Below are 106,849 nucleotides of genomic sequence, written 5' to 3' on the forward strand. Positions count from 1 at the left end.
GGGGCCGGGGCCGCGCGCTGTTCGCGAGCCTGCACTCGCTCTGGGCCCGGCAGCTTCCGAGGTGGGCCCTTCCCGTCGAGGCAGGGCCATCTGCGGGGCGGCGCTGGATCGAGGCATTCGGGACACGACGGCACCCAGCACGGGCCGCCCCCGATTGGGCGCAGTGGGCAAGGAGCCCTGGCCACTGTCTGCTCCAGTTACGCTGCAGTTGTCTTGGGAGGGGGGTGGCCTTGTTGAGGGGCCTGCCAGGAGCTTGTGCCTGACCCAACGCCCCCCTCCAGGGGGTACTAGAGCCCCTTCCTGCCCGAAGCCTGGGCTTCCCCCAGGGGCATTAAAGAGAAGCGTCCTTCCTCTAGCCAGCTCGTGTTGGGCGGCATCCTGCCCGCAGCCCCCGGGGGACCCCAGTCAGGTCACTCATTCGCGCAGCTCTCGGGGAACCAAAAACCAGCACGAAAATAAAAGCCGAAGGACGGGAGTTCTGTGCTCTGTGGTGAATTGGGCCGCGGCGGGAACCGCTGCATTCCCGGGGCCTCGAAGCCCTTGGCGGTGAGCAGCGCCCCTCAGCCACTGGGCGAGGCCTACAGGCCCAGCCGTGGAGGGGCCGGCCGGGGGCTCCGAGGGAGCCGGGTGCGCCTGGCTCGGGGCAGGGTGCTGCTTCCTCGCCGGAGCCCGCCCGGGAGCAGCGCAGCCCGAGCCAGAGGAGCGTGCGGCTCCGGCCCTTTCCCCGGCCGGGGCACGTACGTGCGGCTGTCCGCCGGGGGGCCGCCCAGGCAGGCTGAAGTAGCACGGTCGGGGGAAGGAGCCTGGAGACGGACGCACCGGTACCAGGGGTTACAAACAGTAAGAAACACTTTATTATAACTTTACAACATATAAATAGCTCGGGTCAAATCTGTGCTTTCTGGCAGCCGGGCATCGCGTCCCTCCCCCGCAGGCGCCTGCCTGCCTTCACATTGCACTGTCCGGCGGGCGGCTCCGGCCCTGGGGCCCGTCGGCAGAGGTGGGAGAAAAGGGCCGGGCAGCCCAGTCCCGCTCCCCGTCTCCTCAGGTGGGGCCTGCGCCTGTCATCTGCTCGGGTTGCGGCTGGTGTGGAAGGACCGCTCCTCTGGGGTCAGGCCGGCAAAGAAGGGGTGCAGCAGGGCCTCCGCCAGTGTGATACGCTGGGCAGGGTCAAATTCTAGCATCCTCCTCATCAGGTCAAACAGCTGCACGTGCTCCAGGGAGTCCTGGAGCATGTAGCTCTGCGCAGGGACACAGGGCGCCTCAGTGTGACGGGGGCCCCGGGAAGCCTGGCAAGCCTGGGGGGGGAGGGCGGCAGTGCTGCCTCCCGGGACAGTGCGCGGCGGTCTGCCCGGAATTGGCAGGCTGCAGGTGTCTTGCTGGCTTGGAGCCTCTGCCCCCCGTGTCAGGTTCTGACAGGCGGACAGGCTCCCCGCCACATCTGGGTCTTCCCACCCCCTCACCGCGGTCCTGCCCTGCTCTCAAAACGGAGGGGCCGGGAGTCTGACATCTGGCTCTTCTGGGATTCCCTCAATTACATCACAGCCGCCCTGTGGGGAAGGGACAGGGCTAAGGGCCCCTCTGGGACAGTGGGCAGGAAGCTCCACTGCCAGCACCCGGCAGCCCCGGGGCACAGCCTCCCACAGAGCCGGAGCGAGGCGGCGGCCTCTCCGCCGTAGGTCTGCCCAGGGCCTGGGTCTCCCGGGCAAGAGTGGAGCCGAGGGAAGCCAGAAACTGACCTTCAGAGGTTTGCAGTTCTCCTTCACGTAGCGGCCGTCAGAGCTGTTCTCATCCCAGACCAGGCCCCCTTTGTAGAAGTATTTCTGCTTCCTGAAAAGACAGGGACGGGGTCAAGGGGGACCCGCCATGGGGGCTGGGGGGGGGGTGCCCTGGGCCAGGCCTGAGGGCTCGCGGGCACCTCACTCACCTAGTCCGGTGGATCATGTGTGACGGGATGGGCCCGAGGATCTTCTCCATCATCACCAAGTGCTCTCGGTTTTCGTGGGTCTGTGGACGGCCCGGGACAGAGCAAGCAAGTCATTGCCGGCCTCGGGCCCCGCGGCGGGGAGGGACAGAGAGAGGCAACTGCCCTCCGGCCCCAGGAGATGCCAACCCACCGACGCGGCGGCCAGCAGCCGGGGCAAGGCCAGCCTCTCCTCTCGGGGTCACCCACCCAGGCACACCGCGCGGTGGTTCCAGCCCCCCGCCCCCCACGCCCTGTCCTGCCCCTCTCCCCAGGGCTCCGGCTGCCCTGCCTTCTTCGTCCCCCGGGCGGCCACGACCCTCCAGAGTTAGTCTCGCGACGTGTCGAGGGGTGGAGGCGGACGGGCTCCCCATACCAGACCCTGGCAGCCCGTCGGGGTAGCGGAGCGCGTGGGGGAGCCTCACCTGAAAGAGTGTGAAGCCCCGGTAATACTCGAAGAGGATGCAGCCGATGCTCCAGACATCGCAAGGTTGTGCCCAGCCCAGCTCTGGAAGCCAAGATGGGGAGAGGCTGTGAACCCGGGCCCTGTGCTCAGCCTGGAGGTCACGCGGCTGCTGCCACGCTGGCGGGCAGGCCGCTCGCCCAGACCTCAAAGGAGCCCCTTTCCCGGATAAAGCCGAGCCCACCTACCGCAGGGCCTCACGACTCGGGCCTCGCCTCGGCGGCAGCCTCCGCTCACACCCTCCCCACAAATGCTCCCTTCGCCCAGGCTGGGGCGACGCGGCGGCTCACCTAGGATGACTTCAGGGGGGCGATAGTGACGGGTGGCCACGATGGTGGTGTGATGCTCGTGGTCAAAGGTGGCGCTGCCGAAGTCAGCCACGCGGATGCTGGTGTTCTTCACCGACTTCTCTTCACAGCTCTGCGGGGCGAGGCGGGCAGCCGGGTGAGGAGGCCGGCCCAGGGCCGCCCACCGGGCAGCAGGGCCGCCCCCGCTCCCCAGCAATACCTTGTGCTCATTGTAGAGGGTTTCAAACTCGGAATTCACAAACAGGATGTTCTCCGGCTTCAAGTCTGTGTGGGTCAGCTGGTTCTCGTGCAGAACTGGGGACGCGGCGCAGAAGGGGGAGGAGGCACTGAGAACCCGGGCGTCTCTGCGCCCCTTCCAGAACCCTCTCAGATGCCCCCTCCCAAGCCACCCTGCCGCAGCCCTTCAGAGGAAGCAGGCCCCATTCCGCCTCTGCTCTGGCTTCCTTCTCGGGGTCTGTGCTTGGGACCGCGGGGGAGGGACGCTGCAGATACTTGGCTGCTTCGGGAGAGGAAGTACGGGGCTTCTGCCATTCAAACATCCTCCCGCTACCTCTCCTGCAGGGGCCAGGCCTCCTCAGCCTGTCTCTCATCCAAGCTACAGCATCTGCTCTGGGGTGCTTCCCTCTCCCCACCACCAGCGACATCATTTGCAGGACACAGAGCAAAATGAAGGTGGACGTCCCTGTGTTCGAAACTGCGAAGACCATCGAGGCTACCGCGCCAGAGCGTGAGTCGAGCACAGGGCCCGAGGCCAGAAGCTGACCCTGCCTCTCCACATCCCGAGGCCCACGCGCACAGCTTGCCTCTTCCCTCCAGCCTGTCTGGACGTGCTCCCTGCTGCTCCCTATTTCAGGCTCCAGATGCCCATCTGGCACTCAGGACACCCCCCACCCCCACTGGTGGGTCCACCTCTCCCTGATGGGGGCCTATTCTTCACAGCGTTTCAGGCGTGCCAGGCTCCGGGCCTTCACCACGCCGCTCTCCTTGCTCGCCGGCCCTTTTCTGTCCCCTCCATCTCTGCGGACACTGCTGTCCACCCCTCCAAGGAGCCGCCTGTCCTACTCCAGCCACTGCAAATCCCAAGCACGGGCTCCCCCGGCCCCACCATGCTCTGACCAGGCTGGCAGACAGGTGGAGATGGCGCTAGACAGTCTCTGTGGGCGAGACCTGCGCGGTCAGGCTCCCGCCTCTTCATCCAGGAAGAAAGGCGGGCGCGGGCCGGTAACTCTAGAGCAGCTCTTTGCTGTCCTCCTTCCTGAGCGCCCAGGGCAGGGCTGGTTCAGGAGGCCCCTGGAGGGGGCAGCAGCCTCTCAACGCTCCAGTCCTACCTGAAGGCCTCCCGGCCGCAGAGCCCCGGGCCCGCCTGGGCCCGGCAGAACGGCTAGCGGCGGGCTGCAGCGGAGGGGGCGGGCGCGCCACACGCAGCCTGCGGGGGACACTTACATCTAAGGGCGTGGCAGAGCTGGTAGGCCATGTGCCGGACGTGTGGCAGGGGGTAAGGCTGGAAGTTATTCTCCTTCAGGAACTCAAATGTGTTCTTGCCCAGGAGCTCAAAGGCGATGCACATGTGACCGTGGAAGTTGAACCAGTCGGACATCAGGACGCACAGGCTGGGGAGAGCGGTGGGTGGGGTTCAGGCGCGGCTCGGGGCTGTCCCACTCCCTCCCTCAGACGAGGCCAGTGCTCAGGCCCGCCCCAGGCCACATGGTCGCACACCGGGATGTAGCTACGCCTGAAGCGCCACCGCCCAGGTCAGCTCCGAACAAGGACTAGAATGTCCTGGGCCAGGGCCTCCTGCGTGACCCCTGTGTCTCAGGGAGATGGGATCCAGGTCTAGTGCTGCCGCCGCTGCCTCCCGGTCACCCTCTACCCCCAAGCGAGCTTCCTGACGGTGTCCCGGGCTCTCACGTCTGTCCCGCGCCCGGGACGGTGCTTGGTGGAGAGGGCGTGCTCAGCGTCTGAGCCAAACCCCAGGCTGCTATCCTGCCTCGTGCCCACCGCTCCGAGAGGCCCCATCCACCAGCGCAGAGCGGAGAGGCTGCCTCGGAACAGCAGGCTGGGGTGCAGCCTGGACTAAGGTCCAAAGGCTCCTTCCAGCAAGACTCACTGGCCAAGCTCCCCTGGCGCCGAGTTCCTGGGAGAAGGGCGCTGCCCCCGTCCCCAGCCTCCCGCCCGGGCCTCGCCAACACTCACAACTTGTTCTCTTTGTCTTTCTCCTTAATTTTCTTGAGAACGTTGATCTCCAGCCGCGCGGCCTCCCGATACTTGCCCACGTTGCGGATGATCTTCAGGGCCACCTGGGACTTCCCTCTGGGCCGGGGGAGAAAGACGGGGTCATGAGGCGCCCGGTCCTCACCCCCCTCCACCCCAGCCCAGCCCCAGCAGACGCCGCGCGGCACCCCGGAACAGGGCTTGCCACCCGAGCGCCACGCACAGACCTCCGCCGCCTCCCGGCCAGCTCCCTCGGCGGGAGTGCACGCTCCTGGCACCCACGCCGGCCTTTTAGGATCTCGGCCACAGCCAGCTCCCAGGGGCGCGTGGACAGAGGAGAGGCCCCTCCAAGGGACGCGCACCGGCCCCCAGACTCTGACTGACCTGCAGCCCGTCCACCCCGATCCTGGCCAAGGCCCCCACCCACCATCGTGCGCAGCGCCTCGTGACCTTCCTGCGCACGGCTGCAGCCCGGGCCAACGGCTCCCCCTGGAGTGCAGCTTCCAGGACGGAGTACAGGCCTGGCGAGAGGGGAAGGGTGCCAGCGGCGGGGTCCTCTCGCCGGGACTTCCTTCCAGCCCCACCTGCCTGCCTTCAGCCACTATGTCGTCATCAACCGCGGAAGCCGGGCACCCTTGTGCAGGTCCCGGTGAGGCCTTTAACCATCCCTGCTCTGCGCTTCCCACCCCGCACCGGCCAGCACTGTCCCGGTGGCCATTTGCAGGCTGCGGCAGAGAAGGAAGGGCTAGCCAGGGCGCAGAGGCCTGCGGGGGACTGTTTGAGACAGCCCTGGCCTAGCGCTGGGCCCTCTGGAAGGCCAGCCGGGTGCATAAGGTTCGCAGGCCCTGGAGTGGAGGTTTTTCTAGAGGAGATCCAGCTTTGCTCGCGGTACTCCCCCTCTGCCCGGATCTTCAGGGTGGGGAAGGACTTGAAAGGCCCCGGACCCCAGCCTCCTCCCGGAGTAAGATGGCATTCCCACCCCTGACGGGGGAGCTCGGCGCCGCTGTGAAAAGCCACCACCAGGGCCGGGAGGCGGGGGAGACCTTTCCTCACTGTGCTGAACACGCCCCCGTGACAACTCCCTGGCCAGCTCCCCTCAGGCCTCCCCGAAATTCCCCAAGTCCGTGCCTGCCCCTGAAGGACTTCAGAGGCTCGTCGGAGCGGCGTAGCTCGGAGAGCTGAACTGTCTCCATGTGGGGCAGCTCTCAGATCTGCCACCCCCAGCTGGCCGCCGTACAGCTGGCATGTCCCCACGCGTGCTGGTCCCAGCCTAACCCCCTGGCCACAAGGGGTGCACAGGGTAGTTAAGTGTGAACTGGGAGCAACAGAGCCTTCCTCTCAGGGGCTGTCACTGTCCCATCGGGCCATGGGCTTGGCTAGACTTGGTCTAACCGGCCTTTCCCTCTGAATGTGGGGACTGGCACCAGCTGCATGCGGGCAAGCCCTGAACGTGTTTCTTCATATCTCTGAGGAAGCAAAAAAGTCACATGTGAGCAGCATATGGCTCAAATGAGACCACGAGAGCACAAGCACAAGCACTGGAGCGAAAGTGCCAAACCAACACAAGGGCCATTGAGGCAAGGAAGCAGTGGGTGTCCAGGAGGTGGCCTTCCAACTACTGGGGTGTGGGGGAGAGGCAAGGGTTCTGGCCTTGAGGCGTGGCAAGGCACAAAAGCCTTTCACTGTTTGGCTGGGAGGGGAGCGCAGTACCTCAAGCAGCGCCCCGACACGCACAGGTGTACCCTGGCTTGCCCTGAGCACACCCCCGGGGGCGGCGGTTGACCCTAGGCACACGGCAGAAGACAGGGGCCTGCTGGGTTAAAAAAAGCCCAGTGTGTTGTTTCTCTCAATTGTGCTTCGCAAAGCCTCCAAGGCCAGCCTCCAACAGGGTGGAGCTCAGGCCTGGGTGGTGCTCACGGGTCCTCTCAACCCCCAGCCGGGCCCAGCCTCTAGATCCAGACACGGTGGGGCCCAAATGTGGGCCCTGTGCTGATAGTGCACCGCCGCCCTGGAGAAGGGGAGAAGTGGGGAACAGCACCATTCGCTGACCAGTGAGACTGGAGCAGGGATGCCCTGTGCCTCCATCCCCTATTTCAGGGGGTCCACGAGATCCCAGGATGGGAGGGGGCCGCCCTTCAAACGGAAAATGGTTACGTTCTCATGGCCGCCACCCTTGCAAGCTCAGGCCCGCTCGCCCCAGTACGCAGGCTCACCTGGCGTGGTCCAGGCACTCCACCACCTTGCCAAAGGTGCCTTCACCCAGGTTCCCCACGATCTCATCTAGGAGAGAAAAGAAGCCGGGCATGAGCGTCTGGAGAACAGAGAGCCGGCAGCTCCTGCAAGATCACAGCATTCAAATTCTCAGAAACAAAAAAGGTTTCTCTCTCACTGCTACACTCTTAAAAATAGTAGAAGCTGCTAGTGTCTGTGTCATTCAGGCAATTACTGGTGGCCCCGCTAAGGCGCCACGCGCACTAGAGGCCGCTCCGGGCAGGAGAGGGCTCGTCTAACAAGGGGGGTAGAAAGTAGAGAGGTAAAGTTTTACGAAAGGTGGCTGTACATCGCTCTTGGAGCCAATCGCCGATCCGGCACACCAGGTGGCCCTCCTTGTCATCTTCCACACTCCGGCTGCTGCGCTTACTGCTCTGTTGGCTTCTCTGCATGCACCGCCCCCCGAAACGCCATCCGACCAATCGCATGGTAGGCGGTTCCGATTGACAGAGTGAGGTGTCAGTCAAAGGCAGAGGTGGAGACGGTGAGGAGCCGGTGGGTTGGTTGGTTGGATTTTCCAGATCCCAGCATTTCATAAGGCACACAGCATATATAACGATAGGGATATTGCAAGGGACACGTCAAGACACAAACTGACTTCAAAAACAGAAAAGTAAAAACAGCTACAGGTATGTAAAGAGAACTCGGACATTATCTAAGAGAAGGGCGCCGCAAGCTCTTTGCTCAGAAAGACGACCGGCCTCGGCTGCGGAGGGGCCGGGGGGTGCCAGCGCGGCGGCCCGGACTCCCTCCACGTGGTCTCCCCTCCCTGGCCCTCCCCGAAGGTTTCGACCAGCGCTGAAGACGCAGTGAGAACGGCGCAAGAAGGCGGCGGGCCGGGTCCGATCATCCAGAATGGCCGGGGCACCCCGGCTTCAGCAGCAGCTGCAGTGTGCCCGGTCTGTGTCGCCTGCCTCTGTTCGCCCACACAGCCCTGCACGTGCCCAACAGCTGCTGCTCAGAGCCAAGCTGCGAGCTGCCCCCCGATGGCAACCGGGGCCAGACTGAACATCGCCACCAGCAACGGCCTTCCACCATGGCCCTCGTGCCGCCCGTCGCGGGCAGGGGAGGCTCCTGGGAACTCTGGGCCCGCCAACCTGCAGGCCTCCTACCATGACGGCCCACACAGGCCCCCTGACAGCTCCTGCCCTGGCCTTGGCACCCTTGCAACTCACGGGCCAGGTCCATCCCGCGTCACAACAACAGAGGGCACCAAAAAAGAGAAGACTCAGCGCCCCGCACCTGCACGGCCATCCTGCGGCGGCGCGCGGCAGGCAGTGCGCAGAGGCCGCCAGGCCAGGCGGGGCTCCTGCGGTTAATCGGCCCATAGCCACTCAAAGAAGTCACAGGGAGAACTGGGCAGAGAAGACGCCTGGTCCCCTCCACTGGTGCCACCACTATTCCACAGCAGGAGGGAGCCGGGGAGGCAGAAAGAGGGGGTGGGGAGGAGGAGAGACGGCACGGAACCTCAGAGAGACACAACTGCTTCCTGCCCTGGGGTCTGAGCGCAGCGTGGTCTCCGCAGAGAGCTACACAACGCTCCACGCTGGGCACACTGCCAGGTCCTGTGCTTGGCATGTGGCCTGCAACTGAACAAGGCCTGGGGCTGCACACCTTTTGGCCATTTCTTCATCACGCAGGTGAACTCGTGCCCCTTGCCGTGACTGCCCCCATGTACGGCGGCGAGGCTGAAGAGGGCTGGGTGGAGGTCAGAAGGGAAGCTCCTGCTCTGAGCTGACAGACAGACAGCTCCTCCCGGAGCCGGGGGCGCTCCGCCCTGGGCCTGTGGGGAGGGGTGTGAGATGAGGTGCAGAGGCGGGTGCAGTCCATACCCGCCAGTGCTCGGCTACGCGCAGAGGCACGCTCCGGCGGCAAGGACCCGACAGCTCCGATCACCTACCAGCAACCCTGTCAGACTCCCTACGAAGTGTCCCTGGACACTTGCACCGCGCAGCCTGCGCGGGAGCAGCGTGTGAACAGAAACAGGATGGGGGCCAGCCAGCGCCGGTACCAGAGCCCCTAGAGCTGCCACTGCCAAGGGGTCAGAAGACAGAGGAATCAGGCCCCTGCTCCTGCTCAGTCCTGCACCTGGACCAGACGACACACACGCACACGCACACACACACAAATGCACGCGCACTGACGTGCGTGCGTGGGGCTGGCAGTACTCACCCAGACCAGCCAGCCTGAGAGAAGGCTAGAGAGAGAGGAGGCCTCGAGGCCCCAGCCAGCACACTCTGGCACCACTCACCGAGGAGGCGCTGCTACAAGACCTGGTGCGGCGTTTGTGGCAGTGGTGGGCGTGCTTGCGGGTCCGGTACGGCTCCCTCTCCCGTGACCGCCGCCGATGGTGGGAGCGCGAAGACCCGTAGCAGTCCTCCCCGAAGGACGGGCTCCGCTCTTCACACCGGTACGTGTCGCTGTCACGGCGCTCCCGGTACCTCCGCTGGTAGGGCAGGCGGTCGTGGCTGCCGGGAGGGGGTGGGGACACGCGTGAGATGGCCCCGCCCCCACCGGCTGGGTCCTGCCACGGGCAAGACGAAGGTGACAGGGCCCTGCCCATGGCTCGTAAGGACAGCCTGCTGGAGCAAAGGCATCCAGACCAGGGGAAGGGCCGAGGGGGTGAGAGGGTGTCCACTGTGTGTGTGGGGGCTGACCTCCGGAACCCGCCAGGCTACTACCGCACCCCTCCACCCTGCAGAGCCGGGTGGGCGGCGCATGGCGGAGGCCCACGGGCACTCACTTTGGTCTGCGGGTGTGGACGGGACCCGGGAGCACCATGGGGGAAGGGCAGAGGTTCTGTCTCTAAACCCCAGCGGGGAAGGCTCAAAGGCGAGCAGGGGAGACGCTGGCCTAGAAAACGGGGCCCGGCGGGAGAGGGAGACTGGCTGGCGCGGGTGGCCGAGCCGGCGCTTGCAGGCAAGGCGAGGCGAGCGGCCTAGGAAGTGGACCCTTGGGGGGGCAGTGACCCTGGGGCAGCAGGGCCGAGAAGCAGTCACTGCAGGAGCCCGGGGCAGCCCCCACCTCCAGCTGCCCCCCAAGACCGGGTGAGGGCAGGAGCCCGTCCCTCCACCAGGTTCCCTCTCACCTTCTGGACCGAGATCTCCGGGGCGGAGGCTCCCTCCGGGACGGGTACCGCAGCCTCCCCTCGTGCTCGCGGCTGTAGGACCTCCTCCGCTTCCAGCGGTAGCTCAGGTACGGGTCTGGCTCAGGGGAGCGGTAGCGCTTACAGTGATGCATCTAGGCCACGAGAAACAGAGCCCCGCTAGACGCCGGCCAGCCACCCCCGGCACGGGGCCACCGCGGAAGAAGGGGCCCGCTGTTCTGTTTAGGGGCAGCCCCTCCCAGGGGTTTATGAAGTGAAGAAGAACTCTGAGGTCACACTGGTCACGCAGCGGACAATGGGCAACACCCTCCTCCGCTGGCGAACAACAGCCGCATGCCCAGCCCCGCGCCATCAGCCGGTGCCCGCGCGAGCCAGGGCGGTGCTGAGGCAGAAGGCAGGGACAGGCTGGCGAGCACCATGGCGGGAAGCGGACCAGGGAAAAGAGGACGCGCCAGTGCTCAACCCCACCCCCCTCGCCCCCCCCCCCCCCACCGCAGTGGGGCCTCACAACGCAGGCTCTGGCTGAGGCCAGAGGGAAAGGGGCTTGGCAGGGCGCCCACAGGCAGGAGCCGGCAGGGGAAGCCCTCTAGTTGGGAAGCCCAAGTTGCAGGCTGCACGGGCCCACGCAGGGAGCCTCCAGGACAAGTCAGGGCGTGACGACCACAGAAAGCGCTGTGCACGGCCTCACGGACGTTCCCAAGCCCACCCCAGGTCCGGCCAAGCAGACGGGGGGTATCTGGTTTTGGCACCACCACCAACGCCAGGGTCCTTAAGAGCATCAAGTTTCTTGCCCAAGGCCCCACTGATCACCCTCTGACCACCTGCAATGCTGTGCCAGGCAGTGCCTCATCTCTGCCTACCAGTACCATTACTGTCCCCTCGGCCAGCTCCCCTGCCCAGTACCCTCTCTGATGTCCACGTCAGGAGCAACCAGAAGGTTGGCTGTCTGGCAGGCTCATCTGCCCGGGAGACAGGCCAAAACTATCCTGTTCGTTGGGGACTTATATCTGCCACAGGAAAATGCCAGGCTGGCCCAGCTACCAGCTGGTGGCTCTGTGAGGCCAACACCTTGTGCCACCCACACCCAAAACCCTGACACTGCATCCATGGGAAGGCTGGGCCAGATGCCATGGCCAGCCTCCGTCCCAGCCCTCTGCTTGGTCAAAGCCTGCCTCCAGTGGAGGTCAGCTGAGGGCTTGCCAGACAGAGCAGTTTGACAAACCCAAGTTACCCGGTCTCAAGAGGAGGGTCTGTCAGGAGAACAAGGAATGGCTCCCTGTGAATAAACAAAGTAGTGAGGCATGCTAGACCAACCCCCTGGGAGTCTCTCCATAACCTGGGAAAGTCACTGTCCTCAATTTCCCCACCAGCAGGTCTTCTTCTGTCAACCTGGAAGTCCTGACCCCAGTGATCCTTGGCAATAAATCCGATGTAAAACTGCCAGCAGCTCCAAGAGTTTAGATGGCTGCTCTGTCCTGGTGATCAGCTGACTAATGTTTCATTGCTTTCCTGCAATTACCAGGGTCAGGTGCCCAAGCTAGGGAATGACCACAGTATCTCACAGCTCATTAAGTGGCGTGGCAGACGCTCCAGGGGCCGGGGCACAGGACTCCCACTAGGCCAGTGCTCATCCTCACTGGGCAGCAGACACTGCAGCTGCAGGACCAGGTCTAGTCCACGCCAGGTCAGAAACTCCCTCCCAGGATCTAGAAGATGCCTCAGTCCATACACATTCGTGTCAGTGGCAAGAGCACAGCTTTAGAGCCAGACATCTACCCTGGCACTGCTACTTCTGGGTGCCTCTGGGCAAGTTATTCATCGACTGTGACCTTCAGTTTCCTCTTGCAAGAAGGGGACAGTAGCAACCTCTTACTGGGCTCCGTGAGGATTACATTTATGTCACTCTTTAAGTGACTAAGGTCACTTTAGGTCAAATGCCTAGCACGGCTCTGGGCACACAGGAGGCACCAAAGACGGCTTTTCATGAACACTGAAAAGGCTCCAGTTAGCACCTCCAGGTCTGTGCTACTCGCCTTAAGGGCAATAAAGACAGAAGCCCCTCCCAAGGGACCAGAAGGGGGCCAGTGCTGTGTAGAAAACCGTGGACTAAATCCCTGAGCTACCACTTCACTGGCCCTGTGACCTGCCACCAAGCGCGCCGGCCTCAGTCAGCACACCTGGGAAACGGCGCTAACACCTCCCAGTCAACCTGGCAAAGGAGATGACAAGCAGGAGAGCTAAAAAGCACCACACACGAGGCAATCCCAGAGGAAATAACTTCTTTCACACACGCCAGGCGGGTGAAATGCTGGTGATGTCATGCCCCGCCATCACCTCCCGGGCAGGGGTCTGGGGCCCCTGGCTCAGCAGCTGAGACCCCTGCAAACGGGCCGTTGAAAGAAGCCAAGGGCCACAACCACGTTCCAGAAGGCTCGGCACCGCAGAGGAAAAAAAAAAAAAAAAAAAGGTAACGTGAAGGAAACCAGGTCGAGTCGGCCCTTCTGCGCGCAGGGCCCGGCCGGCTCCTCACTGGCTGCTCCGCGCGAAGGAACCAGGCTGACAAGAAGAGCAGCCAGTCAGGGCGGCCTCTGCCCTCCGGATCACCGCCGCCCGGCGCCCCATGGTTATTTTTGGCCGGAGCTGCCCCACCGCTGCAACCTCAAACCTGCCACCTTGCAGCCGCCCCGCCACCGGGCGGAACGCGCCTCCTTGTCAAGGGCACGGGCCGGGCGCGGGAGGCCCGCCAGCGGCTCCCACCCCGGCTCCGCGCTCGGCGCCCGCCCGGGAGGAGGGCAGACCCCGGGCCGCGGCGCCGCCGCGCGTGGGCCCGGCAGCTCGGCCCGGCGCCCCCGGCTGCGGGGCCGTCACCGGCGCGGGAGCGGAGGGGCCCGGCGCCCGGCTTCGCGGAGCCCCAGCCCGCAACCGCCGCCGGCGCGGGCGGGGGCCGGGGGAGACGCGGCGGGCCCGGCCGGCCGAGCCCCGGGCCGCGCGGGCGGAGTCGGGGACCGGCCCCGGCAGCCCCCCGGGCCGAGGCGGCCCAGCGCGCCCCGACCCCGACCCCGGCAGGGCCCCGGCGGCCGCTCCCCGCGGGCCGAGAGGTGGGGTCTGCGGCGACCGCCCTCCGGGAGAGGCGGCGGGTCAGGGGTGAGAGGTCGGGGCCGCGGCCGGCGGGCCGGGGAGGAGACAGGGCGCAGGTCGAGGCCGCGCCGGGGCCCCCGGGGCCCGCCCCCCCGCGCCCCCACGGCCACTCGCCCCCGCGCCGCGGCCGCCGGGGCCGGCCCCCACTCACCGTCGCCCAGGCTCCGGCCGCGGCTAGGCCCCGCTGCCCGCTGCGAGCGCCTCTTCCGCTTCCGGCTCCGGCCTCCGCCCGCCGCGGCCCCGCCCCTCGCGTGACGCCGCCGACGTCCGCCCGGCGGGCCCGGCCCGCGCGGCCCGGCCGCTCTAGCCCCCGACTCGCCGGCTCTGGGGGACGCGCGGGCGCGGGCGGGCGCCGCGCGGGTGGGGGCGGCCGCGGGAGACGTTGGCCGCGGGCGGGGCGCGGAGCCGGCCCGGGCGGCGGCGCCCGCTGCCCTCCGTGTCGCCGGGCGCAGGCCCCGCGGAGGCGCCCGGGCGGTCGTTCCCGGCCGGCGGGCGCCGGAGCCGAGAGGTGGAGCCCCGACCCGGCGGGGGGCTCGGCCCGCTCCGCCGCCGCGACCCCGCCCGAGCCCGCCAACCCCCCCCGCGCGGCCGCGGGCTTTGTGCGCTGGCGCGGGCCGGGGGGGCCGGGGGGCCGGGGGGCGCGGGGGACACGCTCTGGCGACGAGAGGGGCGGCCCGAGCTGCTCAGGGCGGCGGGCTGGACACGGGGCCCTGCGGGGGGCCCCGGGGACGGGGTCCGGGGAGCCCCCCCCGGCTCGGGCCGAGCGGGGCCGCCCTCCCCGGTTTCCCGCGTAGGAGCACCGAGGGGGGCCTCCGAGACACCCCGCGCCGCGCCCGGCGGGAGACGACGGACCGGGCGGGCGGGAGCGGCTTTGAATTGCGCCCCGGGCTCCCCGCCCCGCCCGCCCGCGGGTCGCGCCTCGGACGCCGGGCGGCGCGGCCAGAACCGAACCCCCTGGGCTGCGGCGGCCCCCGACCTCCGGCTCGCCCTTAAGCTGGGGCCTGAGTGGCTTGAGGGGTGCTTGGTTCCCCCGAATCGCCGTCGTGTCCACCCCCTCCCGAAGTGAACAGCAGAAGCCGGAGAAGCGCGGGAGGGGCGCTGCGCTGACAGCCCCGGGACGGCCCGACGCCCTCGGCCGCCCGCCCCCCAGCCGGACACTCGGGGGTCGCTCCCCCGGCACTCGGGCGCCCCAGCCCGGCTGTCCCCGCCCCTGTAGGCCCGGTCCCCCAGGGGTCGGGGGCCGAGGTGAGTCACCGTCCTGCCGGAGCCCGGGGCCCCCGGCCGGGGTCGAAGCGCCGCTTCCTCCCCTCGGGCGAGGTGGGGGGCGCTGGCCTCCCCCCCTCCGCCGCTCCGCGCGGCCGGGGTCTCCCCGGCGCCGAGGGTGGAGGAGCCCACAGAGGTCCGGGGCCCGGGCCCGCCTTCCCAGCAGCCCGCGCCCCGCGGGGACCCCCGCCCCGTCCTCCGGCTGCGAGGGGCGACTTCCCGAGGGGCGCCCGGAGCCATCGCCCGCCCCCGCCCTCGCTGCCGGCCTGGAGCCGCGCCAGCCTCGCGGAGACTCTCCTGCCTGGGCTTCGTCCCGCCTCTCCCGGGAGGGACTCGCCCCAGCAGCGAGCAGAGAATCGGTCCCGTGAGAAACCGGCCCTGAGGTGCAGCGGGAGCAGATGTCCCCTCTCGGCCCCACGCTCCCCTCACCCCGCAGAACTGGATGGCGGTGGCCAGGCGGTGTGGGGTCAGGGGCCCAGGGGTGGGGTCACCTCCGAGGAGGCAGCTGGCATCCTAGACCTCAGCCTAAGCTCTTCCCCCAGGCCTCGACCCTGGTGCTCCCCGGTCTTTTCTGTGTGGGTTGAGCTCTACAGCAGGGCGAGGCCCCTATCCTGCACCCCACCGCCAGCCGCCTGAGCCACACCACAGTTCTCGCCCCTCTGCACCTCCTTTTGTCCCCACGGCTCACTGCCCCCTCCAGGCCCGAGCTGCCCCACCACGCCTCATCCTGCTGCCCTCGCTCTCTCTTCCCTGTGCAGCATCCATGTCTTCCCTTTGGGGGCAGCTAATTCACTTTCCAGCCTCAACCCTGGAGTTACTGCTCCAGAAAGCTCTGCTGGGAGCCCACGGGAGACTCGGGTTCCCCTTCCCCGTGTTCCCACAGCACTTGGTTACTGTGACTTCCTCGGCACTGACTCCACAAGTGCAACACTCTGGCCTGCGCGGCTCCCCAGGGGACCAGGAGCCTCACAGAAACCAAGGCAGGCCGCAAAGACAGGGCCTCCGGCCAGAGTGGAGCTGTGAGTGCACATCCGGGCGTGGGCCAGTCCTCATGGTCCATTCTGAAGAGGCCCGGCTGGTGGGAAAATGGGGGGTGGGGGGGCAAACACCCTGGAAGGGGGCTGCAGCAGTCCGCCTGGAGTCAGAGGAGCCAGGTGTCTGGAGGGGAGAAAGCCTTTGGGGCGTGGGTGGTGAACAGGCCTGGGAAATGTGGAGAGTTGGGGCAGCTCAGCCCAATGCACACTCCTCAGTTGGGTGCCTTTTTCCTATGCTCACAGAGAGTTGGGGGCAGGGTGCACCGGGTGCCTAGGGGTGTGGGTGGGGAGGCAGCATTAGGATTCTGAGACCCAAAGGTGAAGAGTATGGGTGTGAGGAGTGGGGTGAGGGCAACACCAAATGAGTAGCCCCTCACTCCTCCGTGGGTTCCCTTCCCAAACTAGTGAGGCATGGGGCTCAGGACACGTCTCACAGCCAGAGGTGGCAAGAGGGACCCCATTTGTGTTCCTTACCCAACATCAGAACTGAACGAGTGTCCCCCCAGTTCCCATCTCCTCCCATTTCTAGACTCCCACACTGGAAAGCAGGGCAGTGGGGCTGGGGAGCACAGGCCAAGTTCTGTGGTGAACTCCCGGCACGACCTGGGTCTTCAGCCCCATCTTCCCAACATCGGGAGCACCAAATGAGCCCATGGCTGGTCAGCAAGGGCCAGGCCCAGCTCATGGAAACTTGGCATTCAGAACTGCTTAACGGGCATTGAGGCTGCTGTTTATTTGCCATGTAAATCACAAGGGAAAACCGAGGCCTGGGAGGTCAGGGTGGAAGGATTTGAGTGCATGCTCAGCCCCGGATCCCAGCTTCCGCATCGGGGAGGCGCCTCAGAGACTGGTTGTTCCGGAGGTAGGGCCACCTCAGTCCCAAGGTCTCCCATCTGTCCCAAGCGCAGGACTCTGAGCCTCATGGACCTGATGCCTGGTGTGCCCAGCACTCCTGCCACCTCTGGGCGCTGCACGGAGTCCACCCATAGAGCCCCACCGAGGGCGCAGGTGAGAGTGGGAAAGGCAGGCACAACGGCCCTGAGCGCCTGGGTCAAAGCCTGGCTTCTCTCTCTTTGGCAGGTGCTCAGACCTAGCTCCTGAGCGAGACTAGCACTGGCCAGAGAAGAGCTATGGGCATGGCTGGTGGCAAGCTAGTGGCAGCGGGCTGGGCTGGTTGGCCATTTTTGGGCCCCACTTGAGGCCCTTTGGAGCTGCTGCAGCGGTGGCAGGAACCGTGCTGGGCCCTGCAAGTCCTAAATGTGAGCTGCTGGTTCTCACGCACACTGAGGCTGCTGCGCTCTCCCACGGTCTTCCTGGTTTGTCCACGGCCCAGGGAGGTCCCCTGTGCTAGCAGATCCCCCCATCAGGCTGAAAACCCAGAATGCTCAGGGCTCGTGCCATATCTGGGGTCATGTTCTCAGGAGCAGGGGTATCCAAAAAACACAGGGGAGAACTGATTCCCCAACAGGGCAGCCATGTTGAGCAGTGTCATCTGTGAATGGTGCCCCCTGTGGGTATGCAGCACGTGACTTGATAGGACCAGGCTGCGCTACACAGGCAAAGGACGGGCCAGGGCCCCTGTGATGCTCCCAGGGCCAGTCAGGAGGAGGGAGGTGCCCGGTTTAAGCTCAGTGGACAGAAGAATTTCCTTGGAAGCGCCATCACCCCTATTGGAGCTGCCGTCCCAGGGAGGCAGAGATCACGGTCAAGCGGATGCCTCTGGGGAGGTACCCAGTGTCCTAGCCTGGGAGAGTGGACAGCAACACCCTGTGACGGTCCACATGTCCCTAAGCTCTTCAGGACCTGGGGGGTGTCAGTCCACAGCTGACCCTTCCAGAGCAATGGCTTCCTCCCAAGACTAGGGTGACCCTGGGGACCCAAGTGACACCCTGCCTCCTCACGCCTACCTGTTCTTCAGCATTCCCTGATAGCATCCCCGGTCCTCTTGCTGGAACTGCAACGTCATCAGCAGCTGGGGTGGAGAGGTGACGGGTTGGGGTCCAGCTGGAGGTGGAGGGTTGCATATCTGGAGCCTGTAGGAGCTGCACAGTCATCTGTATAAAAGCCAGCGCATGGTCCAGACAGGGAGATCAGCTAGCTGGGCCCATGGCTGGGCTTATCACAGCTGGTGGAGAAGGCAGGGCCTCGGAGTGGCTCGGGCCTGCCTTATCAGAGGCTGCAGAAACTCCCCTGCCCTGCATAAGGGGTGGGACTGGGCCGGCCTTCTCCAGGTGACTTTCAGCCCCCCACAAAGAGGGGGGATGCTCCCCGGCCCACTTGGAGCAGGAGTCACCAGCTTCACAGGTCCCAGGGACAGGAGTGGAGGAGGCCAGACCAGGAGTCAGAAGACAGTGAGGGTGCTGGGAGTAGGGGGAGGGGAGGTGGTGGGAGAGGACCCTCAGGCTCCTGCTACTGCAGACAGAAGTAGAAAAGACCCAGCGGTGTTTGGACTAGGATGATCCAACAATCCCTGGGCCCAGAGCCCAGCCTGGAGTCCCCTAGGGTAGTTAGGACAGCAGAGTCCCCCTCCAAGTGGGTGTATGACTGAGCCCTGGACATGGCCCTGCACACCTGTGGCCCTGCCCTGTACTTCAACCTCTGCTCTTTGTTCTTGGAACAGTACCTGGAGCGGGAAGGCAGTGCAAGGGCTTCTATCCAGCCCAGAGACACTTTCCCAAGCTTTGGGAAAATCCAGCCACCATGCATCCAACCCCCTTCCCACTCTTGGTTCAGATGGGAAGGCTGGGACTGGAGTAGGGAAGAGTTGCTCAGCGTCAGGACTTGAGTTGGGGGTGGGCCTGGCCACAACATACTCCCAGAGGCACTGCTGACACAGCAGTCACTGCAGAGAGGTCTGGAGGCTGAAAGGAGCCCCTAAGATCCTGGGCTGAATGTACCTGCAGGAGACGCTGGTGCCAGGCCTGCAGGGCCAGGGCGGAGCTGGAGCAGCCAGACGACCCAAGAGCTCACAGGCCCAAATGGGGGCTCGATGGGGTCAGCGGAATGGCCTACCCAGGCTCAGGCACGGCCCTCCTGTGGGGACAGCTACTGACGCTCACCCAGGTGGGTCAAGACAGCTGGTAGTCAGCCTGGAAGGGAATCCAGGGCACCCCTGAATCAAGCTTGTGCCCTCTTGTACCAGGGGCAGATAAGCAGGGGACCCTGAAGTTGGGTGAGGGGGTGCTAGGGCTATTATGGAAAACAGAATGACCAGGAGGGGCAGACTGGGGTGAGGCCTCCATCGAGTCCAGTTCCAGGGAGCAGCCATCACAGGGCGGGCCACTGGAGCGCCCCCTCCCCCACCCCCCGTTGGTGTGCACAAGCACCTGTCCATAGTTGAGGCCTGGAGTTGGGAGACACCTCTGTGGGCTTGGGCGGTCAGAGGCCTCCTGAGAGGAGATCTGGGGCCCTGAGAGGAGGGGCTGCCTGGGGAGAGACCTGCAGGACTGGTTTGAGCAGACAGTTCCGGCCAGGTGAGCCCCACAGCCCCGGTGGAGTGGGGGTCTTCACAGGGGAACTGGAGACTCTTGAAAGAGCTGCATGGCTGCCAATGACTAGGCCTACCTGGAGCAGCTGCAGCAGCTCTGGGCCAGGCAGACTGTGTCCAAGGGGTGTGCCGCCCGAGGCAGAGAGCTCCCTGCTGCTGAGCACTGGGGGTGGCCCCAGGCCAGGTTGCCCTGGCTCACCCCTTGCAGTATCTGAGCTAACCCATTCTCAGCTGGGGTGAACTGCCATGACTGCCATGAACTGCCATGGTGGGAAGTGCCATGACCTCCGCCACTGGGTTCCAGGCAGGATGCTCCTAACAGAAGCGCACAGGAGTGTCTGCAGGGAGCCGAGGAGGCTTCTCTGCTGCAGGGCCCACCTCTGCCAGGGAGACATAGTGCAGACATTCAAGCAACTTGGAAAAAAATCATTGAAGATGGGTGAAAATGCGCTGGGACTGATCTGGGGCCCATGCTGCATGCACCCAGCGGGCCCCATTTTTTTTTTTTTAGCATTCTCCAGATCTAGGGGCCTCAGGAAAGAGCTGGAAGGGAGAATCACATCCCTGCTTTAGAAGGTGGCTATGTACTTGCTGGCACCAGGGGGCAGTTGCCCTGAAATTTAAAGAGGAAGAACTGCACAGACTCCAGGAGCTGAACGAGGCCGGCCACCACCTGCTCCTGACGGGGGTGCTTTCCCTCCACTCTTCCTTTTCCTCCCCACGACACCTCCCCCATTCCGCCGTCCACCCCACTCTCTTCTCCAGTGCCCTGTTTTTCTTGCCATAAACCAATTAGTCTCTTCCTCCTTTTTAGGATGCCCCCTCGCTTTGTCCCAGGCTTCCTTCTCTTCTGCCTCTTCCTCATTGTGCCCCAGAGTTCACGTGTTCACTCATTGAGTCATTCATCAAGCATTTATTGAGCATCTACTGCATGTCTGGCTCGCTTCTGTACACAGGAGAACCAAAAGTGAATCAGACGGCTCCTTATCCCCCAAAGCTTATGGCTTGGGGAACACAATCATCGAGGCGACAATTATAATTAACTGTGAAGTTGAGGGGAGAGGTGCTGTGGGAGGTGCGGGGAGACAGCAGATAGGGAAGTCCTCTCCCAGAGGGCATTTCTGGGCCCTTGAATCCTCACAGAAGGATGAAGAGGCACTTGCCAGGAAGGAAGGGCATTTTAGTAAGAGGGAAGAGGCTGTGCAAAGCCCCAGAGGGGAGACGGAAATGAGGCTGTGGGAACGGCCCCTGGGAGAGGGGTCCCAGAGAACCGTCCCACAGCAGCTAGAGCAAGGGCTCCATGTCCCGGGCTCTGTCTGTCTGATTTCAACTCGTTCGGTTGACTACCTCCTCCAGCCTAGCTTCCTCCCTCCGCCTCTTGGGCAAATGTATGTGTGCACAGGTGCACAGATGGACACACACAGACATGGGCACAAAGTCACATACACGCAACAAGATACACATCAGATGCTCACCTGGAAATGGACACACCCCCAAATGTGTGCATGCACTCACAGGACTAACCAGACACCGAGGGTCCATGCTCTGCTCAGGGGCCTAACGGAGCTGCCAAGCCATGCTCATCTACTCCTTCGGCCAGACCAATGGCTCATCCACTTGGGACCTGGGTGTGGGCCTCATGGCAGGTGAATTGGCCAAATCAGTGCATTTCAAACCAGAGTTCAGAGTTGTGCTCCGAGAGAGCTGCCAGGTGCCCGCGTGAGCACTTCTGTTAGGATAGTCTGCAGTGGCGTTTAAATAAAAGCTACTCTACTAGGGCCCCCCCTGGTGGTGCAGGGTATAAAGTCTCAGCGTGCTCAAGCTGTCGCCAGCTGCTGCAGCAACAGGGGTTTGATCCCCGGTCAGGGAGCTGACCCACGCGGACGAGCAGAGACCAGTAAGACCCAATGCCCTGGCGATCCCCTTGCCCCTCACAAAAGCGAGGCCCCCACAGAAGTTAGGGCTGCTTTAGGGGCCATTCCCTTCTGCTTGCTGGCTGTGACCGCTCCCACATTCCTGCTCTTAGCTTCGTCTGGGAAATGGAGAAAAAAACGGCCCCAGGGCACCAAGGGTGCATGTGAAATGTGAGTGCAGAGTGCTGAGCACTGGACACTTGGTGGTTAGGTTAGACTCTGGGCTCTGCAGCAGGAACTGAGAAACCTGCCTCTGCATCTCACTAGCCACGGGACCGCAACCTCTCTGTACCTCAGTTGCCTCCTCCGTAAAATGGGGATAAAAATCCCAACTCACAACGTGGCAGGTTAATTCACGCAAAGAACTTCAACAGTACTCGGCCCACACCAGCGTTCCGTAACTGGTAATCCCATTGCCACCCTGTTCCCAGCGCTGCCCCGCCTCCAGGGACACACAGAGTGTGTCCAGAATTGCTGGGCCGCTTTACCACATAATGCTGAAGTATTTCCCAAAGTGCTGGGACAGTTCCCACCGCTCTCCATTCTCTCCTGACCCTGCCCATGGTGCTGGCGGTGGGATGGCTTCCGGTGCATTTTCCTGATCCCTAAGGATCACTTCTTCCCAAAACACCTGTTCATGACTGTCCCCTCTCCCCATCCCTTTCTACTTTTGTCTTAGTAATAAGCATTAAAAACATCACAGGGGGGCCTCCCTGGTGGTGCAAGGGAAGCAATCCGAAGCCTCTGCAATTTGAGTTCGATCCCCAGCCGGCCAGGGAGCTACCCACATGGCACGGCAGACCTCTCCTGACTCACCAGCTACTCCCCTCAGCAGTGTATTTCAGTCAATCTGCCTGTTCTGCTCCCCGCTCTGTCTCTGCTGAATCCTCTCACCCCCCACGTCTCTGGCTGTACCCCAGCTCTTATATGCATAAATAAATCTTTAAAAAAAATAAAAATAAATAAAAACACATCACAGGGCCTCCCTGGTGGTGCAAAGGGTTAAGATGCAACCTATGAAGCTATCGGCAGCCACTGCAGCACAAGTTCGATCCCCGGCCAGAGAGCTACCCACATGGTGCAGCAGACCTCTCCTGCCTCGCCTGCTGCTCCCCTCAGCAGTGTATTTCAGTGGATCTGCCTGTTCTGTTCCCCACTCTGTCTCTGGTGAATCCTCTCACCCCTTCTCCTCCCCACACCTCTGGGCTACACCTCAGCTCTTATATGCATAAATAAATAAATCTTTAAAAACAAAGATTTTAAAAGATCAGTGCTAGAAGCTCAATCCTGGCCCTATGTCATCCTCACTTTCAAAATCACAAGAAGGGGGTCCCCGCTTGACTGCTCACAGGGCTGCACAGACGGGTGAGGCTGTTGTTACAGCTGGAAGAGAGCTGAGTGTGGGGGCCACACTTATCGTTAGTGTTTGACACAGCAGAGCACACGCGGCTCACTGAGGGGAGGCCATCCCCTGGCCCCGCCAGAACACTGACGAGCCCCCAACGGGCCTTGCAAATAATACAGAGCACAGAATGGGCACTTGGAGGAGGGGCGGCGGGAACAGTGACAGGAAGAAGATTCAGGAGAAACCCGGGGATCAGAGGTGCAGTCTGCTCAGTTTCTTTCACTCTGCAGGCTCTTTGCTCTCCTGCTCTCCTGTTCCCGTCCATGGAAAAGTCACTGAAAGCACCGAGAGATGCGCTTGTGTGAAGAGGTAGAGGTTTATTGAAATATAAACATTCAAGAACATGTAAGATAGAAAATAACCACAACATATACAGACACTTGCTGCAAGAGGACGTCTGAGGTATTTATCACTGCCTAGGCTACCCATGTGCTATCACGTCTTTCCTGGTTAGACTACATGTCATTTGGGGGCGGCAGAGCTGCCCTGGCCAGCTGCCTGCCACGTGGCCTTCAGGACTATACCTTCAGAAAGCCCCTCCTGGCAGAGCCCTGTTCCTGGGGCACTGCTGGTGCCCCCACTCCCAGGTTTCCTAGCCGAGACCCTGCTGTTCCATGAGGGCAGCATGGATTCGCTTAGAGGGGCAGGCTGGCGAGTTTCCTGGGGACAGGAGAGGATTCAGTGGCCAGGAGACACAGTGCGGTGCCCCTGCATCCTCTGGGGGTCTATCCTTCTCCTCCAAACCCCTGAGAAAGACATACTGGCGCAAGGTCTGTGACGCTTGCCAGGGGGCCCGGCAGCAGTGAGCTGGGCTTTTTCCTGGCACCAGCTCCCGGAAGAGGGTCAGTCCCAGTGGGTGGGGCTGTGTGTGAGTGTGAGAGTGAGTGTGTGGTGGGCAGGGGGCGAGAGGGGCAAAGATGCAGTCCAGCAGAGCTGCTGCTTACCAGGCTGAGGTATCTGTTTTGTGCTCAAGCTTTTGATTTCCCTTTCCTTTCACCGATGGGGCCCCGCCCCTGTGGCCTGGAGACATTGCCGAGGGTGCTGCTCGACCGAACGCTGCAGGGCTGACTGGACTGAGGTGAGCCTCTGTGAGAACCAACTCTTCTTCACGACACAAGAGCAGCTGGTGCCACCAGGGTCCAAGAGGAGGGACAGAGCTCTCGGCATCTCCTCACCCCCCGAGCCAGCGCAGCCTCGGTGAGGCCCACGGCCTGCCTGTACGGTCCACCCCTGACCTGAGTTGGGAATGCTGAGTGTGGGGAGACGTCCTGCTCCACCCTGGCGAGATGGGGGTAGGGGTGTGGGACCAGTCCCACTCTGGCAGGAAGTGGGTCAAGGACCATCTTCAGAACTGGTGTGTCCAACCAACGGGTGTCCCCATGCCACCCCTCCCCTGCCGCTGTGATCCCTGAGTCATCTCTCCTGCCTGCTTCCCTGCCTCCTCACTGGGGTCTCAGGGAAAGACTGGAGGGGCTGGGGCGCCAAGTCATCTGCTCGGCTTTTGGGGGTGATCTGCTTTCATTTCTTTGGTGCTACAACAATAAAAAATTTAAAATTAAAAAAAAAAAAAAACAAACAAAAGTCAGCAAAACATATATAAAAAAGATTTCAGAGATGCAAATACTTCCTGAAGAATTAAACATCAACAATTATAAATCTGAGGTATTTCAATGAACCTGACATCGGCAGGTTTGGGGATGTTGGGGTTGAGATGGCCCCAAGAGAAGGGCAAGCCAAGGGACAGGTGGGCAGTTCTCGGGAGAGCTGGCCAAGAAGGGTGAGTGGGGAGCATAAGGTTTGGGAGGGTCAGAAAAGGGTCAATGTCAAGTGGGTGCCAGGGCCTGCCTGGGCAGCCCCGAGGCTCTTTTCCCCCCTCAGCAGAAGCCCACTAGGCCCCGGGATTTGAGGACTGCCTTCAGGTGCTCATTTTGGAGACCACTAAAAGGGGGACATGGGCCGGCCCCTGAGGACTGCTTCAAGAGTTGAACTTAAGGGATCCATAATCCAGGACCCAAACATTGTAGTCAAGGTGGGCTGGAAGGTCCCACCCCATGTCCACCATGAAAGGGCCATCAAGGCATGCACTTGACTTCAGCAGCCCCACGTGGGAATTAAAGAGTGGGGGACTGAGCAGGGGAAGGAGCCAGTGACCCTGGAGTCATGGCAGGAGGCAGGGGAAGGGAAATAAATTAAAAGGGAAGGGACCTGGAGGGCCTCCAGCCCTGTGTCGGCTTACAGATTGTCGATACACTGTGTCCAGGGGTGGGGGGAGGTGGTCCGGGAACCTGGAGGAAGCTGGATGCCCACTGACCCCGGCCAGTTCCCCAGGACAATCCCTGATTGGACAACGCTGCCCTGTCCTGCCCCTACAGCTTCTCCCTGCCCCCAGAGTACAGCAGGACCTGAATGGAGCCTGAAGGACAGACGGACACGTCCAAATTCTCAACATCTGGCCAAACGGTGTTTGACGTGGGCTCCGTGAGATGAGGTAAATTCTGTGCATCAACTTCCTCCACTCTTGACAGCAGAGCGGGGAGAGGGAAGCTGGGTCCCGCCCGTCAGAGGGACCAGCTGGTGGAGGGCTCTGCACTGGGGGTGCCCCGGGATGAGGTAGGACTTGGTGAGCAGTGGGAGCTGCTGCTGCTGCTGGCGCTGCTACCAACACTCTGGGGAGCAGATCCTGCGATGAGGTGGACCACAGGCTTCTGGGCAAACAGCACGCCTGGGGAAGAGGGGATGCCCGTGTGAGCAGATGAGAAGACGGGTCAGTTCCCCTCCAGTCCTTACTGCTGCCAAGCTGTGCATGAGGCACCCCTTGACTCTGTGTTTGTGCTGACAGGAGAAGTTCCTGCCTCTGGGGGCTTAAGGGCCGGTGAGGGGGGCAGATGGGAAACAGAATCAATGCTGAAATGTTGTTAGTGCTCTGAAGGAAGCGCGCTAGGGTGCCGTGGAAACACAAAGGTTTTGGGAGGCAGGTAGGGTTGGTGAGGAAAGGCTCCAGGGGAAGAGCATGACTGGCTGTCGGGGAAAGTGGCCAAGTGAAGCAAGAGGGAGAGGACAGGGGGCGAACACAGAGAACAGAGAGGAGGCACACATGTCGGAGGCGGGCATAGGACTGTGGTATGACTTGGGGGGGTCACTGAAGAATGCCCCCTGGGGGGCTGGGGGGAATAGGGGGCAGGAGGCCTGCAAGGAAGCTGCGGTGATGGGGAGACGGGCCTGAAGCAGGAGTAGCAGCAGCATGGCTGGCAGGGTCGGTGCGGAGAAGCATGCAGGAGAGCACTAGCTCTGTGGGCTGGCTCAGCTCTAAGGGCCAGGGGCCCTTGGGAATGAGGCCAGCTTCCTGGCGCAGGGATTGGCACACACAGTGAGAAAGGGCACAGGAGGGCAGGGACAGGGGCAGGAGAGGTCTGAGGAGGCTTCATTCACTTCTCTCTGACTGTTTGCCAACCCGAGAGAAGGCATTATCTCCTTTCTTCTGACCGAGGACTACAGGAGATGGAGATCCAGGCACAGAACTCCTTCCCTGCTCTTGCCCATGAACCCAATCCCAACCCCAGGCCTCCCAGGCCACTCTGGCACCATCAGAAGGCCAGGGCATCTCCATGCTACCTGCTGGCTCGCCTGGTTTCCTCAAAGGGCCTCCTGTGCCATGCAGAGACCTCTGGGTGTGGTCTCTGAAGACTATTTGGTGGCTGCAAAGCAACCGGGCCTGGCCGTGTCCCTGCAGGCTGCTTCCAGAACTCTGGTCCTCTGCTGGCCCCGGCCCCATGCCCTCCCTAAATAGGTGGTGCTGCACCTCCCCCTGCAGTGACCCTTAGGGCGACAAGGTGGCCCCCCAGAGAGCCAAAGTAGGGGGCCAGGAGGGTGGTGCCCAAGGGGCCTAACCCCCACCCTCTAGAGCAAGGGACACAGAAGCCCCTGAGGGGTGCCCCCCAGTTGTAAAAGGGGCGCCTTTAAGCCTGTTCTACCGGGCACTGCCCATGCCATCTGTGGCTGACGCCTGGCCTCTGGCAGGGGGCCAGAGTGTGCCTGGGCTCTTTGGCTCCACCCACCAAGCTGCATTTAACCAATCAGCTGGGTTTGTTTTCAAATGTATTCCTATGCAGGGAACTCCCTGGTGGCACAGGAGTTAAAGACAGTGCTATCAAGCTATCTGCAGGCACTGCAGCACGAGTTTGATTCCCAGCCAGGGAGCTACCCACATGGCGCAGCAGACCTCTCCTGTCTCGCCTGCTGCTCCCCTCAGCAGTGTATTTTGTCAGTCTGCCTGTTCTGCTCCCTGCTCTCTCTGGTGGATCCTCTTACCTCCCCCAGCCCCCGGCATCTCTGGGTTACACCCCAGTTCTTGTATTCATAAATAAATAAATCTTTTAAAAAAAATTCATCCCTATGCAGATGAGGTGGGAGTGGGAACAGGAACGCAGTTTCCATGAAAACTCAGCTAAATGCCTTGGGAAGACTTGGGCAAGGTGCTCGACCAACCAAGGAATAACACTCCAATAAAATGTCGGGAGAGACAACTGCAAAGGACCGGGGAGGGGCTGTACAACAGAGGCAGTCGCTCCTCTATTCAGATCCGTTTGTTTGCGTCTGGCTCCTTAAAAGAGGATTTTAAAAGAACAGGAATGACGGCTATTTTAAGAAAGGATGAGCTGAATCACAATCAAAGAAAAGCGACCTGGGCCTCAGAAGACTGGAGGTAGTGAGCAGTGCTCTAGCTTAGACGACAGATTTTAAGACAAAGAGGTGGTGTTAGTGATGACTTCTCACATTAAGTGACTCCATTAGTGAGCCAACCAGGAGTCCAAAAGGGCAAGTTTTGACAGTGTCTGTCAAAGGTGGAGGGGACCGGCCATCCTGTGAGCATCCTCAGTGTGGGCTGGAAGAGCCACTTCACTGTAGGAACCCGGAGACCACAGAAAAGGAAGCCCCCGCACCTGCAGGTATTCAGAGAGAGGGTGACAGTGACATCCTAGGAGCTGCACAGGGGCTTGTGCGGCAGCTCCTCGGCCTGGTGCCTTACCTGTGTAGGTGGTGCCATCAATGTCCACGGACATGTTGATGCTCCCGATGCTACCTGTGGTCAAGTTGAGGGCTGCAGCCGGCGCCTCTGTTCTGTCTTCTGCTGGGGACCAGGGGGCATGCTCAGTCAAGCCTTTGGGCACTTCTGCCTCCCACCCTCCTGGCCTGGCCATACCAGATCAAGGCTTTAACCTGTTAGAAAGTGTCTAGAACCTTGCTCAGAACAGCAGCACCCAGCCTTGGCACTGTCCTGTGGTTTGCCTTGGCCATAGAGCCACTTCCCTTCCCCAGCTGGCCTCAGGCTCTGCCCTCTCACCATGCAGACAGCCAAGAACTCGTGCGGGCGAGCTGCCCTTCCTATTAGCTCTGTGCAGGCCCCGAGACACTGCCCTTGGTCCGGGCTGTCACCTCCCTGACTCCCTCCACAGCAACACACACTTATCTGTGTTTGTTGTAAGATGGAGTCAAGGTCGAGAATGGCAAAGAAAATGGGTGGGACAAAGAGGAGAAGGAGGAACAGGGGACACAGATGTGCAGTTCAGGGGGCGAGAAGGTGGGACACCTGGAACATGCAGGGGGAGGGAGAGGCTGTCAGTTATGTGGCCGCTCTTGGGGTCCGGGAGGTCACTGGCCACCTGGCAGGTAGCGACTTCGACCCCTCGCCGCGTGGCAGAATGGAGGTGCGGCCTTCCGCCCAGACCTGACCCGCCGCCCTGCATCTGCCTGCGTCCTGAGAGGTCCCGGGATGTGGGCTGAGCCCTTTAATTTAGACAGATCAGAAGACGGAGGGAGAGACACAGACACGGCGGCTGTCCCTGAGGGCTTTGGCTCCTCCTCCAAGAACAACTGGATTTCCTCTTTCCTAGAGAACAGGCACTGCCTGCGGCAATTTCTGGTCCCCTAAGAAGAGCTCAGCCTTAACTGAGTTCTCAGCAGCCAGAGAAGACCCATGTGGCTTTTTGGCTTCTAGATACTTTTGAGAGGCTGGGGACCAGCACCTGGAGGGCCTCCACCCCGTTGCAGGAGGCTCAGGGGCCCAGGAGCCAAGCCGGGGTGTGGCAGGAACCCCCTCCGCCCCCAGCCCCGGGCCAGCGCTCACCCCTGCCGTTGATCCTGATCTTCATGGGCAGCTGCCGCGCCATGCTGAGGAGGTTGCGCTGGAAGGCCTGCTGCACCAGGCGCTGCTCCTCCTCCGAGAGCCGGGAGGCCTTCTTCTCCGGGGGTTCCCCCGACTCCAGCCGCTCCCGCAGCTGCTCCAGCGTGGCCGTCCGGGTGCCGGCCTGCTGGCCTGCCAAGGTCACAGGCACGGCCAGGCGATTTGGCACGGTCACGGTCGTCACTGGGACTCCATCACCTGGCAATGGAAGTGACGCTGCACCAACCCGTGATCGACCCTCCCGCCGTGTCTGGGACGCGGGGAACTTAGCTCCCTCTCTCCTCCCCACAGGGTCCTGCAGACCTTTCCTGAGAGTGGTTGCTGGGGATATCCGTGGGCTGCCGGCATTGGGGCCACTGCTGGAGCCCATCCCAAGGATGGGGAAGCGAATCTTCGGTGGAGAGAGAAGGGCAGGGGCCCCGGTGGCAGCAGTGGCGACAGCGGGGGAGTAGCTAAAGAGGGATGAGCTGTAGCTGGGCCGTCGGCCCTCCCTCCGGTTGCCGTCAATGGCGGCCTGGAGCTCAGCTGGGGAACTCAAGGCCTTCTTCTCACACTCGTAGGCATAGAGATACTTCATGTACCTGGAGGAAAGGAAGGAAGCAAGAGGGAGTTTCAAACATGGCCCCAGAGAGTGCCCACTCGAGATGGATGAGCCTCTGGAACAGGCCAGCAACCTGGTGCACCTGATGGGAGAGGAACACGGGGCCACTGGGTGCACCCGCCCAGACTCCTGACTGTTGCTCAGCCGCTGAACCCTGGTCACGTTGGCCCATCGCACTGCCGCCTGTCTCTGCGTCAGCTGTCCAGGGAGCAAGTCTCTACGCAAGAACCTGGAGAGAAGGATGGCTATCTGGCTAAAGCTCTGTGCCCTCTCCGCTGGAACGGGTCTCATAAACCCCTCTACTTTCAATAAAGTCCTCACATGCCTCCTGATACGTCAGCTGCTCTCCCTGTGAGAGCTACTTTCTGAGTATTCCAAAAGAATAGACTCCCCCCTCTGGCCCTCATTCACCAATGACCCTGTTGGTGTCACTGCTTCCAGCCCCTTGTCATGAACTCAGCTGGTTATAAAAACAGGTCACCAATCCCTGTGGGACCTGCCAGCCTGGCTTCCTCTGGGTCTTCTGCTGCAGGGGAAAGGGCCAGGAGGAGAGCAAAGGTGCTATTTGGGAGACCATGTTCTGGAAAGAGTGCGGCTTTCAAAGTCAGAGAAGCCCAGGTATAGAGCTCAGTCCTACCACGGAGACACCCAGGCTGGGACGGCCTTAACCTAACTAACCTCCGAGACTTAGATTTTGTAACTGGGAAACAGGGGTGACCCCTGCCTCACAGGATGGAGTGCGAGGGTCAATGAAACAGAATAGGCCGCCGGTGCACTCAGGAGACACTCAAAAAAGGCGGCTGTCAGTTTTACTCAGGTCCAGTGAGAGGTTCATCTAGAAAGCTCCTGGTGGTTTTGGGAATTCCATTCATTGCTTACCAGACAATGGAATTTCCTTCCTTCCTCTCCTCTAGGTTAAAACATCCCCTCTCTCCAGCCTCAGCTTCCTCTCCCCAGGGCCCAGGCCACTCACTGTGTCCTCAGGGTGAACGCGGCACTGGTGATGGATGTGGGCAGGTTCAGGCCTTTGGTGATCTCCCTCCAGATCTTCTTGTTGATGATCTCCACCAGGCCCCCCTTCTCTGTCACCAGTTTATACAGCATGTACAGGTCCAGGATCTGTTTGGCCATGATGGGGATTCGGTTGATGGGGGTCCCTGTGATGGGCCAAAGACAGGAATAGAATTGCGTGATTATCAAGCAAAGAAAGAAGATACCTTTGTGTGCCTGCCTTCTGCTGAGTTAAAAATACATTCATGAAGCAGCAGTGTAATTTGAGTCAAACTCCCAAAGCCTGGAAGCTACCAGATTAGCCACCAGTTCTCCTTGGGACGGGCAGAAACCAGGCTCTGTGGCCTTGGGTGAAACATGTGGTCACTCTGGGTCTGTCTTCCCACCTGGAAATAACAGGAATGGGACGGGACGAATTCAAAGGTTTTTGTTTTTTGGTTTTTTAAAATATTTTTTCTTCTTTTCTTAAATTTATTTTTTTCTGGTGTTTATGTACTTCTTATTTTGTTTTTTTTATTTCAGTTGTTTTGTTTTGGGGTTAACAGCATGATTCCCGATTCTCCCCTAATGATTTGGCAACTCCCGCTCCTCAGAACCATTCAGCTGCCTCCTCAGGGAAGCCTCTCCTGACGGGCAGGGGAGGTCCAGCGGGCTGACCCCCCTGCCAGCTCCCCAGGGGCCCCTGTGGTAGCTCTCAGCGCAGGCTGTAACAGCTCTCCTGTGCGCTGCCTGCTTTCTCCTCTCCTGCCGCAGGATGGAGAGATGGTGTTTCCTCTCCCGTGTCTCCATCACGTCAAAGGAGCTGCTGGACACACAAGTCTCCCGGGGGATGAAAGGCCACTCAACAATTCTCTCCCCACTAATCACGCCACCCCCTCCCTGGCCTCCGAAAGAGGGAGGGTCAGAGCAGCTTCCGCCCAGTGGCCCCGAAGGGAAGCGAGAGGAGCCAGGGACTTGATTAGGAAAGCCGGCCCCGAGCAGGACGGCCCACTAATGAGCACCAGGGGACGGAGGGAGGGCGGGCCGGCCCTTTCACAGGCGGCTGGGATGCTCGTCAGGAGGCGTGATGGATGACTGTCATTTGGCAGCCTCGGGATTAATGACCTGGAGGTCAGAGGGGAGAATTCCGCAGGGAAGGGTCACCATCCAGGGCAGGGTATGAGACTTGTTGCCTTTTGATGGCAAACTCCTTCTACTGTACACAAGCTGCTCCTCCTCTGTGTCTCCGGCTTCCCCTGGCCTAGTGCTGTCGAGGCCTCACTAGACCTCACGGCCTGGTGGACTAGACCAGTTTAATTAGAGCCGGCCTGGGGCTGGTTTTGTTTTGTTTTGAATCCTGTGCTCTTTTTCCCTTAAGGGATGGCATTTTCCCCCCGCACTCCTGGGCCTCGCCAAGTCTTTGACAGGATAATTCAAGCTGGAGTGTGGGGTGATGGTGCCACAGTCATGAACAGGGAGCAGTGTGAGCGTGAACATGCGGGACTCCGTGGCAGGACCTGGTCTCTGGCTACATGTGGGGAGGGAGTTGTGGGTCTTAGAAGACATTTGTCTTGACCGGCTGGTCTCTGGAGGGTCAAAAGGGTTACAGAGTTAGAGTCAAAGATTCACAGGTAAATGTTGGACGGTTGCCGGTATACACCTAAGATGTGCAGTCAGGCTTTGGTTTCTTCCCCCTGTGCCATTCTAGACAGTAAGCCAGATCCTTGTCACAAACACAAGCTCCTGACACAACAGGACGGCTGCCAAGCAGGGCAGGGCCAGCCTCCCGCTTCTCTGGGAGCTCTGTGCACACTCACGGGCTTGGTAAGTTCACATCCTCTAGGGAATTGCCTGGAAAATCTGTGAAGACTGCTCCCAAAGGCCCCTGAGCACTCACTTCTTAAAGCTTCCAGGACACTTTCACACGCCACCTGTTTATTTCCCAGCAGAATGCTCACCCTTCACGCCCTCGGCTAGCTCCCCTCCCCAGTGCATGCTTCCGCTTCTCTCAGCAACACCCTCATTCTTTCAGGGCTTGGGCAGGACCCTCTGGCAGTACTGGCTCCTCTTCTCTCCCCGCCACCCAGCGTTAGGCTATTAGGCGGCCCCACTGGTTCCTCCTTTGAGAAGAATCTCCGACTATCTTCCTTCCCCATCCACTGCACACTGCTTCCAGACAATCTTACTAAAATATGACTTTCACTGTACCGTTGGCTTCCTTGTTGAAAAACCTACAAAGACTCTTACTGCCTACCCATTCCACCCCACACATCCAGTTTCATGACCTGTGCTCCCCGACTCCTTAAAAAGATCACACATGACATATCACAAGCAGGTCCCAGCAATTTAATCTCACGGCAATGGGTTGGGCCTTCTCAAGCCCCATAGCTGCCCCCCGCCCCACCCCCCAAAAAACAAGGTCATTTCTATTTTACTTTTTGCTTTGTGTGCTCCCTTCTGAGGCCTAAAATGACTTGCCTCAAATCCAATCCTCCGCCCTGGCCAAAAATGTTCACTGTCTCCCTCCCCCAAGAATTTTCTAACTCCCCAGATCATGTGGATTTTTTCAGTCTCAGAATTTCTATGATTACCCCAACAAACTCAACAACTAATTGCTCTCTAGCTGTTTCATAAAAGTTCATCTGTTATCCTAGGAGGACTGTAAGCTCTATGAAGGCAGGGACTGTTTTCCCTTCACTACGCCTTGATTATTAGAAGGTTTCAATTCAACAACCATGTAGCTGAAAAAAAAAAAAAAAGCTTGTGAGAGTCAGAGTAACTGGCTTGGAGGCACCTCCACGGGGAATCTTAAATGCATTTCCCTCATGCTTACGGTGTGCCTGCCAGGGCCGTCACCAGCTGCGAGTGTCTAATGCCCAGAACAGGAGGCACCTTCTCCTCTCAGGAGCTGCCTTGGGGTCATGACCCTTATTAACCACACTGGGAACCAAGGCCCCATGGAGGGGTTAAGAGCTCTGCTTCCCGGTCCCACAACATGTGGGCCAGCAGGAGGACAATGCCCGGGAACTGGGGACTTTCAGAAGGGAAAGGAACCACGACTTCACACAACGGGGCCCAGAGAAGGAGCAATGGGCATTTAAGAGGGGAGGTGGCTGGGCCGTGAGGCACACACGCCACACGTGGCTGAGTGTTCAACCATCGAGCAGGGATGGCCTAGGCCAGGGGGTGCTGTCCTTCGGAATGGTCGCCTTGGAGAGACAGCTGTCACAGTTCTGGAATTCAACGTGCAAACGGTTTTCAGAGTTTATAATATTTTCATTTGAATCTCTTCAATGGTGGCAAATCTTCAAACGTAAAGGGTAAAGTTCCTTTTCAGGAAATAAATGGTCATCATGCATTGGGAGGCTGGTGAGGGGCACAGGATGGTATGACCAGACTGTTTACACTGTCTCTGGCTGAAAATGAGGTGTGGCCGCAAACCCTGAGAATTTCCATCGTGGTCAAACAGCCTCTCCAGGCAACACCCCACAAAGGAATGCTAAACTCACTCTGCAGAGTCACTGGGCAAAATGTCTAACTCTCTAAGATGACTTCTTTGAAAGACAATAGTGTGATAAAGTTTCACTGAAAGCTGGCCTCTCGAGAGCCACACAGTGAGGTGGCCTTAGACTGCTCAGGGACAGGGCAATGAGGTCCAGACAGGACCGGAGAAGACCAGGCAGGGCACAGTGACATCTGAAGTCAAGCTGTAACCCTAACCAAACAGTGGTCTCTCCCTGGACCTTCAGAGAAAAAACAGATGCCAGAGGTAGTCCTGGAATAGCCCTGTGGTCTGGCTCTGAGGCCTGGCCCCACTCCGGGCTGACGGAGCTCGGCTTTCCTTCACATGGTCCCTGTTGCCAGGGATGAGTGGACAAGGGGAACGGTCACCCTCTTCTGTGTGGCTGGTCCTCATGAAAACTGCGTGAGTAGCTCCTGGTGCCAGCAGGTCCTCAGTGCTGCTCCACGGACACCGGCTCTGGGAGGCAGGATGGTTTTCTCACACTATCGGGACACAAAGCCTGCCCTGGTCTCAAGTGTCCTGACCGCTGAGAGAGAAGCAGGTTCCATGGGGGGCTCTGTTCCTGAAGCTTACTCTGTGTGTAATGGACCTGGGAGTCATCTCCCTTGTCCCAAAGAGACTCAGCTATGAAGGGGGAAGGCCTTTCAGCTGAGTTTACCTGCCGAAGCAAGAAAGAGGACCAATGCCTCCATTTCCCCATCTGTGAAGGAATTTGGACTATGAAGACAAAGAGTGTGTTTTAAGAGCTTTTCTGAATCATGGCATGATGTGGGCGAGTGACCTTGAGATGGTTGTTTGGGGTCTTCTACGAAGGCCTCCCATGCAGCTTACAACAGGGTCTGTAAAGTTCAAGTCCACAAGCAATGGCTCTTCCCCCAGTCTTGTGGGGACCAGGGGCGGCCCTTCATCTGAGAGGGACAGGTCTCTGTCTACAATAATGCAAAAGCAACCTGCAGAGAACCAGGGAGGAGACAAACGGCTTGCTTTTTCCCAGAGCTCTTTGAGGGTCATAGAGTTGGCCCTGCAGGAGGCTGTCTCTGCCCCCGCCATGCCTCCCTGAAGGGGGTGTGAGCACCTGATGGGGAAGCCTGTGGACTGTCAGTCACCGCTATCAAAGCAGGAGCTAAGATTGAGGGTAATTAATCATGTTCCCTCTGACAGGAATCCAAGGCCTTATCTGTACCCCAAGAAATGCCACTGGTCTCCAGTTCCCTCCTCAATAAAGGAGACTGACAGTTCCAACAAAGAGGTCCCTTATCAGATTTCAGCCAGGGAGCCTGAGGCAGCTGAGGGACTAAGAGGAAAAGGCTTTTATGAGGGCCACAGACCCAGAGAAGCTGCGGGGCTCCAGGGCTTTAACCCTTGGTGGTGGGAATGCCTCTGGGCACTGGCACTAGAAGGCGGAAGCTGTAAACAGGAGCTTCCAGAGCAGATGGAGTCAAACAAACTCCATGGCCCTCGCTCTTCTCCGTACCTCAGCTGGTGGAGACAGGACCGGTGAGGGCCGAGAGAGAAGAGATGGCCTTCTCTGCTGATAGAGACCAAGATGGGAGATGGCAGGACTGGGGGCTAACTTCCTCCCTGCTGGAGTGGGGTGAGGGGTTGGGACCCAGGGTGTGGCCCTGCCAGGGACCCTGGCTGCTTTTTCCTGGCTTTGAAAAAGACCATTAATCATTTCCACAGCCTGACAGTAGAGAGCTGGGCAGCTGACTGGGGAGTAGAAGAGTTAAGCCCCACAATAAGCAGGGAACAGACACAGGCCTCCTGGCTGTTCCTCTGCATATCAATTTTTACCCTGGGCTAGGCCTGCTCCCCAGGAAGGTGCAGAGAAATGACTGGCAACTTGATTATGTAGAAAAATACCTCCCACTAGGAAACTGCGCAGGCTGCGTCCAGCAGGGTATAGCGAGTATTCACAAGGCTGGGCAGAACGAGGGGGTGTTGGCATGCTAAGACTGGGCTGGAGATGGTCCTGAGGCCTCTCTGTGACTCCCCCTCAGTGAGTGTCACTGACATAGAGGGCAATGAGAGCCGCAGTACACGGCTCAGTGGAATTGTGCTTCTGGGTACAGCCCTGTAACCATTCCTCAGACCAAAATACAGGGCGTTTTTGTCACCCCAGAACACTCTTGAATGCCGTTCCTAATCACTACCTGTCCCTGGCCCCAGCAGGAGGAAACCATTCTCCTCACACGTGTCAGCACAGGTGATTTTCCCGGACTTCATATAAATGAAATCATACAGTCTGTATTTCTTCGTGTCTGGCTTCTTTGCTCAACATTAGGTCTGTGAGCAGTGTCCCGACTGGTTAGAACAGCTCATTCCTTTTCACTGCAGTGTAATCTTCTACCATGTGACCAGGCCATCATTTACTAATCCATCCAAGCTCTTTCCAGTTTTTGGCTATTAAGGGTGCTGCTACAAATACTCTTTGGATGAGGACAAGCACTCATTTCTGTGGGGTATATACCAGGGGATGGAACAGCTGGGTGAAAAAGTTGCCATGTCATTAGCTTTGGTAAAGGGTATAGAACAGATTTCCAAAGTGATTACGCCCATGCATTCCCCCCAGCAATGCATGGGAGTTCTGGGGACACCCAACCATATTCTAGACTAACTGCTATAGGTGAAGCAATACTGAATGGTGCTGTGGCTAATAACAAAATTACGGTAATGGGGCCTCCCTGGTGGCACAAGGAGTTAAGTCTCAGCACTATCAAGCTATCCGCAGCCATTGCAGCACAAGTTCAATCCCTGGCCAGGGAGCTGACCCACATGGCACAGTAGACCTCTCCTGTTTTGTCCGCTGTTCCCCGCAGCAGTGTATTTCAGTAGATCCGCCTGTTCTGCTCCCCACTCTGTCTCTGGTGAATCCTCTCACCCCCCGCACCTCCGGCCTGTACCCCAGTTCTTGGATAAATAAAATAAATCTTTAAAAAAAAAATTTCAGTAATGACTATGCCATCTTTTTCCTAAAAATCTGTTCAGAGATGTTGTCTAAGGAATTAGTTAGAAGGACGGGACTGTTGGGTCTTTTCTGTCTGGACTGCTGCTGCCCAGCACACCTGGCTGGTGTCTCCAGGAGGTGGAGGGAGAGGAACTGCTCTCTGGGCTGAGCATACATGGCTTCTGGGCTTCTGGGTGATCGTGCCACCAGCCTTTCAAGACCCAGAACAGTCTCCCCACAGTGTAAGTGGGCCAAAACGCACTTCTACCTTTCCCTACATCACCCTTGGAAGACGGAGGGTGATTACTGGCTCACCTTGAAATGATGGAAGCAAAATATAAATCTAAGCTTACCAATTGTCGAATGTACAAATAAAAAATTTTGAAGGGCAAAGAGGGTGAACTTAAAAAAAAAAGTGGGCTATCCAATTTGACTGGTCTTTCAAAAACCTGGATTCCTTCCCATTGCCATAGATAACTGGGTAGTGATAGAGTATTAAATGACTATTAAAAATGGGGAAAAAGGAAAAAGTTATATCAACAGTAGTTGGATCACCTGGGAAGAGAAAAAAGATGTGGCCTCAGACAAAAAGGCTAATTCCGAGGCAAAGCTTTGCATTTCAGACTTTCATTCAGGGGTAAAGTTAGAAAATGAAACCCTAAAGCCTATTTCCTCTGACAAAGACACACACTGCAGTCTACCAGGAAGAGTGTTCGGGGCACAGACCATTTACTGCAAGATACAAAGAATATACGAGAAACTGCTTCCACCAAAAGGCAAGGCAATATATGTCAGGGGCATTTCCTTGCCTGAGATGGATAGATAAGCATACAACAGAAGGAAAAATACTCAAATTGCACTTTGAGACTGACCAAGCCCTTTTCCCACAGTAAATTCTTTGTATATACACATCAAAAACAGATCCAACAATCCATTTGGGAAAACCAAGGTCAGTCTGCAGCCTTGTACAGAACTGGAGGGGGAGGGAGGGCATTTCTCCGGTGAGGTCTGGACAGAGCTTGGCTTCCACATGACTAAGTAGTTCCTCAGCCTGCCGTGCCCAGCTGGGGCAGGGGCTGGAGAAGAGTGGGGCTCATGGTCCTTCCGGATGTGCGAGATGCTGCTGTTAGGGCTTTTGTCTCCTGTGCCCCCGCCCCCACCCCTTCCTGCCTCAACAGATGGCACCTTCTGTGCCACTGTGAACAGTCACATCTGCCCTTCTCTCAGACAGGCCTTGCCCTGAGGTGAAGAGTCTTCTTGCAGAAGGGGCCTAGCCCGTGCTCGTCAGCTGGATGCTGTTGGACCCCACTAGACAGTGGCTGTGGACAAAGGCCCACACTCTGGGCGGCTCAGATGCTGAAGGAGAGACTGGCTTGTCCTCTGGGCTATGTGAAGCGATGGAGTTGCTGGCACCACATTTCTCCAAGCAGTGCAGGAAAGGGGAAGGGCACTGGCCTGGGTGCTGAGAAGCTTGCTAAATTGGCTCTGTGGCCACAGGTAAAGTCACTTAAGGGGGTTGGGGGGTGGGAGGGTTGTGCTGCTTCTCAGCTAACTCAATAACCTTTGCTCTCTCTACCCTGCAGAAGTGGAGCTATGGGGAGCAGCAGATCAGATAACAGGTTGAAAGGGTTGGCTGAAGTGCCTGGGACAACAATAATAAAAATAATAGCAAAACCCTCCTCCTCTCTGATGGGACCACACTTGGTGTCATTGCCAAGGAAACAGGAGAACAAGGCTCCTTCCTCACTTGAGATGAAGGAAGAAAGGAACTGTTTCATGAGCCTTTGCTTATCAGACTTTTAAATTAGTCCCTGCCCCCTAGACTTCCCCTGGAAAATCTACCAGGGAGTGATATCTCTTCTCAGAAGCCACCCACAGTAAGTTAGTCAGGGAATTTTATTTACAACTGTTTAGCTTCATTTGTGCCACAGGAAAGTGGTGTATTTTTATACATATTCACAAACAGCAAAAGGTGAGCAAACATAGGTACATCAGAGTTTTGAGAGAATCAATCTTTCCAGAAAATATTTCAGAGGGGGGCAATCAAAGTCAACCTGTTTCATTTCATTTGGTTACAGTCAACAAAAAAGGGAAACATTCAGAAACGAAAAGGGAGAGAGATGCTTTTGGTCATGGGGGTCCTCGAAAAAGTTTGTTAAAAGGCTTTTGTTTTCTTTCTCTCATTCTTTTCTTGTTTTGGTCATGGAGGGTAGGGCAACAGACACATAGGAGAACTTGGAAAAAACTTCCACATTGACTCAAATTGAATGCTCACATTTTTAAAGATAAGGCAACTGCAGCCCCCAGAAAGAAAAGGATTTGCTCAACCTGGTGAAGGAAGGGCTTTGCCTATCAGTCCAGAACTCTCTCCACCTCCACATGCCTCCCAGTGGGGCCACCGCAGCCGTTTCCTGACACGACAGGACACAGTGAACCCCCGGCACTGCCTCGGTCTCTTCTCAGGCACCTTCCAGGGCAGGTGGCTCTGCCCGTGGGGGAGGGCTCCCCAGGAAACAAGTCACGCACCCTAGAAACCAAGGTGCTGTGAGCTGAAAGGCCCATCTGTTGCAGTCAATTCACCCAAACATGTTAACAAGCGAAAGAGACACACAGCACAAAGCGGCAGTCACGGTCTGTCCCCTCCCATGGGACAGGCGTTTTATCACCTGCAGCTGCGGTCATTCGGGGCATCACGCTGTGTCTGCCTCCCTTGGAGCCCTGTCTGCTTCCTATTTGGGGCAGCCTGCTGTGTCAAAGCTGCCCAGCCCACTCCTAGTGTTTTCAGCGGCTCTTGGAAATGCACTGCTCAGCCTACATATTAGCCCTTGAGGACGAACTACTGACCTGCTGCCAAGGCCCACGAGGCTTTTCCCTGGACCCCGCTAACAAGATCTGGCTCCTGAGTGCCCCAGACACTCTGATTCAGGAGTGACAAATCAGGCTCAAATGTCCCGGGCCCTTGGTCTCACTATTCTGCGAAGAGCAAAGACAGCAAGCTGCACATGATTAGCAGGGTGGCCTGCCCCCAGATCTCTTGGGTGGCCCACCTAATTCAGATTCTCAGACACAAGTTTTCCAGGAAGAACACGTGAATTTAAGGGGAATGCCCTCCACGCGGTCTGCCTGCCTAAGTGTCCCCTATCCCAGCCGCACACGCTTGCCGTGGCAGGTTTCCTGAGTGCCCAGCACTGGCTCTCCAGCCTGGTGCAGCTAGAGTTCTCGAAGCTGGGCCACCCTGGGGACATCCACGCAAAGTGCCCCCGCACTGCTACCTCCACCTATGTTGTCTCTTTTGTCTTCTCACCTGAGTTGGCTGGAGCCACAGCTCCCTGTACTTCAGCCCAGGATAGGGTCCCAGCACCCACACCTTTGGCACCCAGCCACAGGAGGGGCAGTGGCTGCACACCTGATGCAGCCCTACTGGCCTCAGGCCCTGCTACCTGAGAGGAGGCAAGAGGATTCCCAGCAACTTTTTCTGCAGAGGAACCTTATATCGTCGCCTTCTCCCTAGCTTTCTGTCTGTGGGTCTTGACATACATGATATCTTGAGATTTTTTTTGTTATCGAGATTGGGGGAGGGATCGTGCCCCCACAACAAAAGACTATTCAGTCCTCAAAGTCAACACGCTGAAGCTGAGAAACCTTGATTTGAGCTACAGAGAAGTAGCAACTCTGACTCAATTGTTTTCCTTCTACTGGTGATGCCAACAAACTGTGAAATACTGAATGCAAGTGCTGAAGACGGGGAGATTTACGCCGGGCCTGGATAACCATAAACTCACATGATCAAAGGAGTCACTTTGATCACTTACTCCAGTAGAAATGAACTAGATGCAGCCTGGCAGCCCAGCTGCTGCAGATGCTCAGCGCCAGGACCTCCGCTGCTGACCTTCACTTGTGGGGCAGCTGCCTAAGCTCACCTGGGGCAACTACGTCAGGAGGACCAGCAGCACCGCCCCCCACAAGCTTCTCCTGAGCACCCCACTCTGTCTGGCCCTATGCTAGCACTGTGGACATGACAAAGTAGCTGTCCTCAAGGTGTTCCTAGTCTAGTGGGGACAGAGGGCTGTAAACAAACAATTACTGATCTTCTCTCGTGGCTAGGCTGATCCAGCTTCCAGTTTTCTTTAAAAACCCTCTGGGAAGGGAGAAAAACAATAAAGTAGAAAATAAAGCACTGGCGCTGCACTGCTGATTAAAATCTATATTGCTATGGCAGCCCCTCAGAGACGGGAGCAGCTCCTGGGTTTGCACCATCTGGGCTTGTGGAGCTTGTAAATAATTAAAAGGTAATTGGAAGGGGAGACCGAAGTATTAAGTGGATTTCTCTCTCTCAGGGCAACTGGGTGTTTCACTGCTGCCAGTCACATTATCTTTCGGGATTATATTCTTGTTTTTCACTGATACATGCAGCTCCAAATAAGAGCTGAAGGAGTAAACTAATGAGGGTAGCCTAGGCTGCTTTGAGAGGCTTGGCAATTGGGGGACACTGAGACAAAACTTTCGACTGTCTTTGTAAGCAGCCACAGACATGCTATAGAGAAGGCAGTGGGGTTTTGGGAGGTAAAGGGGGAGGAAGGGGAGAGAGGGAGGGGCGGAAGTAGGGGAGAGTGAGGGAGCAGGAGAGGAATTGACTGGGAATATTTAACCACTGGGGCTGCTGTTAAAGCTCAGCCTAAGACGCAGAAGAGGATTTTATTCCCAGGTCTCAAAAAACCACGCAACCGGGCCTCCCAGGTGGTGCAAGGGGTTAGGCACTGCACTGTGAAGCAGTCCGCAGCCTCTGCAGCACGAGTTCGATCCCCGGCCGGCCAGGGAGCTACGCACAGGGCGCAGCAGACCTCTCCTGTCTCCCCGCTGCTCCCCTCAGCAGTGAATTTCAGTGGATCCTCCTGTTCTGCTCCCCACTCTCTTTGGTGAATCCTCTCACCCTCTCGCATCTCTGGTCTGTACCCCAGCTCTTGTATGCATAAATAAATAAATCTTAAAAAAAAAGAAAATCACGCAACCCAGGGATGTGTGATCAGACACAAGGATCCTGGGAAAAGGCTGGTGGGAACAGCACTCTCTTACGGCTTTGTTCTGGGGGAGAGAAAGGTGGAGCCACACCGGCTGCTGAGGACCTTCTCAGAGGAAGCCTGGGTTCTGGCCATGCTTGCAGAAGGCTGACCTGACTGGTGAGCCCATTGCTACGACAGAATACAAAGCCAAGGAGGGGGCTGAGTCACTGGGCTCAGGGTTCCATCGTGCCTGAGTCCACAGGAGAGATGGCTGGGTCGGTTGGGGAGGGGGAGGCAAGGACAGAGAAGCAGAAGATGTACTATCAGGCAGATGAGCAGGTACCCAACAGCTCAACTGCAGAGATGCTCCCACGGTGGGTGCCAAGATCAGATGGCCAGTGGGGAAGGAAGAAAGCTGGTCTTTGCTTTTCACAGATCATTTCAGATCCTCCCAGCAAATCCTAAGGGGCCTCTACTATTTCCCTGGCTTCCTTAGTCTCTATACGACTAGAAGCACCAACAGGAAGCCACATATACTGGTTTAATTGATATCCAGGGCAGCACTAAGGTTAAGAAAAAAGTGAATTTGAATTTGAAATGACTCTAGAGACCAGTTAGTCAGAAAAAGAAGACAAAGATAAGGCAGGACCATTTTGGACGATCTTTCTATTCATTTTCTGTCAAGGCCCTCCCTGTCCCTTTCAATCTGTTTGTCAATTATTGGGCTAATTATCTGGAACCAATCAGCAGTCCTTCTGAGCTAAGACACTGGCACCCCCTGGGGAGGATGGCCAATAGCCACTTGCACATAGTAGGCCCTCGGTAACCACTCAAGGAAATGAAAAGAGGAGACTGCATACTCACCCCTTTTCTGCATGAAGATAAAGAGGTCATCCAGGAACTCTTTCCTTTCCGGATCACCGTCCAGTTCATACAGCTGCAAGCCCAATACCCCCCAGGGAAAAAAGAAACAGCATAAAACAATGCAGTGAATGCAGGTGGTCCTACAAGAGAGACACACGGCAGTCGAGTGACTGCAAATGTGACTTATGGCCACTCCTGTCCCAATTCCTTAGGGAGCAGATACAACACCCCACTGCAGAATTTCGTTATGCCCCTCCCTTTCATCATCACAAAGGAAACATTACAGACCTTGGCAAAATCTCGAGAGATTTCTCTTCCCCGGCCTCCATCTGCATCCTCACTCCAGGCCAAACCACCATTCTAAAAGGGAACAAAGCACAGAATTCAGAAGGGCACAGGAAGAGAGTGAGAGAGGGCAAGATCATCTATTGTGGGAAGCGGAGGACCCTTGGCAATTGTGCTATCCTGGCTCACACGGAGCTCAGAGGTAACACCTTGGCCACCTTTACAGGGATGTTGTGTTCTTTTGTTTTGTTTTCTATTATGGTTCCAAAGACAAGAGAGTCAGGTGAAAGAGCTATCTCCATTGGTTGGAGGGTGGGTGTCACTTATACCTGATAATCCCAGAAGAGGCGGCCACAAAGCCCTGATTTTCTGTAAGCCTGCTCATCCCTAGCTGATCTTTTGGAAGCCATCACTCTGACGGGCACCAATTTTCTACCCAGTCTGTCTGGTATGTGTGCTTTGTTATTTCATGGTGAGTTTTATACTAGAGCTTATGTTACCAAGATACCTAGTCTGGAGCCTCCCTGGTGGCGCAAGGGGTTAAGTCTCAGCACTATCAAGCTATCCGTAGCCAGGGCAGCACAAATTCAATCCCCGGCCAGGGAACTGACCCACATGCCGCAGCAGACCTCTCCTGTCTTGCCCCCTGCGCCCCACTGGACTGTATTTTAATAGATCTGTCTGTTCTGCTTCCCACTCTGTCTCTGGTGAATCCTCTCACCACCACCCCCATCTCTGGCCTACACCCCAGCTCTTGTATGCATAAATAAATAAAATAAATATTAATAAAAAAGATACCTAGTCCAGCAGCTAATACAACACTCAAAGTGAGGGAGAAAGGGCCCGAGGGAGCAGGGCACAGATCCTGAAGTTGCAGTCTCTCGGCCACCCCCACTCCCAAGAGTGCTATGTAGTTCTCAAAACTCTTTAGTGACGTGAGGCCACCCACTCCCCTGCCTGAGATTATTCCTAGAGTAAAAAGACTCGGTGACATAAGGTGAAGTTCATTTTCATTAGAGAAATATACTGTACCTAATCCCAATATAATTGATTAGGTTAAACCAACACCAACAGACTGAATGGGAGGCAATGGTGAATACGCCTTTGTTTATATTCCTGAAACCTGCTTCTTGCTTTATTCCATGGGGTTAATACTACTCCAGACGGTCACCAACTTCTAGAAGCCTTCCCTTCACTCCAAGCCACATCGAGTACTCTGGAGGCAATCCCTGTCTACTTTGAGCTTAGAGTTTAACTATTATTTGGGAGTTATCTGTCATTACAAGCATCCTGTGAGCTCTCCAAGAGCAAAGGTGTCTCATTCATCTTTGTACATCTAGCCTGTGGCACACTGCCTGGCACTTAATAGGCCCCAGTGAATGCTTGCTGCACTACAGCCATTGTTAAAAGACATTAACCAGCTACTTGAATTAATTAAGCACCTCTTCAAATCACGGATACACTCATTTACCACATAGGGTTCCTAAAGGCCCTCTGCTAGTGGGGAGCATGAAATGTCACAGAAGTCTGCCCTGTACCCTGTCCCATGGGGAACAAGTGCATGGCACTGGGTGATCTGAGCCTAGCACACATTCATTTCTCCTCCAGAACCACAGAAGCACACAGGCCACCTGGCTGGTTAGGGTGCGGAAGGCGTGGGGGGGGGGTAATATCTGGGCATAGGGAGCAGTGGTTTCTACGGAGGGCATTCTTTGGCCTGCACAGGGAGCTCATTGTAAAGCCAGGCCAAATAAAAGGAAAGACTGCTCTAATTCCATTCTCTCCCCTTTAATAACGTTTGCCTGGGAGCAGGAGGTATTATTCAGTTATGTTTAGGGGCCATACTTGGTTCTGAGACATGGTCTCACTTTCTAACAGCAGCAATTGAGCACACAGTGGGGTTGGATAACCAAGAAGTGACACCCTGTCAGCTGACATGAAACAGGCAACACCAAATTGTTTCCCTCCTTATCTGGTGAAAGAGTGTGTAAGGAAGTGCTAGTAAATGCTATCTCACTGCACACTCATCATCCCCCAGGGCAAATGCAGAAATCTTCCTATGGCACCTTCAGCTTAGTGAGGTCAATAGCCAAGCTGGAGCAACACTGTTTAAAAGGAAATAAAGCTAAAACTCACCCCTCATTGTAATTATAGTCAACAGAAATCTGGTGTCATCTGGTGGCAACTAACACAATGAATAATCAAGATGAATCACGCCAGTCGGCTCAGCAAAACCAGACAGAGTTACAGTCCCTTTTCAAAGCAGGCAGTAGGTCGCCCTAATGCTGCTCAGTGATTACATTTGAGCCAGTAATTCCTGCTGGAAAGTCAATTATCCCAGGAGCCCCTATCGGCTGAAAGACATTTAATGGGGGATCATTGCTGCTTCTGTTATGTCAGCTGTTTACTGAGGCAGCTCAATTCCCAACTCTCTAGCTGGAGATCTGAAGCTGATTCTGTTCACAGGAGAATTCCTTCTCTGTCGGTCACCAAGAGAGTGAAAACAGTTTTTTGCTAATTACAATAACTTCCAGGCACTCTAAATGCTCACTCAGAAACTATTTAACACTCAGCTGGGTGGAGAGGACAGAATCCACAACCTAGAAACTCAGACAGGCTCCACCACAGGAGAGGAGTGTAAAACAAGCACAAAGGTGTGACTACGTGTGAAAATAAACACCCAAGTGTCAGAGCTGCAGGAACAGACAGAATCCTTCCAGGATGAAGCTGGGCCTGGGGCTGTCTTGATCCCTTCCTTTCTCTAGCTCTGTTCAAACCACAGAATCCAAGCAGGAGGGTTAGATGTGGTTCCAGCTATGGTCCCTTAGTATGAATCACTTAGTTTAAAAATCTGCTTAGTGATGGGGTTTTAGCCTGAAAGGCCTCTTGCTTAGTAACCAGAGAGGACAGGAAGACCTGCCAGAACAGGATGGAAATGGGATACTAAACAATTGGAACAATCCCACAATTTGGCCCATTCCAGATAGGAATGTCGGCTACTATTTAAGAAAAACAGGGGCCAGAGAGTGGTCCGGGAGCGGAGGGGTTTCCTTTTACCCAGCTCCAAGGCAGGGAAGGGCCAGTACTTAAGGTAAAATACTCAGTTGGGGCTGATGGGCAAATGTCTACTCTCCACGTTACTTTCACTGTCTTGGAACTTCGATCCTGCTTCGCAGAATTTTCTGGTTGAGGTGAGAGAATTCCTGGACGTTGCCCACCCTTCACAGTCCAGTGGAAATGCTGTGTTCTCAGGAAGCCTCTGCCCACCAGGCAGAAGCAAGTCTTTCTCTCCTGAGCTAAACCACCTCGTTCTGGCGACTACGTGCACTCAGGGCTCCTCCTCCGCAGGTGCGCAGAAAGCACCAACACATCTGGAGACAGGGATGGACGTCTCCTCCACCCTGGAGCTCCAACCCCACCGCGCCTGTTCCTCTCCTCCTTTTATGGGAGGATTATAGACTCTTGCAGTCTTCTTGGTTCTTAACTCTGACCCACCACTGTCAAACTCGGCTCACATGTACAGTTAAAGTTTACGTGCAGGAGAGTTCTAGGCCCCCAGCAGGGTGTGTGTGAGGCTGCCGCGGTGAGCAGCCCAGAGAGGACTTTTTTCCTTGGATGTTGAGTGCGGCTGAAGGAGGCAGCAGAGTAGAGGACAGCAGACCCGGGAAGAAGCCATTGTGGGGAAAACACAGCCCCAAAGGGCCAGCTCACCTGTTCAGGGGTTCACACACACACACGTTTCTGTAGAAAGGTGTCTGCACTGAGTCTACCTGCCCAGTGTCACCCCAGGCAGCGAGCCGCGGGGCTAAAGAGCCCAGAAGTGTGTGTGGGAAGCCGGCAGTAGCCAGAGTGGTCACTTATTGCCGTTTACAACCTTCTCAGCCTCTCCTACTTGAGTCTCTCAGTTAACAGCTTTGATCTCACCAGGAGCTCACAGGAAGCGTACAGTTTGCTCCCAAATACCCACCCAAGGCCAGCTTTGGTTACTCTACCCACATACAGCTCATTTCCCCGGGGAAGTCACAGAAAGTTTTGCCTTTAAATCCTCAAAAACGGCAGTGAAAGAAGGTTGGGGGGAGGAGAAAGGAGAGCGGAGAGCTGCTGTTTGCGCACCTTCTGTAAAGTCAGGCTGGGAAGCCAGGACTCACAAAGCGTGCTTTCCTCACTCAACTCACAACACAGAGGTGGTGATTTCAGAGCGGGGGAAATAATGGCTCAGAGAGCTGGAGTTACGTCCCTGGGGACTGAGAGCTTCTGTGGGGCAGCGCCCCTCAGATGTTAAACCCAGGTTCGTCTGGCTCTCTGTTACACCTATGTCTGCTGGTTGAGAGAATGGCACAAAGTGCTCTGGGTGGGGAGCATCAGGCAGGGCGAGAAGAACCGCAAGGATAAAATCCTGTTCACAGTGCGCCTACAATGCCCAAGTCATGGCCCCTGTGGTTTCTATCAATGAAAGGCTTAATCCTTGATTTATCTCACTGGCTTCAGCTGTTTGGAACATTCAGTCCTCACACAACAGACACCCAGGAGACAGAGTTGAGGGTACTGAAGCAATAGGCACTGCTAACTTTCACCACGACCTCCAAAACTGAACATCCTGGCTAGGATGAGCAGCCCTCATCCCCAGGGCGTGGAGATCAGCAGAGAGGCGAGCATCACACCTGAGTGAACCAGAGGACGAAGGCACCTAGCGCAGTGTCCTGTGTCATGCACATGAAAAGTCTTCAGAAAACAATGAATCAAAGTCTAGCCTGACTGCTACTCAAAATTGAAACAGTGCTTCTGCATACTACACAGCTACAGCAAAAGATGAAATCTTGCTGTCTGTGATAACATGGACAGAATTGCAGGGAATAATGCTAAGCATAGTAAGCCAGGAGACAATACTGATGATTCCACTCATATGTGGAATATAAAGAAACAAAACAAAGGAATACACAACACAAAAACCAAAACAAACTCCAGCAATCTGACTGCAGAAGTGAGGCTCCAGAGGGGAGGGGAGGGGAGGGTACAAAGGACAGTGACTGGGGTGGAGGACTCAGGGTGCCCTGGTGGTGTGTGTCTGGTGGCAAACACACATCTGAGGAGATATTGTAACAGGGTGGTCCCCAGGAAAGGGGGAGGTTCCAGGTTTCCTGCCCCACCCAAGGGAGGGTGGAGCAGAGCAGGGAGAGAAGAAGCGGCAGAGGAGACTGAGGAAGGAAGGAAGCAGGATGGAGCCAGAAGGAGACCTGGAGGAGGCGCATGGAGCCTAGAGAGACGTGTATTAAAGTTCCTTCCCATTAAAGTCTCATGTTTTGTGTAATGCAGCGGATGGCAGAACCCTCTATAGAATAGGCAGGTTTGCGGGGTTTGGGCTGCCCCTCTCCCTGCCCTGTAACAGTATGACCCTAGTCCCCTAAATCACACATGGTGTTGTAAATCTCAATTTAAAAAATGGTACAGTTTAAAAATTTTACACTTAAATCATAAAAAGAGATAAAAGATAAAAATTAAGATAAAATTGTGTTTCCACACACTTCAGGCCTGAATAAGAAAAGACAGAAGGAAAATGCAGTCACTATCCCTGAACATCTAAAAGGTTGCCCTGTGGAAGAGGAAACAAGAGATTTTTGTTTGTTTTTCTTTTTTCTCTACAGCTCCAGAGGGAAGAACTAGAGAAGTTACTAGGAAGATTCCAAGGGGACAGAAGGACTTTCCTAACAAACAGAACAACCCAGTCATGGAGTGGGCCTTTCTCAGGAGGTGGGCAGCTTCCTGTCCCCAGATGGCCATCTGTCTGGCATGTCAGGGTACGGAATCCAACATAAGACATGGGCTGGATGAGAAGCCTCGAGGGGCCCTTTCTGTCCTAAGAAGCCAAGACCCCATGACAAATTCATTCAACACAGGTTTCCTGAGAAGCCATCCCAGGTAGAGCTCTGTGCAAGTGGCTGCCAAGAACAGAAATGGTGCAAAAGTGGTCCTCGCTCCTGGAAGTTTTACCTCATAGGAGGAAAACCCAACCGAATACACATGACGTTTAATACAGCAGGAGAAATACCTAGACACGGTGCCCAGGAGGGGGAAGCCCGGCAGGGCGGCATGGAGGAGGAGATGAAGCAGGCCTGGAAGCAGGGCAGAGGGGAGAGTTACAGTTTAAATGAGCATGCAGCAGGGGATAAACAAGGCATGTTTTGGCAGGGAGGATGCAAGTCTGAATAGCTAAGGTGGAAACCGGCTGTGAAATGCCTTGAATACCAGGAGGAAATGTAAACTCTGAACTGTGAAAGTGGGGAGGCAATAGATGTTTTCTGAGCTGAAAAAGAAACGATTTAATTAGCATCAGATTATTTTAATGGCTCATTTTTGTTGGAAAAAATATAATACACAAATACGAATGTATGTAGACACAAGTGAAATGGGGTTATGGGGAACTTTTACTTCATAATTTTTTCATTATATGCATTCATGTGCAAAAATTTGCTCACCTAGAATATACTAGATACTATGAAAGGTTCTGAGGGAAAAAGAGTAAGAGCCTCTGACCTCATGGGGCTTACGGTTTAATAAAGAAAGATAATTTTTCAAAATGTTTTTTCCTAGATTAATTTTTGACTCCTTTCATGATCTATCACTAACTCTCCCTGCAACAAAGAAAATTCATATTGCAAGGAAATGACGACAAGTAAGCGAACAGACACCATCACGGCATTTAGTCTTTTTCAAATAAGAGCAGCACGACTCTTCATTTAATCAGAAATCCTTGCAATGGCCTCAGTAATGATTTCCAATGTCAATGTAGTGCTTTGGGAAACAACATCGAAGATCTGAGTACAGAGGCAGCCCTGGGGCAGGCTGGCTGTGCAGGAGCCCCACTAGGAATGGGGAGGGGAACAAAATCAGGGAGAAAGACTTGAGATGCAACCACGTCAGAGAATCAACTGGATCGGTAGTGAGAGGATCAAAGGGAAAGACAGGGATGAATCTGAATCTTATCATGGGAAAGGCAGGTTTTGGTGGAGGTGGAGAGACCCTGGGCAGGGGCTCCAGCAGGAAGCATCTGAGCACTAATGAAGACAGACCACAGTCTGGGGGGCGAGTGACAAAACCAATCCACAGCCCTGGAGGAGGGCAAGGTATGACAGCTGGCAGCAGCAGGAGTCAGGTTTGCTGCCAACCTTCCAGTGAGGAGAGAGGGAGACATTTAACCAGTTTCTCAGGACCCAAGGACACTCAGGCCTGGACTTTTTACAGGGGTTTGAAAGGGGGAAGAAGCCCAAGCAGACCACGCCCCTAAGATCTTAGGAGCCAGCACTGCATTCCTTAGAGCTGTACCTCCCCAGAGACGGGAGCGCCTGACTTTAAAAGCAATTAAGTATCTGGGCTATTTTAGGATTACTCCTTGACCACCTGGAATATCTTATTAAAGTACAGCTCAGATGTCCAAAGCAATTTCGGTTCCCATTCCTCACTCCTCCCCAAGGCGAGAGTTAACCCTTTCTTTCAGGTTTAAAGTACTGAGGCTAAGCTACCAACTCCTCACTTGGGCACCCCATATTCTGAAACCTCTAAGAAAATGTGGGGCCCTTAGAACACCAATGTACACAGTGACACCTTCTAGAGAAATAGCGTGTTCTCTGAAGACACAACACGGTAATGTGTTTCTTTATCTAATAGACTGGGAACCCCAAGGTCAAGGATCTGAGCAAATTCCTAAGACCTGAACCTGGAAGCAGTCATTAGCAAAACTCAAAGGGGTTGATCCCAAACTCAGGGAAATCAATTAATTGCTTTGAAATGTAACTAAATGTAACTAAAGCATTTGGGTTGAAATGGCTGCTATTGTTAGTATTGTTACTATTATTATTTTAAATAAGCAACATAGAAACTACCTTCTATCCTATTAGCACATCTGGAGCATTGCCTGTACCACACTCTGACTGCACTATCGAGCCAGGCTGATGATATTGTAATGTTGAAAGTCCAATTCCCAGAGCTTGGTAGGAAGAAAAGAAAAACATCTGAGCCCTCCCACCAGCTCTAACTAACTCCAGGAAGGAAGGAGACATTCACAAGGGGGTAATGGGTAGGATTATAGGAGACTCCTAGGAGGAGAGGGGAGCCCCAGGAAGCAAAACAGATACTGTTATAAGCAACACTGTTGGACTACAAACCCCTCCTGATAAGATCAGGATTACTGCTCTTAGCTAAATCGCTCAGGCCTTGGAAGCCCCAGAGTTATAATTATCAGATGCACACCTTCCGCTGTCAGGTAACTTTAGCAGGAACTAGAAAGCACCTCCTTACCTCTTACTAGCAACAAAGATCAATTCAAACTCGGTGGCTTGGAAAAAGAGCTAAAGGACACTTTTCTGATTAAGTAACAGAAAGGAGGTGGTTGGGGGAAGGGATGGTGGGCTACAGGCCTACATCTCCATCCAGGCATACAAGCACTCCAAGCAATGGTGAGCAAGAGAGCAGAAAGGGAGTCTCCGACAAGAGGAGGAAGAAACACTAAAATGCCCTGTTGGTGATGAGGACACATCTATGCCAAAGAGTGAATTGGCCCCAGCCAAGTCTGAGCCTGAGAGCCAACAACAGAATAATAAAATGGGCAAAGACACGGAGTGGGCAAAAGCAGTACTAAGAGAGTTTACAGTGAGAAACACTACATTAAAAAAAAGAAGAAGAAAAAGAAGAAAGGCCCACCTCGACAGCTGAGTCTGATGCCCTGGCCAGGGAGCTACCCACATGGTGAAGCAGACCTCTCCTGTCTCACCCACTGCTCCCCTCAGCAGTGTACTTCAGTCAGTCTGCCTGTTCTGCTCCCCACTCTGTCTCTGGTGAATCCTCTCACCCCTCCCCCCCATCTTTGGCCTACATCCCAGTTTTTCTACACAAAATAAATAAAAATCTTACAATAAAGGAATAATTCTTAAAAGAGAAGATCTCAAATAAACAAACTAGCTCTACACCTCAAAGAAGTAGAAAAAGAAAACACTATGTCTATAAAGTTAACAGAAGAAAGGAAATATAAAGACCAGAGCAGAAATAAAGGAAACATAATAGAAACTTGCAACTAGGCTAACAGTTTTTGGGGGAAAAACCAACAAAATCAACAAATTTTCACTAAATTAAGGGAAAAAAGATACAAATAAAATCAGAAATGAGGGGCCTCCTTGGTGGAGCAGGGTTTAAGTCACAGTAATATCAAGCTATCATCGCAATCACTGTAGCATGAGGTTGATCCCCAGCCAGGGAGCTAAATGACATGGCTCAGCAGACCTCTGCTGCTTCCCCTTGGCAGTGTATTTCAGAAGAGTCACCTGTCCTGCTCCCAACTCTGTCTCTGGTAAGTCCTCTCACTCCCCACACCTCTGGTCTGTACCCCAGTTCTTCTATGCATAAATAAATACATCTTTAAAAAAAAAATGAAAGCAGAGATATTACAATAAATACTACAGAAATATAAAGGGCCCTAGGGACTACCCTAAATAATGATGCCTACAAATTGGACAGCCTAGAAGAAAGGATAAACTACTAGAAACTTATCCAAGACTGAAATCATGATGAAACAGAGACTGTCAACAGATCTGCAACTGGTAAGGAGATGAAAACCCCTCAAGAAGGAAAAGCCAAGACCAGTTGGCCTCACTGGTAAATTCTAACAAATGTCTAAAGAATCAACACCATCTTTCCCACTTTCTTCCAAAAATTGAAAAGGAGCGAACACTCCCAAATTATAGTTTATGAGGCCAATATCACCCTTATACTAAATCCAGACTAGGACACAATAGTCCTCTCTGATGAATATAGATACAAAATCCTTAACCACTGACTAGTAAACCACACTCCACAGCACACTTTAGAATCATACACTGTTAACAAGTGGGATTTATTCCCTGGCATGCAAGGACAATTCAACATACAAAAATCAAAGTGACACCCACCTCGACAGAATGAAGGATAATAAAAAAAAAAAAAAAATCACATGATTATCTAAGAAGATGCAGGAAAAACATCTGACAAAATTAATACCATTTCATGATAAAAATACTCAGCAAACTACGAATAGAAGGAATTACTCTCAACATCGTAAAGGTGATATAACAAAAGCCCAAAGCTAACATATAGTGAAAAACTAACAGTAACAGTTTTCTCTCTAAGACCAGGGACAAGGTAAGGATGCTACACTTATTCCTTTTATTCTATAGTACTGGAGGTCCTAGATAGCTCAATTAGGCAAGAAAAAGAAATAAAAGACATCAAAATTGTAAAGGAAAAAGTAAAATTATTTCTGTTCATAGATGACATGATCCTATATGTGGAGAACGCTAAACATTCCACTAAAAATCCTGTCAGAACTAATAAATTCTAGAACACTGCAGGATACAAAATCAACATAAGAAACCAGTTGTGTTTTCATACACTAACAACAATTTGAGAAAGGAATTAAGAAAATGGTATCATTTATAATTTTATCAAATAGAATAAATTACCTAGGAATAAACTTAACTAAAGAGAGGAAAGTGTCATGTACTCAACACTATAAAACATTGGTTAAAAAAAATTAAAGACCTAGATAAATAGCAAGATATCCCACATTTATGGACTAGAAGGCTTAATATTGTTAGAAGGTCAATACTACCCAAAGTGATGTACAGGTTTGATACAATCACTACAAAATTTTCAGTGGCATCACTCTTACAGAAACAGAATAAACAATTCTAAAATTCATATGGAGGGTCTCCCCGGTGGCGCAGCAGGTTGAGCACAGCGCTGTGAAGCTGTCCGCAGCCTCTGCAGCACTGATTCAATTCCTGGCCGGCCAGGGAGAAACCTACATGGCGCAGCAGACCTCTCCTGCCTCGCCCTCTGCTCCCCTCAGCAGTGCCTTTGGTCCATCTGCCTGTTCTGCTCCCCACTCTGTCTCTGGTGAATTCTCTCACCCTCCCGCGCCTCTGACCTGTACCCAGGTTCTTGTATAAATAAATAAATCTTCAAAAAAAAAAAACAAAACAAAATTTATATGGAACCCATATAAGTAATTTTAAGAAAGATTAACAGAGCTGACTCCTGATTCCAAAATACCTGATTTCAAACCATATTATAAAAGCTACAGTAACCAAAACAGTATGGTACAGACATTAAGACAGACATACAGACCAACAGAACAGAATAAAGAACCCAGAAATAAACCCACACATCTAAGGTCAACTAATCTTTGATAAGAATATACAATGGAGAAAGGAGAATCTCTACAACAAATGGTACTGGAAAAACTGAGTATCCACGAGTAAAAGAATAAAACAGAACCATCATCTTACACCATCCATCAAATCAACTCAAAATGTATTAAAGACTTAAACAATAAGATGTGAAACTACGGTCTCCCTGGTGGCTTATGTCAATAGCCTGAGTTTTGTCCCCAGTCATGGAGCTGACCCCCCTATGGCGCAGCATAAGTCTTGCTCACTGCTTTCCTTAACAGTGTATTTCAGTAGATCTGCCTGTTCTGTTCCCTACTCTGTCTCTGGTGAATCCTCTCGCCACCCACCTGTGGCCTGCACCCCAGTTCTTGTATGCAAAAGCAAATAAATAAAAGTCTAAAAAAAAAAAAAAGTGAAACTATAAAGCTCCTGGAAGAAAACATAGGATGAAAACTTTGTGATATTAACTTGGCAATGATTTCTTGGACATGATACTAAAAGCACAGGCATCAAAAAAAGCAAAAACAGAAATGTGGGACTACATCAAATGAAAATACTTCTACACAGCAAAGGAAAAAAGAACAGACTAAAAAGGCAACTTATATAATGGAAGAAAATATTTACAAACCATTTATCTGATTAGGGATTAATAATATTCAAATGATAAAAGGAACTCCCACAACTTAATAGCAAAAAACCTAATGGAAAAAACTGGGTAAAAGATCTGAATGTATTTCTTCAAAGAGGAAATACAGATTCCTAATATGTATAGAAAAAGATCAACATCATAAATCACCAGGGAAATACAAATCAAGACCACAATGAGATATCACCTAACATCTGTCAGAATAGTCATTATAAAAACAAATAAACAAAATCAGGAAATAATGGGTGTTGAAGAGGATGTGGAAAAACGAGAATCCTTCTACACTTTTGATGGGAAAGTAAAATGGATGCACCTGATGGGCAGAACAATATGGAGGTTTTCCGGAGGAAAGAGCAACTATATATGATCCAACAACCCTATGTTTAGGTATCCATCCAAATGAATGGCAATCAGGATCACAGAGAGACAGCTGTGCTCCCATGTCCACTGCAGCATTGCTCACAACCACCAAGATGCCCATTCAACCCAAGAGTCCATTGGTGGATGAACATATAAAGGAAATGCTGGCTATACACACAATGGAATGTTATTCAGTCATAAAAAAGGAAATCCTGCAATATATAATGGCATAAATAAACCTGGAGGATGTTATGACAAATACTTGAATAAAAATTTAAATAAATATAAATAAAGTGAAATAAGTCAGTCACAGAGAACAAAGGTCACTTGATTCCACTTATATCAGGGATCTGAAGTAGTCAAAAACATCAAAGCAGAGAAGAGTGGTTGCTGTCAGGGGCTGGGGAAGGAGGGTATGGGGAGGAAAAGGCACAAGCATATAGTTAACAATAGTACATCTCACGTGCTTATTACAATTTAAAAAAAAAGAAAATGAGCAAAAGATGTAAGTAGTTAAGTTGAAACAAATAAAAAAGGCAAATAAACTTATGAAAAATAATAATGAACATATATCACCTGATACAGCAAATTCAACGTCTAGAATAACCTATCCTACCAGAGTAATACAAACACAAAGGCAAAGGTGTATCACACAGCATCTACAAACATAGCTTGTACTCATGCTGAACACACACACACACACACACACACACACACACACACACACACACACTTTTAACATCCCATGGCTATATACTTAAATAGTTAAATATACAGAAATGTCATTTGAAGCTGACTGATGTCCATTTGTGGCTTGCTGTGGGAAGGGAGTAGGGTAGGTGACAGGACACTGTAATATTCTGTTAAGTTATATATTTCTACTGTGTATCTTCTTGTATTGTTTTAATCTTTCATGAGCATCTATTCACACTACCTATGAAATTCTGAGACAAGTGATTTTAAAAACATTAATAGATCTCTATGAATACACACGGAAGAATGCGTATGTTGAGCGACAAAGTTGTAGAACATATGTAGACTTCCTATTTTGTTAAAACAAAAAAAATATATTTGGGAAGAGAAAAACTCTGAAATGGTATAGACTGAACTGTGAACAATGACCTGTGGAGAGATGGGGTAACTTTGACTTCACAATTTCTAAAATCATGAGTCAATATAACTTCTGTAGTCTGTTTTTTAAAAATCAAACTCTTAAAAAATAATAACTTAAGATGAATTTTTTTAAAGATTTATTTATTTATTTGTTTGTTTGTTTATTTATTTATACAACCACTGGGGGCAGTCAGAAGCGCAGGAGGGTGAGAGATTTCACCAGAGCCAGAGCGGGGAGCAGAACAGGCAGACTGATGAAATACACTGCTGAGGGGAGCAGCAGGTGGCAGGAGAGGTCTGTGCGCCATGTGGGATCCTTGCCCGGTGGCTGGGGATTGAACCGGCGCTGCAGAGGCTGCAGGCAGCTTCACAACCCAGTGCTCAACCACTGCACCACTGGGGAGGCCCTAAATTTTAAAGATTTATTTATTTATTTATTTATTTATACAAGCACTGGGTATTGTCAGAAGCGTGGGAGGGTGAGAGAATTCACTAGAGCCAGAGCAGGGAACAGAACAGGCAGACCAATGAAATACACTGCTGAGGGGAGCAGCGGGCAGCAGGAGAGGTCTGCGTGCATGACCCTCGCTGGTGGCCGGGGATCAAACTGGCGCTGCAGAGGTTGCGGGCAGCTTCGCAGCCCAGCGCTCAACTGCTGCGCCACCAGGGGAGGCCCCGGCCCTAAATTTTAATGATAGAAATTGCTTGTGGTCTGTTAGGTAATAAAAGTTGGGCATAAAATTGTATATAAAATTAGAAATATGCCTATTTAGGCATTCTTTAAACATACAAATGAAATACAAGAAAATACGGTTATAGCTATGTGGTTATAATGATATATTCTACTTTACAAATTTTTATATTCTGAGTCTGAATTGTTTTGACAATCAGAAAAATAATAACGCCATTGAGAGACCTGAACCTCTGTCCTGAGGTATTTGGAACGGAGGGAGAGAGGGGAGAGGGAGAAGCATGGAGGTTTAAGTTGGCCTGCCTGGGTACACAATTGCGCAACTTTGAAAACACAAGAAACCCCACTTTACCTTCTTGCCTCATCTGCAAAAATAAAACTAACATTTAAACAGGGCATATCAGGGTCTGCCTCACACAACATGATGAATAACAGGAGGTCAAAGAGTCTAAGTTATTAAAAATCAAAAACAAAAACAAAACGAAACCATGGAGAGGATAGTTTGATGTACCAGAGCTCTCCAAAGAAAACTTCACACAGAAATGCTAGATAAAAAATTTAACACTTCATAACTCTACACGTGGGCTAAGCCTGAAGCCAAAGAAAGAAAGTAGATTCCACAGGGCCAGAAACAAAAAGGAAGGAATCAGCAAACATCGAGTATGTGCTGAAGCTGAAGGGCTCAAGGAAGAATGGAGATAGAGTTCTTAACAACTAAAGGCCCAAGGACTGGGGATTTAATCACCCCCACAAGAGGAGTCCAGGCTGCAGGTCCCCTGCATGCCAGGAACCAGAACTGAGATAAATGCATAACGTCAGAGGCCATAAAAGACTACACTCCAAACCGCCATAAGCTGGAGCCTAAAATACTGCCCATTAGCCTGGAGAAGCAAGGAACATTCTATCTGCCAAGGGCCACATGGAAAAAAAGGATTAATAAGAAATAGAAACCTTGGTTCTCACTAGCCACAGATGCATAACAGAAATTCACACTACTCCAAACCAATTACAACCAACTAAACTTATAAGAGCCCGGCAGAGGAGAAAATAAGACTTTCCTTAGGAATGTTTCCATAATCCAAAGCACATGGGACTCCCATAGAAACAAATCCCAACTCAAAATGAACTTACACTGCACAAAACAAAAACCATGCTAAGAGTTTTGAAATAAGCCATCAGATGGGAGAGCAGCATGACACAAGGAGACCTTACCTCAAAGAGTTAGAAATAATAATCTAAAAGCATCTTTACAATAAGCATGTTGAAAGAATGCCAGAATACTGGTATTGTTGAAAGTTGGGTAAAGTTTATTACCATTAATCTCTTCTTTGGTATGTTTGGGATTTCCACAATAAAAATTCTTAATAATTCTGTAAGATAAAGTATTTAAAAAGTTAAAGATGATCAAAGAGCTAACCATAAGGTAAGAACAGGTATTTTATTTTAAAGATTTATTTTTTTGTATATAAGAACTGGGGTGTAAGCCAGAGGGGGGTGCTGGTGAGAGGATTCACCAGAAAGAGTGGGGAGCAGAACAGGCAGATGTACTGAAATACACTGCTGAAGGGAGCAGCAAGTGAGACAGGAAAGCTCTGCTGTGCCATGTGGGTTAGCGCCCTGGCTGGCAGGGGGTTGAACTCATGCTGCAGTGGCTGGAGATAGCTTGATAGCGCTGTCTTTAACCACTGCGCCTCCAGGGAGGCCTGAACAGGCATATTTTTAAAAGCAAAAAAAGTACAGAATGTAAACACACTATGAAGATAATTTTTAAAAAATTACAAAGCAGAATAGACAGAGCTGCAGAGAGAATTAGAAGTTGGAAAATGGAATATGAAAATATTCTAGAATAAATGAAAATGGCATAAAGTGTAAAGGTCATGAAAGAAGCAATATAGAGAAGACTAAAGAAGATTCAAAGACTTTTATCAGAACAGTGGTCAAGAATAAAATAGCAGGGCCTCCCCGGTGGCGCAGCGGTTGAGCGCTGGGTTGCGAAGCTGCCTGCGGCCTCTGAGGCGCCGGTTCGATCCCCGGCTGCTCCCCGGCCACTGGAGGAGGGTCCCACATGGCCGCAGACCTCTCCTGCCGCCCGCTGCTCCCCTCAGCAGTGTACTTCGGTCCTTCTGCCTGCTCTGCTCTCCACTCTGACTCTGGTGAATTCTCTCACCCTCCCGCGCTTCTGACTATACCCAGTGCATGTATAAACAAAAACAAACAAATAAAATAAGTAAATAAAACATGCCTCTATAAAAAAAAAAAAAATACTTTTTAAGAATAAAATAGCAGTCAAGAAAAATAAAGACATAAATTAGGTTGAAGGAACAGGTGAGGTGGGATAATAAGTCCAAACTGAGAGAACATAGCATTGATAGATGTGCAAAATATAGCATCAAAAAGAGAATTTTAAAAGCTGCAAGAGAGAAAAATATTCAGGAAGGTAACAGTAAAAACAGTTGCTGGGGGCCTCCCTGGTGGCTCAGGGATTAAAGTCTCAGTGCTGTCAAGCTATCACCAGCCACTGCAGCATGAGTTTGATCCCTGGCCAGGGAGCTAACCTACAAGGCACAGCAGACCTCTCAAGTCTCGCCCGCTGCTGTCCTCAGCAGTGCATTTCAGTAGATCTGCCTGTTCTGCTCCCCACTCTGTCTCTGGTAAATCCTCTCATTCCCTGCACCTCTGGTCTACACCTCAGTTTTTGTATGCATAAATAAATAAAAGTAAATTTTTAAAAAAAGTTGCTATGAGGCAATGGAATCATCAAAGTGTTAAGGAAAATAATGGTCAATCAAGGACCTAAAGCTATAAACAACTGACCAACAACTAGGGTAATAAACAAAGATACAAAATTTTAAAAACTTTTTCAAAACATACCATAAATGAGTCTATTATATACAAATCTCTGCCAAAAGAATTAGTAAAACTGGAAAAGGAAAACTGAGCCCTAACGGAAATAAGTAAAGGTGAGAAAAGAAACAGATAAACTTGCTGGGAATTCTAAATAAATACAGAATGTTGCAGGGGAGAGCTAACTTGGGGGAGGAGGTGAAAACAAATTAGAACTAAAATACTGGCCACAATAAATTGGAAGATGGGAAGAGGTAGAATTTAAAACTCAAAATTTTTTAGGCTCTAATATTGTTTTAGGCTCTAATAAAGTAGTGCAAACAGTCAAGAATGCAAGTTAAAATCTAAAAGTAGCCAATAAGAGAACTGAAACAGGAAGTATAATTTCTAAACTCACAGAGGAGATAGAGTAAAGGAAACTCAATCCTATGAACAAAAAACAGGAAAGGAGAAAACAACGAAGTAAGAAAAAATACGGTTAAACTGAATTTCCAAAATAAGAGGGAGGAAAAAATTCCAAGAATCTCACCAGTCCTTATCAGTAAATTGATCAAATTAATCTTAAAAAGGGGCACAGCAGATATTACAGGACTTTTATTTGTGTTCTCAAGACACAAAGATTAGAACATGTAAGGGAAAAAAGGCATATTCAATACTAGTTAAAAGACAGGTCTGCACTGGACTATTTTAACTCATCTATTCCTAAAACTATTCATGCAAACAAATGTTAGTTAGGATAAAGATAAGCAATAACACCATTAATAAGCTTGACTCAGTAGATAAACATGGAAAATACATTCTTTCCAAGTACACCTGGAGAATTTATAGAGACAGGTTATACTAAAAGATATCTTAACATATTCCAGAAAACTGATGTCAAACCAATGATCTGGTCACAATAATTGAGCTATAAATTAGTATTTTAGAAAAAGTATTTGAAAACCAAGTGACACTTCTGAACAACCTGAGAGTTCATGGAACAATCACAAGTGAAATGACAAAATGTTTATTACAACCACTGCAAGCACTGTGTATCAAAACTTGTGTGCTACAGCACATGTGATCTAGAGCCTCAATTGTATTTATTGTAACAAGAATTTCAGATGAGTTAAAGATACAACTAAATAGGTTTAAACACAGAACTGACACACAAAGTACAAATAAAACTTGGGAAATGTAAATAATCAGATCATAGTCTATTCACTTTATAAAACGCTACTGCTAGGAGAAACTGCAGCTGCAGGTGAGTCTACAATTGTGTCAATAAAAATCCCTATTAAAAAGAAAACAACCGTAGCCCAAATCTCAAACACAAACACCACCAAGTGCTAGTAACAGGAGCTATCATTCATTGCTGGTGGGAATGCAAAGTGGTACAGTCACTTTGGAAAATAGTGACAGTTTCCTACAAAAGTATCATTTTAGAAGAGAATCCAATAATCATGCTCCTTGAAATTTACCCAAAGGAATTGAAAACTATGCCTACACAAAAACCCATATACAGATGATTACAGTAGCTTTTAATATTTTTTAAAAGATTTATTTTATTTACTTATGCATACAAAAACTGGGGTATAGGCCAGAGGTGCAGGGAGTGAGAGGATTCACCAGAGACAGAGTGGGGAGCAGAACAGGCAGATCTACTGAAACACACTGCTGAGGGGAGCAGCAGGAGAGACAGGAGAGGTGTGCTGTGCCACATGGGTCAGCTCCCTGGCCGGGGATCTAACTTGTGCTGCAGTGGCTGGTGAGAGCTTTATAGCACTGAGACTTTAACCCCTGTGCCATCAGGGAGGCCCCTGTTCACAGAAGCTTTAATCATACTTGCCAAAACTTGTAAGCAAGCAAGATGCTCCTCAGTATGTGAATGGGTAAATAAACTGTGTTACATCCAGACAATGTAATATTATTCAGTGCTTTTGAAAAAAAAAGAAGAGCTGTCAAGTCATGAAAAGACACGAGGGAAACTTTAATGTTTATACTAAATAAAAAACCATCAATCTGAAAAGGTTATATACACCAAATCCTCGCTTCATGTAGTCAATAGTTGCTTGTTTTGTTCACTGTCAGTTGGGCTTTTGTTGAACAAAAAGATTATTTGAAAACATTATTTGGGGATCTGCTGTACTGTGTAATTCCATCTCTTCCACATTCTAGAAAAGACAATAAAAGCATCATGGTTTTGGGGGCTGGCCAGGTGGAGGGATGAACAGAGCACAGGGGATTTTTACAGCTGTAAAACTATTCTGTAGGATACTTCAATGGTGGCTATATGTCATCACACATTTGTGCAAACCCACAGAATCTCTAACACCAAGTGAAGCCTAATGTAAACTACAAACTGTAGGTGATAATTATGTGTTGGCATAGCCTGATCAACTGCAACAAATGTACCGCCCTGAGAAGGATTTTACACAAATATGAAAGAATAATATTCAGTGACAACATGTAACAGGAAAACCCTGTTCTAAACTAAAGGAGCGAACAGTGCCTGCAAGGAGGTGATGTGTAAGGGGAGACCTGAGGGCTGGGTCAGAAGCAGTCTGGGTGAGGGTTCTAGGCAGAAGGGCTAGAAGATGCAAAGGCTTAGATGGTTGGGGGTTAGAGTGACAGGTCAGGTGATGTCAAAAATAAGGCTGGAAAGCAGGCAGGGCTCACACCATGCAGATTTTAGTTCTTATAACTAGTGCAACTGACTTTATACTTGGAGGGCACAAAAAGAGACATTCTCATTTTTTAGAAAGTCACGTTAGCTGTTGTGTAGAACTGTCAAATTGGAAAGGGAGGACACAGAAGCCTGTTGATAGCTAGAAAACGATAGCATAGGTAGGTAGCTGGGAGTAGGTACAAGTGATAGAGTAGGACACAAATGGCAGGATTCTAGATACTTAAGACAGAAAATAGGTAAGACTTGGTGAAAGACAGTCATCTCCACAATTTCTGATTTGTGTGACTAAAGCTATAGAAATGTCATTTACAGAGAAGGGCAATGAAGGAGGAAACAGTTCTGGGGGAGAAGGCTGGAAATCAAGAGTTCAGCTTTTATATCATTAAACTTAAGATTTGAGTAAAACAGGTAAACGGAATGTCGAGAAGGCAGGTGGGAATACATCCCCTGAGCTCAGTATAGAAACATGGACTCCGCCAGTGGCTTGTGGAGACTATTTACAGGCAAAAGAGTGAAAGCCACAGCCCAGATGGAGCATACAGAGAAGAGGTTAGGCCCGAGTCCTGGGAAGCTGGGAGTTGTAGAGACCAGAGAGAAGATAATGAGATGAAGGGAAATAAGCCGCTGGGAGGCCTAGAGAGCGCGAAAGAAGAGAATGTTTCATGGATAAGGGTCTCCTGTATTTGAAACTGCTGAGAAATCAAGTGAGGTGAGGGCAGGCTGGGCTTAGTTCGCAAGAGGGTGGTCACTGGTGCCTTACCAAGAGGAAATTCAGGCGCATGGAAGAGGCTGTGCAAACTACAATGTTGAGTGAGCAAGTGAGTAGAAGTAAGGGGTGCAGGCTATTCCTCTAAGCATTGTAGTGGGGAGTGAGGGACAGAACTACAGAACAAGCTGGGAGGAGATAAGTAGTTCTGGGAGCTTTTTGTTTGTTTGTTTGTTTGAAAGAATTATTTATTTGTGCTACAAGAGCTGGGGTATAGGCCAGAGGTATGGGGGGTTGGTAAAAGGTTTCACCAGACAGTGGGGAACAGAACAGCCAGATCTACTGAAATATATGCTGAGGGGAGCAGCGGGCGAGGCAGGAGAGGTCTGCTGCGCCATGTGGGTAGCTCCCTGACCGGGGTCGAACTTATGCTACAGTGGCTGCGGATAGCTTCATAGTACTGAGACTTAACCCCTTGCACCACCAGGGAGGCCCCAGTTCTGGGAGTTTTTAAAAGTGACATCTCATTTCCTTGTAGCAACTGAGGCAGATTTCTGAAGAGATTTTAAAAATAGGGACATTGTAGAACAAGTGCAAATGTGGAAAGGCTTCAGAAGAGAGTGAGGAGGGTGTGTTGACAGAGCAAATCCCTAAAAATTAGGAGGGACTGGAATCTGGGCCACGTGAGGAAGGGTTAGTCTTTAGTCAGAAGGCTAAGGACCAAAGTAAAGTTGCTGATCATGTATTTATAAGACTTTAAGATAAATAAAGCTTCCTTATACCTAAAGGAAAAAAAATACGCATGTATCCCTATTTTAATATGGAAAGAAGCAGCTTCAAAAGTGAAGTGTTAGCTTAAACTCACATAATCTTGAAATGTGTCCAAGAATTTCCAAATACTAGAGTTTGGTCACAGTTCTAGAAATCTTAAAAGGGAGTTGTGAGCGTCTAGGATTTATGGAGTATGTCACCTACAAAGATAGCAAAAAAGATCCAAAAAAAGAGAAAGATATACATAGTAAAATTCACAAATTGTAGCTTCAAAAACATTCAGGTGCCGCTGACATCAAACCTAGTCTTTTGTATGATGTATAAATTTGACAAAAATCCTTCACATTCATATTCTTCCACCTTTGTAACATATTTAAAATCGCTCCCTGGGGATGGCAGGAGAGGATCATTCTCTAGGCTTCATGTGGGTCAGAGAAGCAGCTGAGGACATCTGTCCCCAGTACGACAGCACGGAGGACCTCGGCTCTAACCCCACATCTTTTGGCTCTAAAACCACTGCTGACTTAATAACGAAATCTGGTACTAAATAATAAGTTTACAGAGTATTTAAGCCTTACTCTTTTGGGGTTAATGTCTGGAAGGGCAAGCAGTCTCACAAATCACCACAAATAGCTTATGCATCATGGAATGCTGGGCTGGAAGAAGCTCTGGTTGCGCCAAAGAGAGCTCAAGTTCTCAGCCTAATCCTTGCCCAAGTGACAGTCTGTTCACCCAGATGATTACCAAATGAAGACACGAACTCAACAAGGAGATTGAAAATAGAAGTAAAGAAAGCTCAAAGTATCCAAACTCCTTATTTACCAAGAATGCAAGTCAAGTAAATGGGAGAGCAACATGTGATGACAGCACAGAGTATGTTTCTTCTAGATAACACGCTCTCAAGCAAGGAGTCTCAATCTTGGCACTACTGACATTTTGAACCAGGTAATTATTTTCTGTGGGGGATAGGATATTTACAACTGGGCCTCTACCCACTAAACAATAGCAAGCTGCCTCCCAGCCATGACAACCAAAACTGCCCTCTGACATTGTCAAACAGCCCTGAGGGGTGAGGCAGAGAGACCTCCAGTTGAGAACCAGGGATCTAGAGGGATTCCACTGTGATTACAGAAGCCAGGGGCGTGCAAGACACTCCAACAAAGTGGAGGGGAAAGTTGTGACTGTATTCTTTTTCAGGCAATGGTTCACAAAATCTTTACATAAAGCCTCGAATGTTCCAAAGACATGCATTGCGTACTGAGAAATTGAGGTCTAGTCCAAGAGAGTACATCTGACTGTTAAAGAAACTCTTGATAACAAATTCTGGAGACCAGAATTTGTGCCTCTTCCCCACACCCGATAACTGAAGCGACTGCCCAAGTATGCGCGCATCAGACACACTCTAGCGTCCATGTTCCCATCTTTCTACTTCACGGTGGCGAGTCTGTGCTTTTCAGGAAACCTGGTTCCACGCATGCGCTCAAGATAGACAGAGCCTGTTCTGCCCGTAGCCTCCTCTTCCCGGGAGGACAGAAGACCACCACCAATAGGCCAGCAACACGCCCTCGCTGGATGCGTGCTGATGGGCTCCACCAATCTCTCTTGAGAGAAGGGACACTCACCTTTGCCTGTGATCTTGTTTTATAATTATTTACTCTGCTCATCGAAATCTGAGGGCTAGAAAATGCCTAGCTCGACAGCACTACCCACCTTCCAATCACGCTGGTGTGAGAGAATACCTACTCATTCTCTAACAATCCAGGCCTACCCCAATTATTTCCTAAGTGTTTCTTCAAAGAGAATCTATGAAATTATTTTGGCTTTGCATGTTCTAAGATAGGGATTTCAGAAACAAGAGATAATCTAGGGACACTTTAAGCTTCACGAATTTTGTTTTTCAGTTGGCAAGGTTCCTACTACCCCTGCCTCCTAATCTTGCAAGATACTTTTGAGTATTCCTGTTGGCTTACCAAGCGAGGCTAGCTATGTGGTGGATGGAGTGAACTTTTTCACCTTGGAAGAAAGGTAAAAAAAAAAAACACTCTTTTCTTACTGATACTGTTGTTGTTTTTTTTTAATTTATTTTGTAAAGTTTTATTTTTATTTATTTATGCATAAAAGAACTGGGGTGTAGGCCAGAGGTGGAGAAGTGTGTGAGAGAATTCACAAGAAACAGAGGGGGGAGCAGAACAGGAGAACCTACTGAAATACACTGCTGAGGGGAGCGGCGGGCGAGACAGGAGAGGTCTGCTGTGCCATGTGGGTAGCTCCCTGGCCAGAGATCCAACTCATGCTGCAGTGGCCGGCAATAGCTTGATAGTGCTAAGACTTCACCCCTGCACCAGCAGGGAGTCCCTGATACTGTTTTTAAAATATTTACACCATAGCGCAGACTGGGCAGTTGGGCTTGAGCTGACCCTAGAGAGAACGAAACCTGCAACCCAGGACCCACCCGCTTCGGGGTTCCCACATTGATCTGTGCTACAGTGAGCTCCCCGAGCAGTGTGCCTTGGCCCAGGAGTACCCGCCTGGCCCAAAGAGGCCTCTATGGCAAAGAACAAAATGGACACAGTCGCATGTTAACAATGGGATCATTTTGTGTTGACCTTAAGAGATAAAGATCTCCAGTTGTTGCCAGGGCAAGGGATACTTTTGTTTCTGTTCTCTAGAGTTTAGCTGCATAAGAAACAGACTTTAAACAACAAAAAAGCTAGTATCATGGATTGCAGTAGTTTCCACAGGTTCTCCCCAAGGATATTATTTTTTCAGCTCCCTCCCCCCCAGCACAACTAAAATAAAAGTTATTGAAATTGTCCAGAACATCATTTTCTTCTTTTTAAAAGCAGAATTAGACAAAGGAGGAGGGCACAGTCCAAATTGACTTTGAAAAGTTAAATTCAAAAGGAAAAGGAGGTGCACATGTCAGGTTACACTGTTACCCAATAACCCCCTAACCCAGCTCTTCAACTCCAAATCCAGGTGGAAGGTAAATTTAGGATGTAAGATGAGGCTCTAGCTACAGGGACATTCATAAAACATGTTGGCAGGTGCTCTGCCAAGCAATCTATAATTAGTGAGGGTGCCTCGGAAGCTTAAAATGAACTCAGAGGGTTTCAGAAACCAAGAGCCAGCCCACTGGGCACTGAGCCGGCTAGCCACAGGGCTGCCGCCGCACAGAAGAGGCGCTGGGTGCCAGCCAGGACGCACACGTGTGTGCAGGCACATGCCAGTTCTGAAGAGTCTCTTTTTTCAAAGCTCTAATGGCTTGACCTCAACACCTGCTGCACTTCCTGAAGACGACAGGCTCTGGAGCTCCACTTGTTCCTCGCACGCGGCTGCACTTTCTAGGAACGACCGCACACACGCAGAGGCTGGCCAACTGCCAAGGCGGGGGCAGCCCGGCCGCCTGCCTCGGGCCTGAACTTTCCCAGTGCTGTCAGGGCGGGATCCTACTCTGAGCTGAGTCAGCGGCCGGCGTGGAACTCTGCCAACCACACCGCGGTGCGGGGGCTGCCGGCTGTTCACAGATGTTTTGCAAAACCAGAGCCATCAGCAGGGAGGCGGGACTGGGCTGGCGGCCAGGCTGCTGCTGTCGTGGAAGTTGGGATCCTCTGATCCTAGTCCTAGCTCTGCCATTACCACCCTGGAGATCTGAGAGAAACCTGTGTGTATCTTAGCATCTTCCTGCTTCAGAACACATCTAGGTGGACACAGCAAGGGCTGAATTGAAGTGTTTGCATAAAAGAGCACCTGGAGCACTGCTGCTGACCTCGTGCTAGCTCAGTTAATCCTCACACATCGCTGGGAGGTACACTTTATGAGTCTTATTTCACAGATAAGCTGACACTGGCTCAGAGGACTTAAGAGTCCCATGAGAAAATCACAAGGGTAGTGAATGGAAGAGATAGGATTTGAATCCTACTTTGCCAGCTCTGGAATCGACTGCAAACACAGGCTCTTGGAAAACTCAGATCAACTGCATGAGGCTCCTTGACACAAAGAAGCTGACTTTTCAGGTTCCAAAGGCCCTTTCTTAGAAGACTTCTCAGTTGCCCTGTGTTCAAGCCACAGCTCTTCACAATTGATTTCTAAACAGCACCGCTGAACCACATGAACAGTGTGTGCTTATAGGGAGTACCCAGATGCAACAGCTCTATCATAAATTCCACACCTAAGCAACAAGTCACTTAACTTGGAACAACTTATTATTCTCATTCTTTTGTGAGGAAAAGCTACTTTGCGGGTTGGAAAGAGAAATTAGAAGTCAAAGGCTCAGCTGAGAACAGATTCCCTAGGCTTCAACCCCCAAGATAATTCATGAGAACGCTGGGATTTGTCATTTTTTAAAGTTACCTGACGACTCTGATACTTGGCCATGTTTGGGAGTCACTTAAACTTGCCTTCACTAAAAGCAATTTTGAGATCTACCCTTCCCTGTTTCAAAAGGGTGAAATGAAAGGGTGAAATGAAACCACTATCTTTGATGTGATGGAAAATATATACAATGCAAGCACTTCTTGCCATCTTTGTTTAGCTGCAAGACAGCAAAACTGTTCTTAAAGAACATTATTCTGGGTTAGACTGGAACAAAGAAACCGTCTAAGGCAAGATTGTTGTTTCGTGTTACTACTAGGAAAACTGTAATTAGAGCTACACATCTCCTGTGTTGCTCTCCCGACACTGGGGTAGCTCAGCCTTCCTTAAAATGAGAGATTATACTGACATTCTTTTACATCACATGTGGACCAATCTACATTAGGAGTAACTTACATATTTCATTGCTTTAATAAGAAAACAGTTGTGAAGAAGAAAGTCCATTCATTTCTAGACCACAGGTCACCAAAACAGGGGCCTGGTCATCCAGCACCCCACTCCGACTAGCCTTCGGGAACACCCACTGACTCCCGATGCGGAAACACTGACCTGTTTGAGTCGCTCATCCAGATTCCAGCTGGGCTGCCCACCCGAGGACATGGAAGGTGGGGCCTTGGAAGCTTCTTTGGTATGGTCTTCTTTAGCTTGCTGTCCATGAGGTGGGAGACCTGGTGCTGGGAGCAGACCAGATATGGGGGCTGCTCTGGGGTCTTGGCGAACCACTTTCTGCATATGAAAATATTTTGAAGCAGCCTGGCCCTCCTTCTCAGACACCTCTTCAACATCATCATCCCCCTCCTCATCTTCCAAACCACCTTCCTCTTCTTCAGGCTCTGAGTTCGCATTGCTCCGCTCAAAAACTCGGGCCACCGCCGTGGCAGGTGGAACTCGGGCTATGGGACCAAGGGCAGGGCTGCCCGAAGGCCTGCCAGGTGTAGCAGAGAGGAGAGTCTGCTGTGTGACCAGCTTCTGGGCATACAAGAACTGGGCCTCTCTCATCTGCTGTCCCTGCTTCTCTCTGGCATCCATCTGCACAGGAGCCAGGTGCGGCGGCTGCTGCGTTGGTGGTGGCTGCTGCTGCTGCTGCTGCTGTTGCTTCTGCGGCTGCAGTGGCTCCATCACTGCCTCAAGCTTCACCCACCAATTGGCATGGCTCTGAACCTGGGCACAGCCCAGCAGGCACACTGGGTCTAAACCTTAAGAAGTTAATAGAAATCACAAAGAAGAAAAAAAAAAGGGGGGGGAGGAAACTGTGTAAAACAGGCATAAAAAGGTACTCCCTGGGCCTCCCTGGTGGCGCAAGGGTTAAGACGCAACCTATGAAGCAATCTACAACCACTGCAGCACGAGTTAGATCCCTGGCTAGGGAGCTACCCACATGGCGCAGGAGACCTCTCCTGTCTCGCCCGCTGCTCCCCTCAGCTGTGCATTTCAGTCTGCCTGCCTGTTCTGTTCCCCACTCTGTCTCTGGTGAGTCCTCTCACCCCCCTGTGCCTCTGGCCTATACCCCAGCTCTTGCATGTATGAATAAATAAATCTTTAAAAAAAAAAAAAAAGTACTCCCTTTCTTTAATAAAGGGTAGGAGTTCTGTACACCAAACCTATGCTCTTACACCTGAGTTTTAAGATGAGTGAGTGCTGGGAGTTAGGGGTGGGAGAGTTAGGAGGATAAGGAGTATGGAGAAGAACAGGATTTAAGGGGGAAATTTGAGATTAATCTCAGTAGTGGTGGACTGTGCAGGTGAAGTAATTCCAGACACTATCTAGTCTGTAATCATCTATATTCTGATCTCTCCACCTCAACATTAGCAAATATTAATGTATTTATTACTGAAAAGGCAACTGGGTTTTCACTGTACAAACACTGCGAATATGAAAACCACAAGAATAAAAGGAAAGAAGGGCCTGCCTCCAGAAGAACAACCGCTACTTATGCTCCCAGGGCCATCACAGAGAGAGAACACGCCATCCTACTTAGACACACAGCTCTCAGGCAGCCAGAGGGACTTCTCTTAGAAAAGCAGAACCTAGCAAGTTGCTCTTGGGCTTAAACTTTTTGAATTTCCCAGGTCAAATTGCCAGCCTTCTCTGGAGTGGGCTGAGCCATGCTAACTGGACATTACAGGCTCAAGAAGAATCCAATTTCAACAACATGAAAGAAAGAAACACACAAGGAAGCAAGAGCTTCAAATTGCAATCGTCATTCAAAAACAACGGGGAATTCCTCAGATCTTAAAATGAACTAATTTAAAACCAATATCAACATTGTCCGAATGAGTTAATGGCTCTTTTTTTTTTTATAAACAGCCCAGTAAATCTCTTCACATACCCTCTCTTTCTGATTCACTTCTACAATGATATTCTATGACAAATAAAGAAAAGGCTTTCAGGCCAAAAGTATTCTGGGGGCAGGTTTATCAGCATTCTTACCAATCAGTCTCCAAACACACACCCCTTTCACACCCTCTCCTCTCCTCTCCCTTCCTCCTCTGCAGGCTCCCTACCCCCAACAAACCTGACGGGAGTTGTTTCCTTAGCAAGATCCCATAACTCAATGAATTACTGTGCTAGGGCAAATTTTAGGGAAACAGGACTTGCAACATGGTGTAAACGCTGTCATCACGTGGCGCAGGGTAGGACTTGACGTTTATATTGTTCTACTGTGTTAGGATTGGAAAGATAAAACACACACACACACACAACCAACCCCTAAATATCTTTAGCATGTTGGAAAATTAATGGAGAAGCAATCACATTCCCAGCAATAACATCTACTTGAATTTATGACTTTTTAAATGGATTCGAGGGAAAAGGGACACTTCTTTAAAGGTGGCAAAAAAGCAGACATAAAAATTTCTCACTTTCTGTGTATCTTCGAAACACTGCTTATGCCTTTTGTATTTTGTGAAAGATTCAAATTCCAATTTGCCGCTTACTGCCTTCCTTCCTTTCTTGTATTTCAGAAAGTATGAGTTACGCCAGCAATACTTTCTGCGTGAGCCCTTCTACACTGTTAAGAAAGCATGAAAAGGGCTTTACATCTACCTGAGACTGAGTTGGTGGAAAGCGTCCGTTTAAAATAAAACCAACTTGGGCCAAAGAAAATGAAACAAAAGAATAAAGCAAATAAATCGGAGGTCGTTTTAATTTTCCTTACAACCCTAACAGTCAATCAATCACAAGTGGAATCACTTTTCAAGCAGGCCCTGCCCGTCAAGGAGCTGCTCCTCGTCCCGTGGCACCATCTTCTCGGTGCGTCGTCCCCAGCAGGGGGGAGGTGTCTCGGCCTCTTCAGGGAGACCAAGATGACTCAGTTCTACAACCCAACACGCACACCCTCCCCCAAAGAGCCCATCTCTCCCCAGTCCCTCAGCGGCCAGTCGGGCCAAACAACCACCCACCTGCCTACTTAGAAAACTCAGCCTCAGAAGTCTTAAACCCCTTCACCCCTCACACAGTCCCCCCCCTTATCCCTAAAGTTCGGGGACCACCAACCCCGGCGCAACGAACTCCTTGCAGCTTTGAACCCCCTCTGGGCCACCCCTCCCTCAACCTTCGCGGCCGGACGCCTCCGGTCCGGGTCCCCACGGCTCCCACCCCAGGTACCCCATCACCCCCTCCCCGCCAGCCCAGGGGTCACTTCTACCTCCACCAGCCCGCCCAGCCCCTCGCCGGCTCTTCCCGGACCGCCGGAGCCCCACTAGCCTGGCCCCTCGGCTCCCCGGGGCCCCTAGCTCTCCCCATCCCTTTATCTCCAATCGCCCCGAGGGGCGCAGCGCGCCTCGGGGCTCCTCCCAGCGTCTCCCTTCCCAGCGCGGCCCCAGCGCCCGCGGCGCCCCCTCGCAGCTCCACACCTGCCTCCCCGCACGCCCGCCGCCCTCCACCTGCCGCGCCCTGCTCCCGCCGCGCCCAGACGCGGGCCCCGCGGCGTACCTGTGCGGGCGCTCCGTCCGCGGCGGCGCAGGAGGCGGCCGTCAGGCCCCGGCGCGGCGGCGGCGACGCGACTCGTCCGCAGCCGGGGGCCACAGCCGGGGCGGGGCCCACACCGGAAGCGGCGCCGCGGGGCCGGGCCGCCCGCCCGGGGCGGGGCCGGGGCGGGGCCACGGCGGGCGGGGCTTGTGACCGGAAGTGGTCGAAAAGGGAACAAGAGGCGGAGCTAGGCGGAAGTGCCCGTGGAGACGGCCCTCCGCCTCCCGGGCGTGGGCGGAAGCTGAGCGAGGCGGGGCAGGCCTCAGCCAATGAGAAAGCGCGGGCCTGGAGGACTTCCGGCGCGGGCTTTTACGCGGCGAGTTCAAAGGAGCCCGGCTCCGCGCGGTCTCGTCGCGCCGGCTGGAGGCTGGCGCTGCCGTGCGGTGGTCTGTAGGTTGGCGGGGAAGCGCCTCAAGGACAGGGTCTCTGCTGATTGGGGGCCTCCCCAGCCTGCTGCCTTCTTCCGCTGAGAGTCGCGCTTGCAAAGCAGCTTTCCCTGGCGTCTCCGCGGCTGTCCTCCGCGGACGCTGCACCCCTGGGAGCCCCTCACTCGGGTTAGTGTCGTCCCTTCCCAGCTCCCAGAGTGGGGCGCCGCGTGCCAGATGCTGTCATCTCTAGTAGAAACCCTTGCCCCCTCGAAGCTTCGACTTTGTCATTTATTTAACTGCCTCTGGGGAGATCATCCCCGTATTTGTGCATCCAGCCAGCTGTCTCACATTCTCCCCTTAGACCGGCTTTCATCTGGGTAATTTCAGAGTCAACGTGGACAAGTCGTCTCACATCCGAACCTCAGATCTGGCGAGCTTTATTTTACATCCGCCTCCTAATCCGTCAGAACCTGCGCATTGTCGCCAGAAGCGCTCTGGCGCCCAGATTCAGTACTGACCACTCAAAAACTTTGCTGTAACTGTTCTTTCACTTTATCAGACCCTCCAATCTCTTGAAAGCCTCAACTCCATCCTCTCTTCACTCTTCTCCTTAACCATCTTGGATCCAACAAATTCTTCATTACAGTCTTTCCTTACTTTGAAATCTGTCCCAACACTCTCGTTTTCCCCCCAACTAAGTCCTCCATCCTGGACGGATCAACATTCTTCTCCATGCCTGTACCCTGTCATAGAAAATTGTCCTGCTGAACAAATTGGCATCACTAATAATTTCAAACTTAAGTGGACTCTGCACAGTGCCTGGAAGTTTCATTATATTTTTCTAGTTAATTCGCTCTTCATTATCTCTGCTGTTCTCTAACCCTATACTTCCTGTGCCTCTTCCCCGATGGTCTTATTTTAAGTCATGGAAAATGGAAAATGCCCTAAAATCTAGAAATCTACATGTGTTTCTGTCTTGTCCTCCCCGCCTATAATGTATTCAATCAAAAATACTTATTGAACTCCCACTAGGTGCTCATTGAATGATTAACAAAAATTTCCTTGTCCTGAAGTATCTTTGTAGGGTGGGGAGGTAGAAAAAAATGTTTGTGCCCTCACGAGTGTGTACGCTTATACACATAGTATGAGGAAATAAGTGCTATGAAGACCAAGTCAGGATAAGGGTTAGACAGTGATGCAGGTAGCTGTTATTTTAGATGTTAGTTAGAAAAGGACTCATTGATAAGGGGCACTTAAGTAGAAACTGGATTGACTTGATGGAAGTGAGCCATTTAAATATGTAAGGTAAGAATGTTCCAGACACAGGATACAGTAAATTCAAATGCTCTGAGGCAGGAGCATTCTTGACATGTTATAGAAATAACCAGGAGACCACTATGGCTGATACAGAATGAGTGAGGGAGAATGTGACAGGAGATGAGATCAGAGAAGTAGCCAGCGGCCCAGTCATGCAGAACCTTCCTTGTTGGTCACAAATTTGGATTGTGACCACTGAAACCACTGGAGATTTTTGTTTGTTTGTTTTTTAAAAATTTATTTATTTATTTATACAAGCACTGGGTACAGTCAGAAGCACGGGAGGGTGAGAGAATTCACCAGAGCCAGAGCGGGGAACAGAACAGGCAGACTGACGAAACACACTGCTGAGGGGAGCAGCGGGCATGGCAGGAGAGGTCTGCGCCTCCATGTGGGACTCTCGCCCGCGGCCAGGGATGGAACTGGCGCTGCAGAGGCTGCGGGCAGCTTCGAAACCCAGCATTCAACCACTGTGCTACCAGGGGAGGCCCTGGAGATTTTTTTTAAAAAGATTTTTATTTATTTATACAAGAAGCGGGGTACAGGCCAGATGTGTGGGAGGCTGAGAGGATTCACCAGAGACAGAGCGGGGAACAGAACAGGCAGACTGATGAAACACATTGCTGAGGGGAGCAGCAGACAAGATAGTAGAGGTCTGCTGCGCCATGTGGGTTGCTCCCTGACAGGCCAGGGATCAAACTCATGCTGCAGAGGCTGCGGATTGCTTCATAGTGTGTTGCTTAACCCCTTGCGTCACCAGGGAGGCCCATCCCACTAACTTTGGACAGCAGGGGAGGTGTGGTTAGATCCCAGGTATATTTTGAAGTAATACTACAAGGATTTACTAATGGGCTGGTTAAGAAGAGAGACAAGGATGAGACCAAGGTATTAGTCCCAAGTAACAGAATCATGATATTTACTGACCTGAGGAACACTAACAGACGCTGAGCACATCAGGATAAAAGAGAATGAATTATTTCTTTCACATTATGTTTATTGAGCTAAAGTAGGTTTACATCATTATATCTTATTTGGGGATTATTGGTTTAAACCTCTACTAATGTATATATTTTCATACCCTGCCTATCACTAGTGCCCTAGTAATTCTCCACCATGTTCCATTAAGCCTCTATCCTCTCACCGCCCTCCAACTCTGGTTGCTTCAGTTTTGCTTTTTTTTAAGAATGACTTTTTTTAGGGGCCTCCCTGGTGGTGCAAGGGGTTAAGATGCAACCTATGAAGCTGTCCGCAGCCTCTGCAGCAAGAGTTCGATTCCCCAGCCGGCCAGGGAGCTACCCACATGGCGCAGCAGACCTTTCCTGACACGCCTGCTGCTCCCCTCAGCAGTGTATTTCATTCAATCTGCCTGTTCTGTTCCCCACTCTGTCTCTGGTGGATCCTCTCTCTCACCGCCCGCACCTCTGGCCTGTACCCCCGGTCTTGTATGCATAAATAAATCTTTATTTAAAAAAAAATTACTTTTTTTAATGGAGGTGTTGACTGTATGTCTTATGGAAAATTTGCTTAAGTTGCCTTATATGTTTTATTATTATTTAATTACAGTCTCCACTTGTCTTCTGTGAAATAGCCTCATTTTACCTCTGTGATTGTAGTTATTAGTGATATCATATGATGAGTCAGAAAATTCCAAATATGGACAGGAAGTAAAAATTTTAGTGAGTCATTAAAAGATCTGTATCTTTTGTCTTGACTTGCAAGCTTGTAACTCCAGAAGCTGTTCACGTACATAATTTTGTCTGGCATTAGGATAATCTGAGTGGATAATGCTCATGGCTCAGTTATGGCTTTGAAGAGTTCGGCTTCCAACTTCAAGTTTGATTCCCTCAAATCTAACCACAGTCAATAAGGAAAGTGGTCCATGTTATCTTCTGTGTCATCTTGTGTGCATGTACATGCACCATGTTTTTCTCATCCAATTTTCTGTCCTTGGGCACTTAGGTTGTTTCCTAAACTTTGTTATTATAAAAATGCTGCATTGAACATAGGAGTGTTTGTGTGTGTATTTGAATTAGTGTCTTTGTATTCTTGCAGCAGATTTGTTGGGTCATATGGTAGATCCACTTTTAAGATTTTGAGAAACCTCCATATTGTTTTCCATAGGGGCTGAACCAGCCTACAGTCCCACCAACAGTGTGTGAGAGTTCCTTTTTTTTCATGTCCTCAACATTTGTTGTTTCTGGTTTATTTGATGTGGGGCATCCACATGGGTGTGAGATAGTATCTCGTTGTGGTTTTGATTTGCATTTCCCGGATGATGAGTGATGATGAACATTTTTTCATCTGTCTATTGGCCACCTATATTTATCTCTTTTGCCCTTTTTCTGATTAGGTTGTTTTCTTTTTGTTGAGCTGCATGAGTTCTTTATATTTAGATATCAACCCTTTATCAGATGTGTTATGTGCAAATATCTTTTCCCATTCAGTAGGGTGGGGAATGAAATATTGATATATCCACTTGGTTTTATAAGAACATAACAATAAAGGCATTTTGCTGAGTGAAAGAAACTGGCCTCAAAATGACACTCTTAAATAGGTTAAAACTATAGTAGAGGGTATCCCTGGTGGCACTGGAGGTTGAGGCAGTGCTGTGGGGCTGTCCACGGCCTTTGCGGTGCAAGTTCCATCCTGGGCCAGCTGGGGAGCAACCTGGCGCAGCAGACCTCTCCTGTCTTGCCCGCTGCTCCCCTCAGCAGTGTGTTTCGGTACATCTGCCTATTCTGCTCCCTGCTCTCTCTGGTGAATCTTCTCACCCCCCGCCACTCTGGCCTATACCCCATTTCTTAAAAAAAAAAGTAAAAACTATAGTGGAGAATGAGTCAGTGGTTTCTAGGAATGGAGGAATGACTAAAGGGTTAGCAAAAAGGAGAGTTTTGGGGGTGATGAAATTATCTTGTATCCTGATTGTGGTTGTAGTTACGGGAAGCTATACATGTGTAAACATTCAGAATTGTACATCAAAAATACTGTCAGTGTTCCTGTATGATTGTCTATCCATTTATCTCTATGTGCACGAGTATATCTGGTATATACATTTTAAGCCGTATTTGCTGGGCGTGTTTTACATTTGCTTTTCGAATTCTCAGGCCTCTTGCCAACCATCTTTTGCTTGGAAAAGAAAAAAGAAAGCCTTTCCTTTGACCCCCATAGTCTATGATTAGACTCTCTCGTCCCCTTTCCGGCAATGCTTCTATAGTTAACGACCTCATTGTAGCCCAAGTGATCTTATCAATTTCCTTCTTAAAATGTTCTGCTTCCATTTTTTTCTCTTGGGATCAAGACCTAAATTCCTTCATGGGTCTACAGAACCTGAGGCAGAGGTAGCCTCTGCCTGCTTCTTTGGTTTCATTTCTGTATCTCAGGTATAACAGAGGACTCAAGAAGGTAGCCCAACCAGATGACCTCAGTGGTTGAAACAGAAAATTATCCCATCCCCCATCAGTCATAGAAATGTAGTTAAACCCTGACTGATAGACAGATAGATAGATAGATAGATAGATAGATAGATAGATAGATAGATAGATAGATAGGTAATCTATACCTATCTATACATTCTGGTTACAAGGAATATCATTTAATCTTTCTACCTGGGCTTCCAAGATGTGGTAGATTGAATAGAATAGCCACAGTATTTTTCAGCTGCTGTCATCAAGAGGTGGGGTCTATTTCTCCATTCTCTGAGTCTCTGTGACAAAGCCATGTGACTTGCTTTATTCTATGGAACATTGACCAAAGTTACACAAGGAGAGTCTTTGAATGTGCTTACAGCTATGGCTTGCGCTCTCTTTCTGCTAAGAACTCTCCCACAGCCTTGTGAATAACTCTGGCTTACCTGATGGAGGGTGAGAGCTATGTGGCCATCATCCCATCTGACATGTAACCTACCACCAGACATAAGTTTGGCCCTTTAGACCAACTAGCTTGCCAACCACCAGATGTGTGAGCCAGGCCAACTGACCATCTAGGATCAGTGTGCTTACCCAGACCAGAAGAGTCCTCCCAGCCACTCCACAGACCATTGATTATTCTGAAGTTAAACCAGTAAGTTTTGAGATGATATGTTTTGCGATAAAAGATAACTGATACCCAAGACCTCAATTTGTATCTGTCATACTGGATTTGGTTGGGTGTACTTCTTGGAGCTGCTGAGGACCTTAGAGAAGAGAGTCTTCTTACATCTTTTTCACATAGGTGGCTTTTGTTTCCCAGGCTTCTGCTATCAGATTTCTCATAGTTGTGCTTGCTTGTTGCAGGGATAATCTTAGCATGACTTTCCTATTTCAACTTGTTCAATAAAGGTGGGTTCATTTGTTGATTTTCATTGCTTTTGTTACTCTTTTTTTTTTTTAAGATTTCTTTATTTTTATATAAGAACCAGGGTACAGGCCAGATGCGCGGGGGGTGAGAGGATTCACCAGAGACAGAGCAGGGAATAGAACAGGCAGACTGAGAAACACACTGCTGAGGGGAGCAGTGGGCGAGACAGGAGAGGTCTGCTTCGCCATGTGGGATTCTCGACAGCTGGCTGGGATTGAACCCGCGCTGCAGAGGCTGCGGACAGCTTCATTGTGTGGCGCTCAACCCCCTGCACCACCAGGGAGGCCCTTTTGTTGCTCTTATTTTATTTATTTATTTATTTATTTTTTAAGATATTCTTTTTTTTTTTTTTATAGGGGCATGTTTATTTATTTATTTGTTTGTTTGTTTGTTTGTTTGTTTGTTTTTATACAAGCACTGGGTACAATCAGAAGCACGGGAGGGTGAGAGAATTCACCAGAGCCAGAGCGGGGAGCAGAGCAGGCAGAAGGACCAGAGTACACTGCTGAGGGGAGAAGCGGGCGGCAGGAGAGGTCTGGCGCCATGTGGGACCCTCCTCTGGTGGCCGGGGAGAAGCCGGGAATCGAACCAGTGCCGCAGAGGCTGCGGGCAGCCTCGCAACCCAGCGCTCAACCACTGCGCCACCGGGGAGGCCCTGTTACTCTTATTTTAAATAAAGCTTCAATTGTATAAAAATTTGTATGTTTTGCTATAAATCTCAAATGTACGGATTATAAAAGATACATAAAAAGCAACAGGTAAATGGACATATTACAGACTAGTAATTAGTCATAACTAGTGAGTGGAAATTTAGTTTTTGTTTATTATATCCAATCTTAAGTATTGGTGTAATTGTGGCCATTTAATAATAAGATTTAGTGTTTTGACATTGAATGGCTATCAGTTTTGGACCTGGGGAACATGTAAACCATTTTCCCATTGAAATCAATGGTGATTACATTTGTAACTTGTATTGGCCCCAGAATAGGCTTTTCAGCATTGCACCCTGATTGGTAATACTGAAGAGTCTTGCTGTTACTGAACCTTTTACTATGATGAAAAATTAAAATCTACCTGGAAAATTAGGATTTCTTCTTGTTCTGAGATCAAGATGTAGCCTCAAGAGCTGTAAAGCCTCTGCTGAGTAGAATGTATTAACAGGTGTAAAGAAAGAACATGACAGTCCAAGGGAACCTGAAAGGTGTTTAGAGTCCACACCCTGCTGAGAGACCTCCCTGTTGGGGAGGTGTGGTGTTGTCTGCAAGGCAATGAGCTTCCAGTGTGGAGTCCCTGGAGGGAGGAGCAGGAGCCCATCAGGCTGCCTGCTGGGTCCTTTCACTGAACTCTTCATATTTTAAAATCAGATGATTGGTCTTTGGTGTCTGGTATCTTGAGTTATGTGATGTGTCACCTCCACTAGTCAGTCTACCCTGGGGAACTGCCAACACCTAGTTACTGAGGCCCAAAACTAAATGTTGAGGACTTCTTCAAAGCAACAGAGTCTCTTGGTGGTGCACAGGCCAGCATTTCCTGCAGGTGGTTGCTTTTGCCACATTCCCTTTCAACCCTCTCTCAGTGGCCCTTCCAGTCCCGAGATGCGGTGACTGGCAGCCATTCTGATGAGCCGCCGTGGCTGTGTTCTTTCCCTCACCTGGAAACAGCAGAGGTCCGATCTCTAAGAAAAGTAAAAGGGCCAATCCAAAAGTGATTCATCTTTGTAAACATTGGATTGTTTCTCTCTCTTTGATACTTAACTGAAAACTGTCTGCAAATTTTCTTGCAGATTTCTATGGTGACCGCTCCACGCTTAGCAGCCCCACGGAGCAAAAGGAACAGGAGGCAGCTCAAGCCATTTGTGCTAAAATAAGACATCTGGTCACAAGGCTGTGCCACTGGTGAGGGCTTTTTGGGAACCATCTGGCCCCCCATCCAACAGAACTGTCATAAGCCAGGTATTGTCAGGTACTGGTGATACTAAGAGGGTGCCTAAGCTGAAGTCTGCCTGGCAGTGACCTTGGGTGTCTGGGAGAATCATGGAACCAACCAATTCCTGTAAAAAAAGTCCCAAGATAACTATTCAGGGCTCAATAGCCATCAAAAATCTTTATTTTCAAGCAGCAACACTGAATATTGCGTTATCGAGGACAGTGATATGGATTGTTTATTGTCAAGTTGACCAGGACCCTTACTCTGAATTTTTAAAAAATTGTCAGTTTCAGTAAAAGAAAAGTATGGTGATGTTATATCAGGCAAGTGTTTTGGAAACAGGAGCTCAGAGGATACAAGGTGATATCCTGGGGAAACTTTATTTTTTTTTCGTTTTTTTTTTTAATAATAAATTTTATTTTTATATTCCCCATACAATTGCAACCCCCCCATTCTGACCCAAATCCCTCCCCTCCCGACACCCACCCCCCAAAAAGTGTCTCTGGTTCATAGTTTTTTGTTGATTTTGATTTTCACTTTCTTATAGTTATTCATTTTCCTGGTCCCTTATTTAAGTTTTCTAGATTCCTGCTATGAGTGAGACCATCTGGTATTTTTCTTTTTCTTTCTGGCTTATTTCGCTGAGCATGATCCCTTCCAGCGCCATCCATGTTGCTGCAAATTGCATGTGTTTATCTTTTTTGAATGCTGAGTAATATTCCATGGTGTATATGTACCACATCTTCTTGATCCAGTCATCTATTTTTGGGCATTTGGGTTGTTTCCAAAGCTTAGCTATTGTAAACAGTGCTGCTATAAACATAGGGGTGCAGGTGTTCTTTGGAATTGATGTTTCTGTGTCCTTTGGGTAAATACCTAGGAGTGGAATTGCTGGATCATATGGAAGCTCTATGTTTAGTAGGTCCAGAAATCTCCACACAGCTCTCCATAGTGGTTGGACCAGTTTGCACTCCCACCAACAGTGCAGAAGAGTTCCTTTTTCTCCACGCCCTCGCCAACATTTGTTGTTGCTAGTTTTTTTAATATGTGCCATTCTCACTGGTGTAAGATGGTATCTCATGGTAGTTTTGATTTGCATTTCCCTGATGACAAGTGATGTTGAACATTTTTTCATATGCCTGTTGGCCATTTGCATTTCCTCCTCAGAGAAGTTTCTTTTTAGCTCTTCTGCCCATTTTTTGATGGGATTATTTTCTTTGTTGTTGTTGAGTCACATCAGCTCTTTGCAGTTTTTTTTGTGATCAGTCCTTTGTCATTAGTGTTGTGTGCAAAAATGTTCTCTCCTGGGGAAACTTTAATAGAAGTTTCTCAAGTATACAGGATGGAGAAGTTGGGCTGGGGGTGGGGGGATATACTTAGATTTGTTAGGTTTGAAGGTGTTTGTCTCTGTCTCATGTGTCTGTTGCCATACAGCCATGTGCCTGTTATGCCCTCAGAGCTATTTGGTCCCCAAAGATTAGCTAACGGAAGTTAAGTATAGAATATTGGGAGTTTCTGATATTTTATTAAGGTGAAATATATTCATTGTCAGAAAGGCTGAAAAGGTGTATATTCCAGACCTTCCTTTTCTACTTAAAGGAAAGAGCATATGTTGAATGTTTTGATTGCAAGTCAGTCGTAACAGTTGTTGACCTTGCTACAACCTCAGGGACTAACAGATAACCTTATTTGAGCCTATAATCCAGAAACTTCATCTTTAAAAACTGAGCTAGGGGCCTCCCTGGTGGCGCAGGCAGTTGAGCGCAGCGCTGTGAGGCTGTCCGCAGCCTCTGCAGCCCGGGTTCAATCCCGGCCACATGGCGCGGCAGACCTTTCCTGTCTCGCCCGCTGCAGTATGTTTTGGTCGGTCTGCCTGTTCTGCTCCCCGCTCTGTCTCTGGTGAATCTTCTCACCCTCCCGCACATCTGGCCTGTGCCCTGGTTCTTGTTTACATGAATAAATAAATATTTAAAAAAAATAAAAACAAAAATTGAGCTAGGTTTTCAGTATTCTCCAACCAAAGTGAAAGTCTGATTTTATGCTATAACTGCTCTGAGATTACACTAGAAGAGAATAGAATGGTATTGTACCAGGGCAATCCCCAGGGAAAGGGGAGGTTCTGGGTTCCGTACCGCACCCTCAGGAGGAGTGGACCTGGGCAGGGAGGAGAGGACCTGGGCAGGGAGGAGAAGCTAGCAGAGACAGGGAGCAGGAAGGAAAGAGTTAGGGAAAGAGACCCGGAGGAGGCGCATGAAACAGAAAGACAGGTGAAGAAGCTGCGCTAGCTTCTCAGCCTTGGACTTTTACCAGGGACTTGGGGGAAGGAATTACTTGAAAGAGACAGAAATGTGGGTGAGAGACTCATGGGGAGGCTGATAGGGGCAACCTTTATCTTGACTTGCGTATTGATTTTGCTCTTTTCCTTCCAGACTTCCCTGGACCACTCTGCCCCTTTCTTATGGGTCCCCACCAGAAGTTTAGACTTGTGACAGGCTTACGAACCTCAGCAGTCCTGCTTTGGCCCAACCCTGTTTGGCTGGGCTTTTACCCTCCAGGGATGGGCAGTTTTGGGTATTTAATTGGAAAGTATGGGGGTCCCGGAGCCCTCCCCCTGCCCTAACAGTTATAAACTAACTGATCTAATTAATATGCTCCTGACCAATTCCCTTCCCAGTCTTTCCCCTCCAGCACCAAAAAAAAAAAAGACAAAATACTTAGCTTAACACTGGGTCATCAAGCAACCAACATTTCCTAATATGGACAGTTCACCCTCCAGCTGCACTTCTGGAATTCAAGTGCTAGGAGAATGGCATTTACATTTGTGTACGTTTTGTATAACTGCTTTGCTCCTCACTCCTCAAAGCTGTGAAATCTCTGTGGTGTTTGCTTTAACATGAATTATGGCATCTGCAGTGACCTGCAGTATAGAATTAGCCCTGACAAAATGCAATCTAATAGTTTGATATAAAGTTCAAATGAACTGTCATGAAATTTGAGGACTCTCCCCCTCAAAAATGAAGTTACCCCCAAAATTGTTATACCAGAAAGAGTGAAATCAATGCATTTCTACTGACATGGGAAGATGTCAGTGGTAAAATTTAAGGAGAAATTATCAAGTTTAAGAAAAGTGTGAAATAAATTCATTTTGAAAAAGAAAAACTTGGGCCTCCTTGTTGGTTCAAGGGGTTAAGTCTCAGCACTGAAGCTATCCAAAGTCACTGCAGCATGAGTTTGATCCCCGCCATGACCCACATGGCGCAGCAGACCTCTCCTGTCTCGTCTCTAGTGAATCCTCTCACCCACTGCACCTCTGGCCTACACCCCAGTTCTTGTATGCATAAATAAGTAAAATAAAAATCTTAAAAGAAAAGAAACTTGAAGGACCATTTCAACTTTTGAAAAACAGTTTACCAACTTAACAATAATTAGGAGACAGGTTCTTAACCTTAGGCTCAAATTTAATTTTTACTTTTTAGTAATTAAAATTATCAAGGGAAAAAAATTATCAAGGAAAATCTACAATACTTATTAGTTGATAGTTATATGCTAATACTTCACTTACATTATCACTTGATGCTCACATAATCCCCATTTTACAGATGCTTATGGGTGTTAAGTAACACACCAAAGGTTAAGTTACATGTAACAGGCAGAGCTGGGATTTGAACCTACAGTGTAATTCATGCTGTTAACCAGCATGCCAAATTCCTTTTCTCAGGATAAATATTTGACTTGCAGCCATTGGGTTCATTTTCCAATACACATTTTATAATAGTGAGTCACAGAGAATCAATATGATAGCATGTAGATTTGGGTTCTCAGAAAGTCATAATGCATCTTGAAAAATATAGAAAAAACACGTCATGACTTTTCCAACAACCCAATCATTTGGCTGAAAAAACTAAGCACAGTCCTAAATCAGAGAATAAGAGGTGATACTGGACATGAAGCTGAGCTGTACCTTGTAAAATTTGCAGGATACCCATTGAAAGAACTTAAAGAGGGGCCTCCCTGGTGGTGCAGGTGGTCGAACGCAGTGCTATGGAGCTGTCCGCAGCCTCTGCAGTGCCAGTTCGATCCCCAGTGGCCGCAGAGATACCCACATGGCGCAGCAGACCTCTCCTGCCGCGCCTGCTGCTCCCCTCAGCAGTGTACTTCGTCAGTCTGCCTGTTCTGCTCCCCGCTCTGGCTCTGATGAATCCTCTCACCCTCCCACACATCTGACCTGCACCCTGGTTCTTGTATAAATAAATAAATCTTTAAAAAAAGAAAAAGAAAAGAGATCCTTTTCTGGTTCATAAGCATGATGATTGGGTGTTTAAGCGGCTGTGTGACATGTGCCTCCCTTAAACCTTGTTACGATGTCGGCACATTACCCTTCTGACGTAAAATAAAAAAAAAGAGAAAAAGAAGAAGAAAAGAAAGAACTTAAACATAGAACACTAGCAAAAGACGAGAAGCCTAAATGTCCATCTCTAGAGAACCGATTAAATAGCCTGTGGTATATAAGCTATTAAAAAGCAACAAAGGGGCTTCCTGTTGGCACAGGGTTGTCTCAGCGCTATCAAGCTATCGCCAGGCACTGCAGCATGAGCGCGATCCCCGGCCAGGGAGGTGACCCACATGGCACAGCAGACCTCTCCTGTCTCTCCCGCTGCTCCCCTCAGCAGTGTATTTCAGTAGATCTGCCTGTTCTGCACCCCACTCTATCTCTGGTGAATCCTCTCCCCACCACACTTCTAGCCTGTACCCCAGTTCTTGTATGCATAAATAAATAAAAATAAGTCTTTAAAAAAAAAACAAACAAAAAAACAAAAAGCAACAAAGAAAAACATGAGGAAGTTTTGATGTGCTGATGTGGAACACTGCTGGAGAGATCAAATGAAAAAAAGCAAGGCTCATTACAGGGTGCTCAGCATGTTCCATTAATAATTACGCTTCAAAGGGTGTACATATATAATCATTATGTTGAACAAACATGACTCATGGGGCTTGTGAATCAGTTAATGGAGGCAAAAGTGCTGCAACAAGTAGATCTGAGACACCACTCAGCAAAATAACTTCTTCCTTGCTCACCTAAAGCCCTGGACAGATTCAGGTCAGTGAAGAAATGATGCCCCTCACCTTTGTGGCTCAGGGTCGTAGGCGCCTTCCACCCTGTGGTTCTGTATCCCCTCGGCCAGAAGGTAATACACACTGCAGCAGTCACGTTACTTTGGAGAAAACGTTGTCACATGATCACACCTAAAAGGGCAGGGCTTCTAGTCTTGTGCCTAAAGAGAATGGTTTTTGGCAGACAACAAGAATTCTCTGTCACAATCAGTTCTCGGGTCACCAAACATATCCTCCCCCAAAAGTCAATGACAGAAATATTCATCCAGTTTCTGAATTCCTAGCAAATATGCATCGCAATCTTATTGAAGTTGCTTGGATTTACTTACGGTTCAGCAACCTGTGAACTAAAAGCCGGTGGTTGCCACTTCATCATCACCCCCAAAAACCCACCCATGCAATATCTAGTGAGTGATAGAGCAGACAGGAAAACCTATACAAACTCCTTTTTGAAAAAGAGAATGGCAAACATGTAGCATTTATGTCCAACACAATGAGGGAATCCTGCTGGATGGCTGTCACCCTGGAGATGCCCTATCCTACCAGAGAGTGAAGTTCCCAGGTTAGACTCAATCTTGCTCTTTAGGAAACTTTCTCTTGTGATTGTTCTCATACTCTAGTTCTGGCCTCTGCCATGTTCACCCTTGGCCACTGTCCCTGGCCATCCCGAAGTGGGGCGTGTGTCCTCTTGGGGACCCTATAGCCCAGCTGGCTCACTTCCTGATGTATGTTTGGAGATGCAAACCTTGTTTATGGTTTTACGTATGGATTCAGGCCAGGATTCTGAGTTTTTGGCAATCCAGTCCCCTTAGAAACTTCAGATCTCTTTGTTTTAAAGCAGCTTCTGGTGCCAGCAATCATGCCTAAAGATTTTTTTTTTTTTTGAGACAGAAACAGCAACTTTCTTTTATTTCTTTTCTAAAGATTTATTTATTGGGCCTCCCCTGGTGGCGCAGGTGATTGAGCGCAGCCCTGTAAGGCTGTCCTCAGCCTCTGCAGCACTGGTTTGATCCTGGCCTCCCAGCCAGCTGGCCGGCAAGCATCCCACATGGCACGGCAGGCCTCTCCTGTCTCACCTGCTGCTCCCCTCAGCAGTGTATTTTGTCAGTCTGCCTGTTCTGTTCTCCGCTCTGTCTCTGGTGAATCCTCTCACCCTCCTGCACCTCTGGCCTTTACCCCGGTGTAAATGATTAAATAAATCTTTAAAAAAAATTTATCTATTTATGCATACAGGAACTAGGGTACAGGCCAGAGGTGCAGGGGGTGAGAGGATTCACCAGAGACAGAGTGGGGAGCAGAACAGGCAGACTGATTGAAACAGGAGAGGTCTGCTGCGCCGTTTGGGTAGCTTCCTGGCCGGGTGGGGATCACACTCTTCCTGCAGAGGCTGTGAATAGCGTCACAGTGCTGTGCTTAATCCCTTGCATCACCAGGGAGACCCCAACTTTCTTTTATTTGTCTACCTCATGCCTTTCCCAACTTCATGTCAGTAACGGTGGCCATCTGAAACAGTAGACTCAGGTGGAATAAAGTTTAAAGAAATTATTCTTCGAAATAGTGCTGAAATCCTCTGTTTAACGAGGTATTCTAGTGGACGTTTCTCAGTCTTTCCTGCTGCTGGGGCTCAACCACTGCTGTAGCCCTTCAGCGCCCCGGCTACAGGCCTCCCTTTTCATTTCTGCTTGAAACCAGTATGTACTTGCCTGAGTTTATCTTTAAGAATATCTTGTTAAACACAGCAAGGAACAATCAATAGACTTTAACACGGAGTCGTGGTTTCAGCACATCATGGAAATATTTTCTTTACCTCCTCAAGCATCCCTATTAAAAAGAGATACCAAATAAATGTTTTCCTTGACTGTCTTAGAAATAGCTGTCACTAAGTAGAGGTACACACCATAAAAAATAATTAAAGGAGACACTGTAAGCAGATCTTTGTACTTAGAAGCTGCTCAAATCTTTGTAAACAGTGACTTGCTTTTTTCTCCTGGATAAGTTGAACCTGCCTCTGCCAAAAAGCAGAGGGCCCACAGCACAGTAGCTAAGAAACTACTGGACTTGGTATCTCCTGCCACCCCTGTAGCATATTTCACCTTAGTTGTGTCAGGACAAAGGAACATATTTTACTGGGGCACTTACGCTTGAGTTATATAAAGTACTACCTCTCATACAACGTCTCACTGCCTCATTACTCTCCACTACCTAGAAAGTGCAGAGAACAAAAGGAATATTAAAACTTAAATTAACAAATTATTAGGCACTTGACTCCCATGCCCTTGAGCACTGAACTTGGTTTTTATGAACTTGGCTCCCATTTAGGCTAATAGATTGTCTCCATATGAATTGGTCACTGGCAGGCAGGCCCTGTGATTAGGAATTTATCCACCTAGCCTCAATGCTAATCTCTTAGAGGCAGAGCTGGGTAAGTGTTGGCCAGGATTAACCCAGAATAGTCAGTCTTACCCCCAACATACACGGCCGCTTTTTCTTGCTGGCTACCTAACTGGCTTCTAAATGATCCCAGACCAAGTGATTGGGTATTTTGGAAACATCAGAGAGACGTAAATCTTGTTTTTAAAAAAGAACTTATCGGGGCCTCCCTGGTGGCACAAGGGGTTAAGCACCGCACTATGAAACAGTCTGCAGCCTCTGCAGCACGAGTTCGATCCCTGGCTGGCCAGGGAGCTACCCACATGTTCAAGTTCATGCAATTAAAAGTTATTTTGTAATAATTTCAAACTTACAGAAAAGTTGTAAATTTAGTACAAGGAATTCTCCTATCCTGCCCCCAGGCTCCCCACATGTTAACATTTGCTACTTTTGCTTTATTATTCATTCTCTCTCCATGTATATATTATTACTTTATACTGTGAACCATTGAGAGTAATCTGCAGACACATCTCTTTATTTGAGTGTGTACTTCATAAATACAGGTATAGTCTCCTCTAACAGTACTGGAAATCAAATTCTAGAAGTTGTCATTGTGGGCCTCCCTGGTGGCGCAAGGGGTTAAGCACCGCACTGTGAAGAAATCGCAGCGAGTTCCATCCCCGCCGGCCAGAGAGCTACCCACATGGCACAGCAGACTTCTCCTGTCTCGCCCGCTGCTCCCCTCAGCAGTGTATTTCAGTCAGTCTGCCTGTTCTGTTCCCCACTCTGTCTCTGGTGAATCCTCTCACCCTCCCGCGCCTTGGCCTGTACCCCAGTTCTTGTATGCATAATTAAATAAATCATTAAAAAATAAAATAAAAATTATCATTGATATGATACTATTATCTAATTTACAATATGATCACAAAAACATGATCATATTCACATTTTTCCAAAAGTCCCCCAAATATCCTTTATCTCAAAATAAAACAAACAAAAAAACTTTTCTCACCCAGGATCACACAATACATTTTCAATCGTCATGTCTTTGTATTCTCCTTTACACAGTGTATAGTCTTCCATGATTTTGACTTTTTGTGAAGAGCACAGGCCCATTATTATTATTTTTTTAAATATTTAAAAGAGCAGGTTTATTCGGGAAAGGGACAGACACAAGCTGGCAGGAAGAGCTGCCCGGAAAGGGACAGCTGAGAGAGGTTTGCTGAGAGAGGCCTGCGTGGTTGCAGGCGGGCGGCCTTGAGGAGAGCAGCCTCCGCTGAGGGAGGTCAGTGAGGAGAAGCCCCGGCAGGTGCAGGTCACGGGCAGGCAGGAGGCTGCTGCCCTGAGGAGGGAGAGAGCTGGTGAAAGGAAGCACCTGCGTAGGCACAAGTGGGCAGAAAGACAGCTGCCCACAGGCCCATTATTTTGTACACTGTGCTTCAGCCTCGGCCTGCCTGATTAGATCAAGAACGTGTATTTCAGGCAGGAGCACCCCGGAAGTGGGGGCGTTTTTCCTCAGTGTCCCGTACCAGAAGGCTTGTGGTAGTTTCTCTCATTACTGGCGATGCTCACTAGATCACTAGGTTAACGTGGTGTCTACCAGCTTTCTCCACTGTAAAGTTACTTTCTCCCATTGCAATGAATAAGCATTTTATATGGAGAGACATTGAGACTCTATAAATAATCCATTTCTCATCAAACTCTTGCTCACTAGTTATCGCTTCCATTCATGATTCTTGCCTGAAATAATCATTACTAAGGCAGATTGCTGAATGATCATTTTTCTGATTTCACGATTCCTTCTACATTGGAATTCTGCAATAAGGATAAGTTCTCTCCACTGTGTACTTATTTATATAAATACAGACTCATAGATTCTTATTCTCCCCATTTTTGTAATTATTATTTTAAAATTCTCCAAATGGCCTGGGATTTGATTAGTGGGAGTCTTCTCAAGCACCTTTTCTGTTATTTTGCTATGACCCCATCTTTGGGTACTCCCTTACTCTCTGAGAGAGCAAGATGTTTCAGACTCAGTTTGTACTGCCCCTGAACTCACCATTTCTCCAAAAAGCCCTGGTTCCTTTTGGTATTTAAGAGAGCAAGCTGTGGATTCCTTTAATCAAACAAGCCTACAATTGAATAATTTAAGGAAGCTGAGAATTAGTTTCTGCTCACATAGCAGTCTTGGACAGTGTGTAGCTTGTGGGGTGGCTTTCAGTCTTGCTGTCATTTATGGGCCCGGCTCCTTCCATCTGTCACCCTCTGTGCCCTTGTCACTGTCTTCACCTGGCTGGCTCAAGTCCTGGACGTGGCTTTCCTTGGATGACTGCAAGCCCATCTCACATCCCATTAATGAGAATATATTGTCTAAGGGTTGGATCACATTGTAAGGAACACTGAGAAATACAGCCTAGCTTAGTGCCTAAAGGGCAGACTATATATTAGTAAGCAGCTAAAGGGCAACAGTACAGGGTGCAAGTCAGAAAGCAACTGAAGGTTTGTCTTCCACTAGCCAATTAACTTATTCTCTAGGGTGAGTTTTCCTTCCCCCTTTAGATGGAAACTTGGTCAAGTTCCTCAATTTTCCTGATCACTCTTATGTATTAATCATCCTCCTGTCATGTTCGTCTACCATACAGCAGTAATAAAAATGTCCTGCCCCCCGTAGTCATTGTTCTAAAATTTATTTATTTGTTTGTTTGTTTATTTATTTATTTGTTTTAAAGTTTTATTTATTTGTGCATACAAGAACTGGGTTACAGGCCAGAGATGCTGGGGGTGAGAGGATTCACCAGAGTGGGGAGCAGAACAGGCAGATTGAGTGAAATACACTGCCGAGGGGCCCAGCGGGCGCTGCAGGAGAGGTCTGCAGCGCCATGTGGGTAGCTCCCTGGCTGGGGATCAAACTCGTGCTGCAGTGGCTGGCGATAGCTTCATAGTGCTGTCTTTAATCCCTGTGCCACCAGGGAGGCCCCTTAATTTTTTTTAAACTAAGACTTCTCCCCATCACCCAGCTTGGGCCTCTGTGAGGTGGATTACTTCCTGTGGGTAAAGATCCCAAGTGTTCAGTTTCTCTGCTTCCTCCTTCTGAGCTTCCTCACCCTTCCCCATCATGCTAGCTCCCATCTCTGATCCTTGCAGGCTAGGTAGTGTCTTTGTGTGGAGTAGAAAAAGGTTCCCCTTTGGGGTGGATGCAACCCTATGGTAAGACAATGGTACCTCCGATGAAGTAGAAAAAGGCACTTCTTCCTCCAGGTGCACACAGCTCCCTGCCAGGGCCTGTGGCTGGGTGAGGAGAGCGGGCTGGCTTTCAGTCCACATTTGCACCTGCAGCCAGGCAGCCTGTGCAGGGAATGGCTTATACAAGCACAAGGCCTGTGAATGTTGAACATATGGAGAAAGTAATAGGGGAGAGAATGAAAGTTTGTGCTTGACAAGTTCTGTCATTGGCATCTGCATTCTCTGGGGTTCACAGATGTTTAGGGCTTCCTCTTTGTGAGAGGCTGTCTTCCCTGGTTCTTTAAAGGTCTGCCTGTGATTGCTGGCATCTCTTCGCTGTAGTTTTTTTTCCCCACATAGATGAATGCATACTTTTTGTGGTTGATGGTTTACAATTCGTTCTCAAGACTCTGGGCATCTGATGATTCACCTCGACCTTCCTTCACCTGATGTCCACTCACTTCTATAGGCAGCTTTCCTGAATGGGATCCAGGACGATCCTTCTCCAGAGCTCTTGTGTGTGTGTGCCAGATCTTAACAGAAGAAAAATGTTCATTTGACCTGTTGACGGAAGTCCTTCTACACCCCAAACCAGAGCCTCCCTCCTGTCTCCCCACAGCTTGCCAGAGACAGCCCTTCACCTTGTGTTTTTCCCACGCATAACTCAGACACTGGCTCGGGTCTCTCAAATTGGAAAGACACGTTATGTATCGCTGTGTGATCCCAGTAAAACTCCTCCCAATGGCCCGAGGCCAGAGGCATTCACTCCTTATCAAAAGGTTGGGGGCGGTGGCAATGACTCACTCTACTAATTGCTCTTTCTAAAAACTTTGAATCTCTTGGGTTTATTTTTTTTCTGGGTTCAGTGTGCTTTTTTGATAGTACATGACAAGGCAGGGCTGCCAAAGCCCCTCCGCTTCTCCAGAGAGTCTGGGATGGAACCAAGACAGGTCAGGAGATTTCCTTCTTTTTTTTTTTTTTTTTTTTAAGATTTATTTATTTAGGCATACAAAGCCGGGGTGCAGGCCAGAGGTGCAGGGGCTGAGAGGATTCCCCAGAGACAGAGTGGGGAGCAGAACAGGCAGATCTACTGAAATACACTGCTGAGGGGAGCAGCGGGTGAGTCAGAAGTCTGCCGCGCCTTGTGAGTCACCTCCCTGGCTGGGGATTAAATTCGTGCTGCAGTGGCTGCGGATAGCTTCATACTGCTGAACCCCTTGCGCCACCAGGGAGGCCCTAGGTCAGGAGATTCTTAATGTAGATGAGTGGGGGAAGGACTCCCCAGCAGCTGAGGACACCTCTCTTCCTCTTGTGCTCTCAGTGGCACTGATGGTCTGGGGGCTTTTACTCCTTGGAGGCCACGCATACCATGAGGTCCACCACCCCGTTGCTGTAGCCAAATTCACTCTCATACCAGGAAATGAGCTTGACAAAGTGTCCATTGAGGGCAATGCCAGCCCCAGCGTCGAAAGCAGAGAAAAGGGTTAAAATTGCACGATTTCACTGTCCTCACCGTGGCCCAGGACGCCCTTCAGGGGCCCCTGTGACACCTGCTTCGTCACCTTCTTGATGTCATCATATTTGGCAGCTTTCTCCAGGTGCCAGGTCAGAGCCACAGCTGACACATTGGAGGTGGGGACACGAGGCCTTGCCAGTTCAGCTGAGGGATAACCTCGCCCACAGCCTTGGCGGTGCCAGTTGAAGTGGGGATAATGTCCTGGACAGCCCCTCAGCCATCACACCAGCTTTCCACAGGGGCTGTGCACGGTCTTCTGGGTGGCAGTGATGGCCTGGGCTGCAGTTGTAAGTCCCTCCACGGTGCCGTGCATGACCTTCCCTGGGGAGCCAAGTGGTTGGTGGTGCAGGAGGTGTTGCTGACAATCTGAAGGAGTTGTCATACTTCTTGGGGTCCCCGCCCACCAAACATGAGGACATCAGCAGAAGGGACAGAGATGAGGACCATTTGGCTCCACCCTTCAAATGAGCCCCAGCCTTCTCCAAGGTAGCGGAGACACTCGTTGTCGGTGCCAGCATCACCACCCCATTTGATGTTGTTGGGAATTTTCTCCTGGAAGATGGAGAAGGACTTGCTGTTGATGACAGACTTCCTGCGCATTGAACTTGGGTGGCATCATACCGAGATATGTAGGCCACGTAGTTGAGGTCACTGAAGGCAACAATATCCATTTTGCAGAGTTAAAAGCAGCCCTGGGGCCCAGGGGCCAGTCTAACCAAATCCTTTCACGCACCTTCACGGCGGTGTCTGAGGCAGCTGTCTGTAGAGCCGAAGGACCAGTGAGCCAAATCTCCTATTTTTTTCCCCACCTCTCCAACATCTTTTGTAGGCTGGAGGTGGGTGGTGAATTTAGAGTGAGAAACTGATAGTGGAGGCTTGCATCTATTTAACCTATTGTTTTGGGACCTTAGCCAAACCTGAGGCTAAGTGAGGTTCAATTAAACACCCTGTGTGGAACATATCTCTGAAAGTACACATATGGACCAGGAAATACTGATTACCTTTGGTGGGAAGTTTGTTGGCTCAGGAAAGCTGTGGGAGGGAGAATTTTTCATGTCTCTTAATCTGTTTATTTTAAAACCGTATGTACGTAGTACCTATTCGAGAAATTTAGAGCAATGTTATCTTCTAAATAAAGTAAAATCATATGATAGAGCGCTTTTCAAATCTTAAGAAGAACGAGCTATCTATTTGATGTAGAAATGTCTCAAATATGTTGTTAGGTAAGAAAAGGGTGATACAGAATTTTTCATAATGTAATTGTAATAATAAAATCACCTATAATACATATTTTTTCAATGTGTGAGGAACGTTTCCAGAAGGATTTTATTAGGATAGACTAACTTATGTTGGAGCAGCACATTCAACACATTCAACTTGAAGCGTCAGCTGCTCACCATAGCCAAGGCTTACACTTTTCGAGCATACACACATCCAGTGAGAGACGGGCAGCTCCCCAAGGCTGTTCTCCACGTGTTAACTCGGGGGTCCTGGCTGCTTCCTTCCTGTGGTGCTGCCATCTAAATGTGTCCCCTGCACAACTGCTGTAGTCAGGGGAAAAAGCTGGGGAGTCAGACGTTGACCCAGAAGTACACAAATCACTCTGCTCATTGTCCTTTTGTTTTTTAATAATTAAATTTACTTATATCTTTTCTTTTTTTTAAGATTTATTTATTTATGCATACAAGAGCGGGAGTGTAGACCAAAGGTGCAGGGGGTGAGAGGATTCACCAGAGACAGAGTGGGGAGCAGAACAGGCAGACAGGTGAAGTACACTGCTGAGGAGAGCAGCTGGTGAGAGAGGAGAGGTCTGCTGTGCCATGTGGGTAGCTACCTGGCCCGGGATTGAACTCATGCTGCAGTGGCTGTGGATAGCTTCATAGTGCTGAGAATTAACCCCTGTACCACCAGGGAGGCCGCTTATTTATTTTCTTACATCATTGTTCATTTTTGTACAATATTTGGTTTCTCCCCTCAGGTGCAGTCCCCATGGTTCTCCCACCACCAGAGCACCTGTGACCCATCACCACAGTCCCTTGTGCCCTTCCCTCCCCTGTTTTGGCCCCTCTCTCTCACCCTCCCCTTCTGCATGCATTACGTTTATGGTCAGTTTACAAGTTCATCTTTTCCTGACGCTTTGTTTAGTTTCCCTATATTTATAAGTGAAACCATCCGATATTTTTCTTTTTCCTTCTGGCTTATTTCACTGAGCATAATCCCTTCCAGCTCCATGCACTTTGCTGCGAATGGCATGAGTTTATCTTTTTTGTTTGCTAAGTAATATTCCATTGTGTATATGTACCACATCTTCTTGATCCAGTCATCTCTGCTCATGGTTCTTGAGCCAAAACTAGTCTCATGGGCCCAGCTTTGCTGCAAAGCAGGGGAGGGAAAAATATCATCCTCATGCCCAGGAAGACAAGAGCAGAATGGGTTTCAGTATCAGGTGGCATTGTCTCTACCACTAGGAAAAATAAAACCAGGTAATAGAAATGAGTCAGAATCTGTTATCAGAAGAACTTACTTTTCACTGTACTGTTTACTATATGCACTATATTGTTTGAATTTTTTAAACACTTGGATCATGGAAACATGATCTAATTCAGTTTACTAATTAAATTTAAAGAATTAGTAACATTGATGAATACTAAGGCAAGGGGTGAATGTTTTATGAGAAATAGAACATGGTCTCAAAATCTCTCCCTACAAGATACTTATTCATTACAGGTGGACAAGTAATAACTTTGAAATGGAGCAAACCCAGGCCAAGGGTCAGCCGGTTGGCAGCTGCTCACCCACGCTTACAGGACGTGACTCAAAAGCAGACACATCGGGAAAAAATGTGCAGGACGGCATGTGGCTGGATGCTGTCTGTCCAACCCCAGATAATGTCTGTGTTGCAGAGTCCAAGTCAAGAGTCACTCGTGGAAGGTGGCAGTTGTCTGGGGAGCAGAGACCTGGAGGAGAGCAGGAGCAGGCCTGGCAATTGGGGGGCCTCCCTCGTGGCGCAAGGGATAAAGTGACAGCACTATGAAGCCACTGCAGCACAAGTTCGATCCCTGGCCAGGGAGCTACCCACATTGTGCAGCAGACCCCTCCTGTCTCGCCTGCTGCTCCTCGCAGCAGTGTATTTCAGTCAGTCTGCCTGTTCTGCTCCCCACTCTCTCTGGAGAATCCCTTCACCCCTTCACCTCTGGCCTACACCCCAGCTCTTGCATGCATAAACAAATAAAATAAGTCTTTAAAAAAAGAAAATGGCAATTGTCCTGCCAAGGGGAGGCTAGGGCCAGCTGCATACAAGGAGAAAGAGGCTGATGTGTGTGTTGCCGATCAACTTGCATAGGCCAGAGTACAGGACCAGGCGCCACAAGGACCAGAGATGCACATGTCACCATCACCCACAAAGAGAGTTTCCCTGCATAGGTTTCTGCTTTTCAACCCTCATGGCTTCTCTCCTGTGCCCCTTTTCCAGCAGCCCCAGAGCAGGGACCATGATGCTGTGCTGGCAGGAGAGTGGCATGGGGTAGCCCAGTGGTGCACAGGCCCCTGCCCCATGCCACCCCAGGGCAGGTGCAGCCTGGTGCCCAAGGCCCAGTAGAGGTGCCCAAGGGACTGGGGAGCACCCAGTCTCCCAACAACGTTACCATGGAAAGTCTGGCAGAAACCGTCTTAACCTGGGGAACAAATAAACGTCACAGCAATGGGACAAATAGACATCAAGGGAATGAACTGAGAAGAACACGGCATCATTTTTGCAATCCCCAAAATGCAAACCTGAACTCAATCATGAGGGAAAAGAGACAAACCCAAACTGAAAGACCTTTGCACAGACTACATGCACTGTCCCCTTCAGGAGAAAAGATCACAAGAGGCAAGGGATTAAGGAATTATTGCGGATTGAAGGACATTAGAGACTTGTTCATGAAATGCAACGTGGGGTCCCATGTCAGAACACTTTGCTTCTCTTTGCTATAAAGGAATTATTATTTTTTGTGAATTCTTTGTTTTTTACTGGGGCCCAGGGGATGAGATGAGAAACGTCACCATGGGGTGTACTCGTGAAGGGAAAATGTCCCTGTTGACCTTCCTGGGATACTTTGCCAGCTCTTTCTTTCTCTTGGAGCTGCTGTTCTGGGCCAGCTGCCTCCGCAGGTCCACCGCTGAGCAGCTCCTCCTTGGAAGAGAACTCCCTCTTCCTTGGAGACAACTCTGTTTCCTGCCTTTTCCTGGTCACTCACAGCTTCGTCTTTGGAGAAAGGTTTCTTCCTCTTGGGAAGATTTCCACCGCCAGCTGTCTCTTCAACCTCACTGCCAACTCGCACCCTCTTGGAAAACTTTTCTTTTGCTTGGGTTTGGAAAAGGAGACAGATGAGTCTTCCATTCCCGTCTCCCGTAGAATCTCCTGGAGTTGGTTTTTTCTTCTCCTTGGCTTTTTCACTTGTCTCCTCACATCCCTCCAGGGTACTCCTGCTGTTTTCTGGCGACTCAGGAGCCCTCACAGCAGCCTTTCTGCTCCTGTTTCTCCAACTTCCCAGTCCTCTCAGCAGCAGCTTCCTCCGGCTGAACCATGGCCGCCTTTGTGACATCCAGATTCTCATGGAATCTGTCCAGTATCATAGAAGGACAGTCACTCCTCAACTTGTTCTGGAAGCTTCTCCCCAAATACACCTGTGGGTACCTCAGAGAAGCAGGTGATTCATGAGGCAATACTGCAGTTTTTGCCAGGTGTAAGGAGATGTGGCCTTTGTTCTTGGCAGCTGCTTGATCAATGGTGGAGTAGAATATGAGTCCCTATTTTGGGGTATTACCCTTTGTCTTCAGAGCTCTAGAAACTCAGTCCTTTTGCAGGGCCCTGGGAACCACTCTGTATAAAGGAATTATTGAGACAATGATATTTAAATTAGATCTCTAGTTTAGATAGTAATGTATCAATGCTTTTTAAATTTTATGCTTTTACATATAAATTTTTTTAGAGATTTATTTACTTATGCATACAAGAATTGGGGTATAGGCCAAGGGTGCAGTGGGGGTGAGAGGATTACCAGAGACAGAGGGGGGAACAGAACAGGCAGACTGACTCAAACACACTGCTGAGGGGAGCAGCGGGTGAGACAGGAGAGGTCTGCTGCGCCATGTGGGTAGCTCCCTGGCTGGAGATTGAACTCATGCTGCAGTTGCTGCAGATGGCTTCATAGTACTGTGACTTAACCTCTTGCACCACCAGGGAGGCCCTAAAAATTTTTATGTAAAACATTTTTATATTTTATAAACTAGGTTTTTTTTAGATTTATTTATTTATACAAGAGCTGGGGTACAGACCAGATGTGCGGGAGGGTGAGAGGATTCACCAGAGACAGAGTGGGGAACAGAACAGGCAGACTGACAAAATATACTGCTGAGAGGAGCAGTGGACATGACAGGAGAGGTCTGCCGCGCCATGTGGGACCCTTGCTGGCAGGCCGGAATCAAACCGGCACTACAGAGGCTGGGACAGATTTACAGCGCGTCACTCAACCACCTGTGCCACCAGGGGAGCCCTATTTTATAAACTAGTTTTACATAGCTATGATTAATGTAAGGGAATGCCTCTGTTTTAGGAGACACATATTCAAGCATTTTGGGTGGAGAAGAGCACCATATCTGCAATCTCAAACAGTTCTATAAACAAACAAAAATATATGTATGTGTTACATCTAGTATAAAGAAAAGATATATTTTTATACCTACAGATAGGGAAGATAGAGTGAGTAAATGTGATAAGATGCTTACATTTTGAGAAGTCTTTGTATTTTTTATGCAATCATTCTGCAAGTCTGAAATTAGTTAAAAATAAAAGTTTTTTTTTAAGATGACTAGTAACCCAGTATACTTACTAAATTTGTGGACTTTTGCACTAAATAAAATGGTATTCAGCAAATTCTATTTGTGATAAACTACAGAGTAAGTATTTTTTAAATCGTATCTCATGAATTATTGTCAGGATCAAGTCTTCGATGCATGAACGCAGTCTGTGAACTGCTATTGCTTTGCGTTGCTTTCATTATTACTTGTTATTTTCAATTTGGCTGAAGTGGGTGATCCCACTGGAGGTGATGATGGAAAGGGCGACATTGAAAAGAGATTGAATGGCAGGTCAGGGCTCCTGGGTTTTGCCTTGTAGAGGCCACTTTGGAAAGAGTGAAAAGTTCTTGCTTACCAAAGTGGGTGAGTGAAAATGGATTTCTGAATCATGCTGGAAGCTATCCAGAGAGATTGGCTGGTGAAGGCTTTAGCTTCCTCATTTTGTAGTTAAGCTGGTGGATTTTGCAGAAGAGGCATATGAACTAGGGGTTTAAAGATGAAGCTGCAAAGATTCAAAGGCCAAGAGGGCAGATAATGGAAAACAAGGGGTTAGAAAATTATCTGGATCAGCTACATAGTTTGGAGTACCCATTGTGAAATGAAAATGCAGGGACCTTGATTTATAGTTATTAAGAATTTCAAACAGGGCCTCCCTGATGGCCTAGAGGTTAAGTCTCAGCGCTAGCACTGTGAAGACCCACCACATTGGCCTGAGTTTATGTCCCAGCCAGGGAGCTACCCACATGGCACAGCAGACCTCTCCTGTCTCACCCTCAGCAGTGTATTTCAGTAGATCTGCCTGTTCTGCTCCCCACTCTGTCTCCGGTGACTCCTTTCACCGCTCCCCCCACCACTTCTGGCCTACACCCCAGTTCTTCTACAACAAATAAATAAAATAAATAAAAATCTTACAATAAAGGAATAATTCTTAAAAAAAAAATTCAAACAGTGATATGTTGAGCAGCTCTTGGGGCAGCCAGTGGGGCCTCCCCGACTTTTCCTGCCAGGATGAGGGTACAAACTCTACCCCCTGACATCTGGACCACCCAAGCTGGAGGGGATGATGCCTGTGCCATCAGGGAGGCCCTGCTTTTGTATTTGTGGCAGTGAGCACATGGACCCAGAATGGGTGAGAACTTTGACCTTGTATCAGTTTTGGCACCTGTGCTCAATAGCAACAGCAGAAATTAAGCCTGGGGCTCTACTAAGTGTGGGATCTCCTGTGCCAGCACAGGCCACACACCACGAAGCTGGTCCTGCAATACAGACCAAATATGTCTGTGGTCAGTCATCCACCCACACCAACTAAGGTCCTATTTGTGAGATGCTTTCAATTGAACATGACTGGAACTCTGCTTCAAACTGGCTGAAATCCCGAGGAAATGCAAACTGGCAGACAACTGTTCTTTAAGCACCAGGATCACTGGCATTCGGTGCCATCAAGGCCAGAGGCTTTCAGGCAAATCCAGGTGCTCAGTGTTTGGGATTTGCCCTCAGGCCAAAACATCTAGCGTAAAGGAGTGGGTCATGCCTGCCTATTCTCTTGGCAGGAGCAAAGATTATTTTCCCAGGAGTTGTTGACACTTTCTTACCCACAAGAGGACACTGTATCTGTGGCAGAATAGTGGAGCCTGACTGGAGCAAGCAATCAGGGTGCTCCTCTACCGTGCTTCTGTCCACAAGCACTCCTGCACTCTGTGGAAGAGGGCGTGGGGCTGGAGCAAAATCTGGACTCTTGTGAGAAAGAGGAGTGTTTGCTACGGTTCCTACTTCCAGAACTTCTGATCCAAAGGCAATGTAGTGGCCTAGCAATCCCGTGCTGCCAGAGAGGGGACTAGCCGAGGGTGACGGCAGACAAGAGAGTGGACAGAGGAAGCTATAGATCATGGCAGAACTACGTAAAGTGTTTCATTCAGTACATCATTGAAGACCACTGGTGTTTTATAATATAATTTTAGGTGGCTACAAAAGAGTATTTTTTTCAGTAGATACTTGTTTATTTTTATGTAGATTAAAGAAAAAATGTACATGGGACACAAGTACTAATCATAAAGATAATTCAAACTTATTAAAATGATAAACTATTATTCGTTCAACACACCATCAAGAGAGCTATTATTCATTCAACATACCATTAAGGAAGCCAAAGGCCAGCCACTGAGAGGGTGACTATATCTGCAATATGTGCATCCACAATGACACGCATAAGGGAGATGGGAGAAGATGCTGTATGTAATTTGTGACAGTCACAGAAGGGTCCTTGGCATTTTGGAGCAGGGTCATGTCATCTGCAGTGGAGAATTAAACATGCTTTGAAATATCTATATACGTACTATAGTGCTAGATATCAGTAAGAAAAAAATAAACAACTCAAGGACAAAAAACATGAACAAGCACTTCACAAAAGATATGCAATTGACTGATAAAGGCAAAAAGTTCTCAACTCATGAATCATCAGGGAAATACAATTAAAACCACAATGAGATACCACTTTCTACCAATGAGAACAGCTAAAATTAAAATGACTGATGTGGATGTGAAACATCTAAAACACTCCTTCTGAGCTCCTGAGAGGATGAATTGGTACAGGCAATTGGAAAACTATTTGGCAGTATCTGGTAAAACCAAACATTTATAACCTGGCAATTATTTTTTAATGATTATTTATTTATACAAGCACTGAGTACAGTCAGAAGCACGGGAGGGTGAGAGAATTCACCAGAGCCAGAGTGGGGAACAGAACAGGCAGACTGACGAAATACACTGCTGAGGGGAGCAGCGGGTGAGAAAGGAGAGGTCTGCGCACCATGTGGGACCCTCACTGGCGGCCGGGGATGGAACCAGCCCTGCAGAGGCTGCAGGCAGCTTCGCAGCCCAGTGCTCAACCGCTGCGCCACCAGGGGAGGCCCTATAACCTGGCAATTTAACTGCTGGGCCTATATCCTCAGAAATGTATGCGTGGATATTAGAAGACACCAACTAGAACATTCACGATGGCACTATAATAGCTAGCACCTACACGCCCATCAATGGCAGAATGGATAAAGAAATTGGGGTGTGAGGATAGTAGTAGAGCCCTGGGGTGTGAGAAGACGATATGCCAGTGAGAAAGAACATGCTTGCTATAAGTAACAAGATGGGTGAATTTCACAAATAACATGGAGGGAAGGAAACTGGCTACAAAAGAATACTCATGTGTGATTTATTCCATTAGCATAAAGCTTGAAAGCAGCTAAATGAGAACACTCATTCGCAGCTCTGCTGTTCACAGTAGCTAAAAGGTAGAAGACACCTAAATGTCCATCAACAGATGAATGAATAAACAAAACAATGTACATATATACAGTGGAATATTATTCATCCTTCAAAAATTGAACCCAGGCTACATCGTGGGTGAACCTTGAGGACTTTATGCTAAAAGAAATAAGCCAACCACAAAAAGACACACAGTGTGTGATTCCACTTACACGAGGCACCTACAATAGCCAAATTCATAGAGACAGACAGCAGAAGTATGGTTTCAGGCAAGGTGGGAGGATAGGCAGTTGTTAATGGACACAGAGTTTGGGTTTTGCAAGATGAAGAGTTCTGGAGATTGGTCAAACATCACTGTGAACGTAGGGACCCTACTGACCCTCACTCCCACGTGGGCGACATGGCAAATGGCTGCAGCTTGTTTCTGACTGCAGTTAGAAGTTTCTTAAAAAGCAACTGAAGGAGTCTGTAGTGATAGAAAAATGACTGTTACCTTGGGGGAGAAGACTGACAGGAGAGATGAATGTGGTTCTAGTTATTTCTACTGTTTGAGCTGGGTGAATCCACCAAGCTGCATGCTGAGGATTCAGGCACACGCATGTGTGCCGTGGGGTACAAGGTCACGTGCTGCCAGGTGGGGGTTCTTCATGGGAATTGGGCTGCAGCTGGTCCCTCAGCAGGTATGGGGGGCAGGCTTTCTGGGACAGTGGCCTCTGGTGACTGAGCAGAGGAGGGGGTTCTGGGCTTCTCACCCCAGGGGACCTGCTGATCGGCTGAGACATTGTTGAAACTACAGCCCAGGTCCAGGAACCAAGCAACTGAAAGCCAGGTGAGAAAATCAGAGAGCCTCTGGTCCTTGGAAACCTGCACCTCCTGAGGGGGAGGGTGGAGAGACCCAGAATGAGTCCAGGAGTGAGTTCAGGACTTGAGGAGAATCTGAGTGGCGACTGCAGTCTCTCCACCACAGACCCAGCCATGCAATGGAATTTTATTAAAGCAGAGGATTCAAATGTGGGTTATACATTATGAGTGTGAGGAAAACAATCCTGTCTTCATATAGACCTGAGGACAAAATGAGCAATATTATATTCTGAACTTATGTTTAGGCTTCTAAAGTGCCAGCTCCATTTCAGCATTTAATCTACTTAGAGCTTATTTTTGTAAATGGTATAAAATAGGTGTCCAATTTTTTTCCTAGTAAATAAAAATAACACTACTTATTATAGAATCACTTTTCTTGCTGAATTAATCACCCTTCACATGTTATATTCATATAAAAATGTATCTGGCAGGCCAAGTGCACCACTAATATACAGCTTCCTGCATTGTATTGGCTACTCTCTGGTATTTTGTCCTTTCCAAATGAATTTTAATAGTTTCTTGTAATTAAAAAGAAACATGTTGGATTACAGTTGGAATTCTGTTAATTTTAAAGCAAGGTATGGAGTTGGTCTTTTTATGACATTAGATTTTGATATCCAAGAAAGAAATAATGAAGGCCGCACAATGTCTGCTCAATGTTTAGGTCTTATGTCATTTGCTTACTTCACAAATATTTTTAAATACCTACTACACACTAAGCACTATTGTCTATGCTAGGGATAGATCTGTGAACAAAACAGATAAAGTTCTTGCCTTTTTTTGCTTGCATTCTAGCGGGGAGACATTAATAAACAAGCATATAGGGCCTCCCTGGTGGCGCAGCAGTTGAGCGCTGGGGTGTGAAGCTGCCCACAGCCTCTGCAGCGCCGGTTCAATCCCGGCTGCCGGGCGAGGGTCCCACGTGGCGCGCAGACCTCTCCTGCCGCCCGCTGCTCCCCTCAGCAGTGTGCTTCGGTCCTTCTGCCTGCTCTGCTCCCTGCTCTGGCTCTGGTGAATTCTCTCACCCTCCCACACTTCTGACTGTACCCAGTGCTTGTATAAATAAATAAATAAATAAATAAATAAATAAATAAATAAATAAATAAATCTTTAAAAACAAACAAATAAATAAACAAGCATATACATGAGGAGTAAACAGGCTGTATGTCAGAGGATGTTAAATGCTGTGACAAAAAAAAAAAACAACCAACAGAATCCAGCTGAGGGGGATACGGACTGCTGGCGGGAGGGCTGTTTCCTAAAATTTACAATGTAAAGGTGTGTGGTGCTGTTTGAGCATATCCATGAGGGACTCATCAGTGCACTGAGGCGGAGGGAGCAGCAAATGCAAGGGTGGCAGCATGGTGGCAGCATGGCTGGTGGGCTCCACTGGCAGAGGAAGAGGGGCAGCCTCATGTGGTCAGTGTGGAGGGAGTCGGGTAGGTGGCTTGTGGGGTAGTGAGGACTTTAGATTTAACTCTGAGTGAGAAGGAAAGTTATTCCTGAGTTTTGAGCAGAGGAGTAACATGATCCTACAAAGGTTTTACAAGATCATTCTGGTGGACAAGAATAGGAGGGAGACCAGTCAGGGGTCTCAGGATAACCCTTGCCTGACATGACCTGGATCAGGACCAGGGCAGAGGTGGTGAGCTTCAGGGCAGGGCTGAAGCTCCACCAGCTTCCACCAGAGGGCAGGCATCCGTGCCCTGGTGATTGGCTCTGACAGGCCGTTCCCATAATCATAGCCTGTGGATTCTGCCTGCTTGCCCTTGCCCTCCTCCCTTTGCTGCTAGAAATTAGCTTGTATCAGGGACTGTGGTTTGCTTAGTCTCCATCTCCACAACAGTGGCCATCTGATGGCAACTTTCCTCTCCTTCCAAGACCCTTCAATCTCTCCATCCACGCATCAGTAGTGTGTTAACATAGTCTGTGGGGAAAGTTTTGCTGAATGTAATCAGGGATTTTCTTATTTACCAACATTTCTTATGACAACATTGTCTTTTTTTTTTTTTTTAAGATTTATTTATTTATTTGTTTGTTTGTTTATACATACCAGCACTGGGTACAGTCAGAAGCGCGGGAGGGTGAGAGAATTCACCAGAGCCAGAGCGGGGAGCAGAGCAGGCAGAAGGACCGAAGTACACTGCTGAGGGGAGCAGCGGGCGGCAGGAGAGGTCTGCGCGCCATGCGGGATCCTCCTCTGGTGGCCGGGGAGCAGCCGGGGATCGAACCGGCGCCGCATAGACTGCGGGCAGCTTCGCAACCCAGCACTCAACCGCTGCGCCACCGGGGAGGCCCCGACAACATTGTCTTTTTTAAAAAGGCTATAATTATGAATGACAAAAAGTAACGTTTAAAAAATTTTATTTCATGGACGGGTACCCCCAAAATGGAGATATACAAAGGGGTTTACAGCAGCACTGTCCAGCAGAACTATACTGCAGACCACATATGTAATTTAAAATTTTAAGTTACATATGAAACCAAATTTTTTAAAATTAAGATTTGTTTTATTTATGTTTGCTTACAAGAGCTGGGATGCAGGCCAGAGGTGTGTGGGGGTGGTGGTGGGTGAGAGGATTCACCAGAGACAGAGTGGGGAACAGAACAGGCAGACTGGCTGAAATACACTGCTGAGGGGAGCAGCGAGCAAGACAGGAGAGGTTTGTGTGCCATGTGGGTTAGCTCCCTGGCTGGGGATTGAACTCATGTGGCAGTGGCTGGTGATAGCTTGATAGCACTGAGGCTTTAACTCCTGCACCACCAGGGATGCCCCTGTGTCAGAAACTCAGATAAAAAACAAAGGAATTTCACAGACCTAAAGATCAAGCATCTGGGGAAAAACTGCCCAAAAGATGCTTCCAAAGGCAAGGAGGAAGCTCATTGATGGAAAGCTAATCTCTGTCACAAGGAATATAGGCAGATGTGCAGAACTGAGGTGTGAATGGCTGGGATGGCAAGAAAAGCCGGCAACTTCTGCACAACACGGGACCCAAATTGGCATGTCTCGGGGTCAGAGCTGTGTGTCAGAGGTGTGAGCCCAAAGTCCCGAAAGGTGCTGCGGCTTCTTCCCCTCCCAGATCTTCAATGGCCCCTTTGTTGAGCTAACAAAGCTCCCAGTAACGCTGAGGATGGTGGGCCCAGAGGTTGCACAGAGGCACCCAAATCTGAGGCCAGCACATGACATCATCTCTAACATGGTTATGGCAAAATCTATGAGAAACGAGATGCCTTCACACATACCACGTTGATTGCTCCACTTCTGGGAAAGCGTGGTGTCATACTCGTGGAGGATCTGACTCAGGAGGCCTGTGCTGTTGGGAAAGGCTTCCTTTGGCCCTTCAACTGATCTTCTCCGCAGGGCCATGAAGAGGATAATCACCCACTTTGTAAATGATGGAGATGCTGTGATCAGGCAAACCAGATCAACAGGCTTCGAGAAAGATGGGCCAAGGTCTCTCCCATGATTATTTTTGTAATCTGGTCATTTAATAAACACTGACTGTTTTCAAAATGGAAAAAAAATATGACCTCAATCTAATATACACTTACTGAGGTATTTTAGAGTCCTTTTTTTTTCTTCCCCCATACTTGGTCTTCACACTCTAGCAGGTATCTTTTATTTACAGCAAGTCTTGATTTGGACTGGTCACATTTCAAGGGCTCATCATGCACATGGCTAGTGTCCACTGTGCTGATGGTGCAGGTTTAGGTGTGTGGAAGAACATCTTCTCACCCCCGTACTCATTCTTTGCTTTCGTTAAGGACCGCCTCCAGGCTTAACAACACATGTGAAAATCCTTTCCCAACCTGGGAGTTGTGTGTGGTCGTATCTATTCCTTTTCTGTTGGAGTGTAACAAACTGACACAAATGCAGCCACTTAAAACAACCCCCACTTGTTATCTCAGGACTCTCCAAGTCAGAAGTCTGGCTGGGTTTACGGCTCAGGGTCTCATAGGGCTGACGTCAAGGTATCTGCTGGTCTGGTTTGGGCACATGCTGGAGATTCTGAGGAGGAGCTTGATTCTAAACTTGGTTAGGTTGACTTTTTGCCGCATCTACTGTGAGAAGGAAGACCTCCTCAGCCATTAGATTATCAATGTTCCAGAAAATGTCATCTCTCTGAGGAGTCGCACTGTTAGAGTGAAGGGTCTCAGGGGCACCCTGCAGTGGAACTTCAATCCCATCAATGTCGAGCTCAGTCTCCTTGGAAAGAAAAAGAGGCTCCAGGTTGACAGAGGATGGGGAAATAGAAAGGAAGTGGCTACTGTTTGCGCTATCTATAGTCACGTACAGCACACAGTCAAGGGTGTCACTCTGGGCTCCCATTACAGGATGAGGTCTGTGTATGCTCACTTCCCCATCAATGTTGTTATTCAGCAGAATGGGTCTCTCGTTGAAATCCGAAATTTCTTGAGTGAAAAATACATTCACA

General features: G+C 50.5%; 2 protein-coding genes, 1 long non-coding RNA gene, 1 other non-coding gene and 1 pseudogene across 7 annotated transcripts; 2 read left to right on the top strand and 3 right to left on the bottom strand.

Annotated features, from left to right (window-relative positions):
- Positions 1–831: 831 nt before the first annotated feature.
- CLK3 (CDC like kinase 3) lies at positions 832–13,675 on the bottom strand. 3 transcript variants are annotated; one of them, XM_037502109.2, is made up of 13 exons: positions 13,612–13,675; positions 10,305–10,456; positions 9,468–9,684; positions 7,506–7,602; positions 7,159–7,225; positions 4,928–5,044; positions 4,178–4,344; positions 2,934–3,028; positions 2,717–2,846; positions 2,389–2,471; positions 1,928–2,007; positions 1,740–1,830; positions 832–1,241 (listed from the first exon to the last, which is right to left on the bottom strand). In XM_037502109.2, exons 2-13 carry the CDS (start codon positions 10,454–10,456, stop codon positions 1,065–1,067), a joined length of 1,473 nt encoding a protein of 490 aa, XP_037358006.1. In that variant the 5' UTR covers positions 13,612–13,675; the 3' UTR covers positions 832–1,064. The 3 variants fall into 3 exon arrangements, with proteins under 3 accessions (XP_037358006.1, XP_054556164.1, XP_037358005.1); XM_054700189.1 differs by lacking the exon at positions 13,612–13,675 and adding an exon at positions 12,500–12,928; XM_037502108.2 differs by lacking the exon at positions 832–1,241 and adding an exon at positions 1,380–1,550 and having other exon boundaries at positions 13,612–13,645.
- Positions 13,676–14,635: 960 nt separating this feature from the next.
- LOC119238422 (uncharacterized) lies at positions 14,636–20,905 on the top strand. Of its 2 annotated transcripts, none has more exons than XR_008553691.1 (3): positions 14,636–14,705; positions 15,607–18,820; positions 19,756–20,905. It is a non-coding gene; the product is annotated as an uncharacterized LOC119238422 (long non-coding RNA). The 2 variants fall into 2 exon arrangements; XR_005123573.2 differs by lacking the exon at positions 14,636–14,705 and having other exon boundaries at positions 14,998–15,742; positions 16,661–18,820.
- Positions 20,906–22,662: 1,757 nt separating this feature from the next.
- On the bottom strand, positions 22,663–72,394 carry ARID3B (AT-rich interaction domain 3B). The gene is made up of 9 exons (XM_037502111.2): positions 72,255–72,394; positions 68,871–69,517; positions 42,957–43,028; positions 42,669–42,741; positions 30,318–30,501; positions 29,047–29,324; positions 28,687–28,941; positions 27,589–27,687; positions 22,663–25,284 (listed from the first exon to the last, which is right to left on the bottom strand). The coding sequence occupies exons 2-9, from the start codon at positions 69,438–69,440 to the stop codon at positions 25,121–25,123; spliced, it is 1,695 nt and encodes a 564-aa protein (XP_037358008.1). The 5' UTR covers positions 69,441–69,517; positions 72,255–72,394; the 3' UTR covers positions 22,663–25,120.
- Positions 72,395–84,518: 12,124 nt separating this feature from the next.
- Positions 84,519–84,622, top strand: LOC119239671 (small nucleolar RNA U13). The gene has a single exon (XR_005123948.1). It is a non-coding gene; the product is annotated as a small nucleolar RNA U13 (small nucleolar RNA).
- Positions 84,623–92,284: 7,662 nt separating this feature from the next.
- On the bottom strand, positions 92,285–93,127 carry LOC119237891 (glyceraldehyde-3-phosphate dehydrogenase-like; annotated as a pseudogene).
- Between the last annotated feature and the right edge of the window lie 13,722 nt (positions 93,128–106,849).

Source organism: Talpa occidentalis, unplaced genomic scaffold, assembly GCF_014898055.3.
Source record: "Talpa occidentalis isolate TD23 unplaced genomic scaffold, MPIMG_talOcc4v2.1 talOcc4.11, whole genome shotgun sequence".
In the NCBI taxonomy this organism is placed as follows: domain Eukaryota; kingdom Metazoa; phylum Chordata; class Mammalia; order Eulipotyphla; family Talpidae; genus Talpa; species Talpa occidentalis.

Coding starts and splice junctions, on each gene's coding strand:
- ARID3B (XM_037502111.2), bottom strand. CDS start 69,440: ATGGAGCCACTGCAGCCGCAGAAGCAACAGCAGCAGCAGCAGCAGCAG. Junction 42,742..42,956: donor TCTCTCGAGATTTTGCCAAG/GTCTGTAATGTT, acceptor TTGGGCTTGCAG/CTGTATGAACTGGACGGTGA. Junction 28,942..29,046: donor AGCAACCACTCTCAGGAAAG/GTCTGCAGGACC, acceptor TTCCATTGCCAG/GTGATGGAGTCCCAGTGACG.
- CLK3 (XM_037502109.2), bottom strand. CDS start 10,456: ATGCATCACTGTAAGCGCTACCGCTCCCCTGAGCCAGACCCGTACCTG. Junction 5,045..7,158: donor GAGTGCCTGGACCACGCCAG/GTGAGCCTGCGT, acceptor CCCCCGGCCCAG/AGGGAAGTCCCAGGTGGCCC. Junction 1,242..1,739: donor AGAACTGCAAACCTCTGAAG/GTCAGTTTCTGG, acceptor GTCCCTGCGCAG/AGCTACATGCTCCAGGACTC.